This window comes from Bos indicus x Bos taurus, chromosome 11, assembly GCF_003369695.1.
Source record: "Bos indicus x Bos taurus breed Angus x Brahman F1 hybrid chromosome 11, Bos_hybrid_MaternalHap_v2.0, whole genome shotgun sequence".
In the NCBI taxonomy this organism is placed as follows: domain Eukaryota; kingdom Metazoa; phylum Chordata; class Mammalia; order Artiodactyla; family Bovidae; genus Bos; species Bos indicus x Bos taurus.
This window is the reverse complement of record NC_040086.1, coordinates 104,120,228-104,247,035: the sequence shown is the minus strand read 5'-3', so window position 1 is coordinate 104,247,035 and position 126,808 is coordinate 104,120,228. Positions and strand designations below refer to the sequence as shown.

The 126,808-nt window shown below is 65.7% G+C and overlaps 2 protein-coding genes and 1 long non-coding RNA gene across 5 annotated transcripts; 2 read left to right on the top strand and 1 right to left on the bottom strand.

The window, feature by feature from the left end:
* Positions 1–3: 3 nt before the first annotated feature.
* LOC113901854 lies at positions 4–9,645 on the top strand. 2 transcript variants are annotated; one of them, XR_003513570.1, is made up of 4 exons: positions 4–3,546; positions 3,946–4,032; positions 4,914–5,169; positions 7,036–9,645. It is a non-coding gene; the product is annotated as an uncharacterized LOC113901854 (long non-coding RNA). The 2 variants fall into 2 exon arrangements; XR_003513569.1 differs by having other exon boundaries at positions 3,946–5,169.
* A 14,943-nt stretch (positions 9,646–24,588) lies between these two features.
* RXRA (retinoid X receptor alpha) lies at positions 24,589–118,053 on the bottom strand. Of its 2 annotated transcripts, none has more exons than XM_027556850.1 (10): positions 117,960–118,053; positions 52,509–52,774; positions 45,634–45,784; positions 44,998–45,177; positions 38,084–38,253; positions 34,692–34,821; positions 33,308–33,440; positions 31,216–31,307; positions 29,660–29,765; positions 24,589–28,017 (listed from the first exon to the last, which is right to left on the bottom strand). In XM_027556850.1, exons 1-10 carry the CDS (start codon positions 117,985–117,987, stop codon positions 27,870–27,872), a joined length of 1,404 nt encoding a protein of 467 aa, XP_027412651.1. In that variant the 5' UTR covers positions 117,988–118,053; the 3' UTR covers positions 24,589–27,869. The 2 variants fall into 2 exon arrangements, with proteins under 2 accessions (XP_027412651.1, XP_027412652.1); XM_027556851.1 differs by lacking the exon at positions 117,960–118,053 and adding an exon at positions 77,429–77,527.
* On the top strand, positions 117,986–125,954 carry LOC113900887 (basic proline-rich protein-like). The gene is made up of 9 exons (XM_027554502.1): positions 117,986–118,079; positions 118,263–118,556; positions 119,521–119,584; positions 121,882–121,928; positions 124,466–124,592; positions 124,700–124,857; positions 125,318–125,378; positions 125,593–125,752; positions 125,850–125,954. The coding sequence occupies exons 1-9, from the start codon at positions 117,986–117,988 to the stop codon at positions 125,952–125,954; spliced, it is 1,110 nt and encodes a 369-aa protein (XP_027410303.1).
* The last annotated feature ends 854 nt before the right edge of the window (positions 125,955–126,808 follow it).

Here is a 126,808-nt window from a genome sequence, read left to right as displayed (position 1 = left end):
GGCGTGAGTCCCGTGGAAAAGAAGTGGCCGCACATTTTCCAAGATGTTGGAAACATTGTTTTGGCAACGTGGAGGCTGCTCCGCTGCCCGAGACATCCTGACAAGAAACAAGCCTGACCCGCTTCCCAGCGCCGGCTCCCAGCTGCTGGACGCGCAGGGCGGGAGAGGCCAGCCTGCTGGCTTCCAGCGGCCTCTCTTGTGGGCCAAGATACGACTCATGGAGAGTTTGTTTCTGCGGTTGCTAAACAGCAACGCCGTGTCCGTGTGGATGGGTTTCTACCGCGCACGGACTTTCTGAGCCAAAAGGGGCCCAAGTCTCCTGGTGAAGACCTCTCATGGTGCAGGGGAGAGACCGAGGCCCAGAGAGGCCGCGGAGTTGGCCCAGACCTCAGAGCGAACGGCCGAGCTGGGGGCAGGGGTGGCCCCTCCAGCTGGGTCAGAGGGTGTCTGGGAGGGGCCAGCCTGGGGAGAACAGCACAAGGGTCAGCCCTGGGGGCCGCGAAGCCTCGCCTTCCCACCCGCGCGTGGTTCCGAACATTAAGTGCCGCGTTCCACCTGCTACGGAACCTGCTTCACGGAGGGTGGCAAAAACAGACACTCGGGAAAGAGGGCATGCCTGTGAAGGGCATGGACGGGTGAGTAGGAGTTCACCAGGCTGGCCAGGCAGAGCCAGGGACCCTGACCACGTGGTGCTCAGCAGGAAGAGGGTCGGTAGACGCCAGGCTGGGGGAGCGGGCCCACCTCCCCGCTTCATCCCGGCTCCCCACGACACGCCAGAGGCCCTAGAGACATCTCCCGTTAGGGAGGTGACTCTTCCCCACCCTCTGAGGTTCAGTTTTGGAGGCCTGCAAACTAAACTGGCAAGGGAAAGATTACGGAGAGAAAATGCAGACTTTTATTCCTGTGCACATATGCCTGGGACTTCACAGAAAAATGTGACTCAGAGGAGGAATTAGAATATGGGGTGCTGCCTTGGGGGGCATAATGAGGGAGAGGAGGGGGAAGGGCACTGGCGGGAGGAAGGCCTCCCAGGCCCTGGGGAGGAGGCGGGGCTGTGAGCACTTCACACGTGTCTGCTGAGGGGCGGGGCGCAGCCTCGAGCCCCCGTGGAGACGGTCTTCCCTGGTGACTCCGAGGAGGGCATCTACGAGAACCGGATTCTTCAGAGATCTCGGGGCAGTCTCTGCTTTCAGGCAGGTAAGAGATTCAGGAATTCAAACACCTTCCGTCAACACAGCTTCTCTGCTGCAGAGGCCTATCGGGGACACTACACAGCCCTCCCCAGACCCTCCACACAGCACACGGCGTTTACTGAAGATGGGGCCCGCAGAGGCTCAAGCTTCCTCGGGTCACCTCCTTCCTGAAGGCCACTTGCCAGTGAGAGTGGCCTCCGCTGTGGGCAGGGCTGCTTCGTGCAGAGATGGGGCACCTCGGGCAGGGGGTCTCCGGGGTGGCTGAGCCACCATGCTGGCCGATCCCGAGAGAGCTGCTTGGGCGTGTCCCTGAAGGGCCCTGTGCCCAGGGGGTCTAGTTGTCGTGATGTCTAGGAATGCCCTGCACCCCACTGCTCCCCACCCGCACAAGTCACGCCTGGCTCCGTCAGGACTCTGCATGCGGGTGGGGGCGGGGACCGGAAGGGCCCGTCTACGAGGACTAGAGGGGGAGACCAAGGCCTGCAGGCCACCCGGGGCCGCCTCCGCTTCCTGGGCCCAGCTCAGCCATCCTGCAGAGCCCGGGTGACCTCAGCCGCATCAGAGAGAGGGTCTGTGCCCCCGGCCATCCAGGCTCCTGCGGGAAGTGGGTCTCGGGGACCACCTGTAGACGAGCACATGAGCCAAGGCCGGGCCCGGTGACACCAAAGCCGGGGACACGGTCAGCGCTGGGCATGCAGAGGTCAGTCGGTGAGTGGGGCAGAGCCGGGACTCCGGCTCAGGCCGCAGCTCTACCCCGAGGGTCTGGCTCATCGCCTGCCCGCCTACAAGCCCCAGGATGGCCCGCCGGGGCACCGGACACGGATGCCCTCCGCACAGGCTGGCCGCAGGGGGAGGCCCATTTCCAGCAGTTCGAGGCAGAGCTGCGAACCTCCCTGCCCCCAGCGTCTCAGGCCCCACACTCACCTGCTGTGAGCCCCCTCCCCAGGGACCACAGAGCCTCACGATCCAACCTCAGCCTCACTCTGGGTCCCCCGAACAAGGACTCGAGTTTCCAACACAAAACAGGAGCTCCACCTCCAGTGGGATCGCCAGGGCCAAGGTGGCTAGCCTAGAACCAACTGGCCGCCCAGGCCCCCGACTGGCTGGGCCAAGACCGAGGGAAACGGGGCTTCATTTGATCCAGGCTCCCCGCCTGCGCTACCGGTTCACAGGCCCGGGGCAGCTCCACCCACCCCGACCCTCACCTCCACCTTCACGAAAGGGGCGCATCTTAGCTGTGTCGCCTGGACACCTGCACTGGTCAGACCCGGGGATGCTGACCAGGAGAGGCCCCCTGGGAGCCTCAAAGAGGCCACGGCCCGAGGGTGGAAGTGGAAGGCAGCTCTGAGCCGCTGGGGGCACCAGAAACAGAGGCACAGAGGATGCCCCCAGCCCAGGCAGGTGTCTCCAGGGCCTTGGGCTTGCGCTGAAGGAGAAGGACGAGAGAACCGGGTAAGGAGCTGGCAGGGGAGCCTGCGGCGGGAGGGACTCCGGGGGGGTCAGGGGGCCGGGGAGGCGAGGTCCAGCCTGACCCTCGGCTTGAGAGCCGCCTTCGCGTTTGGACACTGAGCTTTACCTCGTGCGTCTTCGGTGGAGGGGAGAGATGGTCAGATCTGGGTGAAGACAGAAGACAGACGGACCTTCGGCAGGAGGGGGTGACCCGCACCCTGCTACTGCTGGGTCGGGAGCCAGCCTCGCGTGGAGGTGGCCATGGGCGTGGAGACGGACGGGTGGGACAGCGGCGGCCCCCAGGGCCTGCTCCCCGAGGGAGCCTGGACGGCCCAGGGCAGAGACCGCCTCGCTCTCTCGCCTGTGGAAGTGGAGGTCGGGCGCAGAACAGGCTTAGAGCGTGAACCTTTGGCCCTCCTCTGAAAACCTTTTTAATTTAAATGAAGAGGACTGCTGAGTAACAGGCAATGGAAGCTGCTGTTACAGGGAAGTTTGGGACGGTCTCCAGGCCAGTGACCTGCGTGAACAGGGGACCTTCTGGAGCCTGGGGTGGTGCCAGGGCCACACACCCGTGGGCGGGCACCAGACGGCGGGACAGCAGGCCGCCGGTCTCAGCCTCCAACCTGCAGCCCAGCCGGCCTTTGCTTGGCTGGGGTTTTTATTGCCGAGTTGTTGTAAAGGTTTCTCTTCCTCCCTTGCTCCTGCAAAATTGATGGTCTCGCCCTCCAGACGGGCTTCAGGCAGAGAGCTGCGTCTGGGGGCGGGGGTGGCTTGCAGCTGCCTGTTTGCCTCCCCGAGGAGAAGTCACAGGAGCTCAGCGGCGATAACAGAGGCAGGAGACGCGGGAAACACAGCAGCTGTGTGCTCCTGAAGCACGTGCCCGGCTTCCCTGGCGGCTCAGATGGTAAAGAGTCTGCCTGCAATGTGGGAGACCTGAGTTCGATCCCTGGGTCAGGAAGATCCCCTGGAGGAGGGAAAGGCAACCCACTCCAGTATTGTTGCCTGGAGAATCCCACAGACAGAGGAGCCCGGCGGGCTACAGTCCATGGGCTCACAGAGTTGGACACGACTGAGCGACCAACACTTACTTTGGGACTGAGGACTCTCCTCTCTGCCCAGCACTGCCCCTTTTCAGAGGGTCACCCCCCCCACCCGCCCCCTCCCTCAAAGCCAGATGCTGACTCTCCTCCAGCCAAGCCTGGGGTACCCTGGCATATGAGTGCAGGCTCATCTCTTCCTCAGCTCCCCACCGGCCGTAGCCACTGACCACAGCCTCCATCCCGCCTCCACCCCTCTCCACCAGCAGGCCCAGCCCAGCAGAGCCCTCCAGAGGTGGACGCCCAGCGGATGGACGCGGCGCTCAGCCCGGCTCCGAGGACACCGCTGCTGGGTCAGCCCCTGTCACCCTGGCTCATAGCCACGTCCTAAGCCAAAACCTCTATGCCAGAGGAGGGGGCTCCTCTTTTATCCCCATTTGATGGACGAGGACACTGAGGCCGGGAAACCCAGGGACATGCCTGAGGTCAGGTGGCCAGAGGTGAAACGTATGTCCCTCTCTCTGAACACACATAAATAGCCTGCACAGGCCCCCAGAGCCCATTTAGCTCAGGACAGAAGGCAGACAGGGAGACCTGGGTCCCGGCTCAACTCAGACACAAACAGAACCCGTCCTGCATATCAGACACGGGCTCCTGTCGAGGAGAAGAGCCAGGTGCCTGAGGAAAGGAGCCTCAGGATGGTGTCCCAAGGGCCCTTGAGGAAAAGGACCAGGGCTGGGACCTGGCTGAGTCGAGGGGCCACTCGAGGGCCCAGTGACCAGGAAGACCCCGTGGAGTGAGTGTGTGACCCCTCGGGGGCCCGGGGACCAGGAAGACCCCGTGGAGTGAGTGTGTGACCCCTCGGGGGCCCGGGGACCAGGAAGACCCCGTGGAGTGAGTGTGTGACCCCTCGGGGGCCCAGTGACCAGGAAGACCCCGTGGAGTGAGTGTGTGACCCCTCGGGGGCCCGGGGACCAGGAAGACCCCGTGGAGTGAGTGTGTGACCCCTCGGGGGCCCGGGGGCCAGGAAGACCCCGTGGAGTGAGTGTGTGACCCCTCGGGGGCCCGGGGACCAGGAAGACCCTGTGGAGTGAGTGTGTGACCCCTCGGGGGCCCGGAGACCGGGAGGATGCCGTGGAGTGGCTGCATGACCCCGGCCGTGGCCACACGCTCTGGGAAGCCGGCCGCCCGCATCTCCCCAGCAGGACTCTGAATACTGGCACTTGACCCTCAGGTGACCGAGACGCTGTCTGAGTCCTGTCAACGTGAGGATGTGAGGGGAAGCTCTGGCTGCAGCCCCTACACTTCCAAGAGACGTCCAGGAGGCCCGGGGTGCTTGTGGTATAGGCCAGCAGGGTCCTCACCAGAAACACCCCAAACAGCCAGCAGGCAGAGTGCAGGGGGCCTGCGAGGAGGCAGGCAGCTGGCCACAGGACGCCCAGGACGGCTGTGCAGCGTGTCTACAGTCAGACCCCAGGACCTTCTGGAGGGTGAGCCCTGCGAGGGGCGCCATCCCTCACTGCACTCTGCAAGGTTCTTCCCCCCACATGCACGCACCTGTCCACGCAGGCAGCGAGACGCAATGCCCTACCCAGGCCGCAGACCGGCAGATGGAGCCGCGGCTGACGCCTGCCCTCCTCTGGGCCTCAGGGTCCCCTTTGGTGCCCAGCAGGCCTCACGGGACCAGGCCCCCAGGAGCCGGTGTCAAAGCTCCTGCAGCAGGAGCCCACCTGGCCCCAGTGCCCCAGGCCAGGACCGCAAGGGCCAGGCCTCCACCGGTGAGGACCGCAGAGTCGGGAGGGAAGGGCGCGTCACAGCAGCGGCCCAGGGGCAGGCCCACATGCAGGGCACTCAGGCAGGCCTCACAGAATCCTCTTGACTCCCCCACCAGAGATGAGCAGAAATGCTTGATGACAGAGAATTGCAGAGAACCAGGGCAAGCTTCCTGGAGGAGGCCACACCTGAGCTGGTCCCAACCCCACTTGACTCAGGATGGGGCTTCTTTCTCTAAGCCAGGGGTTCTCAAACGGGGGCATTTTGTCCCCCCCAAGGAACACTTGGCAATGGCTGGAGACATTTGCGGCTATCGTAGCTGGGGTGGAAAAAAAAACCTTACCAGAGTGAGCTGCCTGGAGCTCTCAGAGCTTAGATGACGGGCTGGGGTTGGGCAGCCCTGGAGGGCCTCCTAGAGGAGGCTTAAGGAGGAGGCACTCAGCTGGAGAGGAAGGCGCATGGTCTGGGAGTTCTGAGTCCAGGGTCCCCTCAGCCTGGTCCACCCTGGGGGCCCCCGACCTCTCCAGGTGCCAGACCTTGGGCTGGGTGCTCACATCTGTCAGGCCCTTAGATCCTTCCAGTAACCTGAGGAGGCCAATGCTGCTAAGATCCCATTTCACAGAAGGAGAGACTGAGGCTCAGAGCTACGGGAGGCCTGCTCAGGGCCCTAGAGGTCACGGTGACGTAGCTGAAAAGCAGGTGCCCTCTTGGGGCCCCCAGGCCTGGCACCACCTCCCCTTGGTCAACACAGCCAGTGTTTGTGGAGAGCCCTGCACCAGCCAAGCCTTGGGCCGGGCCCTGCCCCTGGCTCTCCCAAGAGACAAGACTTCTGTTTGTAAAACAGCGAAAGACCCTAAGGTCAGACTGCAGGGTCCATGTGCTGAACCCACCGGAATCCAAAGGAGCAAGAAGCTCAGGAGGGCTTCCTGGAGGAGAGGGTGGGGTCAGGAATGGCCTTCCACAGACTGCTCCTTGTGGAAGCCCCCGTCCCACGTTGCTGAGGCCACTTGGGGATAATGCAATCGGGGTCTACCCCAGGCTGCATTCACATCCAGCCAGGAGGCCCCCATGCAGGCCGCCCCAGATGGCCCTGCCCCTCCCGCCGAGCTGGGGACAGAGCTGCATCCCGAGTCCACCTCAGGCCAGGCGCACTGAGCCTTCACTATCCTGGCGGACCCCTTGGCCCATGGCGAGGCCCCTCTGTTGGTGCATGGTTCTTGGGCTCCCAGGGTGCCTGTGTTTCTCACTGGGGGATGAGTCCTTCAAGGGGCTCCGAGGAGGGTTTCTGATTAACTAGTTGGCGCCCTGTGTCACCCAGGGGCGAGCCAGGCCTGGTGCCCACTCAGGCAGAGAGACGCCTCAGCACCAGTGCCGTGGAGAGGTTTCGGGGTACCTGCTCCCAAGATCAGGAGCTTCAGTAAATACTCCAGCATCTGCCACTTCAGCTGCCCCCCACCAAGAGGACAGTTCACTTCCTGTACCTCCTTACCACCCCCTAGCTTCCCCCAAAGACCTAACGAAGGGATCGGGTCTGTCACCCTGCAGCCAGACCCTGACGTTCGTTATCTCGTCCCCCCTCCCAGACCCGAGGTCGCACAGGGCAGTGCCTTCTGGGGACTGACCAGGCAGCGGGACCGCCCAACTGACCCCTGCCCGGTGCTCCCACCCCAGCCCAGGCCACGGAAAGTCCAGCAGGGAGGCTCGGCCCGACGAGCGGACAGCCACTGCCGAAGGCCCGGCCGGCAGCGGGAGGGGGCAGAGAGCTCCCCGCTCAGCAGAACGCTAGCGGCTACTTTCCATGGAAAAAATGTCTTCAGACCCCCAGAGGCCAGGAGGCCCCAGCCCATGAGTCAAGGCTCTGCTGCACCACGGCTGAACCGCGTCCCAGACAGGCGGCCCCGCCCCGCCCCCCACCCCGTCCCGAGCCAGGCTTTGCCCCATTCCAGTCACAGCACGGGCCCCCTCCAGGCTGAGCCCCACCCCCGGGCACTGTGGCCCCTGGGCCTCCAACCCGCACAGCCCCGGCGCCCTGTGCAAGTCCCCCGCACCCCAGGACGCCCACCTCCTCCCCGCAAAGTGGGCCCCTCAGAGTGGGGCTGCTCAGGGGCGACCTGGAGGCTGGCCGCGGGCCCTGGGCCCTTGCCCTCGGGCCTGGCACCGTCGGCTGCCAGCAAACGCGGGTCGATAGGAATCTGCCTTCCTCCAGCCGGCGTCCGCCCAGCCTCGCCGTCACCAGGCTTCCCTGCAAGGTTTCTTTCAAAACGCACTTGGGAGAGCAAACGTGGAGACGACAGCCAAGCCAGGCCACCGTGCAGACCCCGGCGGACTCCTCGGGGGCCAGGGCGTGTGCCCCTGGGGCTCTGCAAGTGGTGGGAGGCCCTTCCTCCCCGGGGGGCCCCACCTCTAGGGACCGAGGGCTCTGAGGTTGCGGCAACCTTGTCCCAAGGCCCAGGCTCTGTCAGGGTTGGGGAGTGTCCACGGAGCCCCTAGAATTGTGGAGAAGGGGGCCTCGTACCCTCTCTTGTGGATCCAGGGCCACATCAGTTCCTGCCATGTTCTGGGACCCCTGGAGCCCCATCGGGAGGGGCAGGGCCCTCACCAGAGCAGCCCCAAGCAGGAGGGACGGGGTGGGTCTTCCTCACTCCCCCTCCAGCGCCCACAGTAGCTGGGAGCGGCGGACAGACACCGTGAGGGTCCCAGACGTCGGCCCCAAGCTGCAAGGCTGACTTTGCAAAGTGTGGGGGCCTGGGCGTGCCTGGAGGGGAGGGGCCTGAGGCCCAGGACACCCCCACAGCCCAGGGAACCCTCCCGATGTCGAGGCTGGAGGCCCAGCAACGCCAGGATGTTTCTCTGTCCCGGGGCCAGCGGCCCTCCACTCTGGGCAGGGCTGAGACACACCGAACTGTTCCGAAGGGGCCCAGGGCCATGTCATGCGGGCAGTCCCGTGTCCAGAGGCCCCCGGACGTCTTCAGACGCGGGACACTGCGCGGGGCTCCCTCTGACCTTGACCTCTCTCCCATCCACGGTCTCACTCTGCCCTCCTCCTGCTCCCCTCCTGTCCCCTCGGGTCAGGCCACGGAGCTGAGGCCAGACAGCCCAGGACGCCCAGAGCAGCGGATCTCGGCCCCTGCCCCCGCGGCTCCTGCCTTTCTGCAAAGACCCCCGTGGGCCATCCGCTGTCCTGGCTCGTGGGCCGGGAGCTTGCTGGGACCGACTTCATGTGGTGTGTGTCCCAGAACCAGGGCGAGCTTCATTTTTTCCCACTGACGTCACCCGGCACGGTTTGAATCCGAAGTGACTTCGAAACCCTCAGAGACATAACTGCAGTTGTCTTTGCAAAGTGGAATCAGATGGTTTTTCCAAACCTCCCCAGCCCCTGCCTCCTCCCCGACTCCCTCTCGCCCTCTCTCTCTTTTATTATGTTCCTTGGACGGCGGCCAGATGTTTCCTGCAACAGCAGCCCTCCAAAACGTTACAGAAAGAGTGTGCGCACGGCTTCCTGCCGCTGGGGTGGAAGCAGCGACGTGGCAGGGCGGGGGCGGCGGCCAGGCTGCAGGCCGGGGGGAGGCGTCAGTCTCCAGCCAGGCCCCGGGTCCCAACCCACAGGGCACCGGGGGCAGTGCCCATCCCCAGACGTAGGGCCTGGGCCTGGGCGGGGGCCAAGTGCAGGCCACGGCCTGGGAAAGAGCAGGGCGCTAAGACCAGGCTCTGGGCAGAGGCTGACCCCGGGGCGCTCCCAGCTCCATGTCTCCATGGCGCACGGGGACCTTCATGCCCAGCAGCCTCTCCCAGGTCGGGCATCAGGGCTGGCCGCGCCTGGACCAGCTCACCTGAACACAGGCGCACAGGCCCATGCGGGCGGGGGGCGGGGCCTGGCAGGAGAGCAGCGTCCGTTCCCGATGGAGGCAGAGGCCGAAAAGCACAGGAGCAGCAGCCTGGACGGATCCAGCATTGGGGCCTGAGGCGCGTCTGGGGGACTGGCGCACAGGGGCCCCCGGAGGGAAGGTCGTGCCTCCCTAATCTTCAGGCCGCCACCAGAGCCTTAGCATGGGCAGCTCGGAGCTTCCCCTAAGCTGGGGGGGCACCCAGAGGTGCTGCAGCCCTGCTCAGCTCCCACCCCAGACAAGGCAGAACCCGCACGCGTGCACGCACGCACACACACACACGGAAACCCACACACACGTGTGCACGCGCGCACACACATGGAAACCCGCACAAGCACACATAGACACACACAGAAACCCGCACACACGTATGTGTGCACACACACACGGAAACCCGCACACGGGCGCACACACACAAACGTGGAAACCCGCACACATGCGTGCGTGCACACACACACACGGAAACCCGCACACGCGCGCACACAGACACACACAGAAACCCACACACGTGTGCGTGCACACACACATGGAAACCCGCACACATGGCGTGTGCAAACACACATGGAAACCCGCAAACATGTGCACACACACACACACACACACACGGAAACCCGCACACGCATGCACGTGTACACACACGGAAACCCACACACGCGTGCGCATGCACACACATGGAAACCCACACAACGTGCGCATGCACACACACGAAAACCCACACACACGCGTGCGTGCATACACACGCACAGAAACCCGCACACATGCACACGTGGACACACACACGGAAACCCGCACACACGCTCGCACACACACACATGGAAACCCGCACACATGCGTACACGCACACACACACACACACAGAAACCCACACACATGCACATGCACACACACACACACACACGGAGCCCGTCTTCCCTTCAGCCCCCATCATCCTAGGTACCTTCAGGTTCAGGATGGGGGGTGCCAAGGCTGTGCCCCCACCCCAGTCAGCAGGAGCCCCACTCAGGGAGGATCCCCCGCCACCAGAAAGAGTTCGGTTCTCCCCGGGGAATGTAGGATGCCACGTGGATGCCCAGTGGGTGGAGCTGAGAGCATGGACAGGAGAGAGAAGTCAAAGTCAAAGGTCGAAGATCCCCAGCGTCTGAAGACGTCCTTCAGGGGCCTCTGGACACAAGACTGCCCACATGACCCACACGGGACTGGGGCCCCACCTGCCTCAGGGCCAGTCAACAGGGTGGCTGACCCTGCCCCCCAGGGCTCCAGACCACCCTAGGCTCCCAGGAGCCGCTGGAGGGACTCGAAGAACTCAGCCAGGCTGCCGTGCTCATGGTTAAGGGTTATTAGCCCAAATGGACAGAGAAAAACCAGCCCAGGGAGGGTCTGCGTGGGGCAGGTGCCAGGGACTCCAGGCACCAGGGGACGTGTGACATCATGGGAGGGGTGAAAACCAGGGAAGGCCCCCTGAACTTTGGTGCCCCGGTTCTCCTTGGAGGTGGGTCACGAAGACAAGCCTGGCTGTCCACGTAGGTGACTTTAGCTTCCAGCCCCTACAGAGGTCCGGTTGATACCGGGGACCCTGAGGCACCCCCCATAAACCCCATCATTTCACAGACTCCCTGGCGTGGCCTGGAGCAGGTAGACAAAGATGCTTTTATCAGCAGGACGTCCCGAGTGTCCAGAGGTCCCTCCTGGGAGCTGAGCCAGGGCCTGGCCTTTGGGCATGCAGGGTGTGGGCAACCCGAGTCTGCTGAGTCTCAGCTCTTTACTGCACAGCGACTCTGACCCACCACGTGCCACCCGGGGAGGCAGTGTGCCCAAATGAGCCCAAGCTGAGGAGGCAGAAAGGGAAAAAACCCGCCAGACACAGCAGGTGTGAGGGCAAGGATGCGCTGCTGAAACCTCATCTCCTGGGTGAAAATGAACCAGTGAAGTCGCTCAGTCACGTCCGACTCTTTGCGATTCCATGGACTGTGGCTACCAATTTCCTCCATCCATGGAATTTTCCAGGCAAGAGCACTGGAGTGGGTTGCCATTTCCTTCTCCAGGGGATCTTCCCAACCCTGGGATCGAACCCGGGTCTCCTGCACTGCTGGCAGACGCTTTACCCTCTGAGCCACTCAGGTGACAGGACAGGCAAACCCAGGCTCCCACACAGCCCACCTCTCAGCAGAGGGCCCGGGCCCACGTCTCGGGGGCCACATAAGAGGCCAGGGTTGACCACCCACAGGTTCTTCCCTCAACTTCCCGTGCCAGGAGCACCCTTCACAGTGGTCCCCGCCCCAACCACCCCAGGACCCCCGAGGAGAACGACAGGGACCGCTTCAGTGCCGAAACGTGCAGTGAGCCTCTGTAAGGGCAAAGGGTGATGCTCAAAAGCCCCAGGACGAAGCCCAGAAGCTCGATTCCAGACAACACAGGAGGGAGGCTTCAGGAAACGGGGGCCTTCCTGCTGCCCCCATCAAGTGGAGCAACAGAGCGTCACCCCAGTGGACCCCCTTTCCCTACAGGGGGAATGTGGCTCCGTTCCCACAGAGCTGCCCCACACCGGTCATCTCTCCAGAGATCCCCCCATGAAGGCTCAATCTTTTGACTCTTTGCAGACATATTTGGAAGATTCACTTCTAAAGGTTTTCACGAATACGGCAGCTCTCCAGGCTGGTCCCTGAGGATAGCCGCGGGAGAGGCGGCCTCAGAGCAGTCCTGCAAAGCAGCCTCGCCTGGGACCCCAACACAGCAAGAGAGATTTCAGTTAGACCTAAGGAAGACTGCCCGAGTGGGACCCAGGGATGGCACCTGGTTAGACAAGTTTCAGGAATCCCCACCTGCACCTCCTTCCCTGTGTGAAGCAACAGGCACGTGCACCATGGCTCCATAAAGCAGAGGAAGGGCCAGGTAACACCGTCTCAGTGGCCACCACTGTCTAAGACCTAGATGAGATTGATGTCTGGCCTATTACCACCCAGGCTTCCCAGATGACACAGTAGTGAAGAACCTGCCTGTCCATGCAGGAGACACGGGTTCGATCCTTGGGTGGGGAAGACCCCCTGGAGGAAATGGCTACCCACTCCAGTGTTCTTGCCTGGAGAATTCCATGGACAGACGAGCCTGGGGGCTGCAGCCCATGGGGTTGGAAAGGGCCAGACGCGACTGAGCACACAAGCCTCCTAGTAGCTGAACCTCTAGGCCTCAGGGTTTGTTACTAGAATACGGAAAAATATTAGCACTGGCCCAGGGGCAGAAAGAAGCGGATTTCTGTTTAATGTTTATTTATTTGGGTCTTAGTTGCACAGTGCAGGGTCTTAGTCCCTGATGAGGGACTGAACCCTGCGCCCTGCACTGGGAACACGGACTTAACCACCAGACCACCAGGGAAGTCCTGAAGCAAGAGGATGTAAATCGGTGGTTCCTTCAGGAGAACCTGCTGGGAAGTCATTGGAAGTCCTTGATTCCTTCAGACCCTATCTTGGGAACCAGGAACGAAATTAGAAGATTGTCTTTCCCTCCTTTGTACACGAAGAACTCCTCTTTACCCCCCATGCCCAGCCCCGATGCCTCCTCCTCCTGGGAGTCCTCCAAGCTCCTCCCCACTGGCTGTTCCTCCCTCTGAATTCCCACAGTCCTGTGACCCCTCCTGGCACAGATCAGCCCACACTGGCTGCCTGCACGCAGCCCTGAACGCACCCCCAGAGCGTATTCTGGACTCCACTCTCCAGTATGCCAGCCTGGCCGCTTCTGGCTTTTGAGAGCTTGAAGTCTGCCTTACACCAGCAGGGAAGTGCTGAAAGTGTAAAATACCTACCGAATCTCGGACTTAATAGTAAATGAGGGTAAGATAGCTCGTTAATAATTTTTAGATGGCTTGCATGTTGGTATGATAATAGGTTGATACATTGGGTTAAATAAAATATATTAAATTTATAAAATTCACAGTTTTTAATGTGACTACTAGAAAATTTCCAGCCACGTGTTACATTGTATGGGGCAGATGCTGCCCTCTCCAAGCCAGCCCAGGGCAGCGACTGCTGAACAAATGAACAGATGGATGGGTACTCGGGGCTGACTGTCATTGCCTTTGCCCTGGAGTCTCAGACTCATCCAGCATGACCCATGACCACCCTGTTGAAATACAGGTGCCGTGAGAAGGTTACTGAATCACAGCTCCCCTCTCTGGAGTCTGCACCCAACCCCGTGTCATATGATCGGCCCAAGTGGGCGCCCGGCCCTGTTCCGGGGTCCCGGGGCACCACGGGCAGAAGAGGGGGAGCTCCAGGGAGCAAGGCCCATCTGAGGTCTGCAAGCTCACCCTCCGCCATTCTCACAGGCAGCACAGCGGGCGGTGCAGGCACAGGGAAGGCTGGGTGCCCACCTCCCGCTCAGGGTGAGCGTCGTCCAGGCCAAGCTGGCCAAGGAAGCAGGAGGCCGGGCTGTCCTTCCCCAACTTCTCACCGAGGTCCGCCCTGACCGTGCCGTCCAGACAGGCTCCCCACCCACCCCTCACCCTGACTCCTCAGAGCCAGCTGAGGCCGATGGCCCTGACCCCCAACCTGGCGCAGGTGCTCAACCCCTTCTATGGCTCCTGCGTATCCATGGCCTCCCTTCTCCTGCTGACTCACTCTGAACTGGGAAGGTGCCCACCTGAGCCTTTCTACAGGTCTCCGGGGACGAGCCTGGGGTGTCATGTTGGGGTCCAAGGTGGTCAAAATTCATCATCACTTCCCGCTGCACAGTCTGGTTACAGAGGGCCTCCCACTGGACAAGGTTCGGAAGCAGCTGGGGTCCCAAACACCCGTGATCTTCTGCCCGTGGTCCCTGCACTCTGCACCCCCATCCTCGCCAGCCAATGCCCGCTCCCCAGCCCACTCCCCTCCACGGGGTGTGAGGGGATCGCTGCCTTTGCACCTGGCTCTGAAATCTCCCTCTCCCTTTCCAGAACAGGAGGTGGGGAAGGCAAGCATTTGGGGGAAAGGAGGGCCCCTCGGCCAAGAGGAAATCAGAGATGCTGTTACTGGGCCCCGGCTGCGTCCAGCACAGTCCATTCGGGCAGCTCCCCTGGCCCAGGCACAGGGACAGAGAGCAGAGGGGCGGCCCCTGTCCATCACAGAGCAGCGCTCTGCCGGATGGGCGCCGAAAGAGGGAGGGCTGGAGACGGTTGCCAGGGAGACTGCAGGGCTTAGCCAATCTGCCCCGGCCAACAGGCTTGGCGGTGGAGGGCGCTCGGTGGGGCAATGCTGCCCTCTGGTGGTAGATGGGGAAGATGATGGCCCGGCCCCATCTCTGCCATCAAGCCAGCTGGAGGCACCGGTGATGTTTCCCCTTCATTCCAGGTAAATGAAGCACCCAGGCCTTTCATGAAATGCATCTTTCCTTGATTCTGACTTAATTCAAAGTTACAATCCACAAAGTTCTGTGCACAAAGAAAGGCTTTACTGAACTTGATCAATCAGTAAGTCATTTTGGTTTGATAAATGCTCAAGTTGCAGAATCGAGGAACTTTCCAAAATCGCTGCAGACGGTGACTGCAGCCATGAAATTAAAAGATGCTTGCTCCTTGGAAAGAAAGCTATGACAAACCTAGACAGCATATTAAAAAGCAGAGACATCATTTTGCCCACAAAGATCCACATAGCCAAAGCTGTGGTTTTTCCAGTAGTCATGCATGGATGTGAGAGTTGGACTGTGAAGAAAGCTGAGAGCCGAAGAATTGATGCTTTTGAACTGTGGTGTTGGAGACGACTCGAGGGAGTCCCTTGGACTGCAGAGATGAAACCAGTCAATCCTAAAGGAAATCAGTCCTGAATATTCATTGGAAGGACTGATGCTGAAGCTAAAACTCCAATACTTTGGCCACCTGATGCAAAGAGTCGACTCATTGGGAAAGACCCTGATGCTGGGAAAGATTGAAGGCAGGAGGAGAAGGGGGTGGCAGAGGATGAGATGGTTGGATGGCATCACCGATTCAGTGGACATGAGTTTGAGCAAGCTCCGGGAGAAAGGGAAGGGCAGCGAAGCCTGGCGTGCTGTGATGCGTGGAGTCGCAGAGTCTACACAGCTCAGCGACTGTTCAACCACCTGGAATAATTAGAGAGCGCCACCTACTGTTGACCCAGAGAACTGCAACCCAGCTTTACCAGCGGTTGTAACTCTTCAAACGGAAGGGCCAGGGGTTTGGCGGGCGTGACTAGAGGAGTAGCAGAGGGTGTCCAGGAACCGGTGGGATTTCTGGAGCCCTAAGAGGTCCTGGTGGGTCCAACGGAAAGAAGCCACCAAAGTCGGAGGGAGAGCAGCTGCAGCCAGCCAGCCTCACTCACACGCTCCACTGACCCACTGATGCAGCTACACAGAGGCGGCTCTACCTGGCTGATGACTGCACGGGCTCCAGGCTCCTAAAGCCGCGGCAGAACCAACGCTTCAGGCCTCTGAATCCTCAGCACACGCCCCAGGCAGCGTCCACCACTGGCTGCAGTGGACACAGCTGGCCCTGGAGAGGAGCCGCTCAGAACAGACCCTCCATCAACACTCTATCTGCTCTGAACTCATTTTCAGTTTTGTCTTGGCTTTTTTTTAATCAATTTCTTTTTCTTTTAATCAAAGTGTCACTTATTTCTTGTACCCAAAGGTCACCGAGTCTGTGCTCACTGGCAAATTCCTAGACCTTTTCCTTCAGCCTGTCCTACCCAAGGCCCTCTAAGACCTCAGGCTCCTCCAGAACCCGATATCCTGGACTTCTACACCCTGCACGGCCACCTGCAGCCCAGGAGGGCCCCACCTTCCATGCCCCCCAGGACATTCTGCTCGGGGGGCGGGGGTGAGGGGGAGCTGATGTGTGTGACTCCAGGGCCCACATTTGTATTCCCAGGGGTGCGGTGGGGGGAAAATAAGGCCCCAGACTGAGATCCCGGGCTATACCAGCAGCAGGGCACCGGTCTCCTGGCCCCTGGCCCCACGCTGAGACTCTGATAGAGGCTCTGAAGACCCCACTACGGGTTCCATAAGGATACTCCAAGCTCCCCTCTCACACCCAGCCCCATCCAGCCCCAGACATATCAGGAAACCTCGCCTCTCTATTGGGAAAGTCTCTGGTCCTGAGACCTCCAGCCTGGGTCCTGCTGACCTAGAACTTGCCGGGGAGGGGTGGGGGTGATCTACTGGAAACCTGGAGCTCAGCCCACAAGGGGTAACACACAGTGGGGCCTGGGGGTGCCAAGCTGAGCACCCGCCACCCCCCATGTGTCCACAAACGCCAGGCCACCAGCCGCCTGGCGAGCACAGGCTATGAGACGAGACTGGCCTCCGCCGTGGCCCAGCCCTCACCCAAGGTACCCAGGCTGCTCCTCTGTCAGCTGGCTTTGGGGCCTTTCTAATCAAAATACAAAAGCTGAGCTACCGGATGAAAACCTGCCCATGAGGCTCTGTAACTGGGGTCAGGCCCCACTCCGGGGGGCTCTCATTCCTGGGGAAGGGGCTCAGGCAGTACAACAGGGGCCTAGAGAGACACCTCGGCGGGGCGGGCGGGGGAGAGGTGGGAGAGACAGTCAGCCTCCAGGCCAGCCCTTCAGCCCCACCTCGACCCACCGTGCCCCCGCCAGGCTCCCCTCCCCTCCCGCCCTCCCTCGCTCCCCCCCATCTCTCCTGAAAACGGGATGTTAAAGACAGGCTGCCTGTGCAATCTCTTTAGAAAAGAGCATCCTATTCACCACAGCTGGGCCGTCTCACAAGAGGCCTTCAGTAAACACACTGGTTTCCGAAAGTCTGTGTTCAGGCCACAGCTTGCGACATTTTTTTTTTTTTTTACATATCCATGCTGCTTTAATTTTCTCCATAAACTCTTTTATTTCAGAATCATATTAGATTTACCAGCTTTGCAAAGATAGCACAGGGAGTTCCCACAGACCCCTCAGCTGGTTCTCCCCAATGCTAGCATCTTACATTCATCTGGTACGTGTCGTGACTAAGGAACCAGTATGAAGACGTCATCATTAAAGGCAACAGTTCAGAGGTACAGCAGGTTCGGCTCCAGGCCACTGCAGTACGTACCACAGGAAAGCCACTCACAGGAGAGTTTTGGTTCCCAGGGCGATAACGGTTCTGTTTACACGGCGCTGTAGTCTGTCGGGGCTTCCCTGCTGGCTACAATAGTGTTATGTCTAAGGAAACAATGTTCAAACCTCAATTTAAAATATTTCACTGCGAAAACATGCGAACCGCACCTGAGCCACTGGTGAGATGCCATCTCTTCGCTGGTGGAGGCTGTTCCCTCTGCACCGAGTGTCTGCCGTCTAGCGTGGCCTCCCCCCACGGATGATCTGACCCGGGTCTTCTCGATGACCTGCTGCAGCTCCTGCATCAGCATCGCTGCTTCGCCTGCACTTGCTCGTTATGAGACGGCTTCTCCCCCGAACCCTCGCGAGCCAACCCTGCAGGGTTCAGAGTTTCCTTCTGCAGCCTCCTCACCCCGCTCAGCCTTCACAGAATTGAAGAGATTACGGTCCTCCTCTGGATGAGGCTTTGGCTTAAGGGAGTGTTGGGCCGGTTTGATCCTCTATCCAGACCACCCGAACTTTCTCCGTACCAGCAGGAAGGCTGTCTCTCTTTCTTATCCTCCGTGTGATCCCTGGAGCAGCACTTTGAATTTCCTCCAAGAGCGCTCTTCGCCTTCACACCGTGGTTAGCTGTTTGGTGCAAGAGGCCTGGCTCTAGGCCCGTCTCAGCTCTGACATGCCTTCCTCACTGAGCTCCACCATTTCTAGCTTTGATTTAAAGTGAGAGACGAGCGGCTCTTCCTTTCCCTTGAACACTCGGGGGTCATGGTGGGTTCTTAATCGCCCAAATGCCACTGCTCTTGCGTCTCGGGGAAAAGGGAGGCCGGATGAGAGGGGGGAGGCGGGGGATCGGCCAGTGGGTGGAGCCGTCAGAACACACACCTTTGTCAGTTCAGTTGGCTGCCTTACGTGGGTGCAGCTCGCGGCTTCTCAGATAATGACGAGAGTAACACCAGAGGTCACAGGTCACCATGACGGATCTAACAATAATGAAAACGTTTGAAACACTGGGACAATTCCCAAAATGCAGCCCAGAGACACAAAACGAGCAGCCGCTGTTGGGGAACAGGCACCGAGAGATTCGCTAGACTCGCGGCGCCACTGACCTGCGGTTGGTGAGAAGCACAGCTTCGGCAACAAAGGGAAGACAAGAAAACGCGCTCTGCCTGTTCGTGTCCGAGACGTGAAAAGGTCAGTCACTCAGGCGTGTCCGGCTCTTTGCCCCCAGGGACTGGAGCCCGCCAGGCTCCTCTGTCCGTGGGATTCTGGCAAGAACACTGGAGTGGGTTGCCATTTCCTCCTCCAGGGGATCTTCCTGACTCCGGGATCGAACCCAGGTCTCCCGCATGGCAGGCAGTGTCTACCACCTGAGCCACCGGGAAGCCTGATTTATTCCACTCATCCTGCTTTCCCCCGACGTCCTCCTCTGACCTGGGACCCCACCCAACCCTGAGCTGTCACGTCTCCGTGGGCTCCTCTGGGCCGCAGTTTCTCAGACTTCCTGTGCTTTGATGACCTTGACAATTCTGAGGAGGATTGCTCAGGGATTCTGTGGAAGGTCCCTCAGCTGGGATTTCTCTGGTGGTTTTCTCGTGTGGGCCTTGATGGGGGGGTTTGGGAGGAAGACCCTGAGGGAGGCGCCCTATTCATGCCTCTGCGCCAGGGGTGCAGGCCGGCACCAGGACGCATCACCGCTGGCGCTGGCCTTGACCCCTGGCCGAGGTCGGGTTTGCCGGGCCGCACCCCTCCCCTGGAGCGTTCCTGTCTGTCTCCCTCCCCCGGCAGCCTTCTTTACAAGGCGGTCACTGGGCACAGCTCGCATTCGAAGATGAGGGCTCAGGTTCCAGCTCGTGGAGGGGAGCACGCACACAAACCCTCTGGGACTCTTCTGCAGGGAGAGTCATCTCTCATCCACTACATGTTTATTTATGCAGTCGTGTGTTTATGTGAGAACAGGCTCACGGGTATTCATGTTGTCCTTGGAGTCATAATCCAATCCGACGTTATTGTTTCTGTCCCAGCCCCGGGTGTCCCGGCCTCGTCCACGGGGACCATGCTGGTCACACCCTGTGACCCCCTGACGACCTGCTGGCATGCTCCTGTGGTTAATGCATCCCTTCACTTTCACTTTCTAGCACAACAAGATGCTCCTGGCTCATTCCGGCCGAGTCTGCCCAGCCCTGGCATGGTCCCCCGCAGGACCCCTGGTCCTTGCCTTGGAGAACGGTGTTAGAAACCAAGATCTGGGTGCCGGGGTGCTCAGGGAGCAATCTGGCACTCGCAGTGTCTCTCGGCTGACAGAGCAAGGAGACTGTGTGCACGCTACACGGGCTGTCACGTGTGATCACAGGTGTTGCCACACAGCCGTCTGTACTGAGCTAAACCCGAGTGCACGCTGGGTCTCCAGCTCTCATCCACCACCATGTGGGTCCCTCTCAGCCCAGCAGCGACATGCCAGGGCCCCCAACCCAGCTGCATGGTCATCTCAGTGAAGACGAGAGCAGCACCAGACAGCAGAGCCGTCAGCCTGCAGCCCCAGAAACAGCTTCATCGCCCCAGGAACAGGCTCCCACGGTGGCACCCTTCACGGCCAGTTTTACGGACCCCAAAGCTGCTAGCTCAGCCGCTGCTGCCTCCACTCCCTCAGGAAGGTTGCCCTGCCAGTCTGCAGGCCACCCGGGGATTCTCCTGACCTCCCAAGTAACTCTCTTTGCAGACAGTAAGGCTCACTGAGCAGAAAGGCCATGTGGTTTGGACGAGTACAGCGTCAGGTTCCTGCCAGAAGAGTTTCACTGCCCTACAAGTCCTGCATCTCCCTCACTAGCACCCCACTGGAACCACTGACTTGTTCACCATCTCCAGAGTGACACCTTTTCCAGAATGCTGCATAAATGGAATCGTGTAGTTTCTCTCGCTCAGGCTTTTTCACTTAGCAATATGCATTTGTGATTCATCCGTGTCTTTTCGTGGCTGACAGCTCATTTCTTTTTATTGCTAAGAGTGTTTCACTGTCTGGAGGAACCTCAGTCTGCTTATCTATTCAGTTACTGAAGGACATCTCAGTTGATTCCCGTTGTCAGCAGTTACGAATAAAGCTGCTATAAAGGTCCGTGTGCCAGGTTGGGGGCGGACAGACATTTTCAAATTGGTTATATCAACACCTAGAGCTGCGGTCACCAGATGCTGCTGAACTTTGTAAGAAACTGCTTCCCAGAGCATGCGACCTCCGCTCTCAGGGTGCAAGGGAGGCCCCCCCATCTCGAGAGCCCTGTCGCGGCAGCCTCTCCCCATTCTGCACTCTCCAAGGGCCTTGGCGGCTAAGAGAAGAGTGTGGGCCACTCGCCTAGCCCAGGCCCTACCCCACCTCCTGAGGGCTTGGCAGCAGATGGAAGTCCACAGGCACCTCCGCCAGTCCCCACCAGCCCCTGGGGCCCCACCTGTCCTACCGGGCAGCCTGGAATCCAGGCAGGCGTCCGGGCAGGCTCACATCTGGCCCTCCCTGGCAGGCATCCGGGCCAGCTCAGGCAGGAGCGCCACCCAGACTTCGGGGGCCTGGGTCCCACTGCTGAAGCTGAAGGCAGGCCGCCACCTCTTTCCCTGGCCTGTTTCCTCCCCGAACAACGGGGCTGCTCATCGTCGGTGATCACGGCTCTGCTCCACGCCTACACGGCCCATACTCACTGCGGCTGTCCCCCGTCTGCAGAGGTGAGGCTGAGGCCCAGGAGGGAAACGCTCTGTCCACCCACGTCCAGCTGGGGGCAGACTCCGGGCCGGCCTCCCGAGCCTCGGGCCTCCCGGATGGTCCCGGCAGCCGCTGCACCGAGAGGAACAGGAGGACGGAGGCCCGACCTGGGGGGCGGCCCAGAGACCTCAGGCCCCCCAGGCAGAGGGGGCTTCCGAAGCTGGGTGGGCCCTAACCCGGGGGGCAGGGGACCCAGCAAAGCCAAGCCTGATGATCATGCCCCTGCCTCTGCCACGAGCCCCTCGGGGCCGTGGGCCAGGATTCCCTAGATGCTCCTGACCCACCTGTGTCTCAGAAGCATGAGAACCAACAGCACTCCTCTTGCGGGACTGGGTTTTTTCCAGCCTCGCTCGCTGGGTGCCGAGTGCCAGTTCCCAGGCTGAGTCGGAGTCTGCAGCCAGCCCCCAGGTTAGGTCAGGGCCCAGGGGCCCTGGTGGGATAGAGAGCCCCTCAGGGTGGAGCCTGGCCTGTAAGTGTGGTCCGTGAGTGTCCGTGAATGAATGAGGAACCAAGGCCCCCACAGCCCAGGATTCCCACCCCCACTGGTGGCTCTGACCTCCCTGGGACTTTCACCGTCAAGGGCATGACAACGCTGACCCTCCTGGTCCCCCGGCCTGGAACTGGCCCACAGCCCCGACCTCCTCCAGATGTGGCCCCAGACTAGAGGTGGAGGGCTCCAGAACCCACGCCTGCCAGGCCTGTTCCCCAGGGGACGGCCTTGTCGTCCCGGGAAAATGACCCAGGAAGCGGCGACCTCAGGGTCTTTTCTGGATGACTGAGGTCTCGCCCACCTCGGGACAATAGCCCTGGGAGGTGGGGGTGTCTGTCCCTGCCGGGGGGACGGGGAAACTGAGGTCCAGAGGGGGAGCTCCCAGTCCGGGCTCAGCGCGCAGTGGGCTCCGCGGCCCAGCGGGGTGGCCCCACTCCGCCCCAACCCCGACCCTCTGACGTAATCGGACGGGGGCGTGGCCTGGGCCGCGGAGTTCCGAGGCTCCCGGCGATTCCAGAGGCCCGGAGTGGGGCACCTGCAGGACCGGAAGGACCCGCGCGGCCTCTGCCCTGCGCGTCCAGCAGGGGGCACTGCTGCCTCGCACCGGGCCCTGCTCCGGGCCCTGCCGTCCATCCGTCTCAGGACTCCTCCCTGGAGGTGCGGCCCCTCCCAGCTCCTCTGGGGCCCCCCGCATCCTCAGATGGCTTCTGAGGCTGGAGGGCAGTTGGGTGAAATGGCCAGTCCACTCCAACTCTCTGAGCCCTCGAGATCGCCCCCGCCCAGGGACAGGAGGGATGGGAAGTCAGCGCCCAGCCAGGCCAGCGGGAAGCAGGAGCCCGCGTTTCAGCTGGGGGTCAGCCCACGGCACAGCAGAGGAGCCCCAAGCGCGGAGGCAGAGGAGACCGCGTGGGTATCAGGGGGCAGAGGACGAGAATTGCCCTGTGCTCCATTTCCTGACGCCCTCCATGCTCCGGCCCCTTCCTGCCTGAGGTCTGAGCCCCGCTGGCTGCCTCTGCTCGGTTCTCATCACTTGCTGCTGCCGGGCTCAGGCCCAGTGATGACCCCCCGCTTCTTCTGTCCTCTGCGTCCCCTGCTGGGTGTCAGGGCCTCTCTGGGGGCTCACCCCATCTTCCTAGGACTCCCTCCACTTCCCACACAGGCCCTTTCTCCAACCACACTGCTTGCCTGGCGACAGCAGGGCCCGCTCTCTCCTGTCACCCGGCCCCAGCACCCAGCTTGGAACCTGCCATACGGGGATGCCTTGCACAGTCCCGTCCAAACGCCCAACCTCGCCTTGGAGGTTCCCTAGCCCTGCTCACTCAGCCTGTCACCACCGGATCCTGAGGCAGATAAACTTATCAAGCCCAGCATCTGTGGTCCAGGGGGACTGCCCTGGGCCGGGGTCACCATGGCAACTGAGGCAGCAGGGGGGCCAGGAGCCAGATTGCCCGGCAGTGGCCGTGGCAGCTCAGGGCCTCCGCGTGACTGGGGCCCTCCAGGGCACAGCGCTTGGCACGAGGTCGGGTGTGAGCCCTGCGCCCCAGACCCCTCCTCCTCTCGGACCCCTGCCCACTGGCTCCTCTGCTCTGCTCTTCCAGGATCGGCGCTCCAGCCGAGGGGTGCTCCCTCAGGCCTGCATCCTGAACAATGTGCGGGGGTCCCTCAGCCTGGGGAGGTCGTCTCAGCCATGGCCCTGCCCTGGTCTTCCCCAGAGACTCCAACAGCCCCTCAGGCCGTGGAGCCATCAGAGGCAGCCCTCCTCAGGGTCCACTTACTCCTGCCAGACGCCCCTGCAGGGTCTGCGCATGGAGACTGTGTCCAGAGCTGGGTCAGGGCCTGCTGAGGCTGGGGTCAACGGCCAGGGATCCCCTGGGCCAGGGTCCCTCACTGGCGAGGCGACCGTCTGGTTCTCCAGGCCCCTGGGGCTGACTACACTTCCTAGACCAGAAGGGGTCCCCACAGTGGTTATGTTTGAATTTTTATGACAGGAAACCAGAATGGGCTGGTCGCAGAGGTTCGTGGGGGTCTGTCTCCTGTGCCCACCCTTCCAGGAGGTACAGGCTGAGCTTCGTGGGCAAGGCCACGCCTGACTCCCGGGAGGCTGTCGCGGGCAGCAGGCCGTGGGGGCTGGGTGTCAGCACCTCGGGCACCGCCTGCAGCCAGCCAGGGCCGGGACAGCTGAGTTCTGGCGAGGCCGTGCACGTCACACGTGCAGGGGCACGTTTGTATGTGTGTAAACATGCAAGTCCCACGCGCACTGTACGCCCACGTACAGCGAGTCTTCTGGGGGGCCTGGCTCTCGGGCCTCAGGACTCATCATCAGGTTCACGGCCGCCCCCGGGAGCCACCTCGGTCCTCAGTACGACGTGTCCGGTGCCACCGGGCAGGGCTGTGGGCCTCAGGGCTTCCAGCCCCAGGATGCCCCGGGCCCCAAAACGGTGCCGGCTGGACGGAGGTGCAGGAGAGGGTTCGGGCACCGCAGGCACGCTGCGGCCAGGCCCCGTCTAGCCCCCAGACGGCATGGAGACGAGTGGGAGCAGGTGGCTGCCACTGCCTGCTCGTTAATGCGGCAGCCGGATGACATCACTCATCCTGGGGCCACGCGAACCTCCCCCCGTCCGGGCTGATGCGGACCCAAGGGCCGAGCTCGGCCCACGCCAGGCCCCGAGAGGGCCGAGGGCGCCCCTCTTGGGGGGCTTCTGGACGGAGCCCAGGCATGGAGGGGGTGAGTCACCCAAGAGCCCTGAGATGCAGAGCAGACCCAGGAGGAGGACAGGCCCAGCAGCCCCAGCTCAGGGTCCTGCTGCCGGCACCTGGCCGCCACAGAGTCGGAGGGCAGCTGGGGTGCCTGCTGTGGCCCTCGGGGGGCGGGGTGAAGGCAGCAGGCCCGCCCCCTCCAGGGCAGCCGAAGCCCCCCACGCGGTCGGCTTCCAGCCCCGGACAGGAAAGCCCCCCGAACAAAGGCAAGCTGAGGGGGTGTTTTTAAACGCTCATGTTTTGCTTGTTTCTCCTCTCACGTTTTGCTCCGAGTCTCTTCTCCACAATTCTGACACCATTGTTCGCCTGGCACCTGCGGCTGCGATGTTTTGAGAACAGTCCGTGTGGGGAAGTAATTTCACAGTCAGTCCCGGGAAGGCCAGCTGGCCACGGGGAGGGCGCAGAGCAAGGCGTGAGCGTTCCTCGGAAGGGGAGGAGAACCCTCGAGAGTTCCGGGCCCAGCTTCCCGCCTGCAGCAGCGTTGTCCGAGGCCCGCGCGCCCATCTGAAGTCCCGACGTCGACTCAGAGAGCCTCCACCTCTAGAAGCAGAAACACGACAAGCCCCCCTCCCCGCCACATCCTCCAAGTTATACATGAGGGATAAAATTACATTTGTACAAAAATAGATTTTTTTTCTACCTTTCCCGATGCTTTAAATGTCTCCTCTTTTTCTCCGTATGTCATCTCTGTGAGCTACACGTCCCGGCTAAGGCATTGCTAAGGACTGGCAACGGCTAAAGCTGTTTGCTCCAGGGCATCTTAAAATAGATGCGTCTCCTTGCCTCAAGGTATTCATTCGAACCCGGATTTCACCAAAGAAGGGGTCCTTACATACTTGCTTACAACAAGCAAATTTATAGGAAAATGGGGTCGCGGGGAGTCTTGATTAAAAATAAACAGAAAACGCTGGTAACTGGTCTGTGTGTCTGTGGATGGAGAGCAGGTCTGTGCACACGGGGTCTCTACAGCGCGGGTGTTGTCCACACACACCTGCGTGGGCAGGGACCAAATTCCACGGCGGGAGCAACATCAGCCCATCACGCTCTGGCTGGATGTTCCGGCTGGGCCCAACCAGGGCTTCCGCGGAGCAGGGAGTGCGGCGTGGTCTCCAGCACTTGCCCCGGGGGGTCTGCCAGCCCAAACCCTCCTGGGACGCCCAGGGCCGGGGGCCGTCCTCCCCCTGGGGGGATGAGGGCCAGCGGCTGACGCGGGTGCCCTCTGCACGGACGTCCCCGAGCAGGCCAGCTTCCAAGGAAACGCCCAGTGGGGGACAAGCCAGAGGCTGGCCTGGCCAACAACTTCCGAACCTGAGACACAGTCGTCTTCATTCCTCGGCCTCGGGAGCCCCGCCTGATGACCGAGGGGGAGGTGATGCTGGGCGGGGGGGGCGTGCCGGAAGCATCCAGTGAGTGGGGACGGCACAGGATGGCCAACGAGCTGACGTTAGTGCCATCTTTAGAAAATTAAAGACTGCCCCACCAAAATAAGAATTACCAAAAAAATCACCTTAATTGAACCAGATTGGTCTACTGAAGGTCTGGTTAAAGAAAACGTCTACCTACTGAATAACGTGCCATTTCCCCACCATCACCTTTTCAAACACAGCAAGGACGTTACGATGGCAGCGCCCGAGGAGAAGAAGGGGGGCTCGGCCCCAGGACGCCATGGGCCTGGTGATGCAGCAGGCCGGGGGAGGGGATGCCGGGGGCTTCTGGGTTGGGGTAGGGCAGCCGGGGGACCCCGAGGCCAGACCCCACAGGGCCCCCTCCTGGGCTCCAGAGTGGTCCAGGGCAGCGGGGCGGGCTGGGCGTGGACGGGGTGTGTCCAGCTGCAGAAGGCACTGGGTGTGGGGTGGGGGGCAGACCTACAAACCCACCACCAGGGGTACCCCAGGGGGAGGACCACCAGGGTGCCTGCTTCACTCTGCTGACACCACCACGCCCCCAAAGGCGGCCAAGACTTCCGGGGGCACTGGGCAGGCCCCGGCTCGCCCCACCTCTGCCGCAGAGGGCGGATGGGGCAGGTGCCGCGGCGGCTGGGGACGCATCTCCTGGGGGCGGGAATGGGGGGGGCCCCAGAGAAAGGAGATGTCTGTGGCATCCTCCACACGGTTGGCCCAGATGCCTCACGCTCAGCCTGGGCTGGACCCTGGAGGGCAAAGAATGGACACCCTCTTCCCCACAGAGGCCGGGAGGCCGGCCTGTCCTCACCCAGCCTCAGGGGCACCCCTGCACCCCCCCACGGGGAGACAGGCTTGGGGGAGCAGCCACAACGCTGACCCCCACTCCTGCTCCGGGGCCGCTGACGGGGGTAGCAGGACCCCACGCACCCAGTTCCGGCTCCCCCAGCCGACAAACGCTGGGTTTCGGGGCGTGAGACAGAAAAACGGACCGGAGGGAGCGCACGACGGTGCAGAGGCCTTCACCCTGAGAGACCCAGCCCAGGACGCTGGGCCTGCCGGGCCGGGCGGGACCCTGACCAGAGAGGGTGCGGACGGACACACGACGACAGCCCCATCCCAGGGTGCTGACACTCGGCCGCTCCCCACCTCAGGGGCCCATGAGACGCCTGCCACCCAAGGGGCCTCCCTGCCCAGAGTGCTGCAGGCCCCGGCCAGCTGTCCGCTCCCCGCAGCGGAGTGCCCACAGGTCCCGCCAGCTCTGGACCCCGCTGGTCTCCCTCAGTGTGCACGGCCGACCGAGGACCCTCTTCCCCTCCCGTCACCGTGGGCCTCCTGTGTGGGCAGCAGGCCTCCGGTCCACTAGAGATCAGGCGCGCCCTGCAGGAGTGGGGGCCAGCCTCAGCCCTCTGCACAGGCTGGAAGGTTTGGAGGCGGCCTGGACAGGACCACATGGGACAGGAGCTGAAACCAGGACAATGCAAAGACAGCACGCAGGTGGGGTGGGGTGCGCGGGTGTCCCTGCAGCCTTAAGTGACCCCCAAACCCAGGGCAGAGGTCGGCTCCCAATCTGACCGGCCTGGGGAGCAGGTTGAAAGCCATCTTTGGAAAAAGGGGCTGCTCACCCTTCACTCTAAGGGACCAGAGCCCCTCCCGTCCTCCCGGGAGGCGGGTCGGGGGGGTCTTTGGCAGCTCCCCCACCTGTCCCCTCCTCCCAGTCGCGGGTGAACCTGGGCGGGCAGGGCGCCAGCCAACACCGGAGGCAGAGGGATCCTTGCAAACAGAGGACCTCGCACGGGAGACTTCCAAACCCAGCGACCACAGAGCGTGACGGAGCCCAGCCGCCCTCTGAACGCTGCGGCTCCAGGGGCGGAGGCGTGTACCCCGTGAGCCCGCCCGGGTTCCCCCCTCCCGGGGCTCACACCGGCTCCTGCCGCTCCGGCGGCCGCCCCGGGATGCCCGCTGCCGGGTCCAGACGAGTCGTGTGGAAAACGAGGAGGGCGGCCTGCAGCACAGGCTCAGCAGCGGCGGGCCACGCCCCCAGGGCCAGGCGGGCCACGCCCCCAGGGCCCGCGGGCAGAGGGCGGGGCGGGCCGGGAACCGCGGGCCTAAGTCATCTGGTGCGGGGCCTCCAGCATCTCCATGAGGAAGGTGTCGATGGGCGTGTCCCCGATGAGCTTGAAGAAGAAGAGGTGCTCCAGGCACTTGAGGCCAATGGAGCGCAGAGCGGGCAGGCGCAGCAGCAGCTTGGCGAACCTGCGGATGAAGCCGCGTGAGCGCCCGCCGCGCTCCCCCACCCGGGCCCCGTGGCCTGACCGTCTCACCGCCCCAGCCCCCGAGGCTGCCACGGCAGGGGACCTGCCTGAGCCGGGGCCCTTGAACGGGGAGGGGTCTCTCAGGCAGAGGATGGACGCAGAGTGGGGCCAGGGCCCAGGGGCAGAAGACCCCCAAGAGGACACCCCCAGGGCAGAGATTCAGGATAAAGGGCCAGTGGCCGGGCAGGGGCGGGGTGATCAGGGCTTCGAGGGGGACGTTAAAAGGCGCGGCAGTCTTTCTCCAAGGGCAGCAGGAGTCGCAGCAGGATTTTACGCGGGAAGAAGGGCTCTGACGGCAGATCTGAGCACCAGCAAAGCCCCTGGCCGCCGGGCAACCCCCTCTCGGGATGAAGTTGCTCCTGAGCTGGGGGGCAAGTCTGAACTCCAAGAGGCCTCCAGGGGGGCTCACGCCAGCACCCACCTCGCCCGGAAAGAGCTGCAGCACAGCAGCCCGACCTCGAACAGGGCGGGTGCAGGGAGGGGGAGGGGCTCCTCGGGCTGCGCCTGCCCCACTGCAGAGTCTCTGGGAAGGACACTGGGCAGCGGAGGAGCAGGGGAGACTTTGGTGGGGGGGGGGGGGGGGCGCCTGGATCAGGGACGCCAGGCTCCTGCACTCTGTGCCAAGGACAGCTGCCGTGTGGGGACAGGGCCCAATGCCCCACCCGGACATTCACATCCACCCCTCCCCGGACCCCAGTCCCCACCCCGGGTGCTTCCAGGCCTTCTCCACACGACCCTCGGGGGACCCTGGGACCTCACTAATTATTAACAATGTCTTATTTCAGGGGGAAAGCCCCGGGCTTGGCTGCAGCACAACCCACATTTTAAAGGCAAAAACGCAGCTCAGAGGCTGGAGCGGGGCCAAAGAACGCGCTGTTTTCTGCTGAGCTGGCGAGATGGGCCAGGGCCAGGAGCCAGGAAAAACAGGCGGGCCTGCCACCCCTCCTCCGGGAAGTTTCACTTTAAACCAGATGAGGCTGGTCAGACACTTAACCGTGTGTGTGCCGGCTGGCGGGGCGGGCGAGGGCAGAGCCAGGCCTGGGGCCCTGGGGCCCCACCCGCTCCGGGCAGACAGAGGCCGGTCCAGGAAGAGAGGAGGCAGGAACCTGGACAGCTGGTCTGCAGGCACCTTCTCCCAGAAACCCACTGCGCGCCCGGCTCGGGGGACCCGGCAAGGAGGCAAGGCCAGCCCTCCCAGGCCCACAGTCAGCAGGGAGAGAGCCAGGCAGACTGCGCTCAGATCACAGCCATCTGTTCCACACACGTTTGTAAAGCACCTACTATGTGCTGGCTTTCGTCCCTGCCGGGGCGAGCACAGCAGAGCCCTGCCTCGAGTGGTTTCCTCTGGCCGGCAGAGGAAAGCACCGCCTTGGTTTACCCGCTCTAGAGCCACGCGTGCCTACTGTGTGCCAGCACAGGGCCCATCTGTCTGGTGGGGCTACAGGGAACGGTGAGTGCACGCCTGCTGGGGCGGAAGAGTGCCTGGGTCCCCCGCTGCCCTGGGTGGGGGAGGGCAGCTGCCCTCTAACCCACAGGAGTGTCTGAAGGGCTGGGGCGGGCCTGCCGCAGCCCCCAAGGCCCACCTTCCTGGCTGCTCGGGGTACTTGTGTTTGCAGTACGCCTCCAGGGACGCATAGACCTTCTCGCGAAGCGCCTCCACCTCGGCTGGGTTTGAGAGCCCCTTGGAGTCTGCAGGGGAGAAGGGGCCACAGGTCAGAGCCCGGCCCCGGGAAGCGGGGACCCAGAGCCCCGGCCTGGATGAGGCGGCCCCGTGCATGCACCCTGCCTGCTGCATGCTGGCCACTCGACCTTGGGCCCATTCCCTAACCTCTCGCCACCCCACTACCTCATCAGGAGGGTGGGACAGGCCTGCTTCCCCCACCCCTGGTTACCACAGCAACCGCGTCACCTCCAGAGGCCTCAGTGCACTGGGTCTCAGCCCCTCTGAGCCAATGTAGGCTCCAGACCTCCTCCTGTCTGAAACAGCCAAACCCACGCTGTGGGGGCTGAAGCCACCCTGAGCCCTGGGACCCTGGCAGCAGGAGCCTGGTCTGGAAGGGGCTCTGCCTGTGGACAGAGATGCCTGGGACCAGCGCCACCAAAACCCCAGGGCCCAGGGCTGAGGACTGAGGCGCACGGGTGCCCTGGGTCATCTGGGCAGCAGTCACAGGCCTCCCCGAGGCAGTGAGAGCTCCCAGTCGGGCAAAGCTAAGCCCCTCTCTGCTCCTTCGTCTCCAAAGTCACCCCGCAAACTGACACCCGCCAAGCCTCTCCCCACTGACCCCCAACAGCAGCCCCCTTTGGGCACTGGGATTCGGGTCCCCGCCCTGAGTGCGGCCCCAGACAGGCATGGTCCACCCTGATGGTTTAGGGGGCAGAGGCTGGAGCCCCCCTGCTGCCCATCTGAAGCCAGGGAAGCCCTGGGGACAGGCCTGCTCTTGGGTGGCCTCTGAGCCCTAGGCCAGGGGCCCCTACACCAGCCCTGCCCCGGCTGTCTGACATGCCAGCAGGGGCACCGTGCCCAGCGTGAATGCCACAGTGGCCTGGGGTCCTGGGCACCTCGGGAAATGCAGACTCCTCTGCAGCTGGGCCCCCGGTCCCCCTACACCTGGGCCTGTGCCAGCTCTGGCCACCTCCCTTCTGCCCCTGGCAATCCCAAGTCTGGGCCCCAGCAGGTAAAGCAGTGCTGGCAGCCAAGTCACGCTCGACTTCAAGGGGGACCCTGCTGGGCAGGGCTGTGTTGCCAGGGTCGTGGGCTCACGCACAGGCCTGGGGACAAATGCCCCTGGAAACGGGCTGTACCCACTAGGGGACCCCATCTTCACCCCAGCCTGACCCTCAGCACTGGAGCCGATGGAGGGTAAGGACTCATGAGCCCTGCCGCTGCCCCGCCCTCCCACCGCCAGCACTTCCCCAAGAAGCCCTCAGAGCCCACCCCTGCCCCAGTACCCCCCAGCACCCCCAGAGCAGCCGGGCTCCAAATCTCTGGCAGCAGAGCCCATCGCAAGGGAGACAGGCAGGCTCAGAGGAGGGGCAGGGGGCCGACACCGCCCTATCAGTGGGCTGTGGGGCTGCGGTGGGCGCCCCGCGGCCTTGGCCCCTGGCGGGGCGGACACCAGGCCTGGATGGCAGGCAGTACCAGGGTTGAAGAGGACGATGGCGCGCAGGCAGCCCAGCTCCGTCTTGTCCATCTGCATGTCCCGCATCTTGGACACCAGCTCCGTCAGCACCCTGTGTGCGTGGGGGGAGGGGGGCAGGCAAACATCAACATCCAAGCCAGACCGTGCCCTTCCCGGGGCCCCCCAGAAACACCCCCGAAGGACTCCGTGCAGGCCTGGAGGGCAGCTGAGAAGGGTAAGGCGATTCAGACCGGGTAGGACAGTCCCTGCGCCCAGCCAGTCCCCTCCGGCCCCGAGCGGGGAGGGGGGCTCCTCTCCTCCAGCTCCAGGAGCTCAGTGTTGTGGGATTTTATTCCAGGAACCCGGAGACTAGAGGGGCACCGCGTGACAGCAGGGTGAGCCAGGGTCCTGGACGTCAGGGACGAAGTCCACTGGCACACGTCCCCGCTTGGCTGCAGAGCAGGCCAAGGCCCGGACGCGCATCCCTGCTACTCCCTACATCTGCGGAAAGGCACCTCCCCAGCTCCTGGCTTCCCTGCTCCTGGCTCGCTGCCAGAGGGGGCTCCGTGCCACTTCCCATCACCAGGCACCTTCTGAGCACCTGGGCCCCCGGAGCTGTCAGCTGGGCACAAGGCCGGGGAGGGACGGGCTTGCTAAAGAAGCCATCTGTGAGCAATACGATCCTCTGGAGAAGGAAATGGCAACCCACTCCAGTATTCCTGCCTGGAGAACCCCACAGACAGGGGAGCCTGGCAGGCTACAGTCCATGGGGTTGCACAGAGTCGGACACAGCTGAGCAGCTAAGCATGTAAGCAATAAACCCAGCACCCCACAGCCCCCTCTCCGAGTTTACTGAACAAAGACACGCCCTACACTGTCTGCATCAGGGCCTGCCCAGGGCGCCTGGTGCAGGCGGGTGGGGTGGAGCAGTCAGGAGCCGCCCCCGTTCTTCCTGCGCCGTCCCACGTGGCAGCACGCTCCCGCATTTATCCCCAGGGGGCTACAGTAGGGGTCTCTGCTGCTCCCCCCCCCGCCCACTGTAAGGCTCTTGTACTCAGGGACTCAGGCTTCCCCAGTGGCTCAGTTGGAAAAGAATCCACCTGCAACGTGGGAGACCTGGGTTCGATCCCTGGGCTGGGAAGATTCCTGGAGAAGAGAAAGGCTCCCCACTCCAGTATTCTGGCCTGGAGAATTCAATAGACCATATACAGTCCATGGAGTCACAGAGTCAGACACGACTGAGCGACTCTCTTCACTCAGGGGCTCACCTGGGACCCCGCCCATTGCCTCCCCTCCCTGGGGTCCACTCACCCTGTGCTGAAGCTCCCCCTGCCCAAGGAACCCCCCCCCCGACGGCCCTCCCCAGCCCCTTCAGCTCTGGCTGGCTGACCTGACACCCCGGTCCCCAGAAGGCCCAGGTGCTCTGACCTGGGCTCATAGGCAAAGCCAGCCAGGGATGGGAACAGGCATCCCAGTGACCCTGCAGGTGGAGACGGGATGAGTCGAGATTTGGGAGCCTGAGAAGAGTCGCCTGACCACCGCCTAGCACCGGCCGCCTGGGTGTGTGCCGAGAGAGGCGGGAGCAGAGAGCAGTGTCCCTGCCGGGGACAGGCCCAGAGTGGTGCTGGGACGTGGCCATGTGCCCGGGGCCAGGCCGCACGCAGGTTCATGGAACCACAACACGTCAGAGGAGTCCTCGCCGGCTCCCACAGAACAGTACCACCGACTACTTCTGCTTTAAAGATGGGGCCGCTTTCCTTCACACGCGCGGATGTGGAGGGAAAGACACCACAGTGGGAGCTGGGGTACACGGGCGGCCCCGGGGATTTTAACCTTAGGGAAGGTGCTTAGTTGTGTCCGACTCTTAGCGACCCCATGGACTGTAGCCCACCAGGCTCCTCCGTCCATGGGATTCTCCAGCCAAGAATACTGCAGTGGGTTGCCATTCCCTTCTCCAGGGGATCTTACCGACCCAGGGATCGAACCCGGGTCTCCCGTGCTGCGGGCATACACTTTACCCTCTGAGCCACCTGGGACTTAGTCCTGGGGCCCTTCTGCTGTCTCCACAAGCGTAACCTCCGTGCACAGCACAAGGCCACGCGGGGCCCCCACCTGTCGAAAATGGCGCCCACGCCTGCGCTGTGGGCGCTGTTGCGATGTACGTGCAGCCCGGTGGCCAGGAGGATGCCGTCCTTCACGGCGATGGAGCGGTGCGAGAAGGAGGCGATGAGCAGCTCGTTCCAGCCTGCGGGGGCGGGGCACAGGGTCACCGTGGTCTCCAGGCCCCGCCCGCCTCCTCGCCCCTAGGACCACCCCCACTGAGCAGGAGCAGGGACTCGTCCACCTGCAGGGCTCCGGGGCCCTGCCCCACCCCACCCCGCCCCGCCCCGGCCCCCACCGGGCCCCCCGGAGGCAGCTCGCACCCTCTCGAGGCAGGGCCTCCATGGAACCCCGAGCCCATGACCCTGCCACAGAAGGGCGGTTCCCGAGCACTGACCCTAAAGTCCCGCACAGAGCAGCTCCTGCAGCTGCTTCACCCGGGCCCTCCATACTCAGATGCCCGGGAAGTCCCTCTCTGTACGCCGCTGCTGCCAAAGAGTGCGAGGGAGCCCCCAGACCCTCTTGGGCAGCCCCCAACGCAGACTCCCAGAGCTGACGTTTTGGGGGTGCCACAAAACAGTAAATGATGGAACCTAGGAGTGTTGGAGCCAAAGGGGGACTGCCACTCTCTCTCTGAGAGTCCCTGGCACACGCGGCGTGGGCGCAGGGCTGGGGGAGGGCAGAGAAGAGCCCGTGCGCATGCGCTCCTGCAAACCGGCCGCGCGAGCCGTCTCCGGAGCGTCGCTAGCGACCGTCTCAGACCCCAGCCCGGAGCCCACGGAGCACTCGGCAGTGGTGGCTGTGACCGTCACCGGTGCCCCAAAGGCTCCGGGCTGGTGGCTGTGACCGTGTCACAACGGTGATCCTGTTCAATCATGACTCAACCCCACGAAGCTAGTATTGGCCTCACTTAACACAGAGGAAAACTGAGAGCCCGGGAGACAAAGGGGCTGCCCGCTCAGCATGAGGACCCAGGGCCCCGCCCCACCCTGCAGGTCGGCATCTTTTCCTGTCGGCTCTGGGGTTGGAGTTTGTGCCCCAGTCAGAGTGAAAGCTCTTCCAGGGACCGTCTCCCCCACTCCTGGGCCATCGTGGACCGACACCCGCCGGCCAGACATCAGGGCTCAGGAGGCTGAGGAGGAGACCTCAAGGGGCAGAACCGGGCCCCCAGCAAGACTGCCCTCCTCTGAGGCCCCGTCCCCAGCCGCCCCCCGGCCCTTCCCCAGCAGAGCCCCCCACCCCCCTCCCTATGCCCGGTGCCCCGTGCCTCTAGGACCCCACTGAGCATGAGCAGGGCCCCGCCCCTCGCCCCGCCCCTCACAAGGCCCGCCCCCTCAGGCCCCGCCCACCGCCCCTGCCCACCCCTCGCCCCGCCCCCACCCGGCCCGCCGCTCACCTGCTCGCAGCAGGATGACCTGGTCGTCCAGGGGCAGCTCGGAGAAGTGCGGGATCCGCTTGGCCCACTCCACCAGTGTGAAGAGCTGCTTGTCAGCCGCTTGGCAGATGTTGGTGACGGGGTCGTTGGGCTGGGGAGGGGCACCGTGGTGAGCACCGTGCATTGAACAGAGCCCCTGATCAGGCCCCCACACGCCCGACCCAGCAGCGGGGGCTGACCGACGCCCCCACGACCCCCCACGACCTCAGCCCCCGAACCCCAGCACAAAGGAATCGGCGAGCACGGCTGAGTGAAGGGTTCTGATGGGAGGTGACCCTGGAAGGTGTGGGTGGGCCCGGGGTCATCACAGAGCGCCTGCTGGGGGGGAGGACATGAGGGCCGAGGCCAAGGTCAAGGAGGGAAGAGCTGCCGGCAGACTTGGAAGAAGGGCCGGAGCCGGGGCCCAGGGCCCCTCCAGAGCGGAGGCCGGGCGCGGCCCCCACCCGCACGCCTGCGAGGGCCAGCCCTGCCGGCGCCCTGACTTGGCCCAGGGGCGCAGGTCTCAGGCTTCGCCTCGAGGGGCGTGAGGCAGTGAGATCTGTGCTGCTTTAGGCCCTCAGTTTGCTGTCACTTGTCCAGCAGCCACAGAAAGGTCACCGTGCCATGACCCATTCGGTCTCCACCGCGGCCCTTGGGCCGATGCCAGGTGACCTCGTGCTGCGGACCAGGCATGGGGAGGGCATGGTCAGTGCCAGCCCCTCTGCTGGTGGTGCTTCCTCCCAAATTTGGACGTGGCAACACACAAGGGTGCACCCGAAGCCCTTCCGGAAAGTTCAGGTCAGAAGGGGCTTGCGTGCGTGCTCAGTCATGTAGTCGTGTCTGACTCTTGAGACCCCATGGGCTGTAGCCCACCAGGCTCTTCTGTCCGTGGGATTCTCCAGGCAAGAACACTGGAGTGGGTTGCCATTTCCTCCTCCAGGGCATCTTTCTGACCCAGGGATCGAACCCGTGTCTTCTGCAGTGCAGGCGGATTCATTACCACTAAGCCACCTGGGAAGCCCCTAGCCAGAAGGGGACGCCCAGTCATCCTCACAAACGGGGGCAACCCGGGAAGCCTCAGTGGCTGCAGGCTCCAGCCCACGGGGCTCCGACGGAGAACTCGCCAGGCCCTGGGGGGTGGGGCCCAGGCAGCGGAAGCGTAAGCGCTTCATTCCAGGAACCACGTGGGCCAGGCATCCCCCCCACCCCCGACGGCGTGGGGAGCCTGGAGGAGCTTCCCTGATAGAAACCATGTGCCCTCCCGTGGCGCGCAGTCTAAACAATCCGGCCGTGAAGGGCCTGCTGAGGGCTCTCTTGGGAGGCCTGTGACAGAGGGGCACGGAGGCCGGCGTGCAGAAGGAGTACCTGGGGCCGCGGGAGAAGCGGCTTCCAGGCCATACGGCCAGTCAGGGGAAGGGGGTGGAAGGTGCCAGCGCCCAGACGCCCCCAGAGTCACCGTCACACCGAGGCCCCAGGGGGCCAGCCCCACAGCATTCCCGCCTCCACCCAGGAGCACTGACCAGAAGCCCAGCACTCGGGGCGCCCAGAAGCCACGTGCCCAAGCCCAGCACACCCTCTGGGCATTGCACACCCATCCCAGCCGCCAGATGACCACAGCCACGAGCAGAGCTAGCCTGCACCGGGAACCCGGCTCACCCGAGCGACACATCCAGCACCTAGTGAGCCAGAGCCTGGGGCCAGGCTCCAGTCCTCAGGGACCTTGCTCCGAGCCCTTCCAGCCTACGGCTGGGAGGCCAAGCTTGACGGCGGGGGGTCCGGGGAGATGCACTGAGCGGGGCAGAAGGCATGGGGAAGACCAACGAGTCCTGGGCTGAAGCCCCAGAGGTCGGGCCTTCTCTAGTCACTAGCGGGAGCCCCCCCTGAGCCCCCAAGGGGCCCAGAGCAGGCCCAGTGGAGTAGGCCAGGGCCTCGGAGGCAGGTGCCGGGTCATACCTAATAAGCTGGGGGCAAAGGTTACCTGCACCAGAGGCGCGGGGCTGGCCTGGAGGGAGCGGGTTCCCCTGGGGGAGGAGCTTGAACTCTACCAGGCTCCATCCTCTGAGCCTCATTCCCACAAAAAGACAAAACAGGCCTCATTCAACAGCAGTTTCCTGAGCTCTGGCCCCTTGCCGGAGAGGGCAGAGCCTTCCCTGTCCTAGGAGGGGACCGCGGGGCCCCCAGGCTGGGACCTGAGGCTCCCCCGGGGCCGACAGGTGTCCCTGGTCTGGGGGAAGGGGCTGAACGAGCCAGCCCCAGAGGGGGACCCAGGCCAATCCACCAGGAGCGGCCACAGGAGGGCAGAGCCCCCACCAGCCAGCCCACCGGCCTGTCCCCTAAATCGCCCGCCTGTTCTGCATTCCCGGAGCGCGCAGAGGGCAGACTCATTTCCTCCCAGATGGTGTCCTCACTGGACAAGAGTAAAACCTGGCAGACGGGTGTAGACCCCTGACTTTTCCTTCAGGGTTTCTGCTCAATCGTGAGGCCCTTGCGGCCACCCTGGCTCCCCACTGGGACTAGAGAAGCCATCGGGTGGGGTCGGGCCACAGACCAGAGGGACTGTCGAGGGTCAAACCGGCGGCGGGTGGGGTGGTCACTGCACACAAGAGGCAACACGGCGGGGCAGCCAGCGTAGGGGTCTGAGAGGGGCTGCAGCCTGGGGCGCTCTGTCGCAGGGGGACAAGGAAGCAGGGTGTCCTGAGACTGCAGGCAGGATGCGACCCCCACGCTCTGAGACTGGGGGGCCGTGAACAAGCACCTACGGGACGGCAGGGTCCTGTCCCTGACCGCAGCCGGGCACGGGGGACCGTCCGACGGCCAGGATGGAGAACGAACCACCACACTCGCCGCGCCGTGACCCCCAAGCGTCAAGGGCGCCGAGCCCCCGTGAAGGGGGAACAAGGCAGTCGAGAGGGAAAGGGCTCCCCAAGGAAGGCACACTTGGCAAGGCTGAAGCCGGAGGAGGAACGGTGGAGACCACACGAACAAGGGCCCTGGGGCGGGAGTGGGCGGGGCGTCCGGGCCACGTGAGGCAGGGACAGAACGGAGGGGAGAAGCCAGGGGGACCCCAGGGCCGCCCTGAACCCACACGGGAGACACAGATCATGCTGACACCCAGTGCTGCCCACAGGCCTGGCTGCACGATGGGCCAGAGGTAACAGGAAGCTGGAAGGGAGCTGTAAAGTCCTGGGCTTTGAGCCCAACAACAGAAAACTCGCCCACCTGACTGGCAGCAGAGCCTCACGGAGGTGCAGGGGCACGGGGGGTGACAGGGTCCCCCTCCAGGCGGGGGTGTGATGACAGGGCCCCCTCCCAGGCGTGCTCCCAGGGCCTCCGTCCCCAGAGCAGAGCAGATGGACGTGGGCGGGGGCGCTCACCGAGCTGGGGTTCAGCCCCACGTTCGCCTCCACGTAGGTCTCGGTCTTGGGCTCGACGGCCAGCTCGGCCTCCAGGATCTTCTCCACTGGCATGTCCTCGTTGGCGCTGCTGCTGGACTCCACCTCGCTCTCGCCCCGGTCCTTGCCCCGCTGCCGCTCCTCCTGCACGGCTGAGGCGGGGTAGGGGTCACTGGTCAGCCCGCAGCTCCTGCGGCAGCCTCTGCCCCCGGGGCCCAAGCAGCGCGTCTGCCAGCCAGCCAGGGCCAGGGAGAGTGAGGCTGCTCGGGGCCGGCCAGACCGCAGCCCCGTCTCTGCCCCAAGCCCGGCCTCCCGCTCCCGGGGGGACTGTGCACTCTGAGAACAGAGCGCGCCGCCTCTCGCTAATTCATTCAACCACGGTTCACACCAGGACCACCCAGGGCCAAGGCAGACAGGGCCCCGCTCTCAGGAAGCCAACAGCTCAGCAGGGATCCCGAAGTGGAGTGAGAAGGGCTTTCATGGGCTGTGGACGCAGGCACAGCCAGGATGGCTTCCCGGAAGAAGCGGCAACGCAGTTGAAGAGACAGAAAGGCAGGGACGGCAGCTCAGGCAGGGGCGGGGCATGCGCCGAGGCAGAGGGGGTGTCCAGCATGAGGCTGGAGGACTGGGCAGACGGGGGCAGCCTAGTCTCTGGGAACCAGGAAGAGAGGGAAGGGTTTATTTCAACACGCACCAAGGAGACCCACGCGGAGGAAGGCCGAGGGGACCAGGCACCCCACGCTGGGCGTTCACAGACCCTCGATCTCAGAGCCCACGTAGCTCAGGCTGCCCTCTCCTAAGAGGCGCTGAGACCTCCCTGAGGTCACCCGCAGGCCAGTGGGACACTGAGCCACAGCCCAGCTGTGGACCCCACCCAGAGCCCTGCAAAGCCCCAAGGGGCTCCTGCCATGTCCTGGGCTGACCCCACCACCCCACCTCTACTGGGGACAGCAAGGACCCCGGGCCAGAGCAGCAGGAGGAGTCCACAGCGGGCAGAAGCCTAGTCCAAGGCCCGAGGGGCTGCCACAGAGCCCAGCACCCTCGCAGCGGAGCCCCGGGCGTATTGGGCAGAGCCCCCACGGACGGCCAGACACCTCTGAGAGACAGCAGCGGCACCAGGATGGGGCGGCACCCCCGCCCGCCAAGCCCCCCAGGCCCACCCTCCCGTGGTCCTGCCCTGCTGAGCCAGAGCGGGTCCAGGCATCCCCTCGACACCCCAGGTGCCCTCAGCGCCCACCTCAGACAGAGCTTCGCAGGGCCCCTGGGGACCCCAGCACAGAGGGGAGCTTGTGCAAGCCCACTCCCGGGGGCCGAGGTGCACACACGGCCGCCGTGCTGTGCGGAAGGGCCCGCTTGCAGCCCCTCAACCCAGGGGCCAGGGGAGCCTCCGTTCTCCGAGCCTGGGGGCGTGAGGGCTCCGCTCTGGGGCTCCCTGGGGTCCCCAGGCTCCACACAGCTTCATAACAGCCCACGTCAACCCCTCTCCACCACGCCGGCCCCACCAACGACCGTTCGGAGACGCCGGGACCCAGCGGTGCCCTTCTCTGGGCCATGGGGCGTCCTGAGGGCCAGCCCGACCTCCTTCCTGCCTCCATAGACGGCTGCTCACAGCTGCCCCCCGCCAGGGGCTTCGCTCTCCGAGCCCAAATGTTGACTCAAGTGAGGGACTTTCCGTTGGTGTAGCCAGACTCCAGACAGGCCGGCCGACGCTGCGGACCGCACCAGCTGGGCCACGGAGCCAGGCAGAAGGCTTCGGGCCAGAGCTTTTGCAAGCCTGGCGCTTCTGCAAAGTCTGACAGCTGGTGGGGCTGGGTGGGAAGCTCAAGCTGGCTGGCCTGGTCCCCGCTACCCCCACCCACAGTGGATGCTGGGCTGGGCCGGGCACCTCCTCAGGTCACCATCTGTGCAGGAGACTGGGTCACAGGCCAGAAGGGTGGACCCAGAGCGAGGCAGCCACACGGGCCCATCTGGACCACAGCCAAGTGATGGGAACACAGAACCCTGGCGAGCAGTGTCCCTGAGACCCTGAGAGTGGGGTCCCTGGGGTCTGTGCTCTAGACAGAGCTGAGAGGCCCGTTTTACCAAGTGGGGAAACTGAGGCCCAGAGCACCCCTCATGGCTGAGCCCTCAGGAGAGCAGGCAGCTCAGGAGTCAGACCTGCTCTGCCCCGGGTGAGCCCCAAGCCTCTCTAGGCCCCAGCACCGCCCCCCACCTGCAGTGAGACTGACGACACCCGCCTCCCGGGCGTCCACAGGCACTGTCCTCCGTCTGCTCGTGACTCCCACCCCCACGCCCCCCACGCCATGGCCCAGTTACAGGGATGCCCGCACTCAAGACGGCCCTGGGAGCAGGGGTGCTGACGGGGGGCCTTGGGTGTGGGGCGGGGGGGCAGAATTAAGTAGCAAAGCTCTGTGAGCACCCTCACTATAAATATTACGGTTTTACTTATAGACAGTGGCGGGAGCAGGGTGGCTAGGATTCTTGCTGGACTAGGTCAGCCGTCATTTGCACGTGGTCGTATGTGACTGACATCTAGCTGGCGGGAGGCCTCAGGCAGGAGGGGCGGCCAAGACAGGGCCTTGTCCTCCTCCCAGCCCAGGGTGGGGGCGGGGGGCTGCACGGCGGAGGGTGGGGGGACGTTGCCATGAGAGCAGAGCTGGCAGGCCCGCTGCTGGGATCCCCAGGAAAACCCCGGGGCCAGCGCTCCCCAGCAGTCAAGCCAGCGCCTGGAGGGGCACTAAACACCCCAACACGGCCAGGGTCCCCGCAGTCAGCGACTCCGGCCTGGGACCCCTCTCTGGCACGGTGCTTGCTGCCGGCCCCCTGGGGAGCTGAGAGGTGGGAGGGGGCGTCCGGGTAGGGGAACTCAGGCCTGCTGACTCCTTTGCTTTGGGCACTTCCCCTGTCCCTTGCAGGACCCGAGGGGCAGGAAGGACGGGATTTCACCAGCGGCCCTGGCCCGGCTGCCCCTTCTCAAGGGCAGAGGGGGCGTCCCTGCCAGAGGCCACAGGGCAAGTTAGGTGCCTCCGGCTCAGAGGACCCGGCCCTCCGTCCCCTCACTCTGCACACGAGAACGGTTATGTGCATACAATCACACATGCACACAGGCTCACACCCACACATGCACACCAGCACTCACACAGACTCACACGCACACATACACACATGCACACACACACACATGTGCATACAGGCTCACACACAGACACGCACACACATGCACACAGGCCTACACCCACGCACCCACACCAGCACTCACAGACTCACATGCACACTCGCAGACACACCCACACGTGCACACAGGCTCACATGCACACCAGCACACATGTGCACACACAGATGCACACACTCACACCCACACATGCACACCAGCATTCACACAGACTCACGTACACTCACACACAGACGCACAGGCACACACAGACGCACACACACACGCACCCATCTTGTGGCCACCAGTCGCTCGCCCGCCCCCCACGCCCCCCACCACATCCCTCTCTTGGGGGAGCCTGCCAACACCCCCATGCACAGGTGAGGACACCGAGGCTGGGAGAAGCGAGGCCACGCGCCCCGGGGACAGGGGGGTGGGGGCCCGCCTGCACACGCACGTGTGCACACACACAGCAGGACCGTGTCCACACCCGTCGCTCGGAGCCAGCAGACGGACACAGGCAGGAAGCGGGGAGAGGCCTTCCCGAGGGAGGGGCGAGCAGGGGGGCGGGACAGCGGGGCGGCCCCTGCAGCCTGGCGCTCTCACCCCAGACGGGGGCCACGTCGCCCTCTCAGGCCGCGAAGCCCCGCGCACTGGCCTGTGCCCTCTTCAGACGGGAGCGCCCACAGGCCCCCGAGGGTGGCCGCACGCCCAGCGGACAGGCCCAGCCCAGCCGGGGAGGCCTACCCCACGGGCACTTCCCACCCAGGGCCCCGGCCCCACGGGCCCGACACGCAGCCGTCACCTCCCACGTCACTTGCTAGCCAGCCCTCCCTGCGGTCAGCCAGTCAGGTGCCAGCCCCGAGCCTGCGTCCTCACTGCACCAGAAGCAACCAGAAGCCTCTCACATGGGTCGTGTCGTGCGGGGCCGGCTGGCATGGCTGCCCACCACGGGGCAGCACCTAGGAGGGCTCGGGCTGGCCCTGGGGGCCTACAGCCTACACGCTCCTGGACAAGGCTATGGTGGCACGCTGGGCCCCCATCGCAGGGCACTGCACTGCCCCAAGTCATGCTGCCAAAGCCCTGCCCCCGCTGGGGAGCCCTCCTGGCAGGGCTCACACCCCGGGGTGGGGGCAGAGAGGAAGGAGCCTGGCGTGCACCTTGCTGACCCACAGAGCCGTCTGCAGGGCCGGCACCGTGGCCACGCGGGGTCTACCACTCACCCCTCTGGAGGGCAAGGCGGTGGGGCTGCCCCTGCAGCCGCGGGGGGCCAGACAGCGCTGCACCGGCGGGCAGACGGAGCCGCCTCCCACCGCCCCGCGGCTCTCGGGCCAGCGAAGAGTTTAACGTTGTGCTGGGAGCACGAGGGGGCCATGTAGGAGGGTTTTTACTGCCTGCTCGTGACTTATAAATCCAGCAGGAAGCAAGGGGAGGTGGGTCCTGATGGAATCAGGTATTTATCTAACGGCCCATAAATCAGGCCTCGAGGGCCGCGGTGCCTCAGGACGGCGCCCAACGCTCCAGACTCATGCATCAGATGGAGAGCGCGGGCATACGGCCCTGCAGGCTCGGCCCCCAAGGCCTCTTCCCTGCCCCCGAGCCCCGCTCCCTGGCCACCAGGCCCGCTCCCTACCCCCGAGGCCTCCTCCCTCCCTGGGAGGAGGGGTGTGTGGACAGTCATGGCACCATGGGTGGGTGAGTGTATGTGACCAGCAGGGACCCCAAAGAGGCTCCGGGCACAGCAGGCGCCCCTAACAGCCACTAGTGGGCAAGCACAGGGGGGTCAGAGCCGCTGACCCCCCAGACCCGAGACTGCAGCTCCACTGGGACAGGAGACGCTGTCTCCACTCTCCCCAGACCTTGGGGCGACAGTTCACTGGGGTGTCCCCCAGGCCCACAAGTGGACAGCTTGAGAGGGCCTTAGGAGAGGGTCAGTGTTTACTGGACTGGACAGCTCTGGGAACCTATGTTCGGTCACTCTGTGGGGCCCCCAGGTCTCAGCCTCTGCACATGCTGTCCCCGCCATCCAGACACGTGGTCTGCTGAACACCCCTCCACGCTTCAGGGGTCAGCTGGACACCTGTCCACCAAGTGCTGCCCAATGCCCACAGCAGGGCCGGGGCCTCCTCTGGGTTCCCACAGGCCCCAGGCTTCCCTGAAGGTCACACTGACCACTCCCAGGGGGCCCTTCCTGGCTGTGTGATGGTTACTTTCAATGGACAGATGACCACGGCTCGCTGACCCAAACCAAAGTGCAGAGGGATCTGCCCACCACGTGCTTGCCCCCTGCCCAAGTTTCCATCCTTCAGGAACAACACTGCACTCACCACCTCCAGGAAGCCCACCCTGACTACATGGGGCAGCCAGAGGAACTGGGGCCGGACACAGGCCTCCCCACACCAGGCACACGCTTCCTCTGGCCTCCTGCTGGCCTTGAGGAAGAAGGTCAGCACTGGAAGCCAGGGCCCGGTTCCAGCCCAACATGTGACCATGGCCGAGCCCCAGACCCTCTGGGCCTCAGCCTCTCCACCCGCACACAGAAAGGGGGGCCAATGTCTCTATGGAACATGCGCCCTCATCAGGAAGGCTGGGTGGGCAGACCAAGGCCCAGGCCGGCCCCCCAGCTCACGCTGGAGCCCAGGAGGCGCCGCTCTACAGGGTCCATGGGCACACTGCCCCTCGCCAGCGCCGAGACTCCCAGCCCATCACTGCCTCTCAGCCTCAAGGCACAGATCCTGCAGGACCACTGGCCCAGCTGAGGTCTCGGGTTGTCAGCAAGAAGGCCTGGGGCCCAGGAGATAAACGAAGGAGATGGAGATTGCAGACTCCACAAGAGGGCAGTCCCCAGTGACGAGACAGCCGCCCGGCTCCCCCATGGGACGGCGTGGGGGAAGGTGCACACACACCAGCCTGTGGGGACCGTGGAGCAGAAACAGTGCGGGAGGGACACGCAGACCCTCAGCCCAGAGACAGACCCTCCCAGCCAGGAGCCCCCAGCCTGGGCCAGGGAAACCAAGGCCCACAGATAGCAAGGGGCTGTGAGGAGCCTGCCCCAGGCCCAGGCCCTGGCCAGCGGGACCGCGGGACAGTTTCAGCGACCCCCTGGGAGCAGCCTTCCACGTTCCCTGCCCCACCGCCCCACACACCTGCTGTCAACGAAACCCGGACCCAGTCCCAAGGCCGAGAGGCCTGCAGCCCAAGTCTCTCTACTGTGAGGATCTGGGTCGCGAGGCACCCCCGCCCCATCTGCGGGAGGAAGCAGAGCCCAGGACAACCCAGCGCCCAGAATGCTTCCGTTGTCCTGATGGTCTCCAGAGCTCCTTACCCGTGCCCCTCCAGCCCCAGGTCTCCTGGACCGTCCTACTGAGCAGCAACAAGCAGGCCCCAGGACTGGCCTGTACACTCCCTGGGGTTCGTTCCAGGTGGAGCCCCCACCTCCCACCACAGCCCCCCGAGAGCCCACATGATCAGCAGGGCCCACCAGGACCTTGGAGAGGTTCTGATGGATGCCTGTCGCCAGTGGGGCTGGGAGCTGCCAGCAGGCAGGATCAAAGGTGTCCCTCCTGTAACCCCAGAGCCTGGCGCGAAGCTGGTGCTCAGACAAGTCAGTGAGTGAGAGACCCCAGCCCCCAGGGATGTGTGCCAACGCAGCAGCAGCGGAGGCCTCTAGAGGGAGTGAGAGCCCCGGCATCAGAAGTATGCAAAGGAGCTGTGAGCAGGGAGGGCCTCGCACCCGCACGCCTACCTTCGCGCTTCATGCCCATGGCCAGGCACTTCTGGTAGCGGCAGTACTGGCAGCGGTTGCGCTGCCGCTTGTCAATCAGGCAGTCCTTGTTGTCCCGGCAGGTGTAGGTCAGGTCCTTGCGCACCGTCCGCTTGAAGAAGCCCTTGCAGCCCTCGCAGCTGTACACCCCGTAGTGCTTGCCTGCGGGCGGGGCGGCCGTGAGCGCCATGCGCGGCGGCCGTGAGCGCCATGCGCGGCCTGGATGAGGGGCGCGCGGACTCGGACACAGGGCCCTCGCCCTCTCCAGGTCCGGGCCGGCGCCCCGAAGGGCTCAGCCGGCCTGCCAGCGGGGCTGCTGGGTTCGGGGGGGAGGCGTGCGAGGGGCCCTTGGCCCCGGGCACAGCACAGCGGCTCCCTGGCCGGCGTCTCCACTGGAGCCACCCGCCCCGCTCCCCGGCCACCATCTCCTGGACTTGGAAGAGCTAAGATGTCCAGGGTGAGCGGCTGGGAGCTCCGGTGGCCCCTCGCTGGCAAGGCCGGGCTCCTGCCACCCCCCACCCCAGCACCAGCACGGGTCCTGCAGCCCCGCCCCGCCCCGCCCCGCCCCTGGGGGGGGGTGTCCAGCAGCCCCGCTCCGCCCCGCCCTCGGAGGCCCACCTGAGGAGCGGTCCCCGCAGATGGCACAGATGTGCTTGGTGAAGGACGCCATGTTCCCTGAGGGGTGGGCCGGCACTTTGAGGACACCATTGAGGCCCAGTGGGGGCTTGATGTCCTCGCTGCTGCTCACGGGGTTCATGGGCGAGCTGAGCTGCGGAGGGAAAGCGGGGTCGGCCCTGGCAGGCGCTGCGGGGCATCCGCGGGGCAAAGAAGGCGCTGCCACGCCCCCCTCCACGGAGAGAGAAACCGGGGCTCGGAGGGGGCCTCGCCCACCCCCAGCCCTGTGGCCCGGCAGGCCCAGCCCCACGGAGCCCGGCAGGATGTCCACCCCGTCGGCCTGGCCAGGCTGGAGGAGGCCGTCCTGCCCCCAGAGCCCCAGCTCCCAAGGAACCCCAGGCTCGGAGGACCCGGCTCCCACCCCTGCCCCTCGTCGGCCTAAGTGAGAACTGCCTGCCACCCCCGGGTGCTGCCCCCAGCGGTCAGCCAGAGCTCTGGGACCCGCTGTTGTGGCGGGCGCTTTAGGGACCCCAACCCATGGATGGGCACCGAAGCCTGACCCCAGAGAGGAGGGAGGGGAGAGGGAGGAGACAGGACCCCTACACACACACACAGACACACACCCTCACACACACACAGACACACCAAATACACACACAGACACACAGACACACACAAACCTCACACACACACACACACACATTCTAACATACACACACACATTCTCACACACACACACACAATCCTCAAACACACACACACGGACACACACACACACACACGGCATGGTGGCGGTCTCAGATCCTGCAACCCGAGTAGAGAGGGAGGAAACAGCACCCCTACACACACACACATCCTCCGCCATCACACATCCTCACACACATCCTCCGCCATCTCACACACACACACAATCCTCACACACTCACCTCACACACACATACACAACCTCCACCATCACACACACAATCCTCGCAAACACATCCTCTGCCATCTCACACACACACACTTCACACACACACCTCTCACACACACACATCCTCCATCACACACACACACACACACACACAATCCTCACACACACACCTCACACATACATCCTCCGCCATCACACACACACACACACACAATCCTCACACACACACCTCACACATACCTCACACACACACCTTTCACACACACCTCACACACACATCCTCCATCACACACACACACACACACAATCCTCACACATACACGTATCCTCACACACACACCTCACACACACATTCTCTGCCATCACACACACACACACACACAATCCTCACACACACACACCTCACACACACCTCACACACACACCTTTCACACACACCTCTCACACACACACATCCTCCATCACACACACACACAATCCTCACACACACACATATCCTCACACACACACCTCACACACACATCCTCCGCCATCACACACACACACACACACACAACCCTCACACACACCTCACACAAACACACACATCACACACACACCTCTCACACACACACATCCTCCATCACACACACACACACACAATCCTCACACACACACACATATCCTCACACACACACCTCTCACACACACACATCCTCCATCACACACACACACACAATCCTCACACACACACACCTCTCACACACACACATCCTCCATCACACACACACACACACAATCCTCACACACACACACATATCCTCACACATACACACATATCCTCACACACACACACATATCCTCACACACACACACAAATTCTCACACACACACACACATATCCTCACAAACACACCTCTCACACACACACATCCTCCATCACACACACACACACACAATCCTCACACACACACACCTCTCACACACACACATCCTCCATCACACACACACACACACACAATCCTCACACACACACACATATCCTCACACATACACACATATCCTCACACACACACATATCCTCACACACACACCTCTCACACACACACACACACAATCCTCACACACACACACACACAATCCTCACACACACACACACACACACATATCCTCACAAACACACCTCTCACACACACACATCCTCCATCACACACACACACACAATCCTCACACACACACACATATCCTCACACACCTCACACACACACACACCCTCCGCCCCTCCCGCCATCACGCACACACACACACACAATCCTTACACACACACACACACACACACACACACACATCCTCACCCACACACACACCCCCTCCGCCCCTCCCGCCATCCTGACGCTGCGCCAGGAGGAAGCGTGGGAAACTCACCGGTCACCGTGGCAACAGCTGCCGCGGCAGTGACACAGCAGTTTTGGTTCCGCTGCGCCCACCCCAGCTCTCCCCTCAGCGCCCAGGGCCCAGGGGTGCTTCCCACCACACCCTGCAAGCCAGCCGCACCCCACAGGCGCCAGGGCGCCAGCCGGCAGCCCCCCAGCACCCTCACTTCTGCAAAGCCCTGACCGAGGCGGAAGTCAGGTCCTGCAGCTCTTCTGGACGGACCGCAGCCGCCGCGCTGCCCCCGGGTCTCCCCGGGCTGGGCTCCTCCTGCACATGGGAGCCTCACCCCCTTCCCTCCCTGTGGGCCCCGATTCCCATCCCCCTCCTCCCAGGACAGGAGGAGCTGGTGCTCAGCGTGCACAGAGCACTCGCTGAGCACCTGCAGGGGCTCTTCCAGCCCTGGACGTCTGGGCTCGCCTGCCCAGGTGGCCACCTGGTTCCTTGAGGACGCTGAAGCCCATGGGACTCAGGGGGCTGCAGGGAGGCCGGGAGGCCAGCTCCGGCCATGTGGGGCTGTCAGGACCCAAGGGGAGGGGTGAGGGGTGTCCAGAGAACCCCACTGCCTCCAAGAATACCCCCCACCCCCCAGCACAGTCTGCAGGCTTCAGGAGCATCTCCCAGAAGACGGTCAACTCAGCGGGGGCCTCGGCTATTTGCCGAGTGCCATCGGGCTGCACCCCATGGGAAGCCCTGAGTGAGCGGGGAGAGCCGCCCACCCACCTCCAGAGTGGATGCAGCGGCCAGCCAGGGGCACACGGCTTTAAGGGGTGACGCAGGTGTGAGCTCGGGCCTCTGGGAGTCTGAGGGACTCCCTGCATGCTGCAGAAAGGGTGTCCAGGGCCCCAGGCCAGCCCAGAGCCGCGAGACCATCCACCGAGCACCCGGCCAGGCACCCAAGGCCACGGAGAACACCCCCTGCCCAGCCCGTGGGGCTCGCCAGGAGGTGGGGGTTCGGCCACAGCTGACCATGAGGGTTCTGCCTCCTCCGTTCCCTGAGTGACTTTGGGGGAATTATCTAACCGCCCTGGGCCTGAGGCTTCTTGTGTAAAAACCGGATAAACAGGAGTGTCTCCGTCCGAAAGTCGCCGTTGGGATGACAGAGCAATCTGGGGGCCGCGCTGACAGCAGAGCTCCTGAACCCAGCTCAGGGCACAGCAAGCAGCCTCTGCAGGACTACTGGGGCCTCCGGGGGCCAGCCCCAGGCCGGCTGGGCCGCAGAGGACGGAAGGCAGCTCCCAGCCAGAGGGGGCCGCCAAGCACATGCTTGGAGAAGGGCACACCAAAGGACTGCTGGGAAAAGGGCAGGAGACTGGGGTGGCCGGGGTGGCCAGTCAGCAGCAGAGGCCAAGGGAGGGCCCTAGGGGCCCTGAGGACACTGTGTGGGCCAGAGGCTGGGCCCGAGGCCTCCCGCGGGCTGTGGGAGCCCGGCTGCAACACTGAACAGCTGGATCCGCTGGGCAGCACCCCGGAAAGGAACTCGGGCACTTCCTCTGTGGCTGTCCAAACCATGCTGGGTGAGTAGGGGCCACCTGTCCTGTCCCCCAGGCCACCACAGGCAGGCCCTCGGGACCGGTGTCCGCCCTCCATAACCTGAGGCGGGCCTTAGCACCAGGGACGGAGCCCTCAGGTATGGTCAGCATCAGTGGCGGCTCCGTGGTGTGCCCAGGGTGGGGGCCCATCCCATTTCCCCTTTCACATCCTTGGCATTCACCTCAGTTCCTGCGGAGCCTTCAGTGATCTCCTGTCTCTCGCCGCCCCTCGTCCACGCCCACCACACCCTTCCTTTCCAGCCCTCGCGGGTGAAGCCGATCACCCCCGTCAGCATGGGGTGGGAGGCCCCTGGACCCCACCGGCCTCTGCCTGCCCATCAAGGCTGGGGGCAAACCCCTACACATGGCCTGGTGGACGCAGCTTCATGGCCGTGGTGCCCACAGCAAGGACAGGCAGGGCCCATGCGGGTCCTGCCCAGGGAGGCTGATCAGGGTGGTGAGGCCAGGGCGCCAAGGTGCCCACACGTGCCTAGCACTGCAGGCGAGCTCTGGGCTGAGGTGGGGAACGCCCCCTGGGCTGATGGAGCCCCTGAACCAGGGGAGAGGAGGGGCAGCTCAGCCCACGGTGCCTGCGGCCCGGCCCATTTCTGCCCAGAGCCCCCAGCACCGCCCGCATCCACTTCCCTGCAGGGCGCGGTCGAGTCGGGGGCCATCCCCGCCAGCAGCAGGAGTCAGACTGCCTCACTGGTTCCGGCCCCATGACTCCGCGGTTGTGGTTTTGAGGCGGAGGTGGGGGGATGCCCCCCCGAACTCCACCCACACTTCCATGAATATGGGGAACCCCAAGTTTTTAAGACAAACTGCTGAAGCTTAGAAGCTGAACTCGGCTCCCAGGGAAGGAGTTATGGGGGGCAGGGTGGTGGGGACTAAGGCCTTCCCAGGAATGGTGGCCAGAGGCTGATCCCAGGGCTCGGACCGCGGCTAAGCCCCCTGCGGCCCGACTGACCTACAGAAGGACAGGCGGACAGCTGAGCGGTGGGTCGCGGCGAACGTCCGGGGACACACCCACCCCCTCCACTCCCTGAGCCCCGGCATCAGGCTCGGGACCTGCGGCTCCTCGCTCACAAGCACCTGCACTCAACAAGCACCCATCGCGTGCCGGCGGCAACAGACTGGGACAGACGAGGCCCCGAACCCCCACCCCCAGCACCGCCCCCCCAGACAGGCTAACCCCAAGGCCTGGGGGCACCACTGCACCCCCCAGCACCGCCCCCCCAGAAAGGCTAACCCCAAAGCTTGGGGCATCACTGACACCCTCGGGCCCTACCCCGCAGAGCCCCCACTCCAGACTCGCACCCAGGCTCCTCCGCACATGAGCCCTGGAGGCGTGCAGGGCAGGTACCAGGCCAGGGGGCAGCAAGGAGCTTCGCAGGCCTGAGAGCCAGCAGGTGCTGCCTCTGGCCCAGTTCCCAGGGGACAGGTGCAGGTCGGGCCTCGTCTGCCTCTCGCTGAGCAGCAGGCACTCTGCAGCCAGCGAGGATCGGGGTGTGGTGGCTACGCTACAAAGAACACGGTCAGGCCCAGGAAGGCAGCTGAGACCCCTCGCACCAACCCTCCAGCCTTCTGTCTGCTTCTGGAAGGCCCGGACACAAGGGAGCATGGGCTCCCCAGGAACAAAGGGGCTGATGAGGGGCCTGGAGAGCCAGAGGGGGGCTCCACCGAGACCAGCTCCGGACAGGCCTAGCTGACAGGCAGGGGGCAGGCTCCAGACCTCAAGGCATCCCAGGAGTGGAGAGTCCTGGAGGCAGCTGCTCCCGGGCAGCAGGGAGCCCGCGGGACATGCTGACACCGTTAGCCACACGTCTCTGGGCAGGGGGGCCTGTGCTGGAGTCCCTCTTGAGACGGCTGTCCTGCCCCCCTCAGGGAGACAGCTCCCAGAGCTCCTGTCATAGGGCCCTCCTCTACTGGGGCCTCCTTGATGGACAGGCCTTCCTCTACGGGGGCCTCCTCTATGGGGGCCTCCTCTACTGGGGCCTCCTCTATGGGAGGGGCTTTCCTCTATGGGGGCCTCCTCTACTGGGGTGGGGGTGCCTTCCTCTACTGGTGGGCCCTCCTCTACAGGGACCTCCCTCTATGGGGGCAGTGCTTTCTCTATGGGAGGCCTCTCTCTATGGGGATCCTCCCTCTATGGGGGCCTCCTCTACTGGGGTGGGGGTGCCTTCCTTTATGGGGGGCCTCCCCCTGTGGGGTTGGCCTTTCTCTACTGGGACCTTCCTCCACAAAGATGACAGCTGATCCCAGACATGAATGACATGCAGCAAAGGGGAACTCAGCTCTGTCAGGAAGGACAGTTTGAGCCCCAGAAACAAGGAGAACCCTTGGGATTCAAGCAGAACTCCCAGGCATTCAGCAAAAAATCCCACCAGGAGACCATCAGAGCCAGGAGACAAGATGAGCAGTTGGGGCCCTGGGCACCCCGGGCAGCTCTGTCGGTGTTCAGACAAGAAGCACCCACACTGGGCGGGTTGGTGGGGGTGGGTGGTGGACCAGGCCTCAGGGGTCTCCCAGACAAGAGCTGGCTCTGCCAGGCGCCAGCTGCCTCCTGATCTGGACACAACCCCAAAAGACAGACTGTTCCGAGAAGCATCTGAGCAAACTCGACCATGGAGACCACCAAGCCCAGGAGGTCATCTCTGAGACTGCTTCCAGAGACAGAAGGTTTAAGTGATGGCACCTGCTTCCCAGGGGCCATAGAAAGTGAAAGCGAAAGTGAAGTCGCTCAGTAGTGTCTGACTCTTTGCGACCCCATGGACAGTAGCCTGCACTAGGCTCCTCCATCCATGGGATTTTCTAGGCAAGAGTACTGGAGTGGGTTGCCATTTCCTTCTCCAGGGAATCTTCCCGACCCAGGGATCGAACCCAGGTCTCCTGCATTGTAGACAGACGTTTTACTATCTGAGCCAACATAGAAGGTGCAGGTAAAGTCAGGCCCCGCCCCCTGGCGCTGGCCCCGCCCCTTAGTCCAGGCCCTGCCCCTGGCCCAGGCTCCTCCCCGCACTTACCTGGGGGCTGCCGGTGCCAAAGCCCAGGGTGGGTGTGGTGGGCACCGACATAGAGTGCGGGCCCATGGGGGAACTGATGACCGAGAAGGGTGGGCCCATGCCGTTGATGGGCGAGCTGAGGGTGCTGATGGGTGAGTGCAGCTGTCCCGGAGAGCCGAGCGAGGAGCCGATGCTGGGCCCCAGGGAGGGGTGCAGCGAGGGGGCGGCCATGGAGCTGCGCGCCGTGGGGGAGCTGAGGGAGGAGGAGTTCACCTGCGTGGAGAAGTCTGCAAGACAAGAAGCCACAGGAGGCTGGTCAGGAGCCCACACCGGCGACCCACTACCCCCTGGGCCACAGCGACCACGCCAGGTCGTGAATGGCAAGGGACTGCCCTGGACAGGGCCCCGCTGGCCAGGGAGGCCCGGCCAGGCACACCCGGAGCTCCCCTCTGGGCACCAGCCCCACCTGGCCCAACTCTGAGGTTCAGGCTGGGCCCGAGGCAGACGTAGGAAGGGCAGGCTGACAGCCTACCCGGGCAGGGAGGCCAGATGGCTGCCCCTCGAACCCGCAGCACCCCAAGCCCATCCACCTGGAATGCGTGGTGGCCCCGAGTTGCCAGCCTCTCTGCCCATCTACTCAGGGGGTCAAGGTGAAAGCTGACGTTTCCACCACACCCACCGTGCAGCAGAACAGTCCGTGTCCTCTGCTCAGTGTGGATGAGCGAGTGAAGTTGCGAGGTAAACGGCAGGTCCCCTGACCCCATTTTACAGACGGGGAACTGAGGCCCCGCGTCCTTCCAACCACGCACGCACGGTGGGCCCCGCACACCGCACAGGCCTGCTCAGGGGCCCAAGCAGCGGTGGCCGAGACACCACGCCCACAGGCCCTCTAACACACGGGGCCCTGGAGAGGTACACGTCCTGTGTGCCCGGGGCCTGGTGGCCTGTGGCCCGGGGGCGGGGAGCTTCCTAGTGGGCCTGGTGGAGGGGCCCGGGCGTGCGCCAGGCCTGGAGACAGGCAGCCTACAGAGGCTGCGGTGAGAGGCCCGGACCTCCCACACACCGGTCTTTCATCCCAGGGTTTTCCAAGTCCCGTCAAGCACTAATTGGGCCTCCCTTCCCCACCCCGAGGGCTCAGCGAGAAGCTTCTACAGGAGGAAGGCTCTCTGGGGTGAAACTGCCGCCCGAGGGCCTGAGCAGACCACGGGAACTCAAAGAGGCCCAAACACGGCCGCTGGAGCCAGAGCTGCAGGCCACAGCAAACCCTGCCTCTGTCTGGCAGGGTGCCCTGAGCATACCAGGACCCCACCCCCCACCCCGCCCGGGGCCTCAGCCTTCCCATCTGAAAAACGGTCTCTGGGTCTTCCAGCCAGGCCTGCGGTGATCACACAAGCTTCTGACAAGTCGAGCAGGCCAGGGGTGCAATGCAGTGACCCTCTCCAGGCACCCCCAGGTTGGGGGGACACTCTGCCTGACCACCCAACAACCCCAGGAGGATTTCGCGTGCCCGAACCTGACAGCAGCCGTGCTCAGAGCGCCAGGCTCAGAACAGGAAGAAGCCTTGTCTGGGCATCACCCCCAAGTCCTCCCCCCCACATCAGTCACCAGTACCAACAGTCCTGGGGACACGCTGCAGGACACTTCCACCTCCAGGCACAGCCAGGCAGGCCCGACTTTGGCCAGAGCCGAGCTCTCACCCAGGGCCTTCTGAACTTGTCCATGGAGGTGCTGGGCAGCCCACAGAGTGGGGTGGTCCCCCCCCAGGCACACAGGAGGCTCTGCCAACCCTGAGGACCCCCTTCTCTGGGAGCTATTACCCATTTCCTTCCTGCAGCCCCCAGCTTGCTGGGCACCCCGTCCCTCACTTGCCCTCTGAGGGAGGAGGGGCATGACAAGGGGGCCTTGAATTCCACGCCAAGGAGTAGGGCCCATCTGCCACTGCACCAGCAAGACAGCCTCATCGAAAACCCTCGCCATTCACAGAAAGGAGCATAAACCGTTTCACTGAAAGTAAGAGCTTATGGAGTCTAGGTCCAGATGGCGGCACCTACTGGCATAGATGGGAACTGCAATCCAGCCCTATGAGCCATTAGGCTTCCGGCACCCACATCAGGGGAGAAGGCAATGGCATCCCACTCCAGTACTCTTGCTTGGAAAATCCCATGGACAGAGGAGCCTGTTAGGCTGCAGTCCATGGGGTCGCTAAGAGTCGGACATGACTGAGCGACTTCACTTTCACTTTTCACTTTCATGCATTGGAGAAGGAAATGGCAGCCCACTCCAGTGTTCTTGCTTGGAGAATCCCAGGGACAGGGGAGCCAGGTGGGCTGCCATCTATGGGGTCACACAGAGTCGGACACGACTGAAGTGACTTAGCATAGCATAGCACCCACATCAGGGGGCTTCTCTGACACCTCAGCTGGTAAAGAATCCACCTGCAATGCGGGAGATCCTGCTTCCATTCCTGGATCGGGAAGATCCCCTGGAGAAGGGAAAGGTTACCCTACTCCAGTATTCCTGGGCTTCCCTTGTGGCTCAGCTGGTAAAGAATCTGCCCACAATGCAGGAGACCTGGGTTCAATTTCCGAGTCAGGAAGATCCCCTGGATAAGGGATAGGCTACCCACTCCAGCAGGACTTCCCTGGTGGCTCAGGCGGTAAAGCGTCTGTCTACAATGAGGGAGACCTGGGTTTGATCCCTGGGTTGGGAAGATTCCCCTGGAGAAGGAAATGGCAATCCACTCCAGTACTATTGCCAGGAAAATCCCATGAACAGAAGAGCCTGGTAGGCTACAGTCCATGGGGTCACAAAGAGTCAGACACGACTGAACGACTTCACTACCCACTCCAGTATCCTGGCCTGGAGAATTCCATGGACTGTACAGTCCATGGGGTCACAAAGAGTTGGACACGATGGAGCGACTTTCACACATGACCCACAAGAGGATGCCTGTAACCTGTGTATCCAGAGATCTTCCCCAGGGGTTGGCGAGAGCAGGCAGGATGCAGGAAGGGAAGCAGACACGAGGTCTGGCTGCACACCCTTGACCTCAGTGAAGGCCCGTGACCTTGTCCACCCACCTGTGATGGACAAGGAAACGCGCAGCAGGCACACTCACCCAAACCTGCAGCTGCCCCCAGGCCCACGGTCACTGCTCTTTCCCCACGGCCCCTGGGATGCCCACTTCACCGGCCCTCGCCGCCCCCTCCCTGCGTGAGGAACCCTGCCTCAGCCCACGCTGCAAGGTGCAGGCTAGCACAGGCCCCTCCCCGTCACTGAGTCCCGAGAAGCACCTTTCTAACCTCCAGGGGACAGGGGCAGGGGGAGCAAGATGGACATTACAACATCCATTTTGCAGGCATCGTCCCCAGAGAGCACAGCAGCTACCGCTGGGGCCACAGATCACGTGAGCGTTCCGACCTCCGCATCCAGAAGCCCGAGGGCCTGGCCTCCTGAGGGGAGCCGCCCACTGTTCTCCTCTGGAAACGAGACTGGGGTCTGAAGCCAAGAGGGAGACGTCACCCTAGGGTTCCTGCAGTTTCCCCACCTCCACTTGGCCAGCCTGGGGCACTGGAGAGTTTCAGATTGGAGGAGAAGACAAAGGGGCTTCTCGGAGGCGGCTGCCTGTAAGGGGTGGAGTGCAGATGGCAGGGTCGGGGGGTCCCCTGCTGCTGGCTGGCCATGCCCGCGGGGCAGGGCCGCAGAGCTCCCCACTCCCACAGCTGCAGACACTCGCGGGTGTGAGCTGGGCCTGCGGGGCCTGACTGCTGGCCTGCTTGTTTGTTTGCTGCTCCCTGGCAGGAAGGGGCGGGAGAGGCAGGAGAAAGCTCTGGCCGGAAGGAAGGAGGGAAGTGGCCTGTTTGGCTGCCAGCTGCCAGGCGGCACCCCAAGTATGAGAACCGCGAGGAGGGGGAGCCAGGCGCTGGAAAACTGGGCGGGAGAGCCTGGCACCAGGAAGGGGGGCACTGGGAGAAAGAGGAGACGGGGGGGCAGCGGTCCTGGGTACAGCCCACCCTCCAGATGTGAAGGGAGGGCCTGGTTCCCCAGGCCGGCTCCCAGGCTCACACGTATACCAACCGCTCCAGAACAGGGGGCTACGGGCCCCGGGGAGGGGCCACCCCAGCCCAGGCCACCTCGGCGACCCCCAAGGCCCCCAGACTCCCACTTAGGGCCCTTCCTGTTGGCACACAACGCCACAGTGGACACTTTCCTGGAGCCTGGGTGACAATGCCCTGGGTGTATCTTCTGGAGTCTCCTGGAGTCCGGCCAGGCAGGGAACATTAGAAAGAAAAGTGCCTGAACACCCCCTGCTCCACGTGTACGGAGCCTGCTTCTTCCGGGCCAGTACGTGTCCCACCCTCCGATAAGCAGTGGCTACGATAAGGGCTCTTCTTGAAGTCACACTTTGGACTCACAGGGGCCTTGCCACCAGCGGTCACTACATGTCTATCTGATCCTGGGCTGCAGGGCTCAAGGCTCAGGCCCAGACCCCACCCTGGGAGCTGCTGACGCCCAACCCTCCCACCCACGAGGACCCAGGCCGCTCCGGGGGAGGGGCAAAGCCCAACTTCCGAATCTCCCTGCCCAGAACCTGGACCGGGCCCAGGACCGCCCTCCGCTGACGCCCTCCCGGCCCCTGGGGACCAGCAGCAATCCGTGAGACCCGGCCTCAGATGGAGGCCGGGCCGGGAGTACACAGGGAACTCCAAGAAGAGGCAGGCAGCCCCGACCCGGGCAGAGGGGCAGAAGAGCTGCCAGGCTCGGGTCAGGAAGGCCTGCCTGGCAGGGTGAGGGACTGACCTCCTTCTTGGCACAGAAAGCGTTTCAGGCCGTAAAACTGACGCTATAAACGCAAACATCTGGGGGCCAGAAACAGATGCCACGGGGCAGAGACGAAATGCCCAGAAGGCTCAGCGCCCAGAGCACAGCAGTGCCCACAGGGCCCCGGGGCAGGGGTGCAAGGTCACACTCAGCAAAGTCAGAGACTGTTCCCATGGTACAAGCACAGGCTGCTTCTTGAGGTGGTGAGCTCCCCGTGGAGCTGTATGCAAGCTCGGGCATGGCCAAGCAGGAGGCCCTGGGCTCCCTCTGGGGGCCGGGGGGCATTCCCCCAGCCGACAGCCCCCAACTGCATAGGCTCCCTCCTCCAGAAAGCCCTCCAGGACCCTCCTGCCTCCCTCCCCGCCCGGGCCCTCCAGAAGGAAGCCGGGGAACCCCCACCAACTCCCTTCCGGCCTCTGCCAGGGAAGGCGGGGGAGGCGACAGGAAATGCCAGCCCAAGGCGAGCCTCACAGCCTCGCGGCCAGCGGACCCCCAACCCTCGGAAAGCAGAGCTGGGAGGCTCCACCACTCTCCCGAACCTGCAGGGCCCAGCAGGGCGGGGTCCAAGCAGGCCCCAAGCTGGGGTCCAGAGCCCAGGCTGCACATCCTGGGGGCCAGGAGGGCACCAGGCCCGGCCAAGCAGGAAGCCCAGCAGAGGCAAGGGAGCGTGGGGAGGGGCCCCAGGCAGGAGCTGGGCAGGGGGCAGAAAGAGACGGGCACGGGGGGCGGGGGGAGCGAGAAGAGCCCCAGGGAGCCAGCCCCCAACCCAACCAGGACCAAGCCAGGCTCTGAGCACAGGCGTCCGCTCCCCCCCCCCCGCCCAAGGACCACCCTCCCCCAGCCCCCCGGAACCGAAACCCTCGTCGGGGAGCTGGCAGGCCCTCCAGAGCTTCCTGGGACGCCCACCCCCAGCCCCCGCCTTCCGGAAGGACTGCTTCCCCTGGCACCCGCGGGAGGCAGAAGTGGCAGCCGTGGGGCCTGCGGCAGGACCACGGCGCGCCGAGGTTTGGGGGGGGCGGGGGGCGGGGAGGCAGGAAGGTCCCCAGGCCCCATGGGGATGGGGCCCTCAGGAACGGGGGCAGCGCCCCTTCTCTAAGTGGGCGCACCTGCTGTGCAGAGAGCCCCGGCAGGGCCGGGTTCCAGTCCGAGCCAGGGGCCTGCAGAGGGTGGGCCAGGAAACACGGCCAGCCCATGGCCTCCACCCCGGGGCTCAGGTGGCCTGGACTGCGGCTCCTCTGGGGTAACATGGCCCCTTCCCCAACAACGCCCCAAACCTCAGCTCCAGCGTGGAGGACACGGGTCAGCTCGGCCTCCACCTCGGAGCCTCAGAGGAGGGTCGAGCCCAGCAGGCAGGCGGCCTCAGGGGCCCTAGGGAGGGGCCTCCCCACCGGCCAGAAGGGTCCCAGGCCCAGGAGGCCATTGACGTCAGGGGCCACATCAGAGCCCAGGGCAGCCCCGACTCTCCAGACCCCGGAGGAGACAGGAGCGGGGACACAGTGATCCAAGACACGCGTCTCCTTCACCCCTCGCCCACCACTCAGACACCCCGACACCCGACAGGGCTCCACCCTAGCAGGCTGCGTGGAAGGCAGGCAGCTGCCAACTGTTGCTTCCTGGCACTGCCCTTCCCAGCCTCTGTGACACCTGGGGGAGGGGGAGGAGAGGGCAGGCAGAGTGGACGCTGAGAGGCCAGCAGGACGCTGCTGAGTGAGGAGCAGACAGCATGACTCCACCGGTGTCAAGGCTACACCAGGGCCCAGAGGGACCAGGGGCTGTGGGCTCGGTGGACGGAAGCTCCAGCATCGTCACCACCGTCAGCCTCACCACCACCACCACCGAGGCCAGCATCCCCACCATCAGCACCACCACCCAAGGGACGCTTGCCCTGCCCCCCGAGGCGGCGGATGGTGACCCTGGGTGGCTTCTGCCACGAGGGACATGGGGAGACACTTCGGGGTTCTGACGGCGGTCCTGAGCCGGCCGGGGCTGGCCAGGGGCAGGGGAGGAAGGGGAAGTGGTGGGCCCGCCCTCGTCGGCACACTGGCACAGTCTGGGGGCACTGCGGTTGGGCCCCGCGGTGGCAGATGTGGCTGGAGCCCGGCCGCCATGGTGGAAGTGGGGAGCGCAAGCGGGAGGCGGGGGTGCGGCAGACGGGGCTCCCGGGGCTGGCCAGCTGGCGCCTGGACCTCCAGGTCCACAAGAGAGCTCAGGCGCAACGGTGCCAGGGCCCTAGGTGGGGCGCTCGGGACGGGGTCTTGGCAGGAGGCTGCCCCCAGCCCCACCCCCGGAAGCTCACAGTCCCAGGGGGCTGGGGTCCAGCCTGCATGCCAGGCCAAGCAAGAGCAGCAACCCGGCGTGTCTGCACCAGCTTCCCCCCAGTTCCTGCAGCACCCAGAGACGCACCCACGGAGGGCACTCCCTGGGGGCACCCTAGGGGCTGAGGGGCACACTGAAGCTAGAGGGGGCACCGCTCCGGCCGAGTCCCAGAGCTCCGTTCACCCTGACTTTCCATGGCTCGGGGAGCCAGGCTCGCCGGCGCAGGGAACACACCTGGCCAGACCCCCAGGACGCTGGGGCCAGACCACAGCGGAGCCCTGCAGCTCTGGCCTGGGCCCCTGGCTGCAAGACGCCCCCTCTGCCAGGGTGCTAAGACCACCACACAGGCTGCTCGGAGCCTCGGAATAACGGGTCCTGCTGCACGGATACCACCCCTCGCCCCTCCTGCACACTGCAGGTGCCCTGAAGGCTGGCTCCCGAAATGCCAGCTCGCCACCCTCCTGTCCCCTGCCCCCATGACTCCAGGGCCTCCTGGACCTCGGGGCTCGGCCGGTTCTTCAGCCAGGTGACCCCAGATGGACCAATCCCTAGGTCAGCCCAGCAGGTGGGCCTGTCCCCAGAGCCTTTGGTGAAGTTGGGGGTTGGGGGCATTTAGGGTCAGGACTGGCAATGACTGGACGGTGGCCATGGCATTCGGAGACCAACCCCAGGGCCAGGCTCCTACCTGGGTACCATTTCTCCATCCGCCCAGCAAGGTGCCCACCCCACGGCACAGGCCACAGAGCCACCAGCTGGGTCCCACCCCAGAGACGGCTGGGGACGACGAAGATTCAGGCGACCTCAGTGACAGGGCCCCGCGCCCACCCCGGGGTCATTCCTCCTGCTCAGTGGCCAGACAGGAGCTGCCCCGGGGGGAGGCCAGGGAGGGGCCAAACCCAAACCCCCAGGCCTGCCGGAATCCCCGGCAGGAGGCACAGAACGGGGGCGGGGGGCCATAGGGAGGGGGCCACGGGGCAGCTGAGGCTGTGCTCAGCCCCTCAGTCTGTCCGACTCTTGACGACCCCGAGGACTGTAGCCCGCCAGGTTCGTCTGTCCATGGGGATTCCTGGGCCAGAATACTGGAGTGGGCTGCCATTTCCTTCTCCAGGGGATCTTCCTGATGCAGGAACCAAACCCGCGTCTCCTGCACTGGCAGGCGGATTCTTTACCACGAGCACCATTGAACCTGCGTGCGACGCCGTCACCGCCGCGGCCTCTGCAAAGCGGAGATCCCCAAACACAGGGCCTGCTGGCAGAAGGTAGCCTGTGCACCTCCCGCCCCTGCCCCCGCCCCCGCCTGAAATCAGAGCATCCTCGAGGCAAAGCTCGAGTCTGGGGAACAGCCGCGGTGGCCGCCCTGCCCTCTGGGAGCCTGGGGACTCGAGCAGCCCGTTGTCCCACCCGCGGGTGGAGAAGGGGCTGGGAGGGCGGGGTGCTCCCCTCCCAGCTCCAGAGCCGGCTCTACCCCGGACGCCCAGCACCCCTCACTCTCACGCAGAGACCCCAGGCCAGCCCGGGAGGCCCGCCCCGAGTTTCAGGCCGGACCTGCTGCCGGCAGGGATGCCCACCGTGGGGATGACGAGCGCGGGCATCTGGGAGCACGCTCACCTCTCTGGGGCCCGGCAGGGGCTCCCGGGCACCACAGCCTCTCGTCCAGGCAGCACCCCTGAACCTTCCCCGGCACCTCCGGGGCGCCAGCCCAGGTGGCGGAGGAGGGGACACGGGGAGTGGGGGAATTCCTGATGAAACCCCGCCTGCCCCGCGGCTGTCTGGGGGGCAAGGGGGCCCCCAAGCCCGCGGGCTGGCGAGGCGGTTTCTCTTCAACAGGAAAAGAAGTCATGCTTGTTTCATTCTGAGCCACGCCGCTCCGCAGGCTCAGGGCCGCCACCCAGCTCTGTCGTGGAACGCGGGTGCCTCCACCCCCGGCCTGTCTGCTGCTCTGCATTCCCGCAGCCCCGCGGCATGGGGGACACCCAGCAGATACTCAGGCCTCCTGTGCTGGATACGGGGGCAGCCATCCCAGGGGCCCTCCCGCCCCAGGATGCCGGGCGGTCAGGGAGCAGGGCGGCTCCTCAGGGCCCGACGTGGGCTGGCCTCTACGGGACATCCCCAGCCCTCCCACCGCCCTCAAGCATCGCCATTTCTCGGATGTGGGCACAGACGCTCGGCACCTCCAGAGTCACGCGAGGGGTGCGGCAGGGCCAAGCTTGAGACCTGGGGGTGCAGAGAGCCAGCCCGGCACCCAAGGGGCTCCTGGGGGGCTTCTGGAGACCCCACCACCGCAATGTGCTTCAAGCCTGGCCCCTCGGTGTCCTCCCGGGGCAGAGGCTCAACCCCACCCCCGACACTGACTCAGCCGGAGTCACCAGGCCAGTGCTTGTCATGAGCGGAGGCGCAGGCGGCAGGGCCTCTGCAGACGGAGGCAGGGCTGCTCCCGTGAGACAGACCGAGAACTGGAGCGGGGCTTCCCCGTCTCCACCGCGGCGGGGGCACCTCCCGCCTGGGCCAGCACGGTGGCCCCCACGCAGTCCAGCTCGTCACCCCCACTCTCCCCTGCTAAAAGCCTGGGTGGGAGGCTCGCGCGGACTGCACCTCGGCACCCCTTCGGGCTACGTCCCACCGAGCCGGCCCACCTGGGGGCTCACGAGCTGGCAGGACTGTCCCCAAGCAGATCTGTCCCCCAGATCTGACCCCCACCCCGGCCACCCCTTGGGGACCTGCTGATGCCAGGCTGTTTCTCCAGTCCCCGCCCCAGATCCCCAGCAAGTGCAGGGACAGGACGGGGGGTCCCCACTCTGCAGCGGGGGACCGAAGCCCGGGAGGCCCTAGAACCTCATCCCGTCCTCACAGAGCATCATGTACCCTGACCTCACAGAGCACCCTGCCCTAAGGCCTCGCTCCTGACGCACCTCGTGGGCCAGCGGCCAGGAGGCTGAGACCCTCCACAACCCCCAGGGGGCACTTTTCAGGGTCGCCGTGGCAGTAGAGGGGAGAAGCCGGCGGAAGCCACCTGCAGTGGGGGTACGCAAGCGACACAGGGACAGGCTGCACCCGCACCCCACGAGCCTCGGCAACCTCCCGCAGCAACGTCCAGCCCACAGGGCTCCAGGCAGGGGCGACGGACCGGCTTGCAGCTGGAAAGCCTCCCTGGGCCTGGATGACCGTGACCTCCGTGAGGGCCCCATCAGCCCCTCTGTACAGACGGAGCCTCAAGAGGCCACGCTCGGATCTGGCCACAGCCAGGCCACAGTGGCTGGCTCAGCGTGCCCTCCCCACCCCGTGGCAGCCCCTGCACTGGTCACTTGGGAGTAGGACCCCCGTGCCCTCGGCCACCACCAGAGCCTCCCATGATCCCCACCACGCCCCTCAATCCCAAAGCCCACCCTCTCCTTGCCTCCCCAGCACCCCTGCTTTGCTCTGGGGCCCTGGGACCGGGGCCTCTGGCCCTACACCCGCTGCCCCTTCCTGGCCTTCTTGGCCTCGCCAACAACCACAAACAGCCTCCAGGAGGGGCCAAGACCAGGGTTGACGGTGTGCGAGGGGGACCTGGGGACTGTACGTTTCCACGGCTGGTGCCTGCCCTCGGGACACGGGCAGATAGCCTCCACGAGCTGCGAGCCCCAGGCAGCTCTGGACGGGAGGTGGGGGCCGGGGCTGCCGATCACCATCCAGCCAGATGGCTGACACGCACCCCCAGGGCAGCATCACGCTGAGGGGCTGCAGTGACCAGACCCTGGCCCAGGGCAACTGGACTCTAGGAGGCCCAGCTTCCGGGGCGGGGCCATACCAAGGCCAGGGGACGCAAGCCAGGCAGGCAGGGGTCTCCAGCTCTCACAGCTGCCCGCCCCCCCGGCACGTGACACAGAGTAGCAGGGACCCAGAACCATGCCTCTCGAGGCTCCAAACCCATCCTGATTCCCCAAACCCACACATCGTCCACAGAGCTTTGTGGGCAGCGGGGCTCGGTCCCTCCTGGGCACTCGCAGCCCGCTGGACCTCTGGGCAACCCTTGGCACCTGGGCCCGCGAGCAATCGGCTGCCACCTGCACCTTCAGAAAGACAGCAAAGCACAACCTTGCTCCGTCAGAGGCCTTGAGCACAGCATCCGCACCTGCTCAGGGCCGAGCGGGCTGCACACGCGGGTGCGGGAAGACCCCGGAGATGAGCGGGAAGGCCTGGTGCGCTCAGACGGCAGCCACCAACGGCAGACGCTCAGACGTGGCACACGTTTGACTCAGGGAGCCGTCCTTGCTTGGGGCCTAGTGACTCGATGCTACCCGCAACACTAACGGGCTGCTCTGGAGGACTTCCCAGACCACAAGCGACTGGAAAAGGCTGGAGGCGGTACCAAGAGAAGCCAGGCAGGAGACGATGGGGAAAAAAAATCGACCAAATGCCTAGCAGCCAGGTGCATGCTCTACGCCGGCAGGTCCCCAGACCTCGCGCGCGCCTCCTGTGTGCGGCCTGAACAAGGGTCCCCTCCGCCAGGGTGACGAGCAGCGTGCCTGCTGGAGGCTCAGAATGTCCGGCCCAGCCACCAAACACGATGACACCTTGTCACACGAGGGCTGCAGCCGAAGTGCCCACCACACACACACACTCGCTGCTTCTACGTAAGAACTCCGGACTCAGGGTCAGCACATCCCACACCCTCTACGAGCACACAGCCGCCCACGCCAGCCCAGGACGTTTTCCGTGTGAAGGTCGCTTCACGTGACTTTGAATGTTCTGTCGTGTCAAGAAACAAACCGACTTGGAAAATTCTCTTCCCTGCACCCACCTTTACGGATGAGAAAACCACAGCAGCGCTGAAGAGGCCTGTCCAGGCCGGCCTGTCGGGCTGCCCAGTGCTTGCCCTCGAGGGACAGCTGCTGGAGGGGTGTGGACACAGACCCCCACCAACGCCTCCAGATCAGGAAGGCAGAGCCCCCGCTGTGCAGGGCTCTGCGCTGCAGGACGCGGCCTTCGAGAAACCTTGGGCTCGGAGACCTGGACCTGGAGCAGCCTTCAGGGTCACTCGGCAAGGGTGGGCAACACCAGCCCCGGGACGCGTGCGTGGCACCAGCACGCCTGGGTGCCCGCCCCTGAGGTCCTGCGCAGAACACGGGCAAGGCTTGTAAAGGGCAGGGGAGGGCAGGCAGCCCCCAGCCAAGGCAGCCCGGAGCCCCGCTCTCCAGCAGGCTCTCGTTTCAGATGCCCACTTAACACCTGCCTGGAGCAGCCTCGCCTGGCGCCCACCACCATCCACGCGGCGGAAGGAGAGCCGGGCCAGCCCCCACCCCACGGCCAGGCCAGCAAAGCACCCTAGACGTGGGGGCAGGACCCTGGCCAATCACAACAGCAGGGACTCAGGAGGCCTGGACAGGCAAAGTGCTCCTGGCTCCCCCGCGTGCCGCCAAGTCCCTTCCCTGAACCGCCGTGTGGCTCTGGGACAGTCACATCATGTCTCTGGACCTTGGCGTCCCCTCAAAAGCGGGCACAGAGGAGCGCGTCCTTACAGGAGCACTGGCAAAGCGGACGAGTGACCCTGGCACGGGGGGGGTGTGACGGCACCGAGCGCCTCACAGCCAGGCAGGGACGGGCGCTGCCCCCCTGCACGATGCAGGGGCTGGGACCCCCTGGGATTCCAGCCTCCTCCAGGCCTCCCTGCCCGCCCCACGGGAGCCAAGACGCAGGGCGGAGCCAGGGCCAGGGCCGGCTGTCCATCCCAGGCCGGCCCTGGGCAGCCCAAACCCCACGGAGCTTCCTCGGCGGGTCCAGGGCCTCCCGCAGCTAGACAAGCTCTGCCCGCCACGGCCTCAGTTTCCTCATATGAAGAAGGGCCAAGCCAGACCCGAAGAGGCCTTCATCCAGGGACCCTCGGGGCGAGGAGACACAAGAGGCAGTCCTCCTCCTCTCCCACCCAACACCTGCTGTGCAGACACCAGGGGAAGACTCAGGACCCGACGAGAAGCCCTGAGCACGCCCGGCTCCGGGCACGTGCTGGATGACCACGACGGGGCCCGGGAAGGTCACGGGCTGCGGGGACACGCCTGGCCCCCACCCAGCTGTCCTCACCTGCCCTTGCCTGGCCCAGACACCCGCCAGGAACGCCACACCCCTCAGGGGAGACCCTGGCCCCTCCCAGGCCCCCAGCGCCCCTCTCCCACCCCAGCCTGGCCCTACCTGCCAGCCACCTGTGGTCCCCCGCCCACCAGGCCAGGCCGCCTCCAGAAAGAGAGGCCAGCAGGTGCAGCCTCATAGCCAGGGTGGGCGAGAGGTCCCACCACGGGGGCAGCCACACCGGCCCCCGGCCGGCCGGCCTGGGGTCCCGCGGCCCCTGGCGCTGCAGTGTGGCAGGCGAGCTGGCCGCGGAAGCCTGGGAAGGGGCCCAGGAGGCCAGCGTCTCCGCCAGGCAGCTGGGAACTCGCCAGAGTGGCCAAGTTCCCCTTTCCCAGGACCGCCCGGCCCCCCACCCTCGCCCAGACACCTGTGACCACAGGCCACTCCCATCGGCCGAAGCACAGGCTGCTTAGAGGAGGACGGGGACCCCAGCCTCGTTTCCTCAATCTGAGCTCAGCCTCGGCCTGCACACAGCACCGTGCATGGGACCCAGGCCCAGCCAGGGGCCAGCAGAGGCCGAGGGCAAGGCCCGGGCCGCAGTTCAAACCCGCTCACGGCTGCCAGCTGCCGGGGTGTGGGCCGGCCAAGCGGGCTGGCTGAGCCCAGCGCCCCAGCTGCAGGCTGGCATGAGGATGCAGGGATGGGGCGACAGCTCCGGATGCGGGGCTGGCCGTTGCCCCCGGACACTCAACCCCCCGGGTGCACTGACCCAGCTGGGGCGCTGGAGCAAGCCGACACAGCCTTCATGGGGGCCACAGACCCCCAGCCACCGAGCCTCAGGTCTCCACCTGGCCCCTCTGCTCGCCGGCAGCAAAGGTCGTGCAGGAGGGGCAGCAGAGGCCCAGGCTGAGCCCAGGACGGGCCAGCGGGCCTGGAGAGGGAGGTGGGTGGACAGCAGGGCTCTGACTGCCGGGCGGCAGGGGGGAGCCACGAGGCGCCCCCGGCCCGGAAAGCAGAGCCCTGGCAGGAGCAGCTGGGCCCCAGGTGGGGCTCTGCCCCCAAGAGGAGGGCAAGCAGGAAGTTGGGAAGGAAGGAAGCCGTCGTGGCTCCCGGCCACCCTCCAGCCACACAACGGGGTCATTCTTCCGGGGCACAGAATGCCTTTTGTAGGCCAGCGGCCAGCGGCCCAGCCCCGGGGCCGGCAGTGGCGGGAGGGGGCGGGGGGCGCGGGGGCTGCATCACAGGGCCCCCTGCTGCTCCTGCACAGGCGAGTGCAGGGTCCTCAGTCCCGGCCCCCCGCCCCTGGAGGCCCAAGGTCCAGCCAGCTGTACACATCCGGCCACACAGGCCGGCTGCCCCGGAGGCTCTGGCTGCGCACGCTGCGTGCACACTGCCTGCTCCGCGGCGGCTGGCGGACACGCTGGCAGCCCTGCCTGCCCTTGGGCACATGGAGACCCTGCTGCCCACGTGGGGCCCAGGCAGCCTCCCTCCTCTCCCAGGACTCCTCCAGAAGGGCCGGGGTACCCCTGCCCAGGCTGACCCGGCAGACAGACCCAGCCGCAGCCCCCTGCCCGCGTCTCCCGCACACCCCACACCCTCGGGCACACGTTGGCCCCGACTGTAGTCTCTACCTGAAACCCAACCTACTGTGGGACCGGGCGGGAGGTGAGGGGGTCCATCCCCATCCCACCCCACCCTGCCCGAAAAGGTCCATGCTCGCGGAAACCCAGCCAGTTGGGGGCTCGGCGAGGAAGAGGGGACTCCCTGGGGTCACAGGGGCAAGTGGAGACTCCAGGTCGCTCGGCTCTGGGGTGGGAGGTGGGGCGTCCCTTCCTACCTCGCCTGGCTTGGGCGTCTGCCAAGCGCACGTGGTGTGGTTTTCACGATAAGGACACAAACAGCCTCTGCGGAGGCCTGGTTTTAGCAGGATCCTGGCCCGACGGGCCCGAGGCTGCGGCTGCCCCTCCTCCGCATGGGCCGGGATTCCCCGCTTCGCTCCTCCTTGCGGCTCCCTGCTCCTCCGGTTCTGGACCTGGGAGCGCGCTGGGCTAAACTCGCCAGGTGGACGGGGGTGTGGCGGGGGCCTGCCTGCCTGCGGCGAGGATCCCAGCCCAGCCCAGTCTAGGGGCAGGCCAGGCCAACTCAGCTGTGGCTGGTGGTCAACCGTGACGCCCGGCTCCCCCCCAGCTGCCTGAGGGCCCGGCCGGGCAGCCGGGGTCCGGGACACCCAGGACACGGCCGGGAGGCGCCCGTGACGTCCACAGGGCCCTCGCCCAACTGACTCAGTTCATTTGCAGCAAACAAGCCCCGTCATGTGAACTACCTCCAGCCACCACCCCCAGGCCCGCTCACGCTCAGCCCCACAGGTGGCAGGCGGGGCCGCCTCTCAGAGTCACCGCAGACTCACTCCCAGCAGCGCCAGTCGAGCCCAGGGCACCGTCTGGCTGGCAGCTGGCCCCCACCCGCCACGTCCCCTCAGCCCCAGACCCCAGCATCAGCCTGCACGTGGACAGTCCCTGCTCCTGGCCTGCCCCAACCCAGTCCATCCACCCTCTGCACCCTCAGAGCAAGTGGAGCTGGCCAGGCGCTGGGCCTGCCCCACCGGCTGGTGGCCTCGGCCGTGAGGCTCCCCACACACGTGACCCACCTGTGCAGAGATGCCCTGCAGGCTCTCGCAGGACTGGGTGTTCAGAGGGCTCGACTCTGGCCACCTCACCTCCGTGCGCACACACGAGCCACATCTGTGGGTCCCCTCAGCCTGCAAGTCCGAGCAGGCCCTGAGAGTCCCACCAACCAGGCCCTGCCCCTGGCCAGGCCCGGCCAAAGGCGCCCAGAGTGTGCCGGGGCTGAGCCCAACCCTGAGCTGCAGTGCCTCTGGGTGGGCAGAAAAGGAGGGGCCCCGGGGAGCCGACCCACAGAGGCTGAACCAGCAGGGAGCAGCCCATGGCACTCACGTCTCTTCCCCAGCCACGCTCATCAACATCGCATCTGCGGCCTAGGCCGGCCACGGCGGCAGAGTCTGCCCCCCGGAGAGCAGAGCAAGCCACAGACCGCAGGCCCCCAGCCCCGAGCCCCAGGCTGCCCCCTGCTCAGCCTCGGCGTCCACCCAGATGTAGCTGGAGGGGGTCAGCAGGGGGCCTGAAAGGCCCCTCCCCTCGCCCCCAGCACCCCTCACCCGAGACCTGCTGTTCCCTCCCAGCACCGGGGCCCGGTCCTGACCTCGCTTCTGGGCCCAGCTGGTCCAGCAACAGTGAGGACGTGGGTGTGGGGCTCGCCCCGGGGGCAGCCTCTCGCTCCCACCAGCTGTCCCAGACCTGCCTCGATGCCCGCCTCCCGGCCTCCAGGAGGCCCCCCAGCCCCACTGCAGACCCCTGCCTCTCCCAGGCCTCTCACCCTGGCAGTCAAGGTGCTGGCAGCCATAGGACGGGCCCTGCCCAGGGGCCCCAGAGCCCAGGCAAAAACAAACACACACACACACCACCCAGCCCTCAGCTTCCTTCCTCCCCGCACGGCCAGTGGTGAGAACAGCAGGCGAGGGCCGGGGTGGGCGGAGGCGGCCGCGCCAGGGCCACGCGGAGCCCCCAGCTGCCCTGGGCCCAGCCCGCGGCCCCTCCCTCTCGCTCACATCCTGGTGGGGGAGGGCACACAGGGGTGCAGCGCAGAGACCAAGACCCTCCGGGCCCAGCCTGGGGGTGGGGGGCAGGGGCAGAGGACCCCCAGCTGCCACACCCGGCGGTGGGCACACTGAGGCTGGGTCTCTCCACCTGCGCGCCCCCTGCCCCGCAGGAGAACTTGACTGTTCCTGTCCCCACTCCCAGGAAGCACCGCGGAACACCACGGAAGGCAGGGGCTTGGTGCGCAGGGAAGCCACCCCACAGCCCAGAACAGGGCCCCCAGCCCTCTGCTGACGGTTATCTTGGAAAAGATTCACCAGAGGTCTCCACCCGTCACTGCCAGCAAGCCCAGCCCCACCTCCCTCCCGCAGACCCATCCTACCCCACACAGGCCTCAGCGCCCAGCACCCCAGCCCCCTCCAGTTGGTGTGGCCCTCCGCCCCTCTCGGTCCCAGCCCTGGCCCTCGGAGTAGACACAATCATTCATTCCCCTTGCGTGTTCCTGCCAGGGACACCCGCTCCTGGAAGCCCTCCTCACACCAGTGCAGGGAGCTCAGGACAGGGATCCAGCCCTGTGGATGCCAGCTCAGGTCTAAGCCCCCACCCCGGAGGACGGGCAGGGTCCCCACCCCAGGCGTACTGCCTTCTCAGGCCCCTGCCAGCTCTGCCCTGCTCCAGCCCCGCGCCCCACCACCCCCAAGACCTGGGAGACCAGCCCAGCCCACCAGCCACCCCTCACAGTGGTGCCCACACCGGCCCTGGAAGGCGGGACTTCTCCAGGCCCAGACCCGGCTCCTTCTCCAGCCTGCACAGCCAGCACCCCACCCCACCATGGGGCCCCCGACTCTCACTCCTCCAGGGCTCTGCTGGCTCTGCCGCCAAGCAGAAAAGAAGGGTGCTGACCCTCAGGAGGACGGGAACCCGTGCGGCTCTAAGTGCCCCCGCCCCGACTGAAGCAGTGGAGGGCCCTCCTCTGGCCTCTGACCCCCAAGACCCGGGAGCCGGGGGCCCGCAGGCGCTCAGCAGGACGCGGCAACCCCCGCCAGACAGGACGGGACATCCCTGGCACAGAGGACCAGGTCCTGGCCTGGAGGTGCTCTGGACACGGAACCCCTGGACCTCGGGCCTGAACGCCATGTCCGTCTGCCTCCCCACCTACCCTCCCCCAGCAGGTTCTAGGCCCACGCTGAAGGTGGGCACAGGGGGGTGGGGGCCACAGGGTCCCTGTGAGGCGTGGCCTGGTCCACAGGCAGGAAAGCGCTGCCCCCTAGGCGCGCAGAGACCCCACGCCCAGGCCTGGGCCTGTCCCGGCCCCTCCAGGAGGCCACACGCAGCCCCCAGCCCCCCACCGCCCCAGGGCCACAACCGGTTCCCAGGCCTGGCCGGCAGCGTGCCCCGTCACGCCAGCCCGCAGCCCGGCCCCCACCACCCCCGCGCCCAGGCGCGGGGTGACTCACGGGGCTGGCACGCCGCCTCCGGCACCCCCCTGCGGGCGGCCGCCCTGAACACACACACACACCTGTCCGGACTTGATGCCGCAGGCCGGCGGAGGGGCCTGGGAACTGCGGGCGGGGCCAACCGGGCTCTGGGCCACGAGGGGCCCCCAGGAGGGGCCCAGGAAAGCTGCACTCAGGCAGACGGCCAGGAACTGCAGCCCGACTCCAGAGACCCCACGGGCCCAGGAACCGCAGCCCGACCCCAGAGACCCCACGAGCCCAGGGGAGCGGTTCGGGGAAGGGCCTGGGAGCTGCACTCCTGCCCACCCCACATCAGCAGCCCAGATGCCGGCATGCCAACCGACTGACCAGGGAGGGCGCCAAGCCCTGCAAATCCAGGCCCGAACCACCACCCTCCCTCCGTGAGGCCAAGCATCACCCTGGAGGCCGGGCAGGCCAATGGGCCCTGACAGGCCACGGATCTCAGGCTCTGGCAGGTGGCACTTGGGGAAGCCCACCACAAGGATGGGCTTCAGTTCAGTCGCTCAGTCGTGTCCGACTCTTTGGACTGCAGCACACCAGGCCTCCCTGTCCATCACCAACCCCCGGGGCTTGCTCAAACTTGTCCATCAAGTCGGTGATGCCATCCAACCATCTCATCCTCTGTCGTCCCCTTCTCCTCCTGCCTTCAATCTTTCCCAGCATCAGGGTCTTTTCCAATGAATCAGCTCTTCGCATCAGGTGGCCAAAGTATTGGAGTTTCAGCTTCAGCACCAGTCTTTCCAATGAATATTCAAGACTGATTTCCTTTAGGATGGACTGGTCGGACCTCTTTGCAGTCGGAGGGAGTCTCAAGAGTCTTCCCAAACAGCAGTTCGAAAGCGTCAGTTCTTCAGCATTTAGCCTTCTTTGTGGTCCAGCTCACATCCATGGGGGCGTCTGAGCCGGGGCCTTACTTCTGTTGAGGCCAGGCCCGAGGTCTCAAACACCGATCAGGGCTGTCCTGTAACCTCCCAGAAACCAGAGGGGCCAAGAAGGGGCCATGACAGCAGGGAGCCAAGGCCCTGCCAGCTGTCAGGGGAGCGCGGCAAAGGCCTCCAAGAGGGCGGCCACACAGCAACTGCAGGGGCCAGAGCAGGCCTCCGACGCAGAAGGGCAGTGTCCACCCACGCCCATCCCCCACCCCAGCAGGGCCCCCTCAGGCTTCCCTGCTGCACCCCCACGGCCCCCAGGCAAGGGTCAGCACTCCTGCACAGGAGGCAGGAAGCCCCGAGGCCCAGGGCCCGGCCAGTGCAGGTGAGCGGGGCGGGGTCTGCTGGGGAGACTAAGAGAGAGGGCCCACGGGACGGCGCGAAAGGGGCCCTGCTGTGTGGGGTGGGCGGGAGGCCTGGGACCCAGTCCTAGGAGCCAGTTCCCCCCTGGCGACGGGACAGTGGCCGGCACTGCCCGCATTCGCTGACCGACTGCTGGACGGGCAATGTTGGCACGGGCCCTGCCAGAGGGAAGGCGCCGGGTGCGGCTGCCACTAGCCACAGCAGAGGCAGACCCTGGCGCGGCTGCCCCGCCCACAGCAGAGGCAGACCCGCCGCCGGGCACAGGACGGCGCTGGACAACCTGACTCGAGGGAACAAAGCACAGCCACAGGCACAGCAGGCCTGGCTCTCCCCCTGCACGCGCCAAGGAGGCTCCAGGGCAGCGTGGCCGGGCCCGCACGGACGCCTGCGGGCTGACGACGCACCGTCAGGCTGCGGTCCCCTGGGGTCCAGAGCCCTGGCTGTGCCGGAACCCGCCTCCCTCAGTGAAGCCGGCTCCGGGCCTCCCCACGGAGCGGAGCGGGGCGAGCACGAGGGGGTCGGAGCGCCCCACCTCCAGGTGCAGCACAGCTCCCCACGGGCCCGTGAACACGGCTGAGCCACAGGGAGACAGGGAGAGCCGCAGCGCCCCGCCTGCCCCGGCCGGGAGGGCACGGGCTGCCGTCCCCGGAGAGCGCCTTGTGTGCCCTCCCCCGGCCACGGCTCCCCACCACCATGATCCCCCGACAGGCCACAGTCCCTGCCCAAGCCACGGTCCTCCCCTCGGCCACGGTCCCCCAGGGCCACAGGACCCCTGACCACAGTCCCCCCCAGGCCATGATTCTCCCCCCAGGCCACGGTCCCCCCAAGGCCATGATCCTCCCCTCAGGCCATGGTCCCCCCGGCCACAGTCCCCACCTGGCCACGGTCCCCCAGGGCCACAGGACCCCCGACCACGGTCCCCCCAAGGCCATGATTCTCCCCCCAGGCCAAGGTCCCCCCAGGGAGTGCCACCTCTCCCTCGTCCACCTTCTGGAGACTGGAGTGGGCAGCCCCTCAGGAGGCAAGAGAGAGACTGCTCAGGGGCTAGAACTGCCCCCAACACAGCCAAGCCCCAGGTGGTCTGGCTCCCCACCCTGCCCCCTGCGACCCCAGCCCCTCCCCATGCAGAAGGCGCCCCTGAAGCAGCCCCAGGGGGCCCGCACCCCGCCACCCCCCCCAAACTCAGGGCCTTGCTCGCCCACACCCTCGGCCCCTCCCAGCCTCGCCCAGAAGGCATGGCAGCTGCCAACTTCCTGCCAGCGGCTCCGAACCCGCAGTCGGTGTAAGGCCTGCTCAGCGCCCAGGGCGGCTGCGAGGGCCACGTGCAGGAAGGGCCGCGTGCGGGGGCGGGGGAGGGCCGCATGTGGGGAGGAACGCAGGCGGGGGAGGGCCGCAGGCCTTAAGCCCCGGGTGGCCGGGGCCCCTGCAGTCCTGAGGCAGCCCAGCCACACGGCGCACCCCCACCCAAGGGGCTGGGACACGGGTGGGTCTGGGAATCAGGGCCTGTGACCCTGAAGACACACACACGCAGAGGGTCAGAAAAAGGAGGGACTCAGACTCCAGGGTGAACTTTTTAAATCTCAGGAGAACGGGGTGCTCCTCACACCCCCAAATCCAGCACGGGTTGGTAAGCTCTCTCTCTGGTCCCCTGAACAAGAGCAGTGTGTGTGTCTCACTGAGAGTGCATGGACCCCGGAGCTTGAGGCAAGCTCCAAGCGAGGCCTGCCTGCCCCACGGAGGGGCCCACCCAGGGACCCGGCCCCCTCTGGGCCTCCACCGATGGCCCTGCAGGCAGAGGGGCCGGGCTACCCTCGTTCTCACCTGTTCACTGGCCCGGTGTCTCTAGGACAGGCCGTGACCCCTGCGCTGGGGAACACAGAGAGGGCGGCCAGTTAGCCCATCGAGGCCCAGCGGCTGACCTCCCAGGCCAGTGGAGAGCTGAGTGCCGACCCTGCTCGGGGCCCCAGGGAACTGGGCAGGACGCCCTGGTCCCGCAGCTCAGAAGCAGCCAGTCTGGGCTTCTGTCCTCAACCAGGTCAAGTCAGGCCGGGCCCCTGCCGCTCGCTGGGCTCATCCTAGGCCAGGGTCCGCGAGGCCGCCACAAGGACCCCGCGGTTCAGGTTGGGGAAAGCAGCAGAGGGCCTTCCTGGGGCGGACAGGGGGCGCGAGGCGAGCACGCACAGGCCGCCCTGAACTCAGAGATGCGCATGGCTGTCCACCCAGCAGCCAGCCTCAGGGGTGCGAGCATCCCACACCTGCCCCCACCAGGGACCCCTGGGGGCTCAGCACCCAAACCCCTCACTGGTCTCAAGCACAGGGAGCCCGGGACCCCCGGCAAGCTGTCTGGCCCCCATGACCCACCCGCACACGCCAACCAGGCAGGGGCACAACTGGCGTTTCCCTAGTGCCCGTGCCCGGGAGCCTGCCCCGCGCACTTCGGAACGTGCGTCTCATCCCACACGTTCAGAAACCCTGCAGGCGTCGCTGTCTTCTTGCAGAAGGGGAAGCGAGGCTTGGACACCAAGCTCAACCTGCCCGCGGCCACCCACTGGTCAGCGCAGGGGCAACGGGGACCCGAGGCCGCTTGGGCACATGGCACAGGGGTGAGGGAGGCGAGCAGAGCCGGTCAGCAGAGGGACAGTCAAGGGGCGAAGGTGGGATCCTCTGTCCCACACGGGATGGAGACACAGAGACGGGTGTCACACACACACACACACACACACACACATCAAGGCGTGTGCACACACCTGCAGACACATGCCCTGCTGGGGGCCCAGAAGCCCCTGAACGCCCTCTGACCCCCAGCAATGCCCTCAGGGCCGTCAGCACCGATGGGCGGCGGGGGGGGGCGGGGGGGGGGCGGGGGGCGGGGTGCTGTGCCCGGTGCAGAACCCTGGGCTCTGGGTCCAGAATCTCCTAGAAAATGCTCTCTCCTCCACCAGTCGTGGGAGGGCCGGCCTCCCCCAAAGGCCTCCTCCTCCTCCTCCTCCTCGTCACCAGAGGCCTGTTGAAAATCTGTATTCTGCTTTTACTTAGAAAATAACAAAGGCCGAGAGAGGCCGTTATCTGTCTGCAGGCGCAGGGCAAAGGTGGCCGGCGCACTAACCTTGGGCGAGTGGGACTCTGGCTGGTTTCCACTCTCTCTGCTTGGCTTTGGTAACAGAGTTGCAGGGCAGCTAGTTTATTCTCTTTGGTGGGGCCAGGGCGGGGTGAGGGGGTGCTTTACAGAATCTTAGCAGTTCCCTTCATCAGCCACGTGCACAAACTCTCCCACAGAAAGCGCTCTCCAAGCCAAATGCAGATTCCGTTTTCTCACAACACCGCCCACCCCTGAGCCCTTCAAGGGGCCCGGGAGGGCAGGGGACTCCCTGCGCAGCCCCGCACCCACTCGCCGTCCCAGCATGTCCTGGGCCGAAAGATGAGACAGCTGACCCGCCTCGCTCAGGCCCGAGCCTTAACGCCAGCCCATCCGGAGGTCCCTGGGCTGACCCCGAGATGAACCAGGCTTTCCTCTGGGCCGGGACCTGCCTGAAGGGCCCCCAGCCGCCTAGAGTCAGCTCGCCTCAGCACCCCAACCCCAGGGCTCCAGAAAGGGCTGAGGCCCACCCGCAGACCCTTCACGTTGGAGCTCGGTCGCTCAGTTATGTCCAGCTCTTTCATGACCCCATGGACTGCAGCCTGCCAGGCTCCCCTCTCTGTGGGATTTCTCAGGCAAGAACACTGCAGGGGGTTGTCACTGCCTTCAGGGGCTTTTCCGACCCAGGAACTGAACCCAAGACCCCTGGCGCCCCTGCACTGGCGGGAGGACTCCTCACCGCTGAGCCGCCTAGGGAGCCTGGGGACCCCTCGGCCTCCCTTTAAGAAGTCTGCCACCTCCCAGATCAGGACTGAGCCAGGTGAGCCCCGGCTGCCGCCGTGATCCGGGAGAAGGACGCTCACCTGGGCACCCAGCACCCACCTCTAGCCCTGCTCCTTGCCAGCCCTCAGGGCGCCCTGGCCCGCCCCAATCTGGGTCTACCCCCAGTCGTGGGAACCAGGTCATTTCCAGGAACACATCAGCTTTCTCGCCTTGAGGACATGCTGTTCCCTGGGCCTGAAACTCCGCCTGCACCTCTCTCGGCTCGCTCCAATCCAGTTTAAATAAAACCCGCCTCTAGGAAGCCCTCCTGATTTCTCCCAATCAGGGCAGTGGTGCCTTCTACGACACACTCTCAACAGGGCACCCCCCACCACAGGGTGCCCCCAGCCCCCAAAGTCCGGGAGCTCCGAGGGCGGGAGCCGCAGCCGGCTCATCAGGCAGCCCTGGGGCCTGGCCTTACCCTGGTATACAGCCGGCACAAATAAAGGCTAAATGGATAAGTGGAGTGGGGATGAGGGAGCTAGGAACGGGCTGATAGAAGCTGCGGGACTCACCGTGGTCCTTAAGAACCGGCTGAGTAAGGACCAAGTTTCAAAGAGACCCTAAGGCGCTAACGAGCTGTGCAAACCCCAGCAGGCTGAACCACCGCTCTGAGCCTTTATTTCCTCTTCTGCAAAAAGTCGTCACGTAAGAAGAAAGCGGCCAGGAGGCCGTGACCACGAGGCTGGCCTGTCCCTGGCCATCCCCGAGGTGACGAGGTGAGCGCAGGTGTGCACACAACCTGTGGACCTGGGCTTGAGGCCTGCCCGCACGACCCACGGCCGGCCCTACCCCACTGGGTCTAAGCGTCCTCGTCCTCAGAGAGGCCCCCTCTGGGTATGTATCACAGAGCCCTCCCGAGTGGGTGGCCTACCCGCACAGCCTCCACTGTGCTGGGAACAGGTGGATAATCCAGGCCAGGCCCTGGGGCCCAGCCGGTCAGGGACGTGGCGGGAGGGAGGGCGCTGTCTGGGCACAGGCATCGAGGAGGGCTTCCTGTGGGAGGCACCACCCGCCTCCCTCCAGCTGTAACTTACAGGACGCCCCCAGCTCCCGCCGCACACCAAGCCCTGGGCTCCCCACGCACAGCTGGGAGGACGGGACCCACCTGCGTGCACGCCCACCGTGAGGACCGCCAGCCCAGCCAGAGTCCCAGGGAGGGCTACAGAGTCACGCAGCGGACCCCTGGTGCCAGGTGTGCAGCCAGGGGTCAAGTCCACCCCACCTCCTGACCGAGCGCCACAGCACACCACGTGGCCACTCGGCTCCAATGTTCTCGTCTGCAAAATGGGCTAATGATCTGTCCAGACGGGGTTGTCTGAGGACACCGATGCCGTGCTGGTGCAGTTCCGGGACACAGCAGGCCCTCGGGGGTCCCGGCACCTCCATCGCTATCCCTCCCAGCCCCAGAGAAAGCGCTGAGCACCATGGGACAGAGCCCACAGAGTCCTCCCCACCGCCTCTGAAATGCCCACCTTACCAGGAAAGGTCTCGGGCATGGGTCTCCTGATGACCCGTCTCCACAGGCCCCTGGCTCAGCACCCGCCTCGCTGTGTGGCCCCAGCTAGGCCCCACACCCTCTCTGAGCGTCCACTTCCTCATCCAAAAGAGAGTGTCTCCAGGGCCCCGCCCCTGCTGGCAGGCAGCAGGCCAACAACACAGCTGGGGAGAGGCCTGACCACAGGTCCCAGGGCCCCAGCCCCACCCCGCGGGGGTCAGGGCTGGGGTCTGTGGTGGCGCCCTGCCGGGAAGGCGGGCCCGAGACCCTCTCCTCCTCCCCTTCACCCAGAGCCTGCAGGGTCCCCTCGGGGGATCAGGGAGTCTGGACTGTGTGCCCGAGGCTGCACAGCTCAGCACGGCCAGGCCTGGACCCGCCGCTGGGCTGGGGCTGGACTTTCCCACTGCATCATCTCCTCCTAGATGGACCCAGCAGAATCCTGGAAAAATTGGGCAGCCTGGACACCAACTCCCTGCCCACTGCTGTGTGCCCCCCAGCAGGTCACTTGGCCTCTCTGGGCCCCAGCTTCCTCCATAAGCAGTGAGCGTAAGAAAGCCCACCCGGGGAGGTCACAGGCAGGGCTCCGTGACTCCCGGAAGCCTAGTGCCTGCCACACAGCGGAGGGTCAATCAATCTGTGGTCCTCACAGGGCAGCCCCGGACTCAAGCCTGAGGTCAGCAGAAGGAAAAGGGGGCCACCTGGCCGAACCTAAGGCTCCCCCCTCCTACCTGTTCCCGAGGTGGGCCGCTCAGTAAAGGGCTCACAGCCCCACCCGGGGCAGCCTCTCGGGGGACACGGGGGCTTGGGCCCTTGGCCACCACCCACTGCCACCAGACAGGCGTGTGCCTCCCAGGAGGGCAGATGCCCGCCCCCGCCTCCTGCCCAGCACACAGCCTCAGCGCAGACTCGAGTTCTGGATTCGAATCCTGCCCTCCACTCCAACGCCTCCTGACTTCCATACAACAGGCAGGTCACCAGGACGACGAGAGCTCACGCCCTCTGCCCTGCCCTGGGTGGAGGTGGGGGAGTGGCGGTCTCTCCCGGTCTCCCAGGGGGAGAGAACGGGGCGCAGGGCACCCCAAAAGAAGGGTCCGGCCGGGCCTGGAACCCGGCTCCTGACACTCGGTCCTGTGACGGCGGCAGGATGTTGGGAAACCCGCAAACACTCGTTTCGACACCGCGGCCACGTCAGCGGCCAGTTTCGACACGCAGCGGCGCCCGGGAGGCCTCGGCCTGCTCGTCCTCGGGGCGCATGGACCGGCTGGGCCATCGTGAAGGTACAGAGGCCGCCGCCCCGGCCCTGGGCCGCCACAGGCCCTCGCAGGTCCGCTCCGCCCCGAGCATCGTGCAGCCCACACCGACCTGGCGCTCGAGGAGAGCATGTCCCGGAGAGTGAGCGCACCCCTCGGCTGGGGCCACCCAGCAGGCCTGGGGCGCAAAGCCAGGTCGGGAGGACGTGGCCTGGCCCACCCAGTCCTCACAATCAGCATGGGGTCCGGCCGAGCCTGCATGCGGCCCACATCCCTTGGCTGAACGTCGAGGGAAAATGAGAGAAGCCCAGGACAGCAGCTGCCACCCAAGGGCACCCCTGCTGCCCAGAAGGGACCTGCTGAGTCCACCTCAGAGGACACCGAGCCCCAGCGAGGGCAAGGGACCCAGGCCGCACCCGAAGGAGCAGTGCGGCGGGTACCCCCCCGCGGGCCTCCACCTGGCCAATGGGAGGGGAGGCTGTGAGTTGGGGTGGGGGTCAGCATCGGGGGAAAATCCCTCTCCCTGTGCCCTGTGCCTCCGGGGCTGAGCGGGCACTCTGCCCACATGCCCAAGGGCCCAGCCCCTGCAGACCCCAGGAGCCTGTCCACCCCCCAGCGCCGGGGACTGAGAGCCCCAGCACAGCCCCCACGGTGCAGGCCTGGCACGGCCTCTCCCTGGGCCCTCAGGACACACCCAGGACCAGTCGGGGGTGGGGGGACACGGCAGCGCTCCCCCCACAGTGACTCCACCCTCAGCCGGCCACCCGGTCTGGCAGTGCCCCTGGGCAGCCCTGCCTCTCAGCACATGTGGCCCAGCAGCCGCCAGGCTCCTTCTGCACAGCATGCCCTCCGGGGTCTCAACTGTGCCCGCCCTGCAGACTCGCCAGACAGGGGGCTCCACAGGCCAGCACGTCCACCCAGGTGCCCCCACCAGCGGCCAGCATGACGCCCAGCCGGCTCTCAGAGACAGCTCAGGGGCAACCAGGAAGGATGGCTCTGAAATCCCCAAAGGCTCAATGTGGCCGGCGGCACCCACAGAGACACAGAGTTTCAAACGCTGTGCCCCTCATCAGGAGGGACCCAGGCACCTCCTCAACACGGGGTGCTGCTCTAGATCCGGGGACACGGCAGATCGCCCACTGGGGGTACGGAGCACGAACCCACACAGAAACAAGGATGGTAATCGGGGGATGCCCGGTCTGGACGCAGGGGCGGGCAAGGCCCAGAGGAGGCCCCACGCCCCAAGGAGCGGGAACGCCAGCCAAAGGGCTCTCCTGCGGGGGAGTGTGGGGCCGGCCAGGGCTCACTCAGGCCTGAGGCTCCCCCAGGGCCCGCAGAGGATGGATACACCCCATGTGCCCTCGGAAGTCCCTGCAGACATTCCCTCCCTGTCCCCAGGCGAGATGACCGGGACGCCCTCCCCAGGTGGCCGGGAGCCCCACCCAGCACCCCGCTTCAGACCAGCAGGATCCAGACACCGAGAGGGACAAGGGACGCGCCACCCTTGGCAGGACGCAGCGCTGTGGACACCGCGTTCGCCGCATGGGCAGACGTGGCTGTCTGCACAGGCCTGCACGCACGCACGACTGTCATAAGAGGCAAGGGCAAGCCTCCAGGTTAAACGGGCCTTGCGCCTGGCCCCTGCCTCCCTTCCCACCTCTGAACCGCGAGGCTGCAGGAGACGGGCCCCGTCCAGCACAAGAGGGGACGGGACTTCCTGAGGTCACTCAGCCGCCCCCGACTGGACCTCGGAGCCAGGCCTGGAGCCCCAAAACCTCTGCAGCCCCTGAGGGGTCGGGGGTGCTCAGCAGTGGGAGTGGGGACCTCACTGGGACAGGACAACAGGGCCCCAGACACCACGGTCTCCCAGGTGCCCACACGTGTGCACCACCCACAGGACGGAGCCCCGTCTCACTCGGTAAAACAACCAGCTCTCCGTACCTTCTGCCACCCGGCCCTGACACCGAGAGGTGCTTGTCTAGCGCACCCCAGTACCCGGCGGTCCCCCAGGCAGGGGCCGACTGGCCTCGGGGTGGGGGGAGCCCCTGGACCTTGCAGGCAAACCCATCAGAGCCCTGAGACAGAGTGACAGCTGTGCCCCCGTCCCCAAAGGGGACTCACCTCCTCCGGGAGCCTGATCGTGCCTCTGTCGAGCCCCCCACTGACCATCTGCTGAGCCCGGGGGGGCACCGGAAACTGGGAATCAAGAGCCCAGACTGAGCAGGGCCACACTGACGGGTCCTCCTCCACGGGGAGGCAGCCGCTGTGGGGACAGGGGCTCCTGGAGACACGGCTGGGAGAGAGGGTTTCCATTTCAGGCCTCTCCCACCCCCACGTCGTGTAAGCGACGAAGGAGAAGGAGCCTCCGTGACTGAAGGACTGAGAACCAGGTGAGACGGCGGCTGCTCCCAGGCTGAAGGCCTGCGCTTCCTACAACCGCGAACCCGTGACTCAGGCCAGTGAAGCTCCTGTCACCGCCCCTCAGACGGCAGGAAGAGTCCTGAGAGGGCGGTGGAGACCCTAGCCCACCCCCACTGCAGCTGCACTTGGGCGGCCAGGGCGTGGAGCCCAGCCCACACACTGGCACCTCCGCAGTGAGAGTGAGCCGGGCTGGTGACCAACAGAAGACACCAGCCGGCAGGGAGGCTTGGTGCGGAGGTGCTCCGGCAGGGTGGGCCCGCAGCTGATGTCGGGGAGCTGGAGCACCATTAGCTGAATCAGCAGTTCCTGCAGATCAGCAGGGCTGGCTGAGCAGGGCCCGGAGCCGGCGTGGCTGCCGGAGCCCACTCCCCGAGCGGCATCTGGCAAGGGAGAGGAGCCCAGAGGCAGCACACGGGCTCCCACGGGCCCACCGTGCAGGCTGGCACCCGAGGCCTGGAAGGCCGCCCTCGGGCAAGCTCAACAGTCCAGGGAACGCCAGGAAGGCCTGCTGGGGGAAGCCCACCACACCCAGCCCCCCTGGTGGCCCACAGCTGGGCAGAGACTCAAACCGCCCACACGTGGCTGCTCTGAGCCCCCCGCCCTGGACACCCGAAACCACCATCCGGCCACCCCTCCAAGGCACCGAGGCAGGGGGCAGACTTTAGTCCCGGGGCCGGGCGAGCGACTATCCGCTCCAGCCTCAGCTGCCCCCACGTCCACACAGGGACCCCCTGCCCTCCAGACCCCAAGACCACATCTCCTCCCAGGCACTGATTCTGGAGCAGGAAGACCAGCCCTGCCCAGCCCCCCCGTGGGGGACACTCGACGGCCCACCCACAGCCGGCCCTGCAGCACTGGCCCCAGGCAGGCCACAGGCCTCGTGCTGCCCAAGGGGGCTCAGGCTGGAGGAGGGTCGGCGTCCCCGTCCTGGGAGCCGGCCGTAGGGGCTGCTCTGCCGCTGACACCAGAGGTAACGAGTTCCAGATGGGCCGGGGCAGGGGCGGGAGCGGGGACAGCCTGCTGAGGAAGCCCGACGGTCCGAGATAAGGCGGATTTCTGAGCCCCGGCCAAGCCTCTGCACCCGGGGGGTGGCCGGCCCTGCAGAGAAGAGCCCGCACCCGCCCCGTGCGTGTGGATGTGCGCCGGGGACCACCCAGGCGGTGCCGGCTCTGGAGACTCCCCACCAGGACCACGGACCCTCCCCGGCCACCTCCCCCCGGGGCCTGGCACCTCGCAGCCTCAGTCTCCCTGTGCGACTGGTCACCACACGGCCCCCGAGGCCCAGCCCGAAAGACAGTGACCCAGTGCCAGCCCGCTGGCCCCGCCAGCGAGGAAGGGGTGCCAGAAGCAGGCACCAGACGGATCAGACAAAACCCCAGACGTTAAGACTCAGGCCAAGACGGAACCACGCTCCTAGAAGTCGCTCACCTGACCCCTGACCCGCCACCTCCAGGCCACCCCTCAGGCTCACACAGAGGGTCCAGCTTCATCAAGGCTGGGCGTTTGTGTGCACCTCCCCCACCAGACAAGCCCCCCCACCCACCCCCGGCATGGGACCCCTCCTCCAGCGTGGGCCTGACAGAGGCATGATGGGTGGGGGGGCCTGTGAACGGAGCAGTGAGTTCCGCCCTAAGCACCTTCCCTTCCATCCACGGAGCCTGCTGACCCCTCCCCAAGACCGCACTAGCCCCTCGACCCCCCACCCCGGGAGCACCAAGAGCAGATGTGAAACCGGCTCACCTGCCCTGCCCCAGGCCCTCTGAGGGACAGCAGGGCCCGCGTCCACACGTCCAGCAAAGCCACGGCCGTGTCCCCAGAGCAGAGTCCCCAGCAAGGGGAAGAGGGCCCCGCCACGCTCAGCACAGGGCCCACCGTCCACACCGGGGCAGCGTGAGGCCCACAGAGGGGCCGGGACGCCCGGCCTCACCCTGGGGCTGACACACCAGCCAAAGCCCGTCCTCGGAGACCAGGTCGGCCCACCCTGAGCGCACTCAGGGCCGGGGACCCACGTGCCCGTCACCGCCCAGGTGCCCCTGCCCCGGGGGCTGTCGGCCGGGGGCCAGCAGGCTCCTGTGTGTGACCCTGAGTCCCCGCCCCGTCTTTACAGCAGAGGTCCCTGAAAGGACCCTGGGAGACGGCACATGCAGTGGGGGACGTTCCCACGGCCTGCGTGCAGCTGGCTGTCATAGGGGCCACCCCGCCTCCTCCGTCTCTGCACCCCGAGTCCGGCTACACGGCCCACCCGACGCTCACAGCCTTTACCGTGGGAAGTGCCCCCCGATGCTGAGGGCAGCCCGCCCCCCCCACAGGGTGACAACAGACGGGCACAGCCCTCTCCAGTCTCAGCCTCCTCCTGTGTAAGGGGATGGGGCGGAAGGAGGAAAGGAATCGGAGACCCTCATCTGTAATGTCCACAAACCGGGGCGGTGAGCCCGGAGCAGACGTCCCCGCCAGGACACACGGGTTCCTGCCCCACAGCGTCCGCACCAGAGTCTGGGCAAGATGCTGTGCGCCTCGGAAACTCAGCTCAGCTCGAGATTTAGGGGGAAAGACTTGTCATGCCATCCTGGTAGAAGAATCTAGAAAGTGGGAGGAGGGGGCCGGGGCAGGAGGGGCGGAGAAGGCCCACTGGGGCCGGAGTGCTCCCAGCAGCCACCCCCGCCTCGCCACCTGCCCGCTTTCCGGGGATGTGCTGTTCTCTTCTCAGGCCGCCAAGTTCTCAGGAAAGGCTTCTCCCCCTAAACTGCTAAAGTAAGTGGAAGTGGCAGGGCGTCATCGCCCGAGGTTTCCGCTAAGGGCGGCATGACTATGTTTACCCAAAACGCACACCACCTGCATCTGCCCGAAAGCCGGGGCCCTGCCCGCCCCCGCATCTGCTGGCAGCGGGCGTCGCCCCGGTACCAGGCGGCCAGGGGCCCCCAGGACCTGGCGTCCTCACGCCTCCGAGGGCCGGGCCAAGGTGGACGGGGCTGCGCCGAGTCAGCTGGGTGTCGGTGTCGTTCGGACGCGCGGTTGTGTCCGCCTCTTTGCGACCCCATGGACTGCAGCCCGCCAGGCTCCTCTGTCCAAGGGATTTCCCGGCAGGAACACTGGGGCAGGTTGCCATTCCCCTCTCCAGGGTGTCTTCCTAACCCAGGGATTGAACCTGCGCCTCCTGCGTTGCAGGCGGGCTCTCTCCTGCTGAGCCCCCAGGGAATGCGCCTGGCCGAACGGAACCGTGCCTGGCGCGGCCCAGGACATGGGCTCCCAGAGGTGTGCTCGCCGCTGCCTCGCCACACGACCCTCTGTGCACACCCACCGTCCACATCTTCCTGGATGTAGTGCCAGCGAGTCACAGACGCCAGACCGCGGCCACAGGCGCCCCCACAGGGCGAGGAGCGAGGAGCCCGCCGACAAGCACCCAGCAGAGCGGCCGCGGGGCCCACCCCAGGCCCACTGGGGCCGGCGCTTAGATGGGAAACCAGTGAGCTGTGAAATTGGCTGATCACCTAAGTGGACACCTTCCACCTCTCCCCTCCGGCAGGGAGGAGAGTGGGCAGACGAGGCCGGAGTCTCCGGGGCCTACCGTGTGTCTCCCGGTGAGGGGCCCCTCTGAGGTCACCCTGCCGCCCCTAGGCTGTGCGGGGGCTGAGGGCAGCAAGGTCCTGCCGCCCATTTGCCCGCAGCCACCTCTCTCAGAACATCATCACCCCAGGAGGCTCCCCACCACAGACAGAGCCCTTCAGAAAACAAGCGCCCAGCACCCCGGGGGCTGACCATCCGTCCCCGACCCGCCATGAAGAAGGGGGTGCGTGCCAGCTCTGCGGCCGCCCCTCCTCCTCTAAAGACAGCTCGCAGCCATAGACACCTCAGGCCCCCCCCGAACACGGTGTGGGAAAGCCAGGCTGCAGCGGGGGCCAGGGCTGCTGGCGGAGGAGACCTCCCGCCCCCACCTCCCGCTTGGAACCCAGGAGCCAGCCACAGCCATGCCAGAGACAAGAGGCTCAACACAGACCCTGAGGCTCAGCCCTGGGGACCTCCCATCTCTCCTGCTCGGGGACGACTCGCGTGACCCCAGGCCCAGCCCCACACCCAGGCTTGTGTAGGGCGTCCCCCACCCTCCACGCCAGGGACGAAAGGTGAATCTCAGTCAGCACACCCGCGGAGGCCAGCTCCAGCTGGCGCTGGGCGCACCCTGGAGACATGGCCAGCTCCACGGCCACCCTCTCAAGCCCAGCCGGGCAGGGCCGGGGGAGGTGGGGAGGCCCCTGCACGTGTCAGACCAGGAGGAAGCCCAAGGCCCTTGGGCTGAGAGCTTGTTCTGGAACCTTCCATCTCCACCTGGCCATGTGGGCAGTCGGTGGATCAACCCTGAGAGCCTATGGGCCTGCTCCCAAACCAAGAACCTCCACCGTGCCCCAGATTTTAACCAGATCCATCAGGCACTTGCTCAGCAATTCAGTCGCTCAGTCGTGTCCGGCTCTTTGCAACCCCAAGGACCGCAGCACGCTGGGCAGAACTCAAGTTACAGCCCCAGAAGCTCATCACCGACAGATGGAGGCAGACCCGGCGGCTCCCGGCTCCCGGCGCACCGCGTGGGCTAGAAGCGTCTCAGCCCCGTGGCCTCTTGGCCACGGCTGTCCCAGGCCCGCCAGGGTGGACTCGGGGTGGGGAGAGTGAGGGACAGTGGGTGGCCATGCGGGGAGGGACCCCAGGGCCGGATGCCACAGGCCAGGCCCTGAAATGGGCCTCGGTACACAAGGGCCTGCACCCCAGCGCATCACAGGCCCGGGGGCAGCCGCCCCGCCTCGAGGGAGGCCTGCGCCTTCCCAGCCTGGTCCCTGAGCTCTCCAAGTTCCCTCTTGGCTCCGAGACCACGTGCCAGGCCCAGAAAAAGCTCCAGAAGTAATCAGTCGAATGAACTAGCAGCACGGTCACTACATTGCCCTGATGAGTCAGATGGCAAGGCATGTGGGAAAGTCAAGCCCAACACCACGAGGCCACTGGCTCCCATCAGACAAAACCCCAGCAGAGTCCAGGCGAGAGGCACTAGCCACGGCGGGCTCGAAGGGAGCCAGGCCTTCCCAGACCCCCCCACCCCGAGGTGTCTCCCCAGCCCCAGACCAGGGCCAGCATGGGGCTTGCCTGGGGCTCTGATGGCCCCTGGAGACGGGCCGACTCCCAGCCCAGGACCCCATCCCCCAGCCGCCCAACAGCACAGCTCAGCGTCCACCTCAGTGCGTGTGACCACCGTCCCCCGAGGCCGAGGTCCCAGGTCTTGGTCAGGCCAGGGGCAGCCCCCACACCCAGGATCCCCAGGCCTTTGACGGGGATATTCCTTCCAGGAGGTGCTGGTCAGAACTCCCCCTGCCCCGGGTGGTCCCAGATCCCAGGCTGCCCCCCAGACAAGGCAGCCCTGTGGCTGAGGCGCCTCTGTCTGCAGGGTGGAGAGAGACCCTCGGTGGGTTTGAGAGCGGCTCAGACTGGGGCCCGGGGCGGGCGCTGCACCGCGCGGCCCCACCGCCAGGCCCCTGGGGAAGGAAGCAGACGCATGGACGCAGACTTGAACTTGGGACTTCTGCAAGGCCAGGGCCGAGCCGGGCTCACGGTCGCAGCGCAGTCCCGTGACCAGAAGGCAGGGAGGGGAAGGAACAGCTGCTTCCTGCCAACTCCGCCCCGGGCCCGACGACAGGGAGTCTGCAGGCTGTCAGCGGCTCGGGCAGTGGCCGGATGCCGACCCTGCGCCCCACGGCCTGGGCAAGGCCACCGAGGGCGGCAAGTGGCTGTCAGCCCAGCCAGCAACCCTGGACCCGCCCCCCCAGGCAAGACGACGAAAGCAGGGGCTTTGGGCCAGAGCTGGGGGCTCCAGCCCAGATGGCGGGGCTGAAGGACAGAGCACGCCGCCCCGCCAGGCGCCCGCCCCCTCCTCAGCTCCGCCTCCACACCCCTCTCCAGCCCGGTATCCCAGGGTCCCCAGACCTTCCGCCTGTCCCCCGGTGGGGGCAACAAGGCATCTCAGAGCGTGAGCCCCTTCCCTTCACAGGCCAGGCCCACCAGAGCCCCCAGGCGGCCCTGCTCAGCCAGACATCCAGCCAGAGGCAGCCCACGAGGGAAACGGACAGGATGCAGGCCCTCCCGAGCCTCGGCCATGTGTTTGGACAGGTGGACACGGAGGAGGGTCCACCTGCCTCCCACCCCCACGAGGGCCCCACCGTGGCCCGTCCAACCCCCGGCCACATGTACCTGTCCCCCGTGGGAATCCAGCCACAAATGCTGACTGGGTTTATTATTATTATTATTATTTATAGCAGAGGGAGCGAGGAGTCTGTCTTAACCAACCAGTGCTCAGGAGAACTCAAATCCAGGCCCACTAAGGGGGTGGGAAGGCCAGGGAAAGGGACCACCCTCCCCAGCCCGGCACCCTCCAGACACAGCTGCACTGCGTCCCCCGAGGAGGCGTGGAGCCGGGAGGAGAACGAGGACGCAGACTCAGGGAAGTCATTTTCCATGGGGCCGGGGGGCCGGGGGCTGGGGCTGGGGGCCGGGGGCTGTGGGGCTGGGGGGCTGGGGGCCGGGGGGCCAGGGGCTGGGGGCTGGGGCTGGGAGGCTGGGGGGCCGGGGGCTGGGGGCTGGGGCTGGGGGGCCAGGGGCTGGGTGCTGGGGGTCCGGGAGCCAGGGGCTGGGGGCCAGAAGCGCGGCGAGGCGGGGCCAGGTAAGTGGGTGCCAGGCAGGAGCACCAGGGAGCTAAGAAGGATGAGGGGGAGAGGAGCGAAGCCCGAGGAGAAGGGCACTGGGGCTGGGGGCTCGGTGGCCAGCTGCCCCTCGGCTCAGCAGCTGGCTGCTAGTGAACACTGACCACAGGGTGCCCTCCCCACACGGAGCCCACGGGCACCCCGACATGGAGCCCACCGAAGCCGCCGGGCCCCACAGCCCTCCTAGGCTCTGAACGGCCTCAGGCACCCACTGCCAGGCCTCAGTTTCCGCAGGGACATAGTGGAACGGTGGCTTCCAAGTCCGGTTCCAAGACACTCTCGCTCGGGAGGGCTGGGGACCCCCAGTCTGGACCCAACAGATTCGCCGCAGCCTGCCTCCCTGTCCCGAGGACGGACAGGGAGCCCCTGCCCAGCCCCCCGGTCTCCGCTGCTGGCCCCGCAGCCTCCTGGCCTCACCTGGGGCCTCTCTTTACCAGGAGCTGCTCACACGCCCTCTGCACCCAAGCCTGCTCCCACTGAAGTGTGAGCCATCTGGCCATTCCAGTGTGGCCCCCCGGGGGCTCCCCCTGCACCCCTTATTTCCTTGTGGCTTCCTGGGCTCCAGAGGATCCTGGGCCCACTTCCTGAGCCCACGGAGGTGAACGGTGAATGCAGGGCTCCTGGTCTCCTGCCCACGTGCACATCACACTCACACGAAGACCAAGCGCAGACCTGCCGACACGCCAAGGCCAGCCCGCAGCCTTGCGGACACCCCGGCCCCGGCCCCACCGCCCCATCCTGCGCACAGCAGGGCGGGGCAGGGATACTCGGGGCAAACAGCACCTGCAAGGCCGCCTCCTGCAGAGGACACGGCCCGGGCGCCCAGGAGCTCGAGTCAGACCCCACACAGCCCTGTGGGGCCCGCCATGACCTGCCTGGCCCTCAGGTCTGGCCTCCCCGCAAGAACCCAGAACTCCTCTTCCGTCTCTCGGCCTCCACCCACTGCCTCATCTTGACTGCAGGTTGCTGCCTCCTCCAGGAAGGCTTCCCCCAAGCTCCACCCCAGCCCAGGCAGATGGAGGCCCTTTCACCCTGGACAGCAGCTGCCCACGTCCTGCCCCTCGCCCCAAGTCAGCCCTAAGCCCTCACCAACCTCCTGCTTGAAAGCGGCCGCTGACAGCGTGATGAGCCTCCTGTCCAGCCCAGAGCCCAGCAGGCCGGGACACTCCCAGGCGAGGACACGCAGGCTGGGCCAGACAGAACCTGGCGGCCTGGGCTCTGACCTGGGAACGGGGTTACAGCTGGCTCCTTCCTCGGCCGGGGCCACTCTTATAAGTGACACACGGCCTCCCACGGGGACCCCTCTGAAGGACACGATCCTTGGGTGGGCAGGCGACCAGAGTCTGTCCACAGAAATACATGTGGGGGTCACACTTCCCTCCCGTCACGCACCCAAAGGATCTCACGCCCCCCACACTCCAGGCCCCCCACTCGAGCCCACCTCCCTGTGTTCCCCAGTATCGTGGACACCTGTGGCCACCCCGGGCTCCTCCTCGGCCGGCACTTCTCCCACTGACCGCTCCCTGCCCCAAGCTGCCCCACGTCTCGTCCTCTGATAACTCAGGTCACAGGCTGCAGGGGCAAAACTGATCATTGTCCGGACAAAAGCACCGTTTTCGGTCCATTTTCTAGGAACGCGCGCTCCGCCCCGAGCGTGGCCCTCACTGCTTACTTCTGGCACATGTCTGCGTCCTGGAAGGTCCCAGCTAACAGAAACCCAAGGTCTGCTGGGGAGAAGCACTCCTTCCCTCCACCCTGCTCAGGGCTGCGTCCCCCACAGCACCCTGAGCTCGCGGGGCCTGGCCTGCACGACCCCTGCACACAGAGCCCCCACTTCCAACCCCACCCCAGGGGCCGAGGAGGAAACTGAGGCCGGGGGGCGGCGGGTACTGACGTCACACAGCTGCGAGACGAAGGCGGTGGGGAGGTCCTCCCCAGGCAGGCTCCCCGCCCGGCCCCCAGAGCCCCCTCTCCCCGGAACAGGGCCAGGACGCAGGCAGGAGGGTGCAGGCCAGTCTCTCCTCAGCGGGGGGAGGGAGCAGGCCCTCCACCAGGGGCAGGATCCAAACCCGTCCGACCGCCCCAGACGACTATCTCTCGATCGCATTTCTCAACCCAGCCCCGAGCGAGCAATTGCGACAGGCAGGCGCGGGGACCAGATAAGGAGGCGTGGGGTGCGGGCTGGGGGCTGGGGCAGACTTTTGCTTTGCTTTGTTGTGTCTTATTTCTGCCCCCGCTGCACCCTCTCCGTGCCCCAACCCTCCCCGGGGCTTCCTGGGGCTTCCTGAGGTTTGGGGCCGCCTGCAGGGAGGGGAGGGGGGCAGGTGAGGGGAGGCCTCTCCCAGCCGCGTAGGCACAGGTGCGGCCGCCCAAGCTGTGACCGCACCCCAGCAGGACCCTGGTAGACTCCACCCTTCCCGTCTGAAGCCCCTGGGGTCTGGTCCAATAACCACTGAGCAGGAGCTTGTGCCCCCGCACCGGGCAGTCGGGGGCAGGGAGGCCCCAACCCCGCCCCGCAGGCCCCCACTCTGCGCAGGGCCACCCTCCTGGCAGGGCTGTGTGCCTGGGACCCTCTCCTCCCCTTGGACCGACCTCCAGGGAGTCTTCCCATACCCAGTACCGTGAGTCCAGCCCAAGGCCAGGTCCAGGGACCCCAGGCCCCGCTGCCGCGCTGACTTCCCACGTGAGCCAGGCCGATCCCAGCGCCGCACAGAGAACCAGCAACACAGCAGTACTTTATCCTGCCCACTTCAGCGGCCAGGCAGCCGAGGCTCGGAGCGGGACGGGGGGTTAAGAAGCTTGCCCACAGGCCCCCTGCTCCTGAGTGGGGTGACCCACAGAAGCCTGACACTGCCCCCAACTCGGGACAAGTCTAGCCAGCCCCACAGAGCTGGGATGGGGAAGCTGGGTGAAGACAGGCCCCTCCTAGAAGGCCCCCAGCCCTTCGGGGGAGGCCGGGGAAGGAGCAAAAGCCAGCGGGTCCACGCTTCCGGTCAGCGGGGAAGGGAGACGGCCTGAGCCAGTGACAGCTCTGGGGGACCCGGCTCTGGCTCCCCGTGGAGACACGACCCTGCCCCTCTTCAGGGACATCAAAGCCCAGCAGCCATCCCAGACCTCGCCCCCCCCAACCTAACTGTGGTCAACCCCCGCCCCGCCTACCCCACCGCCAAGGGCTTATCTGACGCCGGGGAGCAGCCCAGCCTCTGCCCCTCTGGGATTAGATCGCAGCCAAGCTTTCCAAAAAATGCAGACTCCGGGGCAGAGCAGAGGCAGGGCGCTGGGAGGAATTCCCCGCACAGCTGCAGGTTGCACAACGGGCCAGGCCCCTACCTGCCTCTGCTGTGTTGCAAGGACCCGCCGCCCTTCAGGCTGGGCAACAGGGCGAGGGCGGAGGCGGCCCGGGCAGTGGGCAGGGGTCCAGGCCTCCCCGACCCCGGGCACTCGCCCCGGCCACAGAGGACCCTGTGCAAACTTCCCCGGGGCAGCCACCACCCGTCCCTTCTCTCTCGGTCTCTGCTGGCCCCTGCACTCTGGGCCTCCCCTCCCCACCCCGCCGGAGAGGAGAAGCCCAAACAAGCAGAGATCAAAACCTAAACTGACATGCAGCAGGGCCCGCGGCTGGCTGACCGTGAGAGCCCCTTGTCTTCCCCGCCTCCCAAGGCCAGATCAGGAAACGGGTGGGGGTGCCCGACATCTCCCTGACCCACAGTGAGGGTCCCACTTGCCTTCATCATCTGTCCTTTGGTTGACAGGGTTCCCAGCACCCGCCTGGCCCAGCCCCCTGACCACTGCTCCCACTGACCCTGGGGACCTGGGCCTGCAGTTCCCTAGGTGAGGAAGAGCCCCGGGGCAGAGACAGGCAGGGGGGAGCCAGGCACGGTGTGGGGGGGGTCATGCCTGCAGGGAGCGCGGGCCCCAGCCACCCGGAACCCCAGAGGACGAGAGAGGACGCACACGCCTCCTGCAATCACAGGTACCGGCACTTCTGGAACACAGACCCAGCTCTTGAGCTCCCTGCGGGCAGGGGAGCCAGCCCCAGGAGCCCCCTGGTCCGGACACCCCGCAGCGCTGGGGCAGGCCCATGCTCATGGCCAGCCTGGGAGGCCCACGGGCGCTGGCAGGGGAGTCGGAGTGCACAGGCCCGGGGGACGGGAGCCAAGATCAGGGACTCAGATAAGCATCGCCCGAGGAGCCAGGAGGGCCCGGGGCGCGGGGCGTGGCCTGACCCAGATCTGAGACTTTCAGCAACAGCAGAGCTCCCAAAGATTCAGATCTCCTGGGAACCACACATACCCGCCCCCGCCACACACACGCACACACACACACACACATGCGCACGCACACACGCACGCACGCACACACACGCACATGCACTCACGCACACACACAGCTACAGGAAGGGCACTGGGAGCTCCTGGCCCAGCTGCACATCAGGGTCACCAGGGCCCACCGGGGAGCCCAGCGTCAAGGCTGCCGACCTCCTTGGTCTGGACACCACGGTTCTGAAAGCTCCCCTCTTTCAAAGGTGGGCAGCCCAGGGGGGACACCCTAACTGGGTCAGAGCTATAGCTAACTCAGCCCCACGCTTCACCGAGCCCACAGGCCTTCTCACGCCAGGCCGACAGCTCATGAGGGCAGACACAGTAACCCGTGGCGGCACCTGGCTGCAAATTCCGCAGAAGTGACAAGCGACACGGCCTTGTCACTCAACTCCTGGAGACAGAGCTCAGTTCCACTAGTTGCGGACAATGGCAGAGCCCAGGTCAGAACGGCCCGGCATGCGCCTCCACCCCACGGTCCCCCGCCCCCCACGGCCACAGCTGCCCGAGGCCCCCAGCCCCCAGGGCCGCACCTTCCGGAGACCCCAGGCGGCCACGGCAGCCGACCAGGGAGGCCTGCGGACAAGGCCGGCCTGAGTCCCTGCTCCGGGGCCTCGAGATCTCTGCTCCCCGAACGGCAGGCCCCAACCCGCCCCCCGTGGTCCCTTGGGGACCGTCCGCCTGCTGCACATGAAGCTTTCTCAGGGTGTCCCCGGTGAGGCTTGGAGCAGCGTCTGGCGCTGCCCCTGAGTCCTGCCAGCGCCGTCAGGGAGAGGTCAGGAAGCCCAGGTTACAGACAGCTCGGCTCACCCAGCCCTGGACACCAACGGCCCTCCGAAGGCACCAGGAGGCTTCTGGGACAAAAGGCCCTTCCCTGCCCGACGCCAGGCATCACTGCCAGACAGACGGCACCTCAACCCTCCCGCCCTGGGGAGGGGCAGGGGGACAGGGCAGACGACCCTCTGGTCCGGAGGAGGCGGGCAGTGTCCAGCGCACGCCTTCGGCAGGACCAGCACACGGACACACTGGGGCACACAGCCTCCCAGAAGCAGATGGAGCCCCCCGGCATCAGAGCCCTTCCGCGCACAGGGGAAGGACTGCTGAGGGCGGGCAGTGCCCTGGGCAGCCACGTGAACGGTCGCCACCCTGACGCCGCCATGCGTGCCCAGAGGCACACACACACACACACCAGGCCCCCTCCAGCTCAGTCCGCCCGGCCGGGCCTCCCACACCCAGAGCCGTCAGAAATTCCGCCTTGTGGGGACATTCACGAGCACCGTTCCAGCAGCCTTAAATCATCTAAGAAAATAAACACAGCTCCTCCCCAGCTGAGCTCGCTTCCTGGGGCCCCAAAACTCCAGGTGCAGCCCGCCGCACCCCCCAAGAGACATCCCCCAAGGCGGCAGGCACCCTGCTCTCCAGGAGGACCGTGCCTGATGCAAGGGCCCAGTCCACCCCACCACGGCGTGCAGGCAAGGCTGAGGACCGACGGGGAGCCGCCCCGAGCCGGCCCCTCCCTCAGCCCCTCGGACGACCCCACAACACCCACACCCCAACTCTGTCTCGCCAGGGTAACTGCTGCTGAGCCGGGCGGGAGCCGCCGACGCGGCCAGGGCACGCGGCGCCCAGCGCCCGCCAGCAGCCAGGGATCAGCGCCAGCCCCGCCAAAGGAAAACACGGAGGCCCGGCAGAGGGAGGCTGGAGGCTGGGTGGTCCAGACACGCCGCCCCTCACGGTCTACTCCTGGCGGGCAGCCACCTCTGCCCGCCAGTGGGCGGGTGCAGTGGGGAGGAGCCGGGCAGCGCTGCCCAGCGCCGGGCCTCCATCCGTGGGCCTGGAGGGGACCCCTGCTGCCACCCTGGGGCCTGAGACACACCCGCGGGCCCCGACGCAGCCCCACAGACCCGTGGGTCCCGGTGAGTGACCACCTGGCTGGACCCTCCAGCCCAGCCCCTGCCCACCGGGAGCGGCACTGTCCACCCACGTCCAGGCTCCCTGACAGCCCGGGAGGCCTGGGGGCTCATCGATCCTGGCTCGCCAAGCACCCAGCACACGCCTGGGCAGACCCAAGCCCAGAGCTGTCCCCACCGCACCAAAGCCCCTCACGTTGCTCACGGGACCCTCGGGACCGCCAGGGCTCCCCCCGCCCCCATGTCAGGCCTGACCTCAGCCCCCGGGCGTGCCCATCCTGACCCGCAAACACACAGAGCCAGAGTCTGCATCCCCCAGCCCCACACACAGACCAGAGTCTGCATCCTCTGGCCTCACACACAGACCAGGACGACCCCGCCAGCACACGCCAGACACACACCCCCTCAACACACACCAAACACACACCCCCCACCAACACATGGCAGCCACGGACCCCACCAACACGTGTCAGACACACACACACACACACACACACACACCCACCAACACATGCCAGACACACACACACCCACACACACACCACACAAATACAAACCAACACACCAAACACACACGCCCCACACACACACCACACACCCCCTCACCAACACACACCAAACACACACACCCCTGACCAACACACGCCAGACACACCCCCACCAACACTCCCCACCAACACACGCCAGACACACACATCCCACCACCAACACACACCAGACACACACCCCCCACCAACACATGCCAGACACGCACACACACACATACCCCACCAACACACGCCAGACACACGCCCCCCTCATCAACACACACCAAACACACCCCCCCACCAACACACGCTAAACACACACACCTCCACCAACACACACGAGACTCACACCCCCCCACCAACACACGCCAAACACACACACCTCCACCAACACAAGCCAGACACACCCCCACCGACACTCCCCACCAACATACACCAAACACACACATCCCCCACCAACACATGCCAGATATACAGCCCCACCAACACACGCCAAACAAACACACACACCTCCACCAACACACGCCAGACACACACACCCTCATCAACACACACCGAACACACACCCCCCACCAACACACGCCAGACACACACCCTCACCAACACACACACACACAAACACACCAACAAACACCCCCTCACCAACACACACCAAACACACACACCCCCGACCAACACACACCAAACACACACCCTCACCAACACACACCACACACCCTCCCACCAACACACACCACACGCACACACACCCCCACCAAAACACACCAGGCACACGCCCCCACCAACACACACCGGACACACACACACCCCACAAACACACGCCAGAGACACACACCCCACCACCAACACACGCCAAACACACACACGCCATCACCAACACAGGCCAGATGCCCCGCCCGTCCAGCGCCACAGCCCCCACGAATTCCTGAGGCCCCCCGGCACACCCACCCTGACAAACCCCGCTGGGCACCGGTCACCCCTCATTCGGATGGTTAAAAATTCATTCACGGCAGCAGATTGGTTATTACATCTCGGCCTTAATTAAAGAGGGCCGCACAGCGGCATTTTAAACAGCAATGTCACTTTCTAATTGACAAGGCTCCATTATCGAGAGAAAGACTCAAACGGGCCTGAAACGGAGCCAGCTCCCCTCCTCCACCCTCCCGGGGTGGGGGATGATGGTTCGGCTTCAATTTTTAATCCACTGATGAATATTCACAGGCCAGGAAGGGGATCACGTTTCCCGGGGCGTCAGATCCTCGCCCCACCGGGGGCTCCTGTGCTGGGAGGGAGCCAAGTTTGGGGTGACGCGGTCAGGTCAGGGCGGGGGCTGGACACCTGCCCACGCACAGCCAGCTCCGTCCCATCGCCTGGCCACGCGCACCTCCCTGCCCGGTGCCCTGCCCTGGGCCCACAGACCCCAATAAGGGGTGAGCCCCCGGAGGGGAGCAACAGACCCGAGGCCACCAGCAGCTTCCCCGACCTCCTGTTTCCAGCCCTGCCTTGTCTGGATCTCCACGGCCGGCCCGCCCCCAGAAGAGTCAGCACCGTCCCCAGAGCCATCGCTTCCTAAGGGGACCACAGAGAGCGGCCTCCGCCGCCAGCATCTGCTCACGAGCTGGCAGGCGGACCTCACGGGGCAGACGCTCCTCCCGACCGCTGCATCGGCTGCCCCCGCTTTACAGGCGGGGACGCTGAGGCAGGAGGCCCTGCCGGCCCTCGCAGGGCGTCTGCCCACCCTGACCCGGGAGCAGAGAAAGGCCCGCTGAAAACACAGATGAGGACAGAGGGGACCCGGGACCCTCAGCCCCCCTGCAACACGGCCCCGGGTGCTGTGGGGCGGACGCGGAGCCTGGCCCACCTCCCTCCCGCCTGCCTCCCGACCCAGGAGGAAAACATCCGGGGTGAGCCGCTGCCCGGGGTGGGAGGGACAGTCCACGAGGCCCCACACAGCCAGCCAGGCGCCCACATGACGACCCCGGCTGCAAGTCTGGAAGCGTCCATCAGCTGCGTGCCCGCTGGGCCTCCAAGGAGGAAGACCCTGCGTGGAAACTGCCGGCCTCCAAGGAGCAGGAGCCCACGGCAGGCGCCCCCGGAGGCCTAGGCCACCCACCAGCCACCAGGGGCCTCTGCTCCGCCCAGGTGCGAGGGCATGACGGGCAGCCACCTCCACAGACGAGGGGCCTGAGGCTCAGAGGGGCCAGGGGCCAGCGCCAGGGCGGGCAGGTGGGGCAGGCCGGGGTGTCCGACTCCAGCGGCATGTCTGACTCTCCACCCCACAGAGCCTGCCCCCAAGGCTCCCGGCGGCCCCTGCTCTCCCCCCGCCATCCACCACCCCACCCCCGCCGCAGCGAGCAGCGTCCACACATCCTGCCGTGCGAGCTGACACTGACCAGCTGCCCAGCCAGCCCGGACAGGTCGTTTAATCACAGCCCGCGATCAGCGCGGCATCTCCTGGTATCGCTGGGCAGGCACACCCGCCTGGCCATCTGGACACCCACCCCTCCTGACCCCGGGCCCGTACGTACCCTGGGCGGAGGCGTGTGCCCGGGGAGGGCAGCAGGGTCCCTGCCAACAAGAAAATAGGAGAGAATGGAGAGTATGATCGTTTATACACCAGATTTTGAGCAGGGCAGGAGGGAGCAAGCATTCTCGGCAGGATGCTGGCGTGAATTCCCCCCAATCCACGGAGCCAGCCTCAGCGCCCTTCCCAGAGCCCCCAGAAGGCCGCAAGTCCCTGTCTGCTGGCTCCTCCTCCACCAGGCGTGCACCCCAGCCCCAAGCCCACCGAGCCCTCCCCCAGGCAGGGTCACCCCCTGCCCAGAGCCGCCCTGCCCAGGTGTGCAGGCACAGCCACATCGGCAGGGGGCAGCCCCAGGTCCAGACCCCTCTCCTGGGAGAGCCTCCACGCGGGCCCTCCGGGACCGGAGCAGGGCTCAGGGGACCCCCATCCCCACCGTGAGCCCAGGGCCGACGCGAGCCCCCTCGTCAGCCCCCCTCAGCACGGGCACTGCCTGCACCGCTCGTGACAGAACCGGGGCTCGGCTGACACGCCGGCCCCTGCCCGGAGACGCTCTGCCCGCGGGCGCAAAACGGCGGCTCCCAGGGACGCTGGCGGAGCCGGAGTCTGGGGCGAAGACGGAGTCTGGGGCGAAGACGGAGTCCGGGGCGAGGCCGGGCTGAGGTCCCCAAGGCTGGGGGTTGGCAGGCATTTCAGGGCCACTCTCGGGATTCCGCTCTCCCCACCCAGGTCCCAGCTGCCCCCCAGCCCGGCCATCAAGCGTCCAGGACCAGCAGGACACCTCCCAGGGATGGACTCTGGGACAGGGCAGGGGTACAGACGTGCAGAAGCGCCCCCCTCGCAGGAAGGCAGGCCCACAGCCAAGACGGGGCCAGCCAACAGCACCGGGCTCCCCCAGCCCTTGACCCACTGACCTGCGGCGGGGACCCCTAGAGTGCCCTGTGCTCAGCGAACACCCCCGCCCCCTCGGGGAGCGCGCTGCCCAGCACCCGCCCACCGGCCGATGCCGAGCTCCCTGCATCTGCCAAGGCCGCGCCAACGCCCCGCCGCCTGCTCCCACCCTCAAGCCCCGGGGTTGTGCTGACCAAACGCCGCCCTGAGGACACCCCAGGCTCTGACCGCAGACCCCAGGTTCCCAGGCTCCGTCCCCAGCTCGGGTGCCTGTGCTCCCAGGCCCTCCCGCCTCCATGAGACCCCGCGTGGCCCAACCGACCGCCCGCGACTCCAGCCTCCCCCCACCACGACCCCACAAACAGCACCACCTCTCAGATGCAAACCTCAAGGCACCCCAATTCCCAGAGTGCACCCCGGTTCCCAGCGCCCCCAGTCCTGGCCTGTGGGATATGGCTCTAACCGCAGCCTAGCCCCACTGCGCCCCCACCCCTAAGACCACCACCCCTCGGGGGCTCGGGACCCCACCCTGACCCAGGCCCCATCTCTGCAGCAGCAGGGATTCCCATGGCTGCCCCCCTGCCCACCACACTGCCATCAACCCATACCCCTGCGCTGATCCCCTCCCCGGGCCAGCCTCGCCCCCACCCTGGGGCCCCTGGACGGCTGCCCCGAGCCCCCACCAGCGCCTCCTGGCCACCTGTCTCATCCAACAGCGTGTCTCCAGTGTCACCCCACGTACCCAGGACGCGACCATCGTCACCGCAGGCCCCGCACTCCTCTGGACGTCGGGGTGGGGCAGTCAGAGGGGAGCCCAGCTCCGAGCCGCCCCCCCGGGGGCCCTGCGTTTGGTGGACACCCCAACACCGCGAGGGCCGCCCCCCGCCCCCCAGTGCCCGTCCATCGGGGCGGAGGCACCGGGCTCAGCGCGGGGGGCGCAGACAAAGGCAGGCCGGCCACCCCAAGCCCACGGTTCACCTCGGTCAACACCACAGCCGGCCGGGGCGTCCTCCACCCAGCGATTTACATTTTTATCAAATTACACGGGAAAATTAGAAACATTATTACTTCCCTCGGCCCTTAACTCTTTCTCCTCCCTGCAGCAGCACAGTCCGTTTCTGGGGGACACCCCGGCCCCCACCCCAGCTCCACCTGCCCATCGCCTCCCAGTGCCAGCCCCAGTGCCCCCCAGCTCGCAGGGATCCCCCCAAAGCACAGAGCCTCTCCCACGGCCAAGGTCCTCTTGCAGGGCCCTGGTTCTGGCCAGTGCAGTCCAGGGGCAGCGTCTCCGCTGCCCCCCAGCGCTGCGTCGGGCAGAGCACCTCCTCCAGGCCCGGTCCTGCCATCCTGTGACCTGGGGTCTCGGCCAGGCCCAGCTGTCACCACCCCCCACCCCGTGCCCACGTGGGAGGCCCCCCAAGCTCCCACCACCCCAGCTCTGCAAGGTCACCCGGGGAGGACGCGGGGAGGGGGGTGGCCACCCCCAGAAGCCCCACCCCCGCCCTCAGTCACGATCCTCCCGCACTCCCTGTGTGAAGACCTGCACAGAGTTGAGGGGGCACAGCCCCTGGGACCCCCGCAGATGCAGAACTCGGGCCCCAGTCGAGGGTCGGGACGGGGGCCCCTCCAGCAAACCACATGTGGACGCAGAGCCTCAGAAGAAAGGGCAGACTTAGGGGGCAGAGGGTGACGGTGGGGGCAGCCAGGACTGTGGCGACCGCCCAGGGTCTGCGGGGGCAACCCCCGTGCGGGGCGGGGAGGGGCCGTCGGGGAGGGAGGTTTCAGGGCAGGCACAGCACGTGCTCCAACGTTCCAGCAGCAGGAAGCGGAGCGGGAAGGCTGGTCCCGCGGGAGTACGGACGCGTGCCAGCCCTGGAGCTGCGGCTTCGCCCCGAGGACCACGCGCAGCGGGGGAGGGACAGCAGACTGGTCAGGCGTTCCGGGACGGGTGAGCAAGCACTGCAAGCAAGCACCAGCCCCGCGACCCACACCCACCTGCCGCCACCTCCTGCTCCCCACACAGTCCCTAGCAGCAGGCGGGGGGAAGACACGCCAGATGCACAAGGCAAGGGCCGTGGGTGTGGAGGGGGCCCTCCCGGGGGGGGGATCATCTAGGAGGGCTTCCCGTAGGAAGGGGCGTCCGGGCGCCGCCTGCAAAGCAGGTGCAGCAGCACCGTGGCCGGCCCGCCTCTGCGCCAGGAGGTGTCCCAGATCTAGTCACGAATGAACGGGGCTGGGGGTGAGCCTCCAATGCTTCTCCACTTGCCAGTGGTACACAGAGGTGGAAGGGAGCGGGAACAGAGGGGAGCACGGCCCGCGATTAACAACCCCCACGAAGGGCCGTGTCCATTCTGGCCCCAGGGCTGGGCAGGAAGGGCCCCGAGCCCACCAGGTGCCCCCACTGCTGCTGGCCCAGGGGACATGAAGCCTCTATCTGCACGCCTGGCTCCTTCCCTGGGCACACGCTCAGGTCGTGCCGACATCGGCTTTGAGACACCCCAGGGGGAGTGGCTGTGCCCCCAACAGGCAAGGAGACGCTGCCCGAGGCCCTGAGCCTGGGCGCTCACGATGGCCCCTGGGGTCACCCACTCCTGTTTTCCAGGCAGAGGGGCCCCCGAACACCATCAGGCAAAGGGCCCTCCCATTCAAGCAGCTGAAGCAACAGGCTCTGAACACTAGACCCCGGCCCTCCACGCAGCCAGGGCCCCGGGAGGTGGAAGCAGCCGAAGCAACAGGCTCTGAACACTAGACCCCGGCCCTCCACGTGGCCAGGGCCCCGGGAGGTGGCCCCGACCCCGCACTCGCCGTCTGACCATCGGCCAGCACTGGTGGGGGGGCTCCGAGGCCACGCCCACCACTCCTTCCAGGGGATGAGACTCTGGCATCGTGACAGTGAGGAGAGAGGACCTAACCCAGGGGAGCTTCCTGGAGGAAGGACACACCTGCAGACACCTGACGGAGCAGGAAGGTGGGCAGGACCCAGAGGACGGGGCAGGCATGGCTCCTGAGGACCAAGGGACCCGGGGCGGGGGCGGGTGGGGGGTCACAGGAGAGCAGGGCCAGGCGGCAGCAGAGCCACGTGCTGCGGGCACTGGGGAGCCACAGAGGGTGGTGCCCAGGGGAAGGGCAGTCCAGCCGGGGGGGTGAGGGGCGGCAGCACACAGCCCCAGGGCCCAGAGCCGACTCCAGCCCCACCCCATCCTCCTGCTGGGAACCCAGACAGGAACCCGGGGCTCGACTTCCCACCTTCGCAAAAGAAATCTGGGCCATGGGTGCCCCAGGCTGGGGTTTTTTTGTCGAGAAATCCGGTCTCCCCCCCCACCACCCGACCCTGCGGCTGCTGAGTCAGGAGCCCGGGGCGGGGGAGGGGGGGCCAAATCACAGCCCCTTCCAGCAGCAGCGTGGGCAGGAAGCAAGATCGCTGAAGCCCAGCTCCCGCCCCCGGGCCTGGCCCAGCCCGCGGGACCAGCACCCCCGCCACGGGACCACAGCATCCTCTCTGCCCATCAGCACAGGAAGGGACCCACTTGGGGCTGGGGACACTGAGGCCTGGGGCAGGACAGGCCGGGTGCATGTGTGGTTGGCCAGATCCCCACCTGGGGCACAGAGCAGACGCGGGCTCGGGCCTGGGGACGGTTTTGAGGTGGAGGGATGCGGGAATCAGGCTGCAGGGACGAAGAACTGGGGGAGGGCAGGGCAGGCCCTCCCGGCAGCGAGAACGGCGAGAGCGAAGGCTCAGAGGTGCAGATGTACAGCGCACACGGCCAGCAAGGACCCCTCAGGGCTCTGCTCTGCAGGGGGCACCTCCCTGACCAGGCCTGACCACCCACTCACCCTTCCGGCCACGGGCCCGTGAGTGTCACGGGCGCGAGTACAGAAGGGCGAGAGGGCGCCAGGGACGTCACATCTGCTGACCGAGCCCCCGCCCCCCCCACCCGCGTTTGGGGAGGAAATGCTCTTTCCCACAGTTTCGAAAGATCCTCTTTGCTTGAAGGAAGAGAGGCACCCAGAATCACACCATTCCACGGCCTGGGCCGTGCTCACTGGGGGCGCGGGTTGCGGGGCGCAGCGGGTCCCCCGAGCCCGGCCACCAGGGAGCCGCCCACCAGAACACACGCCCCTGCCCAGGCCGCTAGGGGGCAAGGCCAGTGAGGACGGGACAAGGCACGAAGTGCGCCCCCCCACGTCCGCATCAAGGTGGCACCCGGAAAGGGGGCTCCCTTCCTGGTCCTGGGGGGTTCCTGGGCCCCAGAAGAGTCTGCAACCGCCCCTTCCAGGGAAACTCTTCCCTCCTAGGGGGGCGAATTCCCACGTCTCCCCTACAGCCCAGCCGGCCGCTGGGTGCCGCGGGCACTTGGGGGCAGGCCTCCACAGTGAGGACTCCTCTCCCCAGCCTGCAGACGAGGACTCTGAGGGTCAGAGCAGCCCCCAGAACTGCAGGTTCACCCCCACGACCACCCTGGAAGTGTCACCAGCCCCCTCCATAGAGGACAAAGCCCAGGCTCAGACAGACACACTGCCCCAGGTCACTCAGCTGCGAAGGGCCGAATGGGCACCCAGAAGAGGCTCAGGAGGACTGCCCCCGCAGGGCCACCCAGCCCGCACGCGGCTTCCCCAGGCTCCTGGGAGGAGTCCCTCCTCCCAGCAGTGACAAGGCAGCCCCGCCAGCCAGATACCCTCTGCCCACGCCGCCTCTGCAGGGCGGGGTGCGTAGAAATCTCGTGTTCTCCAAGGAGGAGGTGTCCCCACCCGCCTCAGCCACAGGATGCAATGTTCTGGCCTCTGACGAAGGGACTCCCCACGGTCTCGGCACCCACCTGCCAGCAGCAGGGGGCACCTCCTGGACGGGGCCAGCACATCCCTCAGCCGGAAGGAAGGCCACCTCCTGCAGGACAGCAGCCACCAGGGAGGCCAGCTGAGCCAGCCAGAGCACGACAGGCCAGAACAAGGCCGGGCCGGTTCCTCCTTGGGAGCCTCCACAGGCCCCTCGGGTCAGAATCCCAGACCTACCAGGTGGGTCTGGGCACTGCTGCCCAAGCCCACCCAGGAAGCCCACCCAGCACCTACGGAGTGGCAGAGGGTCCGGGCATGAGTGGGCTCAGCAGGAGCGAGCCCAGGCTCAACCAGCTGCTTGGCACCTGCGTTACTGCCAACAGATGGAGCGACGGGCATGGAGCGGGCCTCCCTGGGCACAGAGCGGGACGGGGCTGGGCCCGAGTGTCCTCCGTCCATCCCACTCACAGCCCTTCCTGACCACACCACCCTGCGTCCTCAGGCACCCGCGGTGTGCTGGGGTCTTGCCCAGACTTGCTGGTCCATCTCTGACGTGGACACTGGAGGGCTGGTGAGATGGACGTGCCTCTGTGACCCCATCCCGGCCTTCCGTTCTGACCCCACGGCCCCATACTAGTCCCACAGCGAGCCCTGGATAAACCCTGCCACCCTGGCCTGTCCCGCCCTCCCCTCCACACGGAAGGCCTGGGGCCGACAGCACGATGCAGGGTGCCCAGCCCGGCACCTCAGTCTCCTGCTGTGCAGAACGCTTGGGACTGGTGGCCCCACACCTGCAACCCGAGAGGCCTCAAGGGCCCTCCGAGCCCGCCCGCACCCGCAGACGGGGGTGCAGCAGGCTGGGCACAGGCCGGCCCCAGGCCAGGGGCTGGACTGCAGCCCATAAGCTCTCCACCTGAGCCCCAGGCCCACCCAGGCCTGACCCGGGAGGCCAGGACCCACCCCTGAATGCCAGATGCCAGCACAAGGCCCGGCTGCACCCACGTAGGCGGGCCAGGGCCCCCTCCCCCAGGCTGGGTGGTAAGCCCCCCAACCCAGGGTTCCCACGTCCCCACACCCATCACAGAAAGACCTCGCTGGCCAGAACCTCTAACGCCTCCCCCGCCACCCCGCAGCAGGCTGCTCCCTCAGTGAGTCGGGCCTGGGCCCAGCAGATGTGGTCTGCAGGAAGCCAAGTCCAGGCTGCCCTCAGCACACCCTGCCCAGCCAAGTCCGAGGCAGACACACTGCTCACCTGGGTGTCCCCAGCCCACTCCTCCCAGCAGACACGCCCACGCTGATCACCCTTCCTCCTCCGTCACGCCCACCCCCAACCTCAACTTCCAGCAGAGAACCAGGGCAGGGCGTCAAGACATGGGCCCGTGAGCCCAGGGGCACACCCATGGCCACCGCCCACTCCCCACGATGGGCCCCCGGGGATGGGAAGAGGCCTCCTCGCAGGACTACCTGGGGAGAAACGAGCTCCCCGCCACCAGGCGTGTGCAAGCCGCGCAGCTGAGCCAGGGTCTCGCACACACGCACTTGGCTTCCCCGAGGCCCCAGGACCGCGCCAGGAAGCCGGGTGGAGACTGGAGGGCGGGGGCCTATCTAACCCAGAGTTGCTAAAAAGAGCCAACGGGGAAGTAAAAATAGGAAATAAAAATAAAATTGCTCCAGCCAGCCCTGGTTGTTTGTGTAGGAAACAAGGCATCTCCCGGCCCAGCAGGGCGTCCACGCTGCGCCCCTCCCGGACTAGGAATGTCTCCCCCCACCCAGCCTCCAGCCACCCCAAGAGGCCAGCTCTGCGCCCTGCGCAGGGAAGGCCCAAGAGGGGTCCTGAGACCCAGGTTCGGATCTCAGCGCTGCCGCTGACCAGCCAGGTGACCCTGGGCGAGGGGCTGAGGCCCTGTGGGCCTCGGACACAGACCCCCGCCCCGCCCATGGCTCCGGCCCACCACCTCCCTCTGCCGGGATTCTCCCCCCCCGGGACCCTCACCATCAGCAGAGTGCTCCGTCCGAGGCAGGCGGTCAGGATGCGAGGGGACGGCCCGGCTCTCGGAGCGGCTCAGACCTGTGTCCTCGTGTGCACGACGCGAGGAAGGCTTCCACGCCCTCCTTCCCTGCGGCGCCTGCAGGGCTGGCGTCAGGCTCACTCGCACTAAACTGACTGACCCTGGCTTCAAGGCCGGCCCGTTCTCCCAGGGTGCAGGATCGCTCGGAACAGAAGACAGCCCAGCCAGAGAGCACCAGATGGGGGCTGGGGCTCCCTCATCTCACCGCCCCCCAACTCTGGCAGGGCGGGGACCCTCCCCACCCGCCTCGTCCAGGGAGGCCCTCCCTTGCTGGGTCAGGCTCATCAACCGTCTGAGCCTGCCCGGGGCGCCCGCTGAAAGGGCGGGTGATCGCTGCTGACCATGGTCGCCACAGCGCGGGCCCGGGGCAGCGGGACAGGGGCCACGGAGGAGGCCCCGCCCACCGCAGGCCTTTTCAGAGCATCCTCGTCCCTCCTGGGGTCCCTTTCGCCCCCACCCCTGGATCTAACCTTCATCTGACCCCTCTCCCAGGCCTGGAACCAGGGGGAGCTCCAGGGGACTGGCCAGGGAGACCAGGGATGACATTGGCGGTCTGACCCAGGACCCGCTGACCCCAGACACCCCTCTGCACAGCCCCGCGGTCCTTCTCCAGCATACATCTGCCCGCAGGCCCCCGTCCCCCAGTCCTCCCCATCGGGGCCTCCCCATCCCCCAGCCCTTGGGAGAAACCCCAGTATCCTGCACGGCGCGCTTGTCCCTCAGGACCCCTGCCCCTCAGACCGGCCGGGTCTTGCCGCACACACCCCGGGCACTGCCCACGCCTGCCGCTCAGCTGGGCTCCCAGCCCTCAGGGCCCACAAGGACTGTGGGTGCATCTCCAGGCCGGACGTGCCCATGTGGGCACACGCGATCCACTCAGGCACACAGAGGCTCACACGTGTGGGCACACGCGATCCACTCAGGCACACAGAGGCTCACACGTGTGGGCACACGCGATCCACTCAGGCACACAGAGGCTCACACGTGTGGGCACACGCGATCCACTCAGGCACACAGAGGCTCACACGTGTGGGCACACGCGATCCACTCAGGCACACAGAGGCTCACACGTGCGCTCTGGCCCCAGAACCCGGCCACAGGGGTGACCCGACCCCGTCTCTGCGCCCCCACGGGGTCCTGGCTCCAAGTCCCCAAGGAGGGTCTGGGCAGGATGGGGGTCCCTGAGGACGGGGGGCCCAAACACACGCCACTCACAGTCCTGGCCTCTCTGTCCAGCAGCCACTGGCTCACAGACCCCTGAGCCGGCCGGAGCACGCAAGGCAGGGGTCCCGTGAGTTGGACCAGAGGATGACGGGGCAGACCCCGGGGCCCCCTGGCCTCTCGGTCCTGAGGGCCAAGTCCAAGGGACCCACGGCCAGCAGGGACCCACCCAATACGGGCACGTGAGCCGAGGGCCACCAGGCTCCAAGCAGGGCGTACAGACGGCTGGGACACGCCGGCAGTGACAGCAGGGAGGGGGGCACCCATGCGCACACACGTGTGTGTGGGGCCTGCACCAGGAGGGGCCAAGGGTGAGCGGGGGAGGGAGGCCCAGGCAGGCCACCTCCAGAACCCCGGAGGGTCTCCCTACGAGACCCACTCGCTCCCCCAAGGCCATGATCTGCCTGCCCCATGTCCGGCCCCAGGGGCCTGGGGGTCCCTAGCTGCCCCCGCGATAACGACTCTGTAGCTTATCAGCCCCTTCCAGGACCAGCGTGGGCGCGAGAGCCATTCCATCCCCCCGTCAGCTGGCCGTGAGAGTGCCCCACTGCCCGAAGGGGAGACGCGGGGACTGTCCACAAGCACGCAGCCTGCAGCAATGAGCTGCGGGCAGGGCGGCACGGGGACACACAGGAGCCGGCTTGTCTCCCAAGGACCGCAGCCAGCGAGGGCCTGGGAGGTGTGACCTTGCCCCGTGACCCTGGGACTGCGGGCGGGAAGGGTGCCAGCCGGGGTCAGAGGGGCGGCACCTGGACTGGGGGCCGGCCAACCAAGAACCAGAACTGGCCGCGGTCCTGCACTCAGACCGCGCCTGGGCAGAGGAGGCCCGTGCCCCGAGCTAGCCACAGAGCTGGGAGGAAGTCAGCAGGCACCGAACACCCCGTGGGAGCCCAGCTCAGGCCGGGGGCTGTGCCCGGACACCTGCCCACCCTTCCAGCCTGCGAGGGAGGCCCAGCAGGGCCTCGGATGCTCTCGGACACCCCGGGCTCTGCGGTGCACTTGGCCTGCGGATTCTCCCGTCCCCCTGGGCGCCCATTTGCAATGGTGGCCCATGGCACGAGCTCCAGCCCGCCCAGCTGCCTGGGTCCAGGCAGTAGCGGCCAGGTGCCAAGCTGCACCCACACCAAAGTCCTAATGCCCCCAAATCCGCCACCGCTATGATCTCCTTACTGGGTAAAAGGCACAGCCCCAGGCCCTCTTACGCTCAGGGCCAAAGCCCCGGACCGCTTCTGCCTAGGTCACCAGGCCCGGCCCCTCCTCACACACAACCCAGACGCCACCCCCCTGGCCCAGGACCCTCCAACGGCTCCACCTCCTGGGACAGAAGTTCAGAGGCTTCTCTGGGCTCTCTGATTCCATCTCTACCCTTCCCCTGGCTGGTTCAGCTCCAGCCACACAGGAGATGCGAGCAGCTCTGGGGGGAGGCCTCAGACACGTTAGTCAGACAGAACTAAGGTGCAAACCTGAGGATGCAGAAGCTGACGTCTCCCAGGCAAACTCCCGTGCATCCTGCACGACCCCCTCTAGAGATCCCAACCCAGTGACGCCAGGGCAAACCGGTGGTGCTTCTGCTGCGCCCCCGCTGCCTCCTGCGCCCCCCCACACCCCACTCACGCCATCCCCTCGCTGACAGCCCCCCCACACCCCACTCACGCCATCCCCTCCCTGACAGCCCCCCCACACTCCACTCACGCCATCCCCTCCCTGACAGCCCCCCACACCCCACTCACGCCATCCCCTCCCTGACAGCCCCCCCACACCCCACTCACGCCATCCCCTCCCTGACAGCCCCCCCACACCCCACTCACGCCATCCCCTCGCTGACAGCCCCCCCACACCCCACTCACGCCATCCCCTCGCTGACAGCACAGGCAGGCGTGACCACACCTGTCAACCATGAGTGACCGACCCTGCCACGCTTTATCAGCCCCACTTTACGGAGAAGGCCCAGAGGGGATTCAAGACTCTGGTCTAAAGTGACACAGACGGTGGTCCACCCAGTCCCTCGGACCCCAAGCACCACTCTCCAGCCCGGGGGCTGGGCCTCACACAACCCTGCCACACCAGTGACCAGCAGGAGCCAAGCGTCCCCAGATAGACAGCCAGTCAGACGGACGGAGGGACGGACAGACGACGGCAGGCAGGAGGGAGGTTAGCTCTGAACCTCTCGCCCCACCGGCCAGGTTTCAACAAGACAGCCTCAGCTGCAGAGGAAGGAACCAGGTCTCAACACAGGGCATCGCCTGGGCTGAGGGCCCCCCACGCTGCAGCCGGGCACTGGGTCCAAGGGAAACCCGGGTTCTGTCCAGCAGCGGTAGGCGGCGGCCTCTGCGGCACTCAGAGCGGACGTGGGGGGACAGGAACACACACCGCCCCGGCCTGGCCTCAGGCTCCCTCGAGGGCTGCTCCACGCCCAGGAGTACGCCCCGGGGTGGACAGACACACACAGCAGGGCTCCCCTCCCCTGGGAGTCGGGACGGACCCCCAGAGGGGCATCCAACAAGGACGACTCTGAGTCTCAAGTGCAGGGAGCAGGCAGATAGATGTGTTTTCGGAAAACACTAACTCAGCCCACAAACACTTTCCGAGGCCACAGGAGTGCCTCCCGCTCTGCGTTTAGCAGCAAACGAGGCCTCCAGCCAAGCCCACCGAGGTCTTGCTCCTGGGTCCCCCTGCCCTAGGAGCAAGAGCCCACCCGACCGGCGGTGTCGGCCAAGGGTCCCAGTGGGGAGCAGCACTTCCATCTCCGACGCGGCCCAACATCCTTCCTTCCATTTCACCAACGAGGAAACCGAGATAAACAGGGAGGAAGTAACACGCTCCAAGTCACAAAGTTCACGCGGCAAGGCCGGGACGTGCAGGCCACAGGGCTCTAAGCAACACCCTGGCCGTCGCTGGCACCCACCTTCTGTCCAGGGACACAGACGAGGGAAGCGGGGAGGCCCTGGCTCTCCTCCCCACGTCCGAGACCCTCCAGCTGGACCCTGGAAGGTCGTGGCCCACCTAGCCTCCGTCTGAGCCCAGAGTGGCCTGGCACTCGGCACCCAAGGCCCCCACCTCCTGCCCACCCCCCGACCTTGATCCTGGGCAGAAAGTCCGGGAGCAGGGGTGGGGCAGGGGCGGCTCTGCCACCTCCCGTGGACTCTGGCCCCAATCAGGGCTCTTTTTCCTCAATCCAGGCGAGGAGGGGGTAAGTGAGGAGCCATCAGGCAGACCAGCGCTCCCGCAGGAGGCTCCATGTGGGGGGCGGGGGCACCTTGGCGGTGGACCAGGGATGGGGGCAGACAGGCGACGGAGGAAAGGACCCCCGCTGCTCCACTTGGAGAGGGGCCCAGCTCTGGCCACCCCCTTCCCCAGGAGCCGGAGCTGGTGTAAGCTCACGAGGAGGGCCAGCGTGGTCACGTTCCAGACCAGCACGTCCCAGGCCCAGGCAGCAGAGGAGACGTCAGGTCAGCAGGAACGGGCCCAGAGGAGCTGCCTGCCGCCAGGTGCCGGCCAGGCCCATTCCCGGCCTCCCCTCCTTCCAAGGTTAATTATTCCTAGAGCAGCTGACCACACCCCCCGTGCTCACCTGGCGCCTCACCAGCAGACGGGCCACCCAGCCAGAGGCCAGCGGAGGAGCCTGGCTGTGCCGCCAGATCCTTCTGAAACCTGTCAGGGTGGGTCCTGACCCACCGCCCACCCAGCAAACTCTAGCTTATCCCTTAAAGCCTAACAACATCACCTCCTCTTTGCAGCCTCCCTGACTTCCCCAGGCAGTGAGAGGTGAGGCAACTGAGACCTGGAAAAGTGACTGGCCAGCCCAGAGACACCCGGCCTCCCCGCTCAGAGCTGACACTCATTCTCACCGATCAGCTCTGAACACAAAAAAGCCAGAAAGCAGAATGAGCGGCGCTGAATGCATGGGAAGGGGGTGAGGGTCACAGGATCCTGAGCAGTGGCCCGAGGGCCACGCTGGGGCATCCCACGGAGAATGCGCATCCCATGGATGCACCGGCCCTACGGAGAATCCCAGGGCACAGGGTACGAACTGGCCTCGGAGCACCCGCAGGCCCCGCCCAACCTCCATCTGCAACGCTCCAGACTCCCCCTCACGCTGCTCACCCCCAAACCGCCTCACCATCACACCCCAGGTGAGAACCAGAGCTGGGCAGGTGGGCCCGCCGGGACTGACCGTCCGGCCAACCCTCAGCCGACTTCCCAGCTCCCACAGCCCCAGGCCTGCCCCCTCAGCAGGGAGAGGACAAGGAGCCATTTCCTGAGGAGCGGTCCCCAGCTCAGGGGAAGGAGGCCAAGGGCGAGAGGCCGACACTTCCAGCAGCCAGAGGGCCCCAGGGAAACCACGGCAGGGGAGACGGGATCTGCCCAGACACGCAGCGAGCTGGTCAGGGAGCAAACTGGACTGTCCACCCGGCCTGGGCTGCAGCCCTGCGACACACGGGCTCTCCTGACCCATGCAGGTGGGGTGGGGGCGACCACCTGCCCGCCCAGGTGTGGCAACCACAGAGGGGCTTAGGGGATCCCCGAGAGCTCAATCAGGCATCTCCAGGAAGTGACAACCTCTGCTGAGGGCACCCCAAAGCTGCTCCAGACAAAGCTGGGTCACGGGGACGCACAGCAGGTGTGTCTCCAAGAAGGAGGCCCACCACTGCTCGGACCCCAGCGTTGACCTTCTTCTGGGCCCTCACCCGCCAGGGCACCTTGGGCACATCCCTCGAGCTCCCCAAGTCTGAAAGCCCCACCCCCAAACGTGGACCGCAGGGCCCCTCCACTTGAGGGGCGGCTCAGCCAGGTCACCACCGTGCGACCACTGCTGCCCAGTAACCCCAACACCCGGCCCGGCCTCTCAGGGCCCAACGGCCGGCAAGGTGGGTGCTCTGGACAAGAGGCCGGGATTCTCCGGAGAGCGGGGGCCAGGCTGGCCCACCAGCCCCTGGACAAGGCCCTGGGCGCGCCCTCCATGGTGCGGGGTGAGCTGCCACGACAGCAGCTGCTGGTGACCTCCACCCACTCCTCAACCCCCAGCGCGTTCCTGGACGGCTGGGGCCGTGCGTGCTCCCGGCCAGCCCTCCGCTGCTTCTCCAAGGCAACGCTGTCACCCCACGCCCAAGCCCAGCACCCCGTCCCAGCGCCCACCACCCCGCGTCCTGCGCACACACACACGAGGGGGCGACTGGGGACGGCCTGGCTGGAGCTGGCCGGGGACAGCACGCAGCTTCTGGAGGACATGGGCCCACAGACGGGCACCAAAGGGACTGGGACAGGGACCCCCAGGTGGGGGCTCGGGGTCAGCTGCCCAACTGGTGCCCGCTCCCGAGGCCGGAGCAGAAGGCAGCCGTCCGTCAGGGGCGCGTGAGCACAGCGACTCCGGCCACCTGGGCTGTCACCACCTGACCTCTGCCCGGGGCCAGCGCGGACACTTAAGCTAAATTGGTCAATTACGGGCCACTTAGACCCGTCCCGGGGCTCCCGGCCTCCCTCTGCTCAGCACGGCAGCACCAGGAAGCTGGTTGAATCAGTAACCTCATTACAGCCCCGCAGCCACGCCTGGGGCCAGCTTTGAACTCCGCGGGGGCGGGTCCGTGGCTGCTGCAGGGTTTACTCGCGGCTGGCCCAGGCCCAGCTCGCTCCCCTCTCCATCCCCTCCCTTCCGTGCCAGAGGCTCCAGACTCAAGACAGCCGCAGCCTCCACGAGGACCCGTCACAGCAGCCCCGTGCCCCGCGCCCAGCCAGAAACCGTGCAGCTCGGATGAGCCCGCACGAGGGGCTGGGTCCTCTCCTGGGCCCATGCGCAAGGAAGGCACAGCTAACTCCAGCCCAGGGACCCAGCCTGAGCCCCTAGGAAGCCACGTGGGGTCCCCAACCCCGGCCCAGGCTTGGGCCCACTCACAGGGGCACCGGCCACGTCGGGCTTCAAGCCCACCCAGGACCCTCCCCACTCCAGCCCCTGCCTGCTGCCGGCTCACCCTCTGCGCAGAGCTGGCGGCCTAACCCCGATCCCCGACGGCCCGGGGCCCCTCCCTGTCCCAGTGTCAACCAGCTGCCTCTCACACGGTAGCGCCTCTCCCAGCTTAGGCCACGCAGGCCCGGGGGCCAGGCCTCTGGGCGCTGGTCTCAGCTGACCCTGCTCCGGAGGGCCCACCCCCACACCTGTTGCAAGCCCGCCTCTCCGCCAGAGTCCGCGCCAGAACCAGCTCCAGCAGGAAGCCTGGCCACCCCCACCGCTCACGCCCAGCTCTGCGGGGCGGCGGGGCCCGTCCAGCACCGGGCAGGTGCTCCCCGGGCGCTGAGTGGACCAGAGCCAGCCAGCAGGCCTGAGGCCTTCTAAGGAAGACTTGTGGGGACTGTGCTAGAACCGGCTGGGAAGGTCGGGCCTGGGTGCACGTGTGCGCATGCGTGTGCAGCTGTTCGTATACACGGATGTGTGTACGCCTCTGCACCTGTGTGCACAGACGCGTGGGGCGTGCAGTCACGAGCACGTGTGTGTGTGTTCGGGGTGGGGAACACGGCGATAAGCGAGGCCCCGCCCTGCTCTGGGGACCAGGTGTGGCTGCCCGCCCCCCAGCACCCACCGGGGCCCTCACGGATTTGCTGCAGACAGCTCCGCCCTGGGGGGTGAGGGAGGGGACCCCAGGCCACAGGGGTCCTGAGGCTGCGCCTTGAGCTGTGACCCAGCCCGTGGTTCTCCACCCTCGGCTCTGGCCCTACCCCCAGCCAGGGACGACCCGGGACGAGGACCTTCCAGGGAGAACGGGAGAGAAGGAGGGCAGTGAAGCTTCAACCCCCGTCAGGTCTCCCAGAACAGAACGCTCACCCAAGGGCCCGGGACACCTAACAGGGCTCCCGGGGAGGCAGGACAGGGCACAGACGCAGGGCCCACCAGGCAGGTGGTTTCTGAAGACGCCCCCTGAGGATCAGGCAGTCGCGGCCCGTCCCTGGACACGGGGCCCAACTGGAGCTGAGAAAAGGCAGGCGGAACTGCCCAGAGGCGAGCCCAGCCCGAAGGCCCCCACAGCTCCGCGGGCCCGTCCCTGCGAGGATGTCACGGGGCTAGAAACCCAGGCCCAGGGACGCAGCAGGCACCCAGGGGATGGCACCACTGTGTCCTCGGGTGGGCAGCACAGGGCCCTGGATGTGTCGTAAGAGGCATTCAGAGACACGGGATAGACGGGGGCTACGGATGAAAGGGGGCCCTGCGCAGGCACCAGGCTCACCTGCCCCGCTCGCGCGGGGACGCGGGGACACACAGACGGAGGGACGCGGGACAGCCGGCGGCGGGCGGGCCAGGCGGCCGGAGCGCGGCACACAGGGCCGCAGCGCGCACGTGCGTCCCCACTCTCCCCTGCGTCGGCCCGGGCCAATTTTATTTAGCTGCTTTCTGCTCCATTTCACGCTCATTCCGCTGCTGAGCTAGACAATTGCTCTGTAACTCTAGGGTGCAATTTCCCAGTCTGTGAGGCGCTGGGGCACGACTGCTCGAACATCCCACACCAGGCTCTCGGTGGGCGTGCAAGCCAGGCCCTCGCCCGCCCCCTCCCAGGGGCCGCGGAGCAGGGCCCCAGCTGGGCTGCGGGAGCCCAGACCAGGCGCCTCATCTGTGCTCCGAGCGTGGAGGACGGGGTGGGGCCGCCCCCTTTCCCGCGTCCGCTGCACGGCCGCCACAGCAGCAGCTACGCCTCTGCTTCATGGTCCTGTTTTGCTCCATCACTGGACACCCGGGCCCCCTGACCCCCGTCATCAACCCAGACAGGGGACACAGGGAGGCTCTGACCACAGGCCGCACCTCTGAAGGAGGCCGTCAGGGAGACACAATCGACTGCCTTCCCCTGCAACCGGCAAAGGCCGGCGCGCGCGTCCATTTTACAGATGAACAGTTGAGGCTCCGATAGGCCGGCAGGCAGGACACACACACAGGCTGCATGGACGGGGGACCCGATCCCCAGAGGCCTGGCCACCAGCCCACAAGAAGACACAGCCCCCCAGGAAGGGGCAGCTCCAGGGTCCCCGGGATACACCGGGTCACTCGAGAGGGTGCAGGTCGGGGGAGCAAGGGACAGAGGGGCCTGCGGACAGGAGAGTGAAACCGGAGCTGTCCCAGCACGAGCAGGGCAGGCGGGGAGAGGGGAGGGGACTGGCCCTGCCCCCTGACCACAGCGTCCAGGACACAGATCTGCTCAGTGTACGCCAGGGCAAAAGACTCGAGGGGCACCCACCGGCGGACACCAGCCCCACCAGGCACCGGGGCCCGTGAGGGTCCAGGCCCCTGCCCGTACCTGAGCCTGCCAGCAGCCTGCTCCCGTGGGAACAGACCAGTAGGCTGGGCACCTCAAGCCCCTGGCCACTAGGGCCAGCTGCCATGAACTCTGACAAAACCAGGGGCAGGCGGAAGAGGGAAGGAGGGTCAGGTCTGGTCCTGGGCCAGCTCACGGGCCTCTGCCCTGGCCTGTGCATGGCAGCTGAGTCAAGCTCGGGAGCTCTCTGCTCCTACGGGACGCGCCAAGCTCGAGCCCACCACCCGCTGCGGAAACAGGCCAACTGTGGAAAGAGCTCAGGCAAGCCGGGAAGGTGGAACTCTGCAGGCAGCTTCCGCAGGCTCTGGGCGGGCCTTCGGGGCCTTCACCCCCCCACACACACACCGCCCCCCAAGTCTGCCCCACCCTGCCTCACCAAGGGCCCTGTCCTGATGCCGGATGCCACGCACACCAGCCCCATTCTGCACGCACAGTAATTCCACAACCAGCCCCTGGGGCCTCCTCTCCCAGGATGACAGACGAGGACCACCACCAGAAACTCGCCCCAGAGCCACACGGAGGCGGGGGCCAGGGCAGGGGAGGCCAGGGAGGGCGGGCGGAGGGCCTCCTGGAGGAGGCGCAGCTCCCTGCAGGCCCTGAAGGACAGGCGCAGCTGGACGAGCTGGTAGAGCTGGAGCCGGCCCCCAGCGGCCGCCCCGGTGTGCGCACGGCTGCCCGTTCAGCTCTGCCAAGCCCCAGCTCAGAACCTCCCGGCCCGCCCCCGTGGCCCTTCCCGAGGGTCCCCAGCGCGTCCCACCGTGTCCAGGCAGAGTGGGTCAGGGCTACGCACTGGGCCCAGGCGCAGCGGATAGGCGTCCAAGTCCAGGCCGGCAAGGCGATGGCCACAGCCACGGCCAAGCCCATCCGAGGGCTGTTTTTCTCACCCTGACACTTCCCCCATCAACACACAGAGCCCCCTCTGGAGTTTACCAAAACAAACGCCCCAACAGTCCCAGGGCCCAGGCCAAGACGGGACTGCCTCGGCAGGCCGGCCTCCAAGCCCGGCCTCCGCAGAGTCACGTGACCCTGTTATTTCGGGAGGCCCGAGAATGTGCTCTATTTTGGGTCCCGAGGGCTCTGATGTTACCAGATGCCCCTCATCCGGGCTCCGAGCTCTCCCAGGTCCCCAAGAGCTGCCCAGAGGGCGATCAGTGGACCTACTGTGCTGTTACTGCGCCCTCCACCCATCCCCAGGCAAACGGGCCACGAGCAGCCAGGGGTCTGGGGTCTGAGACCTCGAGACTGCAGACTCAGCCTTGCAGCCCCACCAGCCAGACTGGTGCCAGCACAGGCCTTCTCTCAATCGGCACAGGCGCTGGTCAGCCGTGGGCAGCAGGGGCTGCCGTGGACAAGTTCTTGGGCCCAGATCCGTACCTTGGGCTCGTCCCTGCCCTGCCCTGCCCTCACGGGGAGGCTTGGCAGCTGGGAGACTCCCGGGCAGGTAAGAGCAAGGACCCAGGCCCGCCACACCCCAGGCAGTAGGTGCTGGAAGGACCAGGCCCTCTGCCCAAGGCCCCGAAAGTGGATGGACAACCGTTAAGGGGCAATGCCGCCTGCCCAACTGCTCCAGATCTGCCCCGGGCAGCCAGCCACGCCTGGACAGGCAGGGCCTTCCGACACTCACCCCCCACGAGGGATTAGGCCGTGTTGACAAAAGGGCTTAGGCAAGTAGCCGCTTAAATGGACCTTCAACTCCACTGGACTTCAGAGCTGGTCACAAGCTTAGAAAAAAAATAAAGTGTAATCAGAGTCCAGGGCTGTCTGCTCAGGCCTGGGGCATGGGCTGCCTGGGAGGCCGCAGGCCGGGTCAGAGAGAAGCCCCCACCCCCAGCCTCCTTGCCGCGATGGGAGGGCTGGGGGGAACATAACACCCGTCCAGGTTCCTGGGACACAACTTTTCCTCCCTGTGGGGACTCCAGCACAGCCAGCCTGCGGCAGGGGCCCTCCATGGGCCCACTCCTAGGACCCTGCCAGCATGTCAGGGACGGGGACCCGTCCGGCTCCACGGCACCCAGGCAGGGCCCTGCCTCATCGGGGGGCCTGGGAGAAGAGCAGAGACAGAGTTGAGCGCTCCTGTCCCAGGGGGCGCCTCTGTGCGTGTACACATATGTGTAAGACTTTAATAGCGACAGGAGAAGTTGTTGGCCTACATAGGGACGCCCCCCAGCCAGGCCCAGCAGCAGCGAGTCAGAATCAACTCAGCTTTCAATCCATACACACGGCGTCACCACGCCTGGGGCTTCAAACCCCAAACCGTCACTTTGTAGCCGCTGGTCTCAACCAGTTGTCTCATCCGCAAAATGGACGTGCGTGCCCGCCCTGGAGGCTCTGAGAAGGAAGGAGAGCGCCCAGCCTGGCGCCTGCGGAGGTCTGGACCGCGCAGGGTCACGGAAAGAGTCTTCTTGGACCCGGCGAACTTAGAAGCCCACCCCGGTCACCATGTCACACGCCCCTCTGCGCAGCTGCCAGGAGTGCTCAGACCCTCACCCAGCCATCCCGGGAAGCCCGGCCGGCTCCACGCGGCTCCCCTCCACCTCCCCATCTCAACAAACGTCCCCGCAGCTGCGCCGCGTTCTGGCGGCCAACCGGGTGGCCAAACTGCACCCCAGGCTGCCAGGGGGTGGGCAGGCAGGAGCGGCAACAGACCGCGGGTTTCATTCATAATCAGCTGTTTTAATTTCCATTCAGCACAAATCCTTCACCCAGCCTGACAGCCCGGCTGCCGGCCCCACCGCCAAATTAATATCCTTCCCGGGCTCATTTATAAAGTCTCCCCACCCCCTCCCCCTCCCCTGCCTCTCACTGGTTCCCAAACCCGCGGGAGGACAGCGGGCTGGGGGCACCTGGCCATGCCCCCTCCTCCTTTGTGGGGCCAGAACTGGAGCTGGAGAGTGGTCCAGGGCAACGGAGCCACTGGGCGCGATGGCAGCGGAAGGACGGGGAAGCCGGCCCTCAGACCCTCCAGGGTGTCCACCCCAAGAGCAGGGCCAGCTCCAGGGAACGCCAGGAGAACACTCGCGTGCGCCAGAGTGAGGGTCCCCGTTTCTGGAAGGGGGCCTCCCCGGGTTTGATGGTCCCGGTCTTAAGGCCCTTCGGCGACCCTACCCACTGGCGCCCGGGCGGCTCTGGAGGAGGAGGGGTCCCGAGCGTTCCAGGGCCGGCGGCCTGCTGGACTCCGCAGCCCGGGCGGCGGCGCAGAGGCCGTCCCGATGCCAGGGCGGCCGGAGGCTGGGAGCGCACAAGTTGCGCCGCCCCGCTGGAGCTGGGCGCCCGGGCCGGGGGCGCCAGCTAACGCCGGGCGGGGCCGGGAGTCCCCCCCGCCCCGGTCCAGCCGACCGGCCGCCCCTCCGGCCCCGCTGCCCGCCCGCTGCCCGCTCCAAGTCGGCGGCCCGCCGCGGCCCGCGAGCTGCCCGCCGCCCTCGCCCGCTCCGCGCCCAGCCGGCCCGGGGAAAAGTTGCCCGGCCCACCCGCTCCCGGCCCCGCGCCCCAACTCCGCGCGGGCCGGCCGGGGGGCGCGGGGCCGGGCGGGGCGGGCCGGGGGCCCCGCGCGCGCCGGGGACGCGCCCCGCCGCCGCCCGCGATCACTCACCGAGCGGCAGGAAATGTTTGGTGTCCATGTCTGCGGCGACCTCGCGGCGGCCCCCGGCGCGGCCGGCCGGGCCCGGGCGGCGGGAGCCGGCGGCGGCGGCGGCGGCGGCGGCGCGCGGAGGCCGCGGCGCGGCGAGTTGTTGCAAAAGTCGCCCAACAATGTAAACTACTTGTGCCGCGCGCCCCCGCCGCGCGCGCGCCCGCCCGCCCGCGCCCCCGCCGCGCGCGCCCGCGCCCCGCTCCGACCGCGGCGGCGCCGGCGGGGGGGCGGCGGGGGCCCGCGACGGGCGCGGACTCGGCGCAGCGCCGCCACCCGCCCGCCCGGCCTGCGCGCGCGCCCAGCCCCGCCCGCCCGGAGCGCGCCCCTCGCCGGCCCCCCGCCCCAACCCGCCCTCCCGGAGCGCAACCCCCTGCGCCCCCGCGCCGTCCGGAGCGCGCCCCCCGCCCCCTGCGCGCGCGCCCAGCCCCGCCCGCCCGGAGCGCACCTCCCTCCGCCCCCCCCTCCCCCTGCGCGCCCCCCCCCCGCCCCGCCGTCCGGAGCGCGCCCCCTTCCCCCGCGCCGCCCGCCCCGCTGCCGAGTTGCAGGCGAGGGAGCGCGGTGCAAACTTGCAAGTTTTCCTCCGCCAGGGGTTCCCGGGAGTCGCTCGGGGGCGGCGGCGCGGGGGCGGGGGGCGCGGGCGGGGCGGGAGCAGAATTCCCTCCCCGGCCTGCCACCCCCCCCCCCAAAAAAAAAAAAAACCACCGGGCGGAGCAGGCGGACAGCGGCCGGGCCATTGTCTGGGCGGCCACACAAAGCGGCCGGCCGCGCGGCGCGCAGAGCCTGCCCGGCGCGTGGGGAAACTGAGGCCCCGGGCGGCACAGGCTCGGCTCCGGGGTCTAGTGTGGGGTTTCATTTTCTGGAGCCCCCATCTGGCCCCCACTCCCACACTCCGGGCGCCCCCAGCCCCGCCCCCACGGACGGCTAGCTAGGCTCCCCCCACCCCGGGAAGGGGGGCTGGTTGGGGAGGGGGCGCCCCGGCTTCTGGGAGCACCAGGCTCGGGACCAGGCGCGGCAAGCTGGGTGCTGACTCTGTGGCCAGGTGGCTATTTTTACGCCTTGGACAGTTCTCTGCCCTGACTTCTAAATTCATGACGTGTTTGTTTAAAAGCGAAAGGACGGATGCCCGTCCTGACAGCTCGGGGCAGCTGGAGTTGGGGCTCCTGCGTGAGTTACCTGTGTGGACCTGGGTCTCCTGACCCCGGCCCCACCCCAGGCTCGCTGCCCTGCTAGGTCCACTCCTGAGGCGCTTCCCCACGTCACCCGGGCCGCACATGTGACCCCTGGGCCAGGGGCACTGATGGGAGGGCCCAGCCGGCGGCTCAGGGACAGACACAGCCCTGGACTACAGGGGGGCCCTCCTGCCTCGGGCACCATTGCCACCTATGTGATCTCCAGCCTGCCTCCCCAGCCCCCTTCTGGGCTTCACTTTCCCCTCTGTGGAATGGGCACACAACAGGACCGCCTCCCCATGGACAGCCAGGGGCTGGATCCCACAAGGCCACTGAGACCTGTCCTGCTGCAGAGAGAGGCCCTCGGGCCACTGGGAGCATCCTGGGCTGCGGGGCGGCAGGGGGGGGGGGTGTCAGGTAAGTTCTGGTTGGGGAGCCCTCCCTCCCCCGGCACAACCACAGGCCATGGCCCAGGCTTGCCCTGTCCCCCTGGCTCCTGTCTGATCCCTGCCTGCCTTTCTCCCCTACTCGAGAAAGTCTGGTTTTTGCTGGCTCCTGAGCCCCCTGCCCATCTGCCCCTGCCTCCAGCCGTGGCCGGTGTAAGACTGGTCCTCATCACTGCCGTCCCAGCAAACCCACTCCCCTCTTCACCCCACTGGCCACCCACTTCTAAAGCCTGTTTCCTTCCGCCAGGGCTGGGGGCGGGCAAGCATGCAGGATGAGCAGGAGCAAACGCAGGTGCTGACACATCTGGGGTGCGCGCCTCGTGCCAGCCCCCGTCTTCGGGCCTGTCTCCATTGCCCCTGGCACGGCCTTCCCTCTGTGCACCATCAGTGGCCCGTCTGAACTCCATCCTCCCAGCCTGTCCTCCTGACCTGAGTCAGACCTCGCCACTGCCACCGGAGATGAAGAGACCCTCGCCACTCGGGAGAGGAGACCACCCAGTACCATGGCACCCACTTCTTGGCTGGGCAGTGGGCACTGCTAGCCCACCTGACTAAGGAGGGCAGCCAAGGCCGGGAGAGATGACGGCGTGGAGCACCGTCACTCTGCAGCGAGGATGAAGCCAGCATTTTGGGAACGTCTGGGTCAGCGAGGGTGTGGACCCGCACAGGCCCCCAGCCCCCAGTGGCCTGTGTGAAGCACTGCCTTCGCACCACATCCCGTGCGGACAGCCAGCCATGCTCTGCGAGTGGGGGCGGGGTGCCAAGGAAACGCGAACTGTTCCTGCGTCCATTGCCATGGGTCGGTCATTCATCCGACAGACATCTCTTCAGCCCTTGCCAAGGGGCGAGACCGTGTGCTCCAGTCTAGGTAGTCAGGCAGAGGTGTGGTCCCAGGTCAACAGGCATGGGCTGGCTCCCAGTTCTTCCTATTCCCAGCCGTGTGACCTAGCCAGGTCCCTCCTTCCCTGTGCCTCAGTCTCCTCTTCTGTAGAGTGGGCACGGTCACCCTGTGCCACTGAGTCACGGGAAGACTGAATGAGGTGAGGCAGGGAGAGTCATGTAATCACGTGGACCACAGCCTTGTCTAACTCAATGAAACTATGAGCCATGCCGTGTAGGGCCACCCAAGATGGATGGGTCGTGGTGGAGAATTCTGACAAAACGTGGTCCACTGGAGAAGGGAATGGCAAACCGCTTCAGTATTCTTGCCTTAAGAACCCCACGAACAGAGGATGAGTTGGTTGGATGGCATCACGGACTCAATGGACATGAGTTTGAGCAAGCTCCGGGAGTTGGTGATGGACAGGGAGGCCTGGCGTGCTGCAGTCCCAAAGAGTCGGGCACGACCGAGCGACTGAACTGAACTGAGGGAGAGTCTGGCCCCAGGAGAAGGAGCTCAGTCCTGAGAGTTCCTGCCACTGCAGTTATCAATATGATTATGAGATGATGAAGTGGGCACTCTGGGAGCCCCAGCCCAGGGTGGGGAACCTAAGAGGCACCCACAAGGGTGTGGGAAGTGGTGGACAGGCCGGAAGTGTTAGGACAGTGACCGAAGGGCCAGGATGTGTCAGGCCAGGGGCCCACAGCTTCTGGGCACGGCTGTTTCTTGAGCTGGGTTTGAAGAAGGGAGGTTTTCATCGGATCGAGGCAGGGCTGAGGGCACTCCAGGCAGAAGGACCAGCACGAGCTCTCGCCCGGGGCGGGGAGGTAGCCAGCCTGTTGAAGGAACAGCCTTCAAAAGCCTTGGCAGGCAGGTCGGAACACGCCGGGCGCTCATAGGCAAGCTGGTCCTAGAGGCCTCGAAGCCTGAGTTCGAGCACCTGAAGTCGCCTGCCTGTGACGGTGGACACCCTGGGCTTCCCAGTCCTCCCCCGCCCCTTGCCCCAGGAAACTCAGAGACTCCGTTTGGAACTATTGGCGCCTGGAGCCAGGGAGACAGGCACAGGCGAACTTCCACGTGGGTTCCTCGGGGCCTCTGTTCCCAGGAGAGGCCTCCGACGGTGTCTCCAAGCCCCAGCCTCAGCCAGGACCCCGGGAGGCCGCGGGGGCAGTGGAGTGCGCACGTGTCCGGAGCCCCACAGGTGCCACACAGCTCCCAGCCTCATCTTGCCCGTGGCAGGGGGCCGGGAGTGGTGGGGTGCCGGGGTGCTGCAGGAGCTGGCAGGCGTGGAAGGGGAGGGCAGCGGCCGCGGAGGGAGGCCAACACCAGCCTCCTTGATGGAAAATGTGCTTGCCCTTGTTATTTCTGACCCTCACTCCCCCCTCTAGCGGGGGCTCTTTGGTGCAGACGATCCCACAGGGCCCCGCCCGGGACGGTGGCTGCCCCATTTGGAGTCTCCAGGTCCCAGCTAACCATGGAAAAACCCGCCCCCAGCCTTCCCGCCGTGTGTTTCTGCAGCCAAAAGTATTTTTATAGTAATATCCATCTATTTACAACCTGGGATCTGAGAGGGTTTTGTTTTTTGTTTGGGTTTTTTTTTTTTTCCTTTTTTTTTTTTCCCTCCCTGAAGGATGCTTTTTAAGGTGCTTTGGCCTACTCCCGGTGCCTGTCTCAGCTCAGGCTTATAAACAGTCTCCAGAATCGCTTGGTGAATAATATTTTTAAAGGCCACTGTCTGCCAGGCAGGGCCCCAGAGACTGGTGTCTGGGTGGACGGCTCCCGACAGTTCCTGGGGCACCAGGGCACACCTTGGCTGCTTCCGGGGCCTTCCCTCCAAGGAGGGTCCATGTGATCCTGGGCTGATGACCAGCAGGATCTCACAGACGGGGTGGGGCCGTGACCCCCATAAACAGGGCAGGGGCTCAGGCACCCCAGCCTGTTCTCAAATCCCCCAGCCTGGAGGGCACTCTCTCACCTCCTGTGGGGGCGACCCTCTCTCGCTGGTGACAGCTGACTCAAGCTGGCAGGTGAGGAGGAAGCCCAGAGGGGCAGAGGGGCACCCGAGCTCGCCCAACAAGGCGGACAGAGCTGTTCCGAGTCCTGCCCTGTCTCTCCATCGTGTGGGGGAGCTCGGGAAAGCCGCTGCTCTGCACTCAGCCTGTCCTGCTTCGTGGGGAGAAGCGAGCGGACCGGGTCGGGGGACATGGTGGAGGAGGAGACGCCTTCTGCGAAGCCTCTGTCTCCCTGCAGGCTCTTGACCACTCCCGTCCACAGCAGTGGCCAGCCCTGCACAGCCAGACAAGCGCGGCCAGACAGAGGTTAGGCTTCATCCCCATCAGATGCTCTGAAGGCAGGCTGCTCCCTCCATCGTGTGGGAGCCTCATCCCAATCCTCTGGGAGCTGAAAGGCGGTTTGGCCAAACCAGTCCATGTGATACAGGCCTAAGGGGATGGAGCTAACTTTGTAGAGAAAGACTGGGGTTTCAGGCCAGCTCCCTGCAAGGGCTGGCGGGATTCTTCCATGCTAGGTCACTTCCATCGTGTCCAACTCTGCGACCCCAGGGACCATAGCCCGCCAGGCTCCTCTGTCCCTGGGATTCTCCGGGCAAAAAGACTGGAGTGGGTTGCCATGCCCTCCTCCAGGGGATCTTCCTGATCCAGGGATCAAACCCATGTCTCCTACGTCTCCTGCATTGGCGGGCGGGTTCTTTACCGGTAGCGCCACCTGGGAACCCCCGGAATCCTTCCAGAGGTCTCCGAAGAGATGGCCCCTCCAAACGCCAAGGGCACTTGGAAGGAGTCACAGATGCCCAGGCAGGGGACAGAAGGAGTGAGGGGCAGCTCGCAGGGGTCCAGAGAGTTCCAAGTCAGCAGAGGAAGATGCCGCTGTTTCCTGGGGTCACGAAGTCCCAGCCACCCCATCTGCCAACTCCGGCCCCAAAGACAGATTCCTGCTCCCCTGGTTCACCAGAGGCGATACAAAAACCCAGGGGAGCGGAGACTGGCTCCAGGTCATGCAGCAGCCCCAGCACCAAGGCCAACAGATTCACAATAAGGGTTAATGGTCGGACACCCACCCCCACTTAAGGACAACCACTCACTCAGGCCTCCAGCGAACTTCCCCATCTCCCTGCTTCTCACAGGTGTGCAGATGCTGAGACCAGGTGCAGAGAGAAGGGCCAGGCAGCAGAGTTGGAAACCTGGGTGCCAGGGTGGGTACCAGGAGTGGGGAGGCTGTGCCTGGCTCAGCCACCGGCTCTCCCGTGGCCCTCTCTGAACCTCAGTTTCTTCTTTAAGATGGAAGAAAAGAGCCAGCTAATCATAGAGACTTTTTTTTATTTTTAACATGAAATGAGACCATCAACAGGGAAATCAGTGTGATGGATCCCAGGAGCAGAGGAGAAGGGCTCAGGCCGAGAGGCGCATCCTGGGGTGCCGACCCCGTCCCAGGCCTGGCTCCGAAGATGGCACGCCCCTCCCTGACTCCTCTTCCTCATGCCCTCTCCAGACGCCGCCCACCAAGCAAGAAGATAATGTGTTTTACCGGGAGCATTTATTATCGACAATTGCTCCATAAATCTCCCTCTATACACATACATATACATAAGAGGCGGATAAATACGCAGGGCAGAGCTGCCGTGCGCAATCTCCCTGATGTAGTCAACTTGCCCCCATAAAGATAACGGGAAATGATTCATAATATTTATTTGACAGACATGATATGAACCGTAATAGCCTGTTGGGATTAAAAATATCCGTACGTCTCTGTCACCCACCAATGTGGTTTAAATATTATATATGTGGCCACTGCAGCAACCAGGAGAAGGGAGCGATTATTGATGGCAGCCGTGAAGGGGAGTTGCCGTGCGCTGCAGGATGGGAGCGTGGCGACGGAATTCACCTGGGGCTCCTCGTGCCTGCGTCCAGAGAAGCTGACCCAGGAAACATTGCCCCGCACCTGGCTTACCCCCAGACCACCCGCCAGCCGGGCCACAGCTGCCCTCAGCCAGCGCCATCCCAGGAGGGCCTGGCTGCAGCTCGGGGTCCGAGGAAGCAGCCACCCAGCGGAGGGCAGAGCCCTGCCACCCCACGCCCAGCAGGTTAAAAACCCTTTCCTGCTCCCCATCGCCCTCGGGATAAAGTCCAAACTCCTAAGAAAACTGGCCAGGCCCTCCCTTCCTGCCCTGAGTCATCTCCCTCCTGCCAGCACCCAGCCCTGCCCACAAAGCTGCCCGATCCTGGGCAGACGGCAGCTCTGGACCACTGTCCACACCGGCCACTCCACATTCCACCGAAGGCCCGGCCCCACCGTGGCCCCTGTGGGCAGCTGGCTGACTGCTCCCAACACGCACGCCCCAAAGCCGGGTGAGCCTCCTCTGCCGCACCAGTAGCCCACACCCTCCCGGTGCCTCCGGGAGTCCTGCTCCCTGGATGTCCCCACCGGCCTGAGAGCCCGTCAAGGCTGGGGACCTGGGCGTGGGATCACCAACTTTCCATTGCCCTACCTGGGACATTGTGGGAGCTCACGATACTCATGGAGTGGGGGCAAGGAAGGAAGTATGGTGTTGTTTTCACGGGGCTGGCTTCCTCTCTGAGCCTGGGGATGGGCTCTCACGGTCCCTATTTACATCTCAGAAGTTTTGTACTTATGAAAACACCCTTTCCCTTTCGGGGCCTCAGCTTGCCCATCAGTACAATGGGTCTCCAGTCCCTGAGTCGGGTATGTTCTCTGAGAAAGCCTTTTAGGGTTTGCTTTGGGGAAAACCCAGAGACAGCACTGAGAAAGTCTCCAGGGGATTTGAACTCCCTCCTCCATCACTCCCAGCCTGCCCCGTCCTTGCTGGTCACCAGCCCCAGAGCCCCCTTCAGGGCGCCCCCATCCTCAGGTCGATGATGACTGCTGGCATTTGTTCTCCCACTGACGAGAGTCCACGCCCCCCAGAGGAGCCACGTCTGAGCTTAAAAAAAAACAAAAACTGCCCAGAGAAAAGGGGCTGCCCTGGAAACACGGTCGCCCGGGAGGAGAGTCAGACTTATCTGCCTACAGGGGGCCAGCCTCAGCATCCCGCCTCCCCGGGATGCGCAGCGTCACCCTCACAGGCAGGATGGGAAGGTGAGCCCCAGCCCACACCCTGTCGACGAGCCAAAGGAGACGGCGTTCCTCCTCGCCACGGGCGTGGACCTCCACTCACCGCCCCTGGGGACACCCGCTCCTGGTGGGCTCCTGTTGGCCACTTTCCCCGCCTCCTGCTTCCAGGCGGTGCTGGCCACATGTGGGACCTGCTGGGCACCTCTGCCAGCACATTCCCAGGACAGGGGTCTCTGCTTTGTCCTGGACCGCCCCACCTCGCCCCCAGAGTGCCCAAACCCTGCATGCATGGGCTGCCCTCATCTCGCCTGGCCACTCCGCCCTCACCTCCCCCTGGGACATGAGCGTGGAGTTCCCACCTTCCCTGGGGTGAAGGAGACGCAGGATGGGGGGTGGAAACCTGGCAGTCACGGGCCCCCCACACGGCCTGGATAGCTGCCCAGGTCCAGGAGCTGCAAGTGGGCTTAGCGGCAAGGCTGTGTCCTGCAAGGCCTTCGCTGTGGAGGGCAGGGGGTTCGCTGTGGAGGGCAGGGGGGCAGGGCAGGGGCGACCCACGCACTGGTTCAGCCCCCTTCCCCTGAGAGGCCAGCCAGACTCTGCAGAGCCACAGACCCATGAGTCAAGAGGGGACCCCCAGCTGGGGGCAAAGACAGGGCTGATCCTGGGCGCCCAGGGTGGTCTGAAGGAGTCAAGTCACAGATCGCCCACCCTGGGCGAGCCACGAGGAAACCACTGGGGTGACCCGGTCATCAAGCCCCACCCGGCCCAGCCTCCAGGGTCACCGCCAGGGTCATCTCACACCCCAGGTCCCTCCAAGGGCTATGCCCAGACGAGGTCCCAGCATTGCCCGGTTTAAGCCTCGTGGCCAGACGTTTCCAGATCGTCCCAACGTTTATATGCAGGTTTCTGTTGTCACAGGGGACTGGGCCTCTCGGTGGGGACAAGCCCGTTTCAGCCGAGTCTGCCCACACCATGCCCACAGCTGGGGAGTCGGCCACGGCTGGGTCCCTGGAGCTGAGCTGGGTGAGGGCCCGTCCCCATGAGCTATGCCCTGCTGGCTCGGCCCCTGGGTCTCAGGACTTAAGCGCTCGCTCGGGAGGGCAGAGGGGCCTCCCAGTGTGCCCTCAGGGCCGCTCAGAGCTGCCTGGGGGGCCACAGAGACACCAGCAAAGGGGAGCTCGCGTCTTGCCAGCTGCACACCTGCCACCCCGGGCAGAGAGGAAGAGT

Excerpts from the sequence above, each read along its gene's own strand:
- RXRA (XM_027556850.1), bottom strand. The coding sequence starts at position 117,987 with ATGGACACCAAACATTTCCTGCCGCTCG. Across the intron at positions 52,775-117,959 it reads CAAACATTTCCTGCCGCTCG|ACTTCTCCACGCAGGTGAAC; the intron begins GTGAGTGATCGC and ends CTTGTCTTGCAG. Across the intron at positions 33,441-34,691 it reads GGTCATCCTGCTGCGAGCAG|GCTGGAACGAGCTGCTCATC; the intron begins GTGAGCGGCGGG and ends CCGCCCCCGCAG.
- LOC113900887 (XM_027554502.1), top strand. The coding sequence starts at position 117,986 with ATGTCTGCGGCGACCTCGCGGCGGCCCCCGGCGCGGCCGGCCGGGCCC. Across the intron at positions 121,929-124,465 it reads ACAGGGCCCCGCCCGGGACG|ACCACCCGCCAGCCGGGCCA; the intron begins GTGGCTGCCCCA and ends GCTTACCCCCAG. Across the intron at positions 125,753-125,849 it reads CCGCCTCCTGCTTCCAGGCG|AGTGCCCAAACCCTGCATGC; the intron begins GTGCTGGCCACA and ends CCTCGCCCCCAG.